Below are 144,179 nucleotides of genomic sequence, written 5' to 3' on the forward strand. Positions count from 1 at the left end.
CTTTAAATGCAAATGAGCCACTTCACGCCCCACCCCCTCCAGGTTGTTGGCTGTGCTGCTGTCCCATTCAGCCACTTATGATGTTAATACAACCAACAACTGAACATTTTAGGTAATCGGCTTAAAGTTTGGACATGTTTTCAGTTTTAACTACGACCGCTGCTGCTGACAAACAATTATGCTACACAGAGAAATGTTCGTCGGAAGTCTTGACCTTTTATGTGTAAATGTCATGACGTAACTAGTTATAGACGTAACAAATTAAGAAGGAATTCAAACGAGTTGTAGAAATCCACTTGATTTTTGCCAAAATGAATATAAAGATACAGGGGTTGGACAAAATAATGGAAACACCTTAAAAAATCAACAAAATATAATTTAATATGGTGTAGGTCCACCTTTTGCGGCAATTACAGCCTCAATTCTCCGAGGTATTGATTCATACAACTTGTGAATTGTTTCCAAAGGAATTTTAAGCCATTCTTCAGTTAGAATACCCTCCAACTCTTTTAGAGACGATGGCGGTGGAAATCGACGTCTTACTTGAATCTCTAAAACTGACCATAAATGCTCAATAATGTTGAGGTCTGGGGACTGTACCGGCCATACGAGATGCTCAACTTCATTAGACTGTTCCTCGTGCCATTCTTTAACAATTCTAGCTGTATGGATTGGGGCATTATCATCTTGAGGTGAAGGTGTTTCCATTATTTTGTCCAACCCCTGTAGCTTTGCAGCACCTGGAGGGTTCAAATTCAAACTTTTTGAACTATTAGGGTCTAAATACACAAATAAATGTACCAAAGACTAATAAAAGTGGGTTTAGCAAAATATGACCCCTTTAAAACTTCATTCATACCAACTCATCATGATAAAGATTTTCTTGGCAAAATATCAAATAGTCTCTTACGTTCATGTAAATTTACAAAATCTGAAAGCTCACGTCCTATGATCTTCATTGAAGATTTCACAAGATGTTTTTTTCCCCCAAGAAAAATTATATGAACTGAACTGTCTCAGACTAATGTATCCTGATCCTCTAGAAGTCTAGAAATGAATGAATGAATGAATACTTCAATGTATCTTTAATTAAAAGGTAACAAAGAGGTTATACCAGTTGTTGCTGCCTAGAAACTATAAATATGAATTTAAATCCATAACATGGCCAAGTTTGCATAAAAATTAACATGTGATCAGCAGATGTTACTGGGTCTGCTTAGCACAGAGAAACCCTATATTATATTATGTTAAATACACACATTTGTACCTTCACTAGAGGTCCTTGGCACCTTAAATTTGTTCATGAGACGCCGCAGCTGCTCTCGTACAGTCACCGCACGAAGCAGACCTTTATAATTGAGGAAGTGTTCTTGACACCACTGCGAACTCTTCTGATGCTGCAGAGAAATCGAACAAAGTAGACTTTATTCCTGAGGTTCGCTGAGTTTGCAAGCCTTTAGTGTTGCGTTCATGGTCACTGACTGAGCTACATACATATAAAAACACACACAATACCTTAATGAATGCTTCATACACATTTAGCATGGTGAGGTGGTCTCCCTCAGCAACAGCAAATTTCCTGTGCTCACGGGCCTGTGGGGTGAGATAGCAGAAGTTGGATAACTGTAACGCTGACAAAGCAGTTCTAACAAATATACAATGTTCTGCTTTTCAAAGCCTGTTTTCACTTACAGCAGCTTTCTTCTGATTGGGTGGCACGGCAAATATATTCTGAATCTGCATCATAGCTGCTATAGTAACAATCTCTTTGGAGCAGCCAAAGTTTCCTGACTCGAGGAGCATCTTGGCAAACATGGGGCTGAGAGGAAACTCAGCCATGCGCACACCCATGGGATCAGTCAAGCGCCCGTAATGATCCAGACCTGCCAAAAGACAACAGGGCTGAGAATCTGCATCTGATGCAAGGACACCTTAACAAGGCTGATGCATGCCAACACAAAATTATGAAAACTAGTGTTGCAGCTGAAGGACATATTTCCACCCTGCGGAACAGCCTTGTTTCCTACCTCCTAGGGCGTAGAGCAACTCCAAAGCCTGAACCATGGTCTGAGCAGGAGGAGGCTGCAAAAGCAGAACAAAGGAAGATGTTCAAGTTACCTCTTTAATATTTGCTCTGAAAGTGAACTACAGTATGGAAAATGCACACAATAGTTATTTCTAAATGTATGGTGAGTTGAATTTCATTGCAAAAGTATGAAGAAAAGATATTAAGTGCTTTGTCTGGTTAACTACATTATATTTATAAATATACATTAATACACTCCTTACAGTAAAGCCTACAATACATTCCAAAAGAAGCTGTGACAGCAGCAGTTTAGGGATAGTAATGGGCTAAAACAATGAAGAACAATGAAGTAACAGATGATTGTACTCATGATGTAGTACAACAGCAGCATCCAGGAAGGGCCTAGTCAAACATGGACCTAGGTCTGCCAATTTGGTCTCAGATGTAAAAGGAAAAAAAATAGAAGCTTTAAAACAATGTTCCACAAAGAAAGATGGAAGAGGATTTTGATATCTCACCCACTAAAGATGTATACTCCACAACAATGATAACAAACACCAACAAATCTGTGAAAACTGAATCATATCCAACATTGATCTAAACTCATTACACTTTTGTGATCCAGTTGGTTTTGTATTACTGAATTATGTTTTCTTATCTTGCAGTATGGTTTGACTGTTTCTAGATCTGTGTCAACATATATGTATTTTGGCAAATGCTTAGTCTCTGTTGGTTTTAATGCTGTTCAGTCATACTCTTAACTATAAGTGGAGTATCAGAACATGATGAATTGAGATTAATGACATATGATGAGTATCTTTGGCTCTCAGAGAACAGGAGCACTCTGGGAGGCTCCATTCTGGCAACTGACATGGCAGCCCACTGCTCCTAGTCTGCAATGTATGATGTGTTCCTGCATGTTCAGCTAATGATGGGATACATACAGAGGATCAAATACAGTTGTGGAAAAAATTATTAGACCACCCCTTGTTTTCTTCAAATTCTTGTTAATTTTAATGCCTCGTACAACTAAAGGTGCATTTGTTTGGACAAATATAATGATAACAACAAAAATAGCTCATGAGAGTTTAATTTGAGCGCTGATATCTAACCAGTTTCCATGGTTTTCTTAATAATAACCAAAATCATTTCAGTTCTTACATCAATATCTATGGCATTGTACTGACAAAAACAGTGCTTTTAGACATTTCATGTTTTCTTTTCTGTCTGTTTTAGTCACATGATACACACAGGAGTTAGTACTTGATTGCATAACCATTGTTTCTGATGACTTTTGATGGTCTAATCATTTTTCTGTGACTGTAGGGTTTGTGTTGTATGTCAACATGTACAATATACTGATAAACAAAGATTCTTCTTCTTCTTAAAAGCCTACTTAGGGACACGGTCTGCAAATGAGTCTCTATGGCTACAAATCTTATTGTAATGCATCAGTGGCATATTTGTAATTGTAACAATGCCTATATGTACTGTCCCTGTCAAATCAAAAAATTCAATGTAATAAAAATAAATAAATAGAAAAGGTGCAACAAATCAGGCAAAGTGCACAAACCTAAGCCGTGGAACTGATGTTAGACACCACTGCATCTAGAAGCATCATTTATCTATAAATAACGGCAAGAATTACTTCAGCAAACTCTTGTCATATACTACAATAAGGAGTTATGTTCATTTGAATCTACTGTGCAAAAAGGTAGCCTTAGGGTAACTGTCCAGATTAAATGCTTGGTACTCATTTAGGCTCAGAGACATCTCCAACTACCCTCAAAGTATGTTTCCACTGTGTGATGGTCCATCACAGATCATTACATTACATCTTTAAAAAGCACAAACAATGACTGCATTAATTTCATGGTTTCTGTGCACTTTTTTCCTATGGGCCAGAGGCTATTCTCACTAATTAAAATGTGAAGAACATTTCTTTTCACAGTGGCTGAACACATCGCAGCCACCCTGTGGATGCAAAATGAGCTACTCACAGAAAGGAAGCTGAACCGTAGCACGTTGTCAATGCCTAATGCTTTGAGCTGCAGGATGACAGGAGCCAAATTGGTGCGCTGCATCTCTGGCACAGTACAGGCAGGCAGTTTCTCGAAGTCCTCCTCTGTTAGAGACAGCAGAGGCAATAAGAAACAAAGAGAGCAAAGCAAGGAGTGACAATAAATCAAGCAGTGAGGGTAAGAGGGAGAAGGACAAAAGACTATACTTTACTACTACTGTTAATAATACATCGTTCCCACACTCACACAATGCTCTTTTATCCCTGAAGGTCGTACATACCTGTGTATAATCTAAAGCATTTTCCAGGTCGGTTTCGCCCAGCTCTTCCAGCTCTCTGGCTGGCTGAAGCCTTGGAGATGGGAGTAACCACCAGTGATTCAATGGCAGTGCGAGGGTTATAGGCCCGCAGCTTCACAAATGCACAGTCAATGACAAACACAATTCCATTTATGGTGATGGAGGTTTCAGCTATGTTAGTGGCAACCACCACCTGGAAAGAAACATACCATAGGAATGTGTTAGATTTATTGAGTTACGCTAATTCTTAATCGTTTTCGTAGTCTGCAGTGTTTTTACTCACATTAGTGTATGAATTAACTCTATAAGAAATGTGTTTACATTAAGGACTGTGTATTCACATGCTCAAAACCAATGTAAAATCTAGATTTTTGCTATTAAAAAGAATGATGAAGTCAGGATTTTGTGTTACATTAGATGCTTTATGTTTACATATACTTCCTTTATGTGCAAAAACCAAAGGGCTTTTACCTTACGCACAGAAGACGGTGCCCTCTCAAAGATTTTCATCTGCTCAGCATAAGGTAGGCCAGAATACATAGGCAAAATTCTCAGGTGTTTCTTCATTCCATATCGGGACAGAGACCTGGCCTGGTCCTGCAGAAGGGACACCACCTTCTCCACTTCCTCCTAAAGCAACACATGCAAGGGACAATGGAAAAAGATGACAAAATGAACAGATGCTCAAAAGTGGAAGCCAAGCCAATAAGTAGATTAGCCACAGACCTGCCCAGTAAGAAAAGCCAGAACATCTCCATCATCCTCCGTCTCATGGATCTTTAGAACCGTTTCCACTGTTGCCTTCACATAGTCAGGAACAGGACTGAGACAGAGCCACATAGACACTTCAGGGTTAAAATCTAACAGGCAGATTATACATTACTTGCTCTGACTGTATTATATCTGTGTGAGTACCTGACAGTGTAGAAAACGTCCACAGGAAAGGTGCGTCCTTCCACGGTCAGGATACCACATGTGTCTTTGTTGGGATCAGTAGACTCATTCAAGTTGAAGAACTCATGGAATTTCTGCAGATGAGAGTAATATTGTTAGAAAAAAGATGAAACTACATGTAGTTTATGCAAACACATGCCACAACTTCACATTTAACAATAGTGAAAAGTACATTAATCAATAAATAGAATGAACATGATCATATACAGTCATGGAAAAAATTATTAGACCACGCTTGTTTTCTTCAATTTCTTGTTCATTTTAATGCCTGGTACAACTAAAGGTACATTTGTTTGGACAAATATAATGAAAACAACAAAAATAGCTCATAACAGTTTAATTTAAGAACTGATATCTATCCGTTTTCCATGGTTTTCTTAATAATAACCAAAATCATTTCAGTTCTTACATCAACATCTATGGCATTGTACTGACAAAAACAGTGCTTTTAGGCATTCCATGTTTTCTTTTCTGTCTGTTTTAGTCACATGATACACACAGGAGTTAGTACTTGATTGTATAACAAATGTTTTTGATGAGTTTTGATGGTCTAATAATTTTTTCCGTGACTGCAGAACATATCACCGGCAAGAATCAAAAACAATGTGAATTTGGGAGGTTGTCAGGTTCTGCTGCTATGTTAGAGTCCTGTGGTTTTGATGCAGGAGATCATTCCCCCAATAGAGATGGGTGGTACTTTCACTTGAGGATAACTCAGCTAATTAAATGAAAGTCCATATATGACTTCCTGTCATTGCTCAGTAATAAACATATTGATATCTGTAACCATTTACATGTTATAAGCCATCAAAATATGGCCCATTATAAGTAGAGGCAAATTTTTAATATTTCAAAAATTTGTCAAAAATTCAAAAATATCAACTTCTCAAAAGTGTGAACAAACTTTGTAGATTTGTTCCATGGAAGCTACAAAAAAAAAATTGAAAAGAATCCGACTGGTTCTTCAACCTCCTCAGAGTTTTAAGAAATTGCTAACGAAGACAATGAAGAGAACGAAGATGATGACAAAGGTGATGACACAGACAGCGCCTTCACAACAGCTCCTAGCCTATCAACCGGTGAGCTAATAAAAAGTCAGGAAAGTTTGGCAAAGTTATGAATTCCCCTCGTTGCCCCCAATCTGACATTTCTTAAAAATAAAAACGTAGGCGGCCTACTACTGCAGTTTTACTAAATAATTTGCATATGTGGATAAAAGACTTGTTCAACAAACTAGATGTCTGATATGACATTTCAGCTGACTGGCCTGATGCTGGCCACAGTCATGGCCTGATTGTGTCTGTCTTTCATCTGTGTATCGCAGATGTCAGTACAATGTGATCTGACCTGACATCAACTTTTCCCGCATCCGTCTTTGTTTCGCTTTTTTTCTCTACTCAAGCATATCTGTTCATCTTAATGATGCAATCACCTTGGCATCCAGAGTGGCAGAGGCCACAATGAGCCGCAGGTCTCTCCGCTTCTTCTGAATCTAATGAAAAACAAGGAAAAGGGAAAAGATGAAAAAGTGAAGGGTGAACAAGGAGGAGTCACAGTTTTACAGTGCGAACAGCTGGCCTTAGAAAATGATGTGTTTAATGTATGTGACAGGAAGATGAGATGACATTACCTTCTTCAATAAACCGATGGCTATGTCTGTATACAAGGTTCTCTCATGTGCCTCATCTAGCACTAACACACTGAAAATGACAAGAAAGTACATATACAACAATATAAGATAAGAAAAACAGCCTCACAAGATAACACCTTATTTATTATCAGTTACCTGTATTTTTTCAGAAGCGGATCAGCCATCATCTCCCGCACCAACATGCCATCTGTAAGGAACTGAAGCACATACATGCTTTTCATTAAGTGGTGGAAAATACAGAATTACATTTACCAAAGCAAGTACTTTAAATTCAACTGTGCTCTCCTACATCAGAGGGAGATATCACACATTTAACTCCACTACATTTATTTGGGAGCTTTAGCTGTTTTTAAAAGATGTTTCAAAACTGGCAATATTAAATATAAGCTTTTACAATACATATACAGTTAAAGAGTAAACCACTAGTTTCCAATAAATTTGTATTTTCGTGTCTTACAAAATTAGTGTATTATCAAGCCAACATTTCAGATGCTAGAGACCCCGTTATCATCCAAAGCCCTTTGTGCACAGGACTGGTATAACATGCACACCCTTGATGATTTGGAAATGAACCCCTGATGTCTGTGTTTTACGTGGCGCAATTGAACAGGATAAGGAAGTCTGTTTTTTACTTGAATTCACTGATGTCAAGGGCAAGTTCACTCCTTAAAGATAACAGTTGAAAGACAGAAAACTGTTCCTTAAAGCAGTTGTCATGCATGTCATCCATATCATCATTACAGATGTCACTTTTCTGAAAGATTTAAGTTTGTTCTTTCAGTGAACATCCTTGCTATATTTTGCAACACAACTCTCCTGAATTTCCAAATAAAACACTTGTAAATTTATCATCACCAGCACAGCCTACATCATCCTCGACCAGAAAATAAAAAAGAATAACACAAAAAATGTTGCATATCCCACCGAGTTAAAGACATGTCAATTTACACAGGAGTAATATTATTTGCCGAACTAGGGTAAGTCATTTTGTGTTGAATTTTTTTATTACAGATTACAATCGTGGCAGATTCACATGTGACTGAGATTGAAGACCTCCTTCGCTATTATTACAAAACACCAGAAATTCACAGGTAAGACTAGTGTCGTGCAAATAGGGCTTATCTGTGCAATCTGTAAGGATGTGTCAAGAGCAAAGACAAGGATTATCAAGAGTTATGACTGAAGTGTATCGTTTGTGGGAGTGTTTACTGCAATCAGACCTGTGATATGTAAATTAGGTGTGTCAAACCACGGCAGAAATGTAGGAAAAAAGTTATCCTCACTCAGAAGTTGGATTAGTTACTCAAAATGTTCAAATTATGATCAGACTTGTGTGTTAAATAAAAATAGCATCCTTGTGAAAATGACATCCCGGCAGAGTCAGCTTGACACTTTATACCATACTGTGAGTTGAATTAAAAAGTTAATTATAAGTTTCCATGAGCACCCATCTGCTCATTGGACATAGATCATAAAATAACAGCAGCAGACTGTAACAAAGTAACAGACAGATGATGCAGCTGTTCCACACATCATATTCAAATGACAGCTACATAACATCATCTAACTACAACTCCAGTCTTTCTTCTCAACTCCTCTAACTGCATTCTAGGTAAGATTAGGACATGAGGAGAGGAGTCGGGGACGTACAAAGTAGGAAAAGAGATCACAGCTGAAGGGTGGATTTTCTAAACCTCTCATTTTATTCCATTCAAACCATGTAAATTGCCAAAAAGAAGAGATTTGTGTATCAGAGTTGGTTTGTCTTTTTCCTCTACGATTAATCATGATGACCACTCAGGTTTATCTCATGTCCTTGTGAATAAAACTGGATATGAAGCAAAACGTCAAATTAGCTCCACCTCATGTTGCATGTTGCTCAAACACTGGAGCCTCAGCATAACGTTATAGAGGAACAAAACCTTTACTTTTACTGAATTTGCTGCTGACACTCATTTAATTTAGGTTTTCATCCAAGACTTTTACTTGTTATCTGCTATGTTTACATCATTGTATTGGTACATCTGCTTAACCCATAAAGACCCAGTGTTACTTTTTTTGCAGTTCTACCAACTTCTACCTTTCTTAACTGATTTATCACCAATTTTTTTTTTTTTAAATAATATTATCCTGTGTATTTTGCATTTTTTGGGGTAAATCGTGTATTTTCCTATATTTAATTCACTGAGTAAATTCAAAGTTAATTATATCAAAACAGAGAAAAATGAAGAAAAAATTACTTTTTCAGCAAAGATATTGCAAACTGAATGTAAACCCTGGTGTTTCCATCTACTGTCATTGATCCAACTCCATGGGTTTTACTGGTGAATCAATGTTGTAGAAGATGACGATGTTTCCATGGTAATTACGGAGCCTCTGAATGTCCACATGGGTCATATCTGATGACCATGAAAAGATGACAAACTGTATTTTACACTATTTATTTACATGCATTAATAGGACTCGTAGATCAACAGGGATTACACAGTTTAGATCAGTAGATGGTTTGTGTCACCGGTGGCTGTTTGGGTCTCTATGGGTTAAGTATAGAATCTGAATACCTCTTCTAAAGTGTGTACAGGTGTGATGTGGGATACCTTGATCCTTGTAGCGTGAGGGTCAGAGCAGTCATCAAATCGAATGGTGTAGCCCACCTCATGTCCCAGCAGGGCCCCTCGCTCCTCTGCAACACGGTTGGCTACCTACGATCACAAAAACTGGAGGTAAATATAGTTATCTGAAGCAAACCCCGTCCTTGAGTGTTTCTGGCAGTGAAATGACATTGGCAAACGGGTGATAAGTGTTGAGCACATCAGCAGAGCTCTTACAGAGATAGCAGCGACACGTCGAGGCTGTGTCACTCCAATCACCTTCCCCTCCGCCGCCCAGCCAGCCTCCAGCAGGTACTGAAAGAAACCAGATGAAAAGAGCAGGTAGATACAAAGGGAGAGAAGTACAAAGCATGTTACAGAATAGCACTTTCTGCATAAATTAAGTCCTAGCTGATGTGGCCCATACCTTGCTAAAAATAAGGCAACTAAGCTTCAAGACAAGGTCGTGTTAAACCACTGTGGGAGTTAAGCCACATGAAGGATAGAGGTTCACTGCAGCATTGTTGCACCTTGTGATATAGTGCATATCTGACATTGAGTTAGGGTGTATCCCTTCACTAAGTAGGTTGACTCTAAAATAACAATGAGGTTCTGCTTTTTTTTTTTAAACTGTAGAAAAATGTTGCATATAGATCAGGGGTGTCAAACTCATTTTAGTTCACTGGCCACATACGTATGATCTCAAGCGGACCGGACCAGTAAAATAAAAGCATAATAGCCTATAAATTATAACTTCATATTTTTCTGTTTGTTTTAGTAGAAAAAAGTAAAAGTGCAATTTTATTTTAGATTGCAGTGGATCTATGAAGGCACAAATATTTAGTAACAGGCATAATATTGTTAAAATTCCACTTGTTTTTCATAAGAGATTTCAGGTTGTTCATGGTGGTTTAGATTATTCACTTTTTTTTAAAGGATAGATTTTCACACTAAAACCAAGAGAAAATATTGGAGTTGTCATCTTTTATAGGTTATTATAGTATTACTTTACTGATCCGGTCCACTTCAAATTGATCTGGGCTGTATGTAGCACCTAAATTAAAATGAGATTGACAGACTTGAAAATTCATCCCACTGACAACTGACACTATGTTCTAAATGTTTGTGTTGTAAAATCTCAAAAAGGAAACATTAAAATATAAGTAAAAGAAAAAAACATAATCTAGATGAAGTAATACCAACCTGAGGTATCTGTGTTGTCTTTCCACACCCAGTCTCACCCACAATAATGACTGTCTGGTAGCTCTCCACCAAGTACAAGATGTTGTTTCTGTGCTGGATGGAGACATTTAACATTAACACACATTATTGATGCTAGGACAGTCGTGTAACGTTCAGGTGTGTCTAGAGGCGGTGGGAAACCTTAAAAACAGGGAGTTTCTGCCGCTGTTTCTCTATGGAGAGGGCGGTGTGCGGGTTGAAGATGATGGGGGAGCCGGTGGTCTCCGTGGTGAGATCCCGCTCCTCGGATATCCCCGGAGCCTCGGACCCTGAACGTGACACAGGGACCGTGAAGGGATCAGTCGCGTTCAAGTCAACCCGTAGTATAAAGAAACGGAATTAGATTGAAAACAGGATTCAGTGGTGCAGTTTAACCAATTAATGTTCCTATAACCCCTGTGTGTTTCTGTGGTCGGTTATAGTTTGTTTCCGCAGAGCTAACGTCCGTGGATGCACCGTCGGATTCCACGCAGATGCAGTGAACGCGGCCGTGGACACTCCGCCACTGGCTGGTTCTCTTCAGTAGATGTTCATTAAGTAAAATTAACGCGAATACCTTACATCAAATCCCTACTTTGATTAATTTTCCGTACTTACCCGGCTTCCAAAATTTCATCGTGCCGAGGGGAGCCGCCATCTTGGCTTCTACGTCACATACTTGCTCTTCGTTGTCGATAACGTCATGACATGAGGATTAGTTTGACACTTTATGAATGATGGGATTGTAAACAAAAGCATGTCATTCATAACCATCACATATTTATGGCATATTCAGAATTGGAGGACATTGTCTGTTTCAAACATTAAATTACAAATAATCCATGCACAAAAGACAAACACATGCACTTGTGTAAATTACACTTGTTCTAGTTCTGAGAAAATGTGTTCCAAAATATTATTCAAAAACCAAATAGATCTAAAGTCGCCCTTAAATGGCATTTTCTCTCTCGACAATTAAAAGTGATATATCCATTTAACACTGTTACTTTACACAACCCTGTTACTCTGTTTTCAACCCTGTTACCATATAATTGTTATTACAATAATCTTAAATGATTTTAAATGAGTCCAGTCTTATCTTAAATTAATTCATTATTAACCCTTTCATGCATGAATTATGAGAATCTTAGTCGAGATTTTTTTTCCTGAGTGTTTTTATTTGTCTTTAGGCATAAAAAAAACAAAAAAAAAACAATGTAATTGTTTTTTTGTTTTTTTTAATGAACCTATTTTTCATGGAGTTACAAACACGTCCACTCAACTGGACACCATGCATTTAATTTTTGAAGCAAAGAAACATGTATTTAAAACCCATCGTCAGAAAGTCATATACTGTGTGAAAACTGTTCATTCATTCATTATTTTTTGTTTATTTCGAGCATTTACAGAATACATGCAAATTCAAAATTCCAAATTCATTCATCTACACTCGAAAAGGAGTTGGAAGAAGAAAAACGATGAAACAAAAACATTTTTCATGCAGATAATCTGATGTTTTCTCACATTTTAACTACTCTAATCCTAGTTATAACTTCATGGAGATAATATGCAAAAAAAAAAAAAAAAAAAAAAAACTTTTTGATTAAGACTGTTAATTACAGACTAATAACAATTAGCAACTGATTTAAAGCATATTACTGCAATTCAGGTTTATCAAGAACAGCAAAATTGCAGTAACAGTATGAATGTCAGTGTATGGGATGGTGCATAAGTGTCCACTGTGTTGGCTGAAATGGAACTAAAACAACAAAACCCATGACTATATAAGAGAACAGCTGAAGAAGAACTGTCCACTGGAGGGATCACTGTACATGAAAGGGTTAAATGTGAAAGTGACTTTCTTTAATTAATGGTAAATGATTAATTAAACTGATGAAGTCTTTTGGATGAGAGATGAAATACTGTCAAGAATAAAAACCAGTCAAGTAGAACTTTGAAAACAAACTATGGATTAACAATGACCTGGATAAAAGGGACCGTACAGGGGCATTAAAAAAAAAAAAAAAAAAAAAAAAATATATATATATATATATATATATATATATATATATATATATATTTTTTTTTTTTTTTTTTTTTTTTTTTTTTTTTTGTATGATTTTGTAATTGTTAAAACAGTTTTATCATCAACATATTTTAAATAATAGTAATGATACATTGAAGTGGTATCCCATATTATGCCCATAACCCTGTTACCAAAACTTATTAGGCATGGAAGAGGAACAGGAAAAACAGTGAGTCACATGACACAGAAGAACCAGTATCATCTATTCAATCTTTTCAGTCTTGACTGAGTGTGGCACTTAGTCAACACAACTCTTATCATATTATCAGAATATAAATTATTTCAGTTTTTTAAAAAATTTATTAATATAACAAAGTCTGTTACTGACATAACAGTAACATTGCATTCAACAGCTAGCATCTATTCCTGAAAAAAGCTAATATTAGCATTGATTTTCCACCCTGCTGTTTGCAACCGTGTTACTGCAACTATAGTAACAGAGTGATCAAATATGGTTTGTGGTCTTGACCTGTTCATGTATCATTCATGTGGTCCTGGAATATTCAGTTGTCATATTTATGTCATGATTGTCAATCAAAAGTGATATATCCATTCAACCCTCTTACTATATCCAACTCTGTTACTCTATTTTGAACCTTGTTGCCATATCTTTTTTTTTTTTATTTTTATCAAAATAATCTTAAATGATTTTCTAAATTCATGAGGGTTTGACCCATTATTCTTCTAATAATTTTAAATGAAATGATGATTACATGTGAAATGTTAAATACACAACAAGAAAACAACAAAATAAGTGATGCAACAACTGAAAAATGTATTTTAAATTGTGTAAAAAAAAAAAAAAAAGCCAAAATGATTTGATAAGGCAACATGATGAAAATTATGTAAAATGGTATAAAGTTGTAACAAGACAAAAATGTGCACGTAATTCATGATAAGTTTTGATGATAGAAGGGTCAGTAACAAATTAACATTATAGCAATTTGTGTTGTAATTTTGTAAATTTGGGTCCGAAAGATATGACTTCTCAAGCTGAAAAGGTTTGGGAACCTCTGCTGTAGGCTTTCTTCACAGACACTCTGAGCCCTGTGGCAGAAAACAAATGAGTGTAGTTCCTTTAATTCACAATGGCTGCCTTCTGACTGGGTGCATCAGTTCCAGGGTTTTGGTTTGTGTTTGTTGGCTCACTACCATGGCTTTCTGGGACAAGTAAATGGAACATTTCAAGTCATTAGGATCACCTGTGTTTTTCCTGCTGACACAGGCCAAAATGTCTGCGGTGAAAAAGGACTGTTGGCTATTTCCACAACTTTGAAATACAGTTTTTTAAGTCCTCAAGTGATTTTCTATAGATGTGCGAAATAACAACCCTTCAAATGGCCTTTATTTCTATTCTGTTTTCAGAATAATAACTGATTCAATATTGTTTGTTGACACCAGATGTTCTTGTTACTTCACACACTACTTGTTAAACTAGGTTTTTGCTGCTATTAATTTAGATACAGCTTATTTCTTGGTTCTTAATAAATACCAGAATTTTGATTGATATTTGCACATATAAAAAAAAAACTTGGATGGATTTACAAGTTTAAGACAAATGTTGACTCTTGATTACTTCATTATAGAGGTCTAATAATTATTTCCAAAGCCATTTATTAACTGCAGTGTAGCATCAGGGACACAGGAAAAGGCTGAACCAGATCTCAAAAATATTAAATCACATCATTATGTCCCACAAACCTCACAGTTTGAAGATGTGGGGTTTTCACTGCACAGGAAAGGCATGGAAAATTGTAATCTGTAAAGTAAATAAAGTTCAGACAAATGTAATGGAATAAAAAGTGTATTTACTTGAGATGTTGGGGAATAGTGTTGAATAAAATGGATATACTACGGTTAAGTATCACAGTGAATCCAAGTACAGTGAGTAAAGTGGAGATGTTTGTTAAATTCCACTGTGTCAAGAACCTGAGATATTTATAGACAGAAAGTCCTTCATCTGAGGAGAAAAATTCTGATTAAGTATTTAATAACTTAAAACTGATATTTTGAAAAACAATGTCTAAATGATGTACAAGATAAGAATTTGGTTGAAAATCCTACTTTGTTTGCCACAAATGACTTGAAATTACAAGTTAATCTAAGGCCTTTCATTGTATGTACTCAATTGCAAAACAAGTATAACAAGAATATCCTGCAATAATTCTGGCCCATTTAACTTGTTACAGCAAAACTGAATCCAGTGGTTGTTAGTTACAAAAACCTGTTTGACAAGTCAATACATGCTGTGGAAAAAAAAACAAAAAAATAATCAGCATCATAATCATAGACTAACAATCACCAAACTACATTTTTCACTGAATTGTTTATGCATTCACTCTTCAATAAAACACATAGACTTTGTTTGAAAATGGAGGCCAAATAAAGCCCATGTTTAATGATTCCCAAAAGACTTGATCAGAAAATACAATCCTTTCAAACACCAGCTGCATATCTAATATAACAGTATCGTTACAATAATCTTGCAAGAACTGTTTTTAAAAGTTCTTCACTATAAAATACTGAGAAATATGTTACATCAAACAAGATATAACATGAGTACAAATAAATGTGTGTAATGCAAGGTGAATTTGACAAAAAGGGACATTGTACAGAATTTACAGACAAGTTTAAATTAATTTTAAAATAACAGGTAAGACTCTGAAAATAAACAAAATTAATTACTTTTACCCTTTGAACTAACGGCGTTAATAAATGACATGGTATATGAACAGCAACCCATGGCAGTGCACAGACCAGACTCAGCTTAAATCTGTTTGTATCTGAAAACAGCATGCATGTTTCCTTCCTTTTATCTTAGAGAAATGAACTGGACAGATAGTTCAGGTTCTGAGCTCTTGACTCAAGTAACAGTGCATCAATACTGCTGGCAGATACTGGGATTGGATATTAGCTGATATGTACATTTTTCCAGCATTGATTTAACTTTTATTTATTTATTTCAAGATTAATCTCAGCACAAATTATTTTTCTGTACAGTCAGCTGTGGTTAGCAACATTTTTTTTGCAATTTGTTGGACACCAGATGTTGGAGAACTAACGACTAATATTTAATTTAATGCTTCTTTACAGTCACAATATTTTGGGGCTAATTTTCTGTCCCTAGATTAGTTGACAATGCTAATATATAATTTTGTAGTTAAACTGCAAATCATTGGTTCACAAATTTAACTAATGGGACTAATGACTATATATTTTTTGCACCTTCCTAGAATTTCTCTGACCAGCTCATGTGCATTAAACTAGGATAAATAAGCCATCTGTTACATCTTTGCTGTCTGTATTCTTAGTGTTTTACACACATATTGACTGTGGGGTGAGGAAGGAAGTAAAACATACAGTAAATGCAATGGAAGGTGCCGTACAAGGAGGAACCGTCATAGAACAATGGTGTATCTTAACACGTTCGTCACGGTAGTCTTGCTGGGATCGAACTCGATTCCCGTGATGCATTGCACATTGAGAAATTGTACTGTATGGAGGAGCCTTAAATCTCCTCGAGCCATGGAGTTCCTGTGTCTTGACCATTCGCTTCAACAGAAATGTTTGTTATTAGTGTCCTGTGGAGTCCTCTCAATCAAAATGTAGAGCTGTGTAAAAGATTATCCACACCACCTGGAAACGAGAGAAAAAAAGACAATTACAAACTATACACTTGACCCAGAGGTATGAAAAAGATAAGTCTAATCCTTAAAGAGCCCCTCTAACAATCACATATAATGAACCTTTTACTCTGCAGAATTATTAGCTTTAAATCAAAACGCATATTATACATTTTCTTTTAACATGTCTAATTGGTTTGTGTGAATACATGGAAACCTACCAGAAAGAGAGCAAAAGATGTCATGAATCCTTCTTTGGTGAGTTCCCACGTGCCGCCATATTCCTCCTCATCAATCTGCTGAAAGCTGCTGAAGTATACATACAGGACGCCAGCATTGATGATGCAGAATCTGAAGGAAAGCCAAAGGATATTAGATTTTCTGTTTTTTTTTTCAGCATCAAGTAAAAAGCGACATGCCAGGTAAAACCAGACTACACAGAATACTCACATGGCTATTCCGAGAAATCCTTTCAATGGTGCAACCCCCCATATCACTCCAAGGATTACTGCAATAATTTGCCGGAGCCAGTAGATCACATCTAAAAACTCATCCTGCAAAGACAATAAAGTGACTTTATTTGGTGTAAAACCAATGCTGATGCTACATGACGTTACATGTTATAAGATAATAATATAAGATATCCTTTATTGATCCCCCAAGGGGGAAATTCAAGTGTATAGTATGAATTTAAATGCAGATCACGTCTAGTTCTGTACATGTCCACAATCAGTTCTTACACAGGTTAGTGGGGGTGAAACCCACTAAATACTGATAAATAAACTTTTAAAGACTGTGGTCCATAACCTGCTGTAATACTAAATACTGATTACTTTCATTGTTGATTACTATATTCAACACTGTCCCAACTACTTAACTTGTTGTTTGACCTAAAAATTGTCAGAAAATTTTGGAAGATGTTGATCAGCATCTCAAAGCTCATGATGACATCTGAAAATGTCTTACTTCACTCAAAAGCCAAACATGTTTAGGTTTGTGTCACATAGGAACAAACAAACCAGAACATATTTAAATCTAGGATAATCAAACCAATGGCTTCACTATCAAAATAGTTGGGGATTAGTTTAATAGTGACAACAGATGGATTAATTTGTTGCATTTAATTGTTTTATCATGGTGTTTTGGTAATGATAATGATAGATTACAGTAGAAAAACAGACACGACTACTTAGAAATATAATAAGGGGTTAGGTTACTTGTAAATATAGGGGTTTAAATGAGTTTATCTAAGTCACAGGTGTCAAACATGTGGCCCGGGGGCCAAATTTGGCCTGCCAAAGGGTTCAATCCGGCCCCTGGGATGAATTTGTAAAATGCAAAAATTACACTGAAGATATTAACAATCAAGGATGTTAAAATCATTTTAGGTCATTTGAGTCTAAAGTGGATCAGACCAATAAATTACTATCATAATAACCTATAAATACTGAGAACTGTAAATTTGTCTTTTTGTTTTAGTGTAAAAAAAAAAGTAAAATTACACAAAAATGTTTACATTTACAGTCTAACCTTTAACAAAAAAATGTGAATATCTGTAATGTCTTAAGAGAAGTATGTGGAATTTTAATAATATTTGTCCTGTTATTTAGTATTTTATGTATTTGTAGATCCACTGTGATCTGTAAGTTGTGATTCACATGTATAAATGATTAACTAAGGCGCAATATTGTTAACATTGCACTTATTTTACTAAAGAATTTTCAGGTTGTTCATATTTGTTCATGTTATGTTCAAGTACAATTCGTAGATGTAAACATTTTCATTACGGAATGTACTTTTTTCACTCAAAAGTTCTTATCTTATTATTTATATTATTTTACTGGTAAGGCCCACTTTATATCATATTAGGCTGGATGTGGCCCCTGAACTAAAATGAGTTTGACATCCCTGATCTAAGTGGACTCATTGGGGTAATCTGCATGTCGAAGTCTTTGTGATGTTTACAAAGCTCCACCGCAGAGACAATAAACTGATCATTATTCCTTTGGACTTAATTGCTAGTCCTAACAAATCAGATTAATTCTTAGCACCGCAGCTAGCTCCAGTTAGCACTCTTTATGAGTACCCGGCAACAAACCGGATAGCTTTAAAAACTTTGGGGAAACTTAACTCAGTTTCTGCAACAGGATAGCCCAGTAAATACACCAAATGGCGACAAACTGACCTTCTCTTCCCAAACAGCGTTACTGTTGAAGGCTTTGCTCCATGTGGACTGTTTTACACCCCCATTCGCCAGATGACTTTCTTCTTTCCGCTTTGAACTGCTCGTCATTCTTTGCTGTTCCCGTCGGCCACAAACGTCAAAAAGCACAAAATCCCAAACTGGTTACAGCTCGAGTTACGATAAATTATCCAGCATTAACTAGGGACAGAAAGCACAGTCAGATATTTGAGGGTATTAGGAGAAGATACGCTCCGCTGATCTGACAGATTTCAGACGTTCACCTAAAAAGGCCATGTGAGCATGCGCAACACCGTTTGACCCCAGTCGTGAGCAGCCAATGAGAGAGTGCGACGTTACTGCGCTGCTGCTGCCAAAACCCCAAGAAAAATACAGCGCCCCCGCGTGGTGGAGAGGTGTTATTGCTGTGGATTTCACTGTAAACAAAAACAGTGTTACCAAAGCACATTCAGGGATTGACCTCTGTGTCTTGATCCACACATTTTAAGAAATTACACTTAAATATACACACAAATTTTATTTCCTCTGGACAGATATCCTACACATCCCCTACTACGACATAATCCTCTGTATTTTTAATAAATTCCTTTAGATTTTTCCTACATTTAATACGCATGTTCTGTACGAGGACCTTAATAAAACCAAAAGTCTTGACTGACATACAGTCTTCATCCACTTTTTCTTTTTATTTGTTTTTGTAGGATTTTAATGATACTTATCTATGAATGTCTTTATTAAAATACACCCGGAAATGTGCATAACACTAAAAATATCTGAACTGAATGGCTTCTACTGGCAAAAGTCAGGATTTAGGGTGACATCTGTTGAATTGAACCTGGTGCAAATCATCAAAATTAGTGCAGTACATCTCATATTATTTGCACTACATAGACATATTTAGTGCAAAGGGAGGTAACACTAAATGCTTGCCACCTTACTCTGTATAAACTGTGTTGTCCATATGCATAAAACAACAAACCTAATGGTAGGTAAGTTTATTTTTTAATATTAGTAGCAGTTACAAATGTCTGGTTGTTCCGACAGTTTTTTAAAATTCATTCAACCAATAACTAATTCACCTATAGATGCTCCTTTACAGGGTGGGGAAGCAAAATTTACAATGAACATTTAGTTGTTTTTTCTCAGCAGGCACTACGTCAATTGTTTTGAAACCAAACATATATTGATGTCATAATCATACCTAACACTATTATCCATACCTTTTCAGAAACTTTTGCCCATATGAGTAATCAGGAAAGCAAACATCAAAGAGTGTGTGATTTGCTGAATGCACTCGTCACACCAAAGGAGATTTCAAAAATAGTTGGAGTGTCCATAAAGACTGTTTATAATGGAAAGAAGAGAATGACTATGAGCAAAACTATTACGAGAAAGTCTGGAAGATACTATTAAAGAAGAATGGGAGAAGTTGTCACCTGAATATTTGAGGAACGCTAGCGCAAGTTTCAGGAAGCGTGTGAAGGCAGTTATTGAGAAAGAAGGAGGACACATAGAATAAAAACATTTTCTATTTTGTAAATTTTCTTGTGGCAAATAAATTCTCATGACTTTCAATAAACTAACTGGTCATACACTGTCTTTCAATCCCTGCCTCAAAATATTGTAAATTTTGCTTCCCCACCCTGTATCTGTTCTGTATTTAGCCTAACTGATAACATGAATACAACTGTGTAATATATGGACTTTGTGAAATACATCTATGGTATGTTATGCATTATGCACTTCATATCTGTCCTGTAAAAAGGCTAATACTATACTTTCTCATCAGGTAAGTGTCCATGTCCTGTTGTCCACCAGGGGGCTTTCAAAATAACCTGAACATAACGACTTTTAGTTCCAGCTCCTCCTGATCAACACTATGTTCATTGTTAGATCATTATATCATTTTATATTGGTAATTTAAGTTCTCCAGTAACTTGATTATAAGCTTTACATTAGTTTGAGCTGTTTAATTTACAGGACAAAATAAGAAAATGGATTCTGTGAAAGAAAATAGTCTTTGACAGAAAGAAAAACATATGAAAGGATCTAAAACATGACTTTGGATTCACAAGATATTAACATAGACTAAATTCTACTCAATTCTATTGAGATTATATGATGAAAGAAGTGTGAAGGACTTCTCAGTATGTGAATGCAGCTTGTATCGGCTGAGGACTTGAAGCAGCTAAGGCTATTTGCTGCATGTCATCCCCACACAGTCTTTCCTTGTATTTTCTATCTCTTTATACTCCCAGTATCCAATGATGGCATGAAAAGCCAAAAATAAATATTAAAAAAGGTCTTGACCTGTCAATGATTCCATACTTCAGAAAAAAAAATAGATGTATTCACATATTGTCACTGTAGAATCATTTTAAATACTATTTCTCATCAAAATTGGATTGTCTGGGAATGTGTTTCCATCTTTATTTGGAGCTTTATTACTTGTTTGCATATGTAACACATCCTTATAGAAAACATATCTATATAAAAATCCTGCTCTGATATATAAGGATACTGTATTCGCTGTGAAATTGGCTGTGTTATAAGAAGTGCTAAAAGATGACAAAATCTGCTGATAATGGACTCTTAATTAACAGTTGGATGTTCTATAGTTTAAGCACTTTGTTTACTTTCATCTGGATCTTTCTTTCATTTATGTAAAGCACACTGAATAGCCTTTGTGAATGATATGCACTTTATAAATAAACTTGTTCTGCCATAGATGTCCCTGATAATATAATGGCAGCAGATGTATAATGACATGGGGACATTTGGGATGTCTTTCTGGCTGTTCCAAGGTGGATTATGTAAGTAAATACCTTATTGTAACCTGATGAGTGGTCTCTTCCAGGATGACAAAGCCACCTGAACAGCCTGTCGAGTCTGAAAAAGATGTGAATTATATACTATGGCCTTCACACTCACTAGAGCTCAATCCAAATGAGGAAGGTTTTGGACCAATGTTTCATCAAAACACCACATGAGGGAATTGGTTGGTCATCATCCCTGCATAAGAGAGGGGTGGTGGGTAACTTTACATTGCTTTATGTTGATTTTTCCTTTAATTTGTCATTTTGTCTGTATATCAGTTTAGGAGGATAAAGCAGTTCAGAAGTGTTGGAATGTACAACTCAAATATTGTAGACAGACTAAATTTGTGGTACTTTACCTATTTACACTTTTATTGAACTTTCTACCCCCCCCCCCCCTCTCCAGTGGAGACCCATCTTAAAATATGTATATTTTGGAAATTGTGATTCTCAAACTTCCTAAACCACACCTTGAATTAGCTGGAAAGCAGGGCTATTTTTTTTTTTAATAACAACATTAAAACTTATGATTCTCACAGGACAGTGAAGCAACAAACATATGATGATCTTAATAAATGATATGAGGGTGTGAATTAAACCATCAAGATAGGATCAAATGAGCTTAACCTTAAACATCTACATGAGCAAAATGCAACATGTACATTAGTGCAGCAGTAATATGACTAAAAAAAAAATCAGATATCATTGTAAAACACTGCACATACACCCTATTTATGCTGCAATTTGCTGATAATCTTGTAGTGCAATAGCATCTATGATAAAAGTTTTAATTGTATTTACATATGTATGTATTTATAATATTGATCTGGTTTAGTCTGGTTTAATTGTAACTCATTACCAGGGCTAATTAGATCTATGTTGAAATTTGAACTTATTTACGCCTTTTTATGGTCACTTTTTTATTTGGACACTGACTTCTCATGTGTGAAACACTACTTGGTTATACTTGTTTGTGAGTTGTACTTTGCACTTTCTTGTATGAACCATAAAACAGACAATCTTCTGTCCTTCTGTCTGTCTGCTTTCACCACTGTGGCCTGAGGCTGGACCAGAAATCAGGACTCCCTTCAAATCTTTATCAGATTTAGAGTGAAATGAGAATAAGCCACAGTTATTAAAAGAATGAGTCAGGAAGAAAAAATATTAAAACAAATGTCGAGGTTTTATTCTATTTTCTGCAGAGGTTTATTGTCAGCAGAAGTGATTTACATGGAGACAATGCGCGTGGGGTGTACTGTGTCTTTAAGCAGGGTCACCTGGGAGGGGGACAGGTGTGAGCCGCTCTAACATCACATTTAACCGGCACAGGTGAGCGTCTCTCCCCGTTTCCCCACACAAGCCGCCCCCCTCCCTCCCTTCTTTCCCTCCCTCTCTGCCGCTCTTGGGTCGGACTCGGGACGGGATGTCTGACTCACTAGCTCGCGCTGTCTCCACGGCGGAGCTCGAGCTCTCACGCCAACTCCACCGTCAGTGACGTCTCTGTCACGTGTCCGTCTCTTCCCTCGGTACGTCGGTCGTATTTTCCTCTTCTTCTCCACTGCCTTGCTTTCACCTCCGAGAGCCAGGCGAAATAAACAAGCGCAAAGAGAAAAGGAGGAGGTGGTGGAGGAGGAGGAGGAGGAGGGGGGTGAAGCGTCCGGTGCGTGTCCGGTGTCACGGTTATCACCCGCGGATGGACATAGGGGGGCTTCCACCTCCAAGTTACCATCAGTGAAGCCCGACCTCCCCGTCACTGACGATATCATTGTAAACTTTTACCAACCTGCGCCGCTGACACTGAGCTCCGACCAAGCGAGGTGAGTGGGCTTTTATCACGCATATTTACACCAGTGTTCCACGGTCCCAAACTTGTCGTGGTGCCTACCTTTGCGGGCTGCGCTTCGGCTCCGCGGTGCTGGCCAGCTGCATGTCGCCTGTTTAAAATGGCGACAGCCAACGGGAGGAGAGAGAGGAGTTTTTTGGGGCTGGGGGTTTGCCTTTCCCCCCTCACTCTGAATAGGATTCAATGTTTTTAATAAATAACCAAGACGAGCCCGTTAAGTTGGAGCTCACTCCGCCGAACTTGAGCGGAAGGTGAACACGCATCATTTTCGGAAATGTTTGACGGTGCTGCGCTCACAGACTGACGGGAAAGAGTTCAATGTTACTAATTATTACTGTGCGCAACATTTTAATATTATATTTATATACAGTGGGAACAGGAACCGCACTGATAACATGTTAGCTTTAGCAACCAGCCCACTTATTAATAATAATAATAACAACAACAACAACAACAACTATAATTTAATATAATTTAATCCAGAGGTGTCAAACTGATTTTACTTCAGGGGTCACATACCATCCAATATGATTTCAAGTGGACCAGAGAAAAGTGAAATTACAATATGAAAATATTTACATCTACAAAGTATCAATTTTAAAAAGATGTGAATAACATCTTAACAACTTTAAGAAAATTATACGAAATTTTAACAATATTATGCCTCAGCTTTTGATTTACACATGTGCATTACAACTCAAAGATCACGGTGGATTCACAAAGACTCAAAACATTTGGTCACAGGCAAAATACTGTTAAAATTACACTTACTTTTCCAAAGAAATTTTGTGTTCATATTTGTTTAGGTTAGTCAAATTTTGTTATGAAAGGAAAATTTGGAAATGTAAACATTTTGGTGGTATTTTACTTTCTTGCTCCAACACAAAGAGAAAAATCTGGAGTTGTCATTATTTCTATCTTATTGTGATAGTATGTTACTGGTCTGACCCACTTGAGTTCCTATTGGGCTGTATGTGGCTCCTGATATAAAATTATTTTGAGACCTTTGATTGTTAATGTCTTCAGTGTAATTTTTGTATTTTTCAAATATTTGATTTTACAAATTGCCGAATTGCCTTGCCGGATTGGACCATTTGGCGGGCTGGTTTTGGCCTGCGGGCCGTATGTTTGACACCTCTGATTTAATCACATTCAATCACTTTGACCTCTCACCTCTTAGTCTCACCAGAAAACAACATCTCCATCTCTAGCCATGCCAGGATGTTCCCATATAATCTTAAATGTGTTTTGGATGGACCTCCTAACATGTGCACTTGACACAAAGCTGGCAGACTTTTAATAAACTCTCCATATGATGAGCCAGTGAGTGTCCCATGTCTGCTGCCAGCCGGTTATGAGTTCGGAGGCTGTTTTCTTTGTTACTTATTATGATCAGTGTTGAGTGTATAAGTCAGGGGGATTAGAGCCAGCCTTTCCCAGACAGCTAATTTGTGTCTCATGTCCACGTGAGTCCCAGGCATAGACATGCAGCTTAATCCAGGTATCTGTTGATCGCACACAGCAAACCTTTGACACTGAGAATGGTGTTGTTTTTCATGTTATTGCCCAGGAAATGGAATGGGAAAACCAATGCTCACAGCACTATTATTATTATTGTTACTATTATTGTAGTTATTACTATTATGAGCCTCATTTTGTTGTGTTTCATTGTGCTTTCAACTCCGTGTCTCCACATCTCATTGACTAGTCTTGCTCTCCCTCCATCACCACCACCTGCCTCTCTTTCTTCTCTCCTCTTTGCTCTCCTCCCTTGTAGTTTTGCAGCTGACACAGTTTAATTCCCTTTTTGCTTGTCTCTGTGAAGATTTTCGGCCTTGTACTTTTTTTTTTTTTTTTTGGTGCTTCATGTGTTGAAGTCTTTTATTCTTCTCTTCCAGGTTGTTTTTTTTTATTCCTCCAATGCTCTTCTGCTGACTTGTTCTAAAGGTTTTTTGTGTCTGACTCCTGAAATTTCCTCACATTAAGAATAAAACTTTGATCCCTTTTGTGTGTTGACCCTTTGTAATGACTGCTTACTTGCAGATCTCTACCAAGTATGACCACAAAAACCAATTCATCTGCTTGTCAGGAGCCTTTTTTTGCAGGCGTTGTGGAGAGCAATGCAATCCACTCATACTTCCAGTGCAAGCAGGTTTTGGTCAGCAGCAGGAGCAGCCTCAGCTCTGCTTGGCTGGTTAACAGCTTGTGATGTCAGCCATTTTAGGTTGGACAGCACAGAGCATGGTAGTCCGCCATTTTTCTCTCCCTCCTCTTTCAGCAACCCAGTTTTAACGCATGTACTGGCAGTGGTCACAGCAATGCAGCCATTTGCAGCCCACACAGTCATCCACTCCCTGACCTGGGAGCAGCCCAAACAGGACTGGGGTGCACATGAAATGACACTGTAGGAACAATGGCACTGAGGTTTTCTGATGAGTGTTACCAGTCCTGCATGAGATCTAAGACGGCGTCAAAAAGAAGTTCAGGCGCATTAAATGTATAAGTTGAGGTTGTTGGTAAAGGTGTGAGTGAATTCTGGAGCTGCTGTTTAATGTGGGAGTCAATTAAGTAACCGGCAAATGCTGTGTCATTTGGTATAGCGTATAAGATGACGCAGGCTTTGTATTTTGTTTTTTGGTGCAGACTTGATAATTGGTTGATAACACCTTGGGACTGATGTGGTTCCCTTCTCTGAAAGAGATAGTATCTGTTATGGTTTCAGGCCTGTTTTTGTCTCCATTTCTGCTTTGCCTACCAGGAGCCATGCATGCCTCAGGCCGCTGTAGGCCAAACACAAGAGCCACAGAGAGTCTGGAGCAGGGCATTGCTGAGGCAGATGACTGGACAAGAACTCAAGTTAACAGGAAGAGACAGCATCAGCTCTGGCCAATAGCATGCCTTGGTGGCGACGACCACACCTAGCTAGGAGACATCAACACCGTGCGAGGGAGGTACTGAAATAGGAGCAGGGCAGGGACTCTCCAAATACCACTCACAGGGGTGTGTGGAACAAACAGGCCCCACTAGAGCCAGGGACTGGATGGCATAGGAGGGGTGTGTGGATCTGAGTAACCATATGTGTGTGTGTGGGTAAACACGCAAGTGCTGTAGAGAAACGAGCTGGTGGAGAGAGGGTAGGAGGTGGTTGCCATGGGGACAGTAACACACCAGTGGCGCTGCCGACCTGTCTCCCTGGGCCAAACTTGCTCGGAGAAGAAGGAAGAGTGGGAGGGAGGGGAGGGGGAGCAAGAGGGTGCAGAGCTGGGTGGATAGGGAGGGGGAGCAAGGGTGAAGAGACAGAAGAAGAGAGAAGAAAAAGGCGAGTGGGCAAAAGACAAAATGAACCTCCCATCTTATTATGTTTTGCACCAACAGATATAAGTATTACACCTGTAATTTCAGTGAGGTGATGAGAGGGGTGGTGTGGTTTGCATCTAGCTGAACTAATATGTCAGGCCGTAGGATTTCTGGTGTGTGTGTGTGTGCTATTATTGGCCTGTACTCTGAGGATGTAGCCCAGGCCCAGACAAGAGTCAGGCCAGGGGATGAAAGAAGGTCATGCTGAACAAGTGACGCACCGTAGATGATATAGGTTATGAACCAAGAGCACAAACAAAACGCATTGTTTTCTCGTGTCACTGGGACATCACTGACTCTCACAAACTGAAAACATGGTAACTCACAACCTCGGTAAACAAGCCTCACACACAGGCATGCAGACATCCACCCCCGCTCGCCACATACACACAAATGCGAGTACACATGCGCTCACACCCACCCCACCTCACCTCACCCACCTCCCCTCTGCATTTTCAATCTCACAGGAAACCCACACATGCAAATGCTAACAGACACAAACCCACCATCACCTCATGGTCAGTCAACCTATGCATGTGCAGCGTTTCACATTAAAGTTGTTGGTTGATGCGCTCACACCAGTGAGTCAACAAACTCGTATGTGGCCGACATTGTTGAGACATGAGCTGCCCATTTTGACTCACCAATAGGAGCTCAGTCTTTATTATACTGCCTTTTATTTCTCATGTGCACATTAAGGCCTGTTGATCTCAGCGGGTGACTGAACACGTGTATTTATGGTTTCTAATGCCGTCAGTGCTTCATGTGAAGTTATTTGCCTCTGATGCACTGCGTGTCAGTGTTAACTGGTCTTGATTCCTGTAAATGGAGGCACTGGATTCACTGTTTGTTTTAGAGTTTTGCATGAGACAGTGGACAGCTACATGCATGTGCAGATACATGCACTGAGGCTGAACTCCAGGTTGTGTCCACCAGCTGAAGAGCTCGGGGTGGAACATTCCAGGCTTTGCAGTGCAGCGTGGAGGGAGGGTGGAAGGAAAGGACTGTGTGATTGTAGTTTGGAGCATGAAGGGTGGCGTAGAAGAGCGGGGGTTGGCAGGGTGGGGTGGAGTTGACTGGTTAGAGGGGGGTAATGGAGGAAAATTCCTCACTGAAACACCTCAGTGCTTCCTCCACGACAGTTCACACCCCCCCCCCCTTTCCTCGCCTCCTCACCCCTAACCGACTGCCCATCCCCCACCATCCTCTCCTCTCCCTTTCGCTCCCTCTCCTCTCGCCTACCCACCCACACCCATCACAACCACGTGATGGATGGCTGGAACTGCCCACCCATAAGCCTTTGTGTTGGTCATGTGATCAGCCTGCCTTGGCAGCACTGTGCCCCCTGATGCAGAACTGAATGGCAGGGGAGTAGGAGGGGTGCACTACAGCCCCAGCCAAGGGCAGTTACTCTCTCTAGGGGGTGTATGGGGGAATAAGGGGCATCACGTTCCCTCCACAGTAGCAAACTTCATTTGCCTGTTAACCCCTCACACTCAATCCAGCAAGTAAACATGATACTACTTTTATCTAAACACTAAGTTTCAGTTTTTATCAGTAACTTACTGGAGTATTTTTTATGTTGATATTAAAAGGTAACAGAAGTGATGGTGTGTGTACTGTGGGGAAACTGGTTTAACTGCTAACTAAACCAAAGTCATGCATTCACTCTTTGGCTTTTTAGTGTAGATAGGTTGACTCTTAAAGGACATCTGTGGCTCACCAGACCTGAGAGGGTTAACTGTTTTTTTTTTTTTTTTTCAGCTAATGTACCATGACCTTTCTGCGGCAAAGCTAGGCTTTATGAGTGTTCTTTTGGTACTTTAAAGAAAGAGCAGTAATTGTGTTGGTTAAAAGTTACATCTGATTAGAGATGAGAAAGTTGACATACTGTGACGCTGATTTGCAGTGTGCTGCTCACCTGAGAGAGATGGTGGTGCTGTGGCAGTGTTTTATTTGTCACATTGTTCTTGTTGTATTTGTTGCTTGGTCTGACACAATTGGAGAGAAGTTTCCATGGAAATTGTGTTGTGTGTGTGTATAGGAATGGTAGTGTATGCTGTGTACTAGAAAAACTAGGCAGATTTTAAAAGAGAGATTGGATTTTTGTTTAGTTTTATGACTTTTCCTGTTGAACTCATGAGCTGCTGAACCCTTGTAAACTTTGGCTCTGTGCATGAGGTGTCATGTCGGAGCAGAGTGATTTGGGAGAGTAATTGCCCTAGAGCTGTCCTCCAACACTGCATCACTACCTCTCAGTCGGCGTGTAGGAGGGAAAAACTTCTCTACAGGAAGCTTCGCCATTTTGTTTGGAAACCAGGGGTCTAGAGCTCAAGTAAAAATGTTCCCCATTCAGATCCATGGGTTTCCATCTGTTAGTTTTTGCTTATACTCTTGTTAGATGTGTGTATAGTTTTCTAAAGAACATCTGTTTAAGCATCATCTTGCGCATTTGTCAAGCTGTACTTGATTTAATGAATACGTTTACAAGTAAAGGGAGCAGTCACAGATTCTGGAAAGGTGTTTGGAGAAACGGCAGATTAAAAAAATACAGAATGTAGTCTCTCTGTGGGGGTGTGTCTGAACGAGGGGAAGTGAGACAGAGTTGTGTGGGGGAGGGGAGAGAAGGGGATAGGACAGCAGTTCTCCCCAAAAGCCCTCAGTTCAGAGGCAGAATGAGCTTGTTCAATGCCCTCATAAAAGTGATAGCCTTCAGTTTCATGGAGTGGTGGAGCTGAGATTTACTTTGCCTTAACAGGCAACAATGGATTTGAAGAGGTTCATCTGAACTTTATCACAAGACCTTGCTGCTTTTACCTGTATTGGCTCCTCTTCTTACCTGCAGACATCCAGCTTGTCTTTGTTCTTATGCAACTGAGGAAACTGGTCTGTATTTGTAATGTAAGAAGTCCCATCTTCCTTCATTTGATTCTTCCTTCTTGTGTATTTTCTTATTCTGCTGAGCAAACCAACACATCAAATTACAGGTATATCTAAGTGCATGATGACTGGTGACTTGAACTAAAACATTTGTTGTCTTTAATTACAGGTTTTCATCTAAATTGCAGTGAGAACTACAAGCAAATGACCAGTGTTACAGCCATGTCCCTCTGTCCTCCCACCCCCATGCCTGGTCTATAGTCAAGCAGCGACAACCCGAATTCTCACTCACACCCCACCCGCAGCCATTTGACCAACCCCTCCCCTCCCTGTGGTCACAACATGGCCAGCAAGAGGAAATCCACGACTCCTTGTATGATTCCCAGCAAGATCATTCGCCCTGCAGAGGAGCTGGACCGGGACTCTCCTGTGCTTCTCCGTCAGTCCAGAATTTCTGGAGGGGACAGAAGTAGCCCCCCGGATCTTGGAGAGTTTTCTAAAACAGAGACAGAGGAGGCTGTCAAAGACGGCGCTGGCACTTATACCTGTAGGCCTTGTAACTTTGAAACCCATGACCTTAACTTGTTCTTGGATCATGTATACACTGGGCACCCAGACTTCCGCGCAGACCCCAGCTTCTTTTGTGTGAGCTGCGGGGTCTCAGCGCCCAAGTTTGAGGGGCTGGCCCTGCACAATGCCAGGGTTCACCCCAGCACATTAAACACTACTCTGCAGCTGAGGAAGAGGGACAGGAGGATGGTGGTGGAGCAGAATCTGGTGAATGGGGCAGACTCGGCAAAGGACAGTGAGATTTCTATCAGCAAAACCCCAATTATGAGGATGCTGAAGGGCAAGTCTGAGCCTAAACGGATAGTTGTGTCTCACCCGGTTTCTGATGAGCCCTTGTCAGACCCGCTTTCTGTCTCAGGCTCAAGAGACACCGAAAGAAAAGAAACTGCTGCAGTAACGGTCACCCATGTTCCCACTATTGTCCACAATGGAGCCACTAAAGTCACCCTTCCCTCAGCAATCCAGATAGTCAATGGCTCTGGAGCATTACCGATGCTCAAGACCCCCATCACACAGGTACAGATGTTGATCTTTAATTTATGCCTTTATTCAAATTTATGACTGTTTTACGTGTGTGTTTATGTGTATGTTTTATGCTGCTGATAACACTGTGAATTTCCCCATTGTGGGATCAATAAAGGAATATCTTATCTTATTTTAATCTGCCATTTATATTTTCACTTAACAAATTTTTTTTGTACTACAGATATTTAAAAATGGTGAATTATGGTCCAACTAAGGTCCAAATATATTCAGTTTACTGGTATAAAAGGAAAGGTTGTAGTTCACATATTAGGAGCTTGAAACAGATTATTGACTCTTTAAAATAATCAATAAACTGATTATTGAAATTGTTGCAGATTAATTAAAAGTTGATAGATAATAAATTAATCTTAGCAGCAATCTTTGTCTGGTTTTCCTCTCTTGAAATACAGTCTGAAATGGATTTTTTTGTTCTTCCAGGTGGTCTCTGTGGTTCAGAACAGAAACATGCATCAATCTGCTCCCATCACAGCCTCCACGAATGTCTCCTCTTCATCCTCGGCTTCTTCCAAAAATCTCCCCAAGGTAATTTATTGACTTTCATCATGTTTTGTTCTAGCTGTTTTGAGCATCATTTGTAAAACTGGAACAAATATTATTATACTTTACATCCCAGGTGATGATTCCTTTGAGCAGCATCCCTACCTACAGTGCCTCCATGGACAACTCCTCCTTTTTGAAGACCTCTTTTAGTAAATTCCCTTACCCCACAAAGGCAGAGCTCTGCTACCTGACTGTAGTCACCAAGTTCCCCGAGGAGCAGATCAAGATCTGGTTCACTGCCCAGAGACTGAAGCAGGGCATCAGCTGGTCTCCTGAGGAGATCGAGGAGGCCAGGAGGAAGATGTTCAATACTATCATTCAGACAGCACCCTCCAGCTCACAGAACCAGACCCAGAGCCACCACAGTCCAGCTCAACACACCATCACCGTTCTGCCTGCTTCACTGGGGGCTACAGGCATCCCTCACATCCTCCAGGGCTCCCTTGTCAGCCAAGGTGGGGTGATCGTCACGCAGCCTGTAATGGCCAATGGTATTCAGGTTAGCAGTGCTCCTGTAGCCCTCGCCGTCACACCAAAGCCCCAGGCAGCTGCCCGTCCCATGATGCAGGCCCGTCCTGCTGCAGCCCTGGTGGCAGACAAAGGCATCAGCATGGTGGTGGGGACAGTGGGCAGCAGCAGTACTGGAAGCAATGTAATAAGCACCAGTAATAGCAGCAGGAGTGGAGGAGGGCGCAGCAGCAGTATTAGTAGTAGCAGTCAAGGTGGTGTCATCAACCTTAGTCTTGGAGGCAGCAATCACGTTACCGCTAAGGGGAACAGTGTCAATGGTAAACACAGTGGTGCTAATGCAAATTCAAGTGATAAGAGCAATAGTAATCTTACCAGCCATTTGACTGCTGCTAAAAGCAACAGTGACAGTAAAAACACTGATATCAGCAAAGTCAACAGCACCAGCATTTTGCAAAGTGACAAAAAAGACACCACAGGCAGCAAAAGTCATAACAGTAAAAGCAAAACCAGTGGTGACGGACAGAAGAGTAAAGATACTAATGGTAGCAGCAGCAAAAACAACACAACAAGCCCAGATGACGTGGACTCATCCTCCAGTGACTTGTCTGTCTTCAAAATGGATGAAGCTGCTTCTCCCGCCTCGAAGTCTCCTTCACCATCCCCTGTAGGACCTTCCAGCAGCACACCGGGCTCTCGGACACTTGTCAACACATTCCTGGACCCCAGCTTTTTTAAGAGCAAGAAGTCCCAGGAGCAGCTCAGCACGCTCAAGGATAGTTTTCAGGTCAGTCAGTTCCCAGACCAGGAGGAGCTGGACCGCCTCATCGCTCTGACCGGGCTCACTGCGCGAGAAGTTCGCAAGTGGTTCAGTGACCGCCGCTACCACTTTCGCAACCTGAAAGGGGCACGTTCCACAGGTGGACAGGGCAAGTCCTCAACAGCAGGAGGAACAGGGAGTGCTGCTGTGAGTACTCATGGGAGCAGTACCGCTGGCAGTGCCAACCCTGTGGATCTGTCTGACAGTAGCAGTACCTCCAGTGCCAAAACACCTCAGCACACCACTGCACCTCTGAGCCCAACGGCAACACAGACACCCACGTCTCCCACCACACCTTCCCGTCGAGCTCCCAGAGCACCCTCCCCTGACTTCACAGCGATCCGGTACAAGGAGAGAGAACCTCACCAGGTAAAACCCTTTCTGTGTATTAACAGGCCGTGGACATAAGACTCCGATTGCTATTTAGATTGTCCAGTATTACTACAGTCTCTGGCTGCAGTGAATATTACCATGAATAAATGGATAAAAATAGTAATTGATACTTTACTCTACAGCAAGATGACCAGGTAAAGTTTTTGAAGCATGTGTTTCAGAACTTACCAGAAATCATGGTAACACACCCACCTACAACACAAAGGTCATAGTTTACAGGGATTTTTACACTGACCTTGTTTTTCGTAGGTGAGGGCTCTGGAGGCCAGCTTTGCACAGGATCCAGATCCATCAGGGGAGGAAGTGGACAGACTGCGAACTGAGACTAAAATGACCAGAAGGGAGATCCACGGCTGGTTTGCTGAGAGGAGGAAGAGGTTATCAGCTGAGAAAAAGAAAGAGGAGGTAGAGCGTGCGTTAAGAGAGGAAGAGGAGGAGGAAGAGAGGATGGAGGCTGATGGTGAGGAGAAACAGAAAGAGGACAGTTCAGGAGAACTGAAAGTCAACCCTATTAAAATAAACCTGAAGATGCTGAAGGTGACGGAGGCCAACGGTAAACCAGAGAGTGAAGGGTCCAGCAGCCCCACTGTTCAAACCAGCAGCTCACCTGCCCCTTCCCCAGGCCCCACCCAGTCCTCCACCTCCAAACCATCCCACACCTCCACCCCAACGCCCAAATCCTCCCAGTCCCCCAAAACCACAACCATCCGAGGCAGGAAGACGGCAGACCAGCTCCACCTGCTTAAACAGATCTACGCCCGTACCCAGTGGCCCAGTGCTGCCCAGTACGACGAGCTGATCGCGTCCACCGGACTGCCCAGGCCTGAGGTGGTGCGCTGGTTCGGAGATTGCCGTTATATGCAGAAGAACAGCCAGCTCAAGTGGCTGGAGTCGTACCAAGACACAGCCTTGGAGGAAGACCTGCAGAAGGGGAATGTACAGATCCTCCAGGCCCACCTCAACGACCACGGCAGGTTCCAGGAGGCTAAGGTACGGACTAAAAGTTGTATTAGCAGCAGCACAATATTTCACAATACACAAAACTTACACTCTGAACAAAAAACCTCTGAGATTATTTATTTGTAATGATGTGAAATCAAACAAAATACACTATATGGACAAAAATATACAAAAATATAGATTTCAAATATTATCATGATAAAAATGTTCATGTTAGTTTTGTCAATAAATATCATGATAAATGTCAAATCAATATTTGTTTTGAGATTAAAGAATGATTTTTCTACCTGAGTGAGAGTTGAAGAAACCAGATAGTTAATTGTGTTTTTTAATTCAATTCAATTGCAATTTTATTTGTATGGCCCAATATTACAACAAGGTTATCTCAAAGGGCTTTACAGAGTCAATTTAGCCATATTTCAGAAATTGAGAGCTTGAACTTCAACAAATATAATGGTAAATAATTTCAGTGTTGCGTAAAATTAAGTAAAAAGACATTTTGTAAGCATTTTAGACACTGTATTAACACAAAATTAACCCTAAAGAAAAAAATAAAGATGTTTATTGTGATATTAAATTAATTATATCATGACATTTGCCATAATCATTTTGTTGCCTAGCTTCTTGTTGGCAACGAAACACCTTAATTTAATGTGTCTCAACACTTTTGTCCATATAATGTAAATACTGACGTTATTGGTAATAAAGTGTTGGATGTAAACTAATTTGAGAGTATATTCAAAGAGCTCTATTAATGTTTGGATTAGCAATGCACCTGGAATAGATTTGAGACTGTTTTAGATTGTAGTTGGTTCATCCATGCTATATATCCTACAGGTAATAAACATATCAACACAACCTATTAAACCTGTGGCTTAAACAAAGACTGAAAAAAGAACTTAAAGGGATCATTAGTCTGGCACAGCTTTCTCAATGAATGGTGGGAAGACAGATCAGGGGTCATATAAAGACGTCTGTGAGCTCCTTTACTGAACACTGGTTTCAAATACTGAAGTGGAGACACATTTATTCTGTTACAGCTGCTCAAACTGTGTGTTTTCCTGCTGTTGGTTGTTGTATCATAAGCACAGGTCAATATTTTTTCACATTTTTGTGGAGCCCAGTGCCCTGCAGACGTTTTTGTTTTTGTCTCTCCCTTTTTGTGTAGACTTCAGTGATCATTAGATTTACTTTAGTCTAGAGTCACAGCAACAAAGATGAAGCACTGAACTAGACGTTAAACATTATATATAATGTTATGTACTGTTGGTAAAGAAAACAAAATCATTAAGTACGTTCACTTACATTTCCAAGTTCAGAAACTTAGGTATGGATGCACCAGTGTATCAGTATTTGCATATTAGATGTCTATTTAGTGATGGCTGTGGCAGATCTTTATCAGTTTTATATCAAAAGATTTTGTCATAAATTTGTATGAATCAGTGCAACTTAAAAGATAATGTGATGAAGGGCTGAAAGACTTAAAAAATCGAATTATTCTTACATTCATGTGAAGAATTCTTTGTCACGGGGGGATAAATTTATCAGGTGGGCTCATTTTTTTGAGCTAAAGATCTCTATTTTATGGAACTATCCTTTTTAAAATCCCACTGACACAGTACAGGAGAAGTTCCAAACCTTCTGCTAGGCTGCATTAAATTAACACAAAGACATGCAAAAGACTGTCTATTACTTTGAGAAATTAAAATTCTGAATAAGGAAGTTTGTGAATTCATACACTGGTCACATTTAAAAAGACTATATGTCAACTGTTACCAAAGAAATGACTCTTTATTTGTAATTTACCAATATTTGTATGGACCACCACAAGTTGTAAATAACACTGTCAGTCTTAAATACATTAAATAAAGCATTGTGATTATATCTTCATAAGGCAACACTTTGGGTGATGCGTACAATGGTAAAGAGTCGTCCACATGTTACTATGGCAGCCTGTCCACATGTTAGCACATTCTCATGTCAATAAAACAGATTTTTCAATATTTTACTCCAAAATTTATTTGGGTCAAAACACTGTATTCTAAATCTCTCTGACGGGACATTTTAGAGACAGTTTGACAGATTAGTGTTGCTAAATGACCCACATTTTTACTTTTAAGTTCATTTTTTGCTTTAGTTGGACCATAAGGGATTATCTAAAACAAGGAGCTACTTTATATTGAAATAAATGTTGGAATGGCAATCAATTAAAGTTCACTCTGACGGGACATTACTGTGTTTTGACCCATTTTCAGTGTAGTTGAACATAATATCTAAAAGGTTTTGTCCTACTTGATGTCAATTTCTGTGGAGAACTGCATGTTTTGAATGTTTGCGTAAAGCTTTAACAAATTTGTCTGTTTCAAGTCCAAGTCCGTTACCGAGCAGTAATTTGACATTTTTCACCTAAAAATTTTATCTCCCCAAGTTTAGTTATACAAAATGTTAAAGTGCTGATAAATACCCACTCAAATATGTATAATACATGCATATAAGTTACTTTGCTTACATGACAGAGACTGTTGAACACCAAATGTGTCCACGTGTTACTGCTTGATCGGACCCAAATAAATCAAATTAAATCTTTGTTTTACGCCTGTTGCTTCATAATGTCAGGGAAAAAAAAACAATGGAAATGAAGTAATGGGTATTGACAGGTAAAGAAACAGTTTACATTGAGTAGTAGTGTGAATATATTTAGTTTTAGTCTTTTAATTATGTCTGTTGACTTGTACAAATGGCTCTTCAGCAGGTGTTAATACCTTGCACACTCACTGAATAGTGTTATTATTATGTGTGTGATGTGTAGGTGTGCCTGAGCCCAGTTGTCGTGATAGTCGTTCGATCATCGTGATGGTATTTACACTATGTTTAATGCTTTGGCGTAACCATGTTATTCATTGTGGATTTATGTTCGACTCACAGCTGCAGGAACTGAGTGAAGCCAGCGGTTTAACCACAGACTTGGTCCGGTACTGGTTTTCCACCAAGGCCACGTCGTTGCCCCAACTGGAACCAACCTCAGCCGCTCAGTCGACGGGACCCATACCGGTCACACCGGGTCCAACGGCGGCAGAGCCTCAAACGGCGGGATCCTCCCCCCTGGAGCCGCAAACGGGAGGAGGAACGGAGGAGAAGATGGAGCAGTCTGTGTGTGGAGTCACAAAAGAAGAGGAGCAGGCGAACGCAGACGAGACTGTGAATCTGACTAAAGGTAGGATCATCTACGGTGCAGACACTGGGGACAAAAAAAGGCAAAAAGGCTCAAATAGAAGGAGGTGAGGTTTAATTGAAGCAGCTAAATATGGACAAACCACTATAATGTATGATAAGAGGAACACAGTTGATACTATAATGAAATCTGATCATTTATAATTGATGGTTTAATTGTCTTTTTCTATCTCAACAATAGCTTATTTGTACATGTGAAATTGACCTAATGTAACTGTAATGGCACTAAACACTGAACCAAATACATACAATGTGTATTTCTGTTTTCCTCCAAGGCTTCGGCAAAACAAAGGCAGATTTCACGTACATAAAGAGCCTATTATATGGCACGAGTTCAACTCAAGGATTTCCTCAAACAACAGAAATGACAATAAAGTAGCACTTGTGAGGAGGTCGATGTGCATTATTTGCTAAAATACATAAATAAAGCACAACCACTGATGGGGAAAGACTGGATAAATATCCACAGTGAAAGTATTACAAGTTAACTGGTGGCAATTTTTTTCTCTCCCAATTTTAAGTACAGTTTAAGTAACGTTTTTAATGATTTTTAGACAGAAAACCCAACTGTTGGAGTTAATTTGAATACACTACTATTTAACCCTAGACTGTGACTGAAAAAAACAAGGAAATGACTGATGATGATGAGTAACAGAAGTTAAATCTATTCTCAAACAGCTGAAATATAGATGGAATGGTGCATTTTTTACTTTGATGCAGCTGTTTTTTGTTCTTGTTCTGGGTCAAATAATAGTGTATTTCAGTGTGGGCGCCTCCTTGTTACAGAGTGATTAGAAATGGAACACGCTGCAACATGTATTTGTTGTAAACACACCACAGCCTGCCACCAGTTTACATTTTTAAATTCTCGTTTTTCCAGTTCACAGCGAGGAGGTGGCGTATGTTAATTTCTCTTTGTAATTACTACAGGAACAGATTGAAGAGGCCTTTGTCTGAGGACGGAGTTCACAACGCAGGTGGTCTTTGTGTTGGAAGTCTGAGGCGAAGGCAGCAGATGCGCTTGAAACAGGATCACTGGATGGAAACGGACCTTGAAACCATCCCCACCCGTCTCTTCTAGCTCACACCCCTAGAGGTAGGACTGGCCTCCACATCGACGTGAGACGGACGCTAAAGCCACCAGCCCCCCCCTCCCCTCTCCTCATCCCTCCATCCACCCACTTCCCTGCCTTCCCTTCTCCCTCTCCAATATCCTCCCATCCGCCATTTTCCCTGTTGAAGGAAGTTCACGTAGAGACTGGAGTGCAGGAGGTGGATGTGGCGGGAGGGGCGGCGCTGATGGTGTTTTCTGCTGTGTTTGTTCTGCCTGCCTGCTGTGATGTGAAAAAGGAAGAAAAAAAAAAAAGAGGGTAGATATGGAGGAAAAAAAAGGATCACGTGTGGTTCAGAGTGAAACCTCAGCAGATGTTGAGACTTTCTAGTTTGCTTTTGGGGTACGAAAAACTGCACAGCTCTTTGCTACAGGGTGCTTGCCGAAGCCTTAAAGTAAGAAAAACAGTTTTCTATAATATCAACATGTTCCTTTTTCCACTTCTGCTATCGTGCACTCAAACACTTTGAATCCATGCTCGCGGCTTACTTGAATGTGCTCGCTAGGCTGTCTTATGTGAAACACGGCACTGATGTTCATGTCATGTCAAGTTTTTTTTATTTGGATATCTCTTTGTATTCATTTTTCTTTTCTAATCTGTACATAGTTTTGGTTCAAGAGGACATGAAATTGTTCATTATGGGGAAAACGTCTGGAATTCAGTCATCCAAAGAGGGCAAGCACCCTGCTGTCGGAAAAACAAGAAAAAAAAAGGTGACATGATACGAGAGACTATGAAAATATGTTTGTGTTGTAGCATCAAGTGCTTCTTTACGTCACTGACGTGTACGTACATTTGTTTTTATGGAACTTTCTTATGAGATAAATTTGACTGTAACAGAACTGTGAACTTCTACCAGAGTTCCATACTTAGGCTTGATGTATAATTTTTACAGACGGTATTTGCAGAATAAACAGAATGCAATACATGGGTGGCTTCGAGTGTCATTGGGCTGCGTTGATACAGACGTCCAGATGGTGCGGAAGTAACAGATTTATTATTCTTTACCAAAGAACAAACCCACCACCACTGTTCCAGCAAAAGGCAAAAATTATACTGGCTTATTGTTTTTACATTCAGGTTTAGCCTTATTTTATTAATCCAAAACCAAAGATGTTCATCAGATATATCTGAGAGAAGCATATAATCAACATTTCAGAAGCTGCAACCAATGGAATTTCAGCAAGTTAGTTTATTAAACTATCAAAACTGCCTTTTTTATATTTGCTAATCAATAACTGTCAGACTAAGCAGCTGTCTGGCTCAAAGGTTGGTCATAAAAATATTTCTAGAATTTTGACTGGAAACAGATTTTGTTGCAGGTATTATCTGCAACAGTTCTTATTTGCCAAAAATGTACTGTTAATATAATCCACATCCTCCCTTAAAAAAAGATCATGTTTTGTCAAAACAAGAAAATTCATTCCAACTGAGAAGCTCCCTTTTAAAATCTGCTCAGAATTTTTTCAAATGCAATGATCTGCAGGGTAAGGTGATGAAAAATAAATGTTCTACAGCTGTACAAAGAACAATACATTCTTCTTGCTGAAATATTGTATCCGTCGTGTAAGTATTGCAGTTCAGATTTGCAGTCGGCTGCTGCTCACATCTGAAAATGAAAGTCAGAGCTGTCTCTTCCTGTGTTAATGACACTATTGTTCTTTGAGTCTCATGCAAATGCGTTTTAAGCACCTGACTGAATCCCATTACCGCCACTTTAATGGAATAATAACAAGACAGTGTCATATAAAGTAGTAAGTATTTTATTTACTTTTCAGGCTTGAATATGTTTCATATGAAAGGCAAAATTAAAATGAATACTTTTCCTCTCCATAGTTTTAGGCACATTACAGAAAGGCGTTTGTAAATGAGACTGTCAATACAGAACAGACAAACTGAGGGGGAAAACAACAAAAAAAAAGCAAAACGAATGACACTTCAGGCCTCTGCACACCCACACAGGTGTTCTGTTCCTCCAGTCAGTTGACATCTTTACAGGTCGGTGGGAGTGAACTCACGTCACTAAACTCCATATAAAAAACAAAAACAGGTAAAATATCCTGCTATAACAGGAGACGGCGAGGTCTGTCAACACTGTCTACGCATCTCAACAGTCCTGAGAAGAGGTCCGATCAGCCTAAACCAGTGGAAACACCTGAGTGGGTGTGCAGGTGTGGAGCAGGACTAGTGGATGATGGGACATTTACACAAACGGAGGCAGACATTAGCGGACAGGACAGCAGTAAGAGCAACGCAGCATTGGAGGGACAACTCGCCACAAAGGTCGTTCATCTGGAGCAGGATGAAAAAAAAAAAAAAAAAATGGGAGCTTTGGGAAAATATCTGGGAGCAAACGCACAAAAGAAAAAAAAAAAAAAAAAATCAGTGAGACCTCAAGTATTGACCCCTGTCCCTGTTTTTGCCTTTACATAATCATACCATATGGCTTAGGTGCGCCTCAGTGCTCCAACACTGAGTGAGAATACTTAATTAACGTCATAGTCATCACAAAATGTAGAGAAAACACTGATTCTGATACAAACCTGGAAAGACAACACCGTCAGTTACAGACTCAGACTAGAGTTCTCCATCCCCGAAGCCCCTTCATCACCCATCAGCCACGTTAACACAACTGCAGTCTGAATGTCAGGCTCTGATGCAGGCTGCTCCATGGCCAACGCTCTCACGCCACAACGGCAAGAAATGAAAACTACCCACAAATTTAAGGGCACTGACGTTTACCCAAAGAGAAGTCTTAATTACTGACTTATACTAACACTTGTGAGGATGCACCGGAATGAGAATCTAAAGTTGGGAAAAGATGGATTTGCATTTAGCCGCCTGGGCCGAAGCCCGACCTCGTGGCAGATGTCTTTGCAAAGTCTGCATTTTCCCACGTTTCATTGCAAATAAATTCACAGGCAGTAGCAATTAAACTCCACTTCCTGACAGTGAGACGTAAAGCCTTAAGCATAAAACTACACGGCAGCAGGACCACAAAAGATCCCTGGTGCCTGATTGGTGCAGCAAATATCAGAAAGATGTGCAATATGGCGTTTTCAGTTTATGCAAATCTTCTCACTTGGCCAACAATATGGGATTTCTTTTGTAACTCAGACTTGGCAGACATCTATTGTACAGATTTCAACAAAGGAAATGGTGTTGACAAGCTGAATGTAGTAAAGACATCTGTTCAAACTAAAGCTACACCCACAGTATTATCGATTAAAACACCTGCACTTTTATATTCACTGTTATCATAAAGCTGTGTCAGTTATGGAAATAGTTTCCATGCAGAGATAAAACACTGATTTCAATTTCTATGCAGACGTCAACTTGCCAGTTGAAGGAAAAAAAAAGCAAAGCCTTCTAAATCCTTCTGCCTGGCAACACTGGGCTGCAGTGATCATACCTCTGCACTGACTTAAATTTCCATAATTAATTACAGATACTGACACATGTGGAGCATTCACAGGGTTACCTGTGAGTTCAAATGACACAATGTTAGAAGTGCAAAATCGTTTCTCAGACTAGAATCAGAGTGATTCTGAGTAATGGTCACATTGTTTTGCGTCAGTGTGCAGCTCCATGTGAGCACCAAAAAAAACCCAAAAAAAAAAAAAAAACTGCCTGCAACATGAGTCAATGGAACAAGAAATACTCTTCGTTCAATCACTGACTGAAACCTTGGGGATGAATCCCTGGTCCTGCTTCTTCACACACAGACGTTACAAAAAGCCTCACTGAGGAGTAAAACTACAGGTGATGGAGACTCCCATGTGTCAGACTGGCTTTAAAGGCGCCTGCAGTGCAGGAAAATGGAATGATGTGCAGTTTTTGGAATGTAAGTTAGAAAATAAAAAAGCCTGGCTGTGTGTACGTGTGTGTTTGTGTGTGCAGATAAAATAAGATGCTGCCTGCTCTCTCACTGCTTCCCACACAAACAAGCTATGACTTCTTTCCAATGCCTTAAAAAAAAGTTAAAGATCCCTCCAAGGTTTGGGCGAGTTCGACTGGAGGCACATCATTTCCTTCACAAAGCAGAGAGGAAAGACACAAAACAAACAGCCGTAGAGAGCCCTCGTGTTTTACACATATACATAAAAAAAGAAAAGTCACATTATGAATGTTTAAAGGCTTAAATAATTATAATAATTAAAACATGGAGACAGAAGCTCTTTGAGAGCAGGTCAGCTGCTGCTGTTCTCTGGCCAACAGCACAGCAGGAATAAATATATATATTCATATACGGCAAAATGAGAAGAGCGAAGGAACTTAATGGGGAACAGTTTCAAACTGATACCTCTTGACGCCCTCTCTGAGCCTCCAGACTAAGCAGCTGTTGTGCACACCTAAAACACAAGAGAGGACGTCCCACCCCCGCAACTACCAGTCCAGAGCTGGAACTTTTTCAGCCTTTTTTTGTTCTCCTATGAACGTCCGTTTCTTCTTCTTCTTCTCAGCGGTGGTCAGTTTCCTCACAGATCCCCCCCCACCCTTCTGCCTCTGTGTCCGAGCCCCGCCTCCTCTTCAGGAGAGCAGTGAGGAGGGAAAGAGGAGAAGAGAGACTGAAGGTGGGGGGGTGGGGATGGGGGGGGTTAGAGAATGGAGGGAGAGCTGCCTGAAATGTAGGCCAAAGCGGTGGTGGGCGTTTCCATGGAAACAGTGTTCACAGCAGTCAGTGACATCATCAGTACGAGGAGAGGCGACTGGGTGGAAGGGGGGGGCTGAGGGGGTGCAACAGAAATGCGTCCTGATTGGCTTGGACTTACACACGGTTCTCTCCGCCCACTCTGGTCCTCCGCAACATCCTGAGGTAGAGACAAAGACACAACAATGTCTGGAAACTCAAACGGCTTCACTGCCAAAGCGCACACTTCGGAGAAACCAAACACACACGTACCTCCTGTTCTGTGGGTCCATGTGGTCCAGCAGAGCCTCCTGGGACACCCTGAAGTCATCTAGAGGGGACTGGTAGCGGGACTCGAAGGAGCCCTCCCTTCCTCTGTAGGCCATGGCCTGGGCCGGCGACTGGGGCAGAGGAGACATGCTGGATGAAGTGGAGGACACCGAGTTCAACTCCCCCAAACGCTCCTGCCCGACCTGGGCAGACGCCAACACCGGAGAAGCCCCGACAGTGGAGAACGGGCTCAGAACCTCTCCATTCTCATCCTGAGGTGGGGAGGGGAGGCCAACAAAAAAGAGGAGAGAGATGATTAATGCACACAAGTTCCATCTGTGGGGGTTTCATCGTTAAAAGCTTCATTAATAGTAAGATCAAGACCATTACACACGATGTTTTTGAAACAGATCACACTAAGGACTATATTGTATTTGTGTAAAGAAACCTGTAATCTGGGCGCTGGGGTTGGGGTAAGTTAACCATTTATAGACCATAGTTCTTCTCAGTGTCAAATAAAAGTTGGCATCGTCTAGCCCCCACATATAGACCGGGAAAGACGACACACCAAGACACAAAGGATGCAAAAAATGGAGGACGCAACAAGAAGAAAACGATGCAAAAAAACATCAAACAAGACAAAAGAATTTTGAATAAATGTGTTAAAAAATTTTACATATACTCAATGTATGCATGAGTGAAATTAAGTAAGACATTTATCCAATTATTAACAAAAAAGTCACAGATTTAAAAAGTTTTTTTTTTTAAATCACCAAGATGTAATTTATAAATTTAACAATATATTCACACTACTTTTAGCATTAGAATTCAGTCAGTTTTCAGTCACTGCAGGTGTGTGTGTTCAAGTCAAAGCCACACTGCTTTTTGAGATTCACAGTTTCAAGACACACATTTCACAATAACATCACAAATGAACGGTTCCACTGAAACAATAAAGGGATTTTAATCTGAAATGTCAGTTTGCATTAAAACAGTGAATGAGTGAAGAAGCGGCAGAACCGGATCAAAACGTGTTGGGTCTAAATTATGGCCAATTATTTAGAAGTATAAACCTGGGATAAATAAAGGCTCCAGTCACTAGTGTAAGGATGTACAGGATAAGGATTACAGGTTTGGTGAAGTTTCAGTAAAAAGTGGACACTCACCTTGCCTCTGATGATGTCCATGTGGACTAAAAGCGAAGCCAGTTCCAGATCCTCATTGTAGCTGTTCTTCAGGGGTACTGACCTGCAACCTGGTGCCACACAAAAGTCCCAGACAAAACACTCAGCAAATGCAGAATAACATTAATAACATGTTAGATTCTTGCGGCGTGTACCTGTCTTGAGGCCGTGGATGGGGAAGGTGGCCTGAGCCAGGAAGTTTTGGTCACTGAACATGTCAATCTCATAGACTACGAAGCGCAGGAAGGCAAAGGCAGAGTTACACACTGTGAACTGGAATGGCTTCCGCGGCCATGTGGGGTTCAGACCATTATCAGCTGGAGAGAAGGAAAACGGAGAGAAAAATGGTAAATGACTGTGCTTTAAAAACTGAAAGAAACATGTCAGTGTTTACGTGGCTGCTGCTGACCTAATAAAAATAATCCAATTCATCAGCGCTTTTCCTTCAGCGAGGTGAAAACGACTCAAAGTTTTCAATTAAATTTGCGACTATTAAACTTGCCATTAAAAACTGTGCTGGTTTCAGATGCTCAACCCACGTTTGAAGCTTTCAATGTGTGAAATCACTTAATGCTTCTTTAGTTAAACCCAGACCATAAAACCCGATCAAAGTAGTGTCACAGCTATGTCCTTACTATGGAATGTTTTCCCCATTGTACTCCCACTCACTGCTTAGTTGTTTGTACAACTTCCTGTTTTTCTAGGAGCAGACAGGAAATTGCATGAGGGTAGTGTCCAGTAAACAGCGACTGCTCAGGCGTTTGCTTGTGGTGCAGTATCCCTTTTCTGACACAAATAACGGAGTTAAAATTAGACTTTCTCTCACCTTCAGAGTCTGTTTTTTGCTTGGCACTGTCATACTCGGCCCCACACACCTCGATCTCGATCAGCGGGCAAACGATGCCACGCCCGTGCTTTGGTAAGTGTCGAGCGCCCAAAACCTTCAGAGGGTAAGAGAAGGGGAAAGATGGGAAGTCATTTGAGATTCTTCTCAATTAAGTTGACAAAAATTCATACATTGGTGTCACACAAACACTGTACCTCTATCTGAAGGGTGACTTGCTCGAGGCCTCGCAGCGTATGTTTGTCGAAGGGGTCAAAGGTGTCATCCCTCATTATGGGTGGCTGGAGGACGTAACCACACCTTCCGTTCAGCATGAACAGAGCTTGATTCATCTGCATCGGCTTGTCTGTGAGGCGAGCAACAGCAACAACAAAGCAGCTGTAAGAAGTCATTGAACTGAACAGGTGTTTTGAGTGAACAGCACATTTCAACAAATATAAACCATTATCAAAGTCATTTAATACCCATTTTATGTCCTATGAAGCTGAACTCAGTGATGCTCCCCATGTCAGTGTTTTCCCGTGTGACTCCAATTTGATGAGTGCAACAGCGGGCTAGCATATGCCCTACTTTACTTCACTAAATCCAATCAGTTTTTAAGACGTGTCCAAATCTTAGTAGACATTTTAAGAGCTCAAATTCAGATTACTGGACAGAGTTCAATGGGTCCTTCAACAATCCTTCAAAGATTTACTGAATTCGTCTCTGTAAACAGGGTTCCTACAGTTTTCTAAAAGTTCAATTCATGACTTTTAAAGACCTTTTTAAGACTGTTTTGAACAGAATTTAATGCCCATTTCACAATCATTCTGGCAAAAATTCGTGACTCCTAGAATGTAGGAAAATGGATTTATTTACTCCACCGCCTTGATTCCCAACATTCCGACTTGAATTGATTTCTTGTAAAAGGTGCAGTGAACTTCAAACATGTTCCTCTCCACTCGTATCAACCAGGTGGACAATGATCTTTTCTCCAACCAGGCATTATTAAATTTACACTTCCTCATGCTTACTTTCCACTTGCGAGCCGTTCCCAAAGTCAGCATTCTCGGGCGACGGCCACACATGTAGTGGGCTGCATGTTCTGTGATCATTTCTCAGTGGGGGCTGCAAAGTTAGTGGTAACTGGTTCCTAATTTCAATATAAATTGTTGGGTTGGAACGGGTGGAGCTGAGTAGACTAATGTTACTTTCTTTGCAGTTGGACATTTCCAAGACACATTTAAACACAATACAGCCAACAGGTTTATGGCAACATAACTTAAGACCTCCCATATCAAATTTCATTTACCTTTTAAATACTTTTTTTAAGGTATTAAATACAGATTCATAAATTCAAGACTTTTAAGACCCCATGGGAACCTTGGTAAAGACGCCCGTTACCTGCTGTCTGGAAGTTGAGCGCTACCAGCTGGGACCCACAGAGCCACATGGGCAGAGGGTCATAGTTGGACGAGTCCAGCCTCTGGCCTCTGGGGTAGATCCTGGACAGCTGGAGTCGATTGTACTGCAGGAACTTCTTCCCCTTGATCTTGTTCACGTACTTCTCTGCCTTGGTTTCAGGGAAAGACGACATATCCCTGAAACAGGCCCGCTCTGTGCCGATCTCTGTAGAAGTCGTGGAAAGAGGAAAAAAAAAATGACGGTACCTGCATTGGAACTAGACAGGAGCCTATCTGTGATTTGTCAGTGGTTAAGATGTGAGATACTTCAATGTGCATGTGCATTATACTTACTGTCTTCATCAAAAGGCACAGGTCTGCAGTAGATGACCAGGTCAGATAATTCCAGTGCAATCTTCTTCCTCCTCTCCATCATTTTACCCTCTTCCAGCTGTGCAAGGAGGGACAAATTTAAAGAAAACAACAACAGTAACACACATCACTTTACAGCATTCGCCTCACTTTAACAAATACTATGCAGATGGTGGTACTGGGCAAAACTACTACTGTGTGTTCCAGCTTTATTTACGTTTTTCCTCCCCATCCTGTCCAGTGAAATTCTGAATGTCTCTGATAAACTGAACGACTGTTAAACTCTCCTCCTTCTGAAATTAAAGAAATAATCTAAAAACCATCTTACATGTAAAATGCATTGTTCAATAGCTGAAAACCAGCCTGTTTTTTAGAACCACCAAACCACTAAGTTTAGAGATGCGTAGGTCTTGCAGGAAAACAAACATATGATGATCGTATATAAAGTAGTTCAACTGAACAGTGAAATTTAACATACACAACAATGCAGCAGACACACAACTCCAAACTTATTATTGATAACACATGCATTTACTTCAGTAAGGTTGTAAATGCTGAACATTACTTGTACTGGAGTAATTTCACATTGCCCTATTGGTACTTTTACATCTGAATTATTTGTTTTACCACTGACTATGACTATCCTAGTGAACAAAATGTGTCTGATTGTCCCTTTGAAAAAACTAAGTAATCAGAAATTCTGACCTTGGCCTCTGACGTCATAGTGACCTCACGTATCTTTAACACCCATTCCTTGAGCTCCTCTTGGCTGTTGGCAGCAACATCCAGCACCGGGCCCGTCTGCATAGAGGTATTTGGTACCAGAGAGAAAACATGCAGCCTGCTGCCCTTCCCATCAGTACGCACAACTAAAAGAAAACAAAGAAAAACTTTATGAAAGGCACAATTCTAATGTTAGAATACTACACAAACGACTCACATTTCTGTGTATAGGCTGGGGACAAAAAAGAAGAGTTGTCAAGATGAGTGATCCAGAATTTCTATCAAAATTTGTTTAAAAGCATCCACTGGTTTGGTTCTAATGTATATTATATATTTATTTTGTGTTAAATGTTGATGGTTGCACTATTTTTAATAAAAAAGTCTAAACATGCCTGAAAGTGTCAATCAAGATACTTTATTAATAAAAGGCTTTATTTAATCTTATTTAAATAAATGTATTGTAAGATTATGCCAAACTAGACCAAACTTTGACTCTTCTTAAAACAGCTGCAACTTTAAGTTATACTTAAAATGGTAACACCATACTGAAGTTTATGCCATCAACGCCAAAACATTCTCTCAAGTCCTACTATATAATGCACGTTCTGTGTCCGTCCGATCAGTGTTGCAGCACAGGAGGGTGTTTGTATGGATTTTCCTCAGCCTTCACAGGCCTGATCGCCACCAAACTCGCCAAATGAATAGAAACATTACCTGGCTATCTACTACGCACAATTTTATGTCCGTATTCAAATGTTGTGAGGTATGCTGGGTGATTTTAACCTCTCATGCAATCATACAATGGCACCACGGGTACAATGCCGCTAGTTTGAGTAAAACAAGACTAAAAAAATCCTTTTTGAACATCATATCAATGATGCTTATTTATTTCATATGGTTAGAGGACAGATTAAAAGCAAGAATGAAATGGTTAGAAATTCTCTAGGAATTTAAGTGGTTTCTTTTGACTTTTTTGGTCAGATGCTATCTGCCTGAAGATGTGCAAGAAGCAGCCAAGAAAGTTAAAATGCAAACTCTTTGAAGTTTAAGCACAGCGGTGAGGGGTTTTATCCATGTGGCGCTCAACACAAACAGTAGCAGTGCCTAATGGCTCAGCATCAACACTTCCTACAAAGACAAACATCCTACTCTGCCAGCAGTCGAGTAGAAAGTGTGGGAACAAAGTGTACAACAGCATATAATTACAGGTTTCAAAAACTTCCACTAGGGGGAGCCACAGAACTACAAAAGGCTGAGAAAGAGAATCAGGTATTAACTGATGGTAGCAGAGGGCACAACAACGCATGGCAGCATGTGTCAACACTAATGGGTTTGTATTGACTGGACCGGAGAATGTCAATAAACATGCAGAACTGAGAGGAAACACAAGCAATAGTAAAATCACACAAAGAATGCATTATGAAAAGCTGGGATGCAAAACAAAAGCAAATGTGTGTAAATAAGCGTTTCTTTCCAAGTAAAACTGAAAACATCACTTCATGTGCATGCACAGGACATGCAGAAAAGTGAAAATGATGCCCTGTGGCAAGGTGAGCATCAGCTGTGCATCCCTGCAGCTCAGAGTAGGACAGGAAGTGGAGGGGCCACTCACCGATCTGACAGGAAGACACATCCACACTTCCTCTCAGCAGATCTCCCAGTGGGCTGTTTTCTGTCATCTCCTGCTTAAGAGTGAGGGATGGAGGATTTGGGAAAAAAGACATACACTTCAAATCTATAATCCAAGCTGCATCTGTATGTGTGACAGTGAGTAACTGATAGATCAGTGATGAATCCTCACAGTTCTGTCAGGCTCAGCCGCTGATGGACTTATTTCCTCCACGTAGTTAGCGGGAAACCACAGCTGCTTCTTTCCTCCACAGTCACCCTTCCACCTGAGAGGCAAAGAGATGGAGGACAGGGCAGGGATCATGTGCACGATCAAATGATGCTCGCATTAGGTTGGCATCATTAAAAAAACAGATTAGATTAACCACAAATTCCATCCTGTATATATCATATAATATTCAGTAGCTCCCTAGAGGAGCACAGATGGTCTAACCCAATAATTAAGAGCTACTTCCTGTCTAAATGTTGTGCCAGTCACTCACCATCCTCCTTCCTGTTTGTCCACATTAGAGATGATAGCGTTCTTGGTGAAGGAGAGCTCATCATCCCTCTGGGCTTTATACTCATACATGGCTTTAACTGTGCACTGAAAAAAACAAACACAAGAGACAAGACATGTTCAGTGATGCACCTTCAATCAAAAACATACACATGAATGTCTCTGTACGAGGCACTCACCTTAAATGTAGGCATCTGATTGGCCTCCACATAAAAGCCTGGCTTCCTGCCCTCATACAGTGATCCATAGTCGGGCTCCTTTAGGATTAGAGATTACATCTTCACAAGTCATTTCAGCACATTACATTGGATTTTAATCACATGGGAAACACAGGCTTGGATATTCAAATATTACACAATTATGTCACATTTATTTGAGACCAGAGAGATTTGACACATCAGTTGTTCTCTATAAAACATAAACTGTGAACATAGTAGATTCCCTTTCACACAGAACAGGAGATTATCCATGTAAAATGCATTCACACTTAACTTGTAATATTCTTGTTTTGGTAATGGGCAGTGTCTGATGTTGAGCTTGTTTGTGTTTTACTACTGTTTTTAACTATGTTTTTACAGTGACAACAAGGAGCTATTCTACTTTATTGTAGTCTAGTCTATTCCAGTGCTGCAAGAGAAAAATGGAATGGCCAAATGCTAGTAGAAAAGAAAAAAAAATAGTAAATATATTCCAGGTGACATTTCAGTCATCACTGTATCCAGCAAAATGGTATTGTCATATTGTTGTCATATTAAAATGTATTTAGTGATTGATGATGTTGCAGTGATTAAGATGCCAGACAACACTTAACCTTAAATGTCACCAGTATCTAGCAGTGCTACGCCTAAAACTGTATGTATTTCCCATCTTATAAAAGTCTGAAGATGATTTGATCTTGTTCAGGCCGTTAAATACATGAAAATATATATAAAAAACTCTGTCTGTAGTAACAAGTGTTGCCAAAGAGGCGTTTGCAGTATACAGTTTAATTGTGGTGACATTTGGGTGATTATATGCAATACTAGCAGTTAATAACCTGCTTTTTTCACACATGGGGTCAGTATACATGGACTTCATTTCAGGGACCTGGTGGGGTAGACTGTTTAATGGCTAGGCCAAATGATTTGGACATTTCATTTCAGGGTCATAGTGTATGTGTGAAGGAGGTTATGCAGTAGTGACTGCAGGGTGCTACTCACAGCAGTGCCTATCTTCTCCAGTGTGTCCTCATTGATAGGATAACGCAACTTCATTTTACGGTACAGAGGGTGCTTCTCATAGTAGCTGATGAGGTCTACGAGGCTGTCAAACTCTGAGGTGCCCAGCACCACAATCTGCCCTTCTTGCTGCACACGACAGTGCTTTATCTTACCCTCCGCCCTGTACCAGACACAATAATTATCAGTTAGAGTTTATTTTTACAGTGAGTTAAGAGGTTAACTCAACTAATTAACTAAATTACCTAAAAGAAATGGCAAAGGAGTTGGCTTCTATCCTCTTCCTGACAAGAAAGGCCCCATCACGAGGGACCCTCATCAGCATGTTCTCAGCGTGGCTCCTGGAGAGGCTCGCATGGTACCACCTGGGACAGAAAAACAAAAGACCGAAAGATCGATGATCACACGATTGCAATTCTATACTATATCTGAGAACTGAAGCAAAAACAGCTCCAATTTACACTCAAAATAAAGTCAAACAATTCTGAGAAAATGTACATGATGGACACTCACTCTTTGCTTTCATGTGCATTGGTCTGAGGCACCGGTTCAGTCAGCTTCATCTCAAACTCGTTGCAGCGCAGCGCCACCTGTTGGTAGTGGCCGATGAGGGCGTAGAGTGTGTCGAACACAAGGTTGTCAGTCAGGTAGAACTTGGGGCTACCAGCCTCTTGACGAGAGTGGATTCGACAGTGCTGGACCCGTCCTGAACGCCTGGCGCAGCAAATGACATCAAAGGTGATAAATTACTTCAATATTTTTCTTTACCTCGTACATCGTGAGACAGTCCACTCAGGGCAGCGCAATTACAACACAACTTATGATACCTACAAATTCCATAACGTGTAATTTCATAATGTTCTTTACATTAGAGGGTGAATGACCACAATTCAGCCATGACAACAACCATATTCAATCAATCATAGAGGGACTGACATTGATTGATTTGCAAGTATGTCACCTAGTTAATCCCACAGAACACGCAGCATTTACCAAACAACCACAGCAGAACTGTGTTACATTTCTAAAAGGTCTGTAGGAGTTGTGACTGTAAAAACCACATGGAATGTACCAGAAAGACAGTGTGTAGTCGCCCACAAAAGTCTCGCTCTCTCGGACCAGGAAGGATCCGTCAGGAGCTCCGGTCTCCAGGCAGTACTCAGACAACAGCCTTTCAGCTATCTGCCTCCCATCCCGCCCTGCGCCTAGCTTCCCATGGAACCATTTCTCTGTCACATGCTGGTCCACACCATTGGAAACCTAGGACAAAGAGGGAGTTGTTAGCAATGGCACCAATATAGTCTAAAGTCTTCAAAACTTCTATAGTTTATGTCCATGTTATGTTTCATTAATAAAGCTCTTTCCCTGCACAAAAAAACAACAAATTGTTAAAGTGTAAAGCTACAAAAAAAAGGAAAATTTTTAATATGTAATACCTTGTGGATCAGATGCTCTAAAGGGTCTATAAAAACTAAAAACCACATTGCTTTATTCTACAAAGTTCTTAAAATACATAATTTTGGACTTTGTGTACAGCCGTTGTGGTCTACTAACCTCTCTGTGCTCCTCCTCCTCATCGTTTCCCTGATTATTGGTAGTCTCTTCTGAGTAGTAGATCTTACTGCTAGTCAGGACAAAGAAGTGAGGATACCACTCCTGAGGGATGGAATGAGAGACAGTTGTTGAGGCCTGTTTCTAAAAGCAAGTTTTATATTCTTAAAGGTTCAACAGGATTAGTAGACAGACATTAGTAATCAGTGTAATAGTGTATGTCTGTGCTGCATTAGACATTAAAACAAAGAAATGCTTGAAAATTGTCTGAATGCATACAGGACAATATAAAATCCAGAATGTAGTTCTAAAAAGTGAGTCTGCTCACATGGTTGATAGGGTCCTCCAGGTACAGGATACCATTTTTTATGGAATTGCTGATGTCGTTCTCTGAGTAAGGAGTGGAGGTGGACACCTCTTCATAGGCACTGCCTTCTGCAAGCTTCTTATGCTGCACCAGATAAAAGAAGTGTCCGCAGAATCAGAAACTTTGTTCAAGTAAAACATCCATTCACCCATCTTCAATACAGAAAAATGGCACAAAAGCGCCAGCCCAATCCCATGTGCCCTGCCCACAGTTTTGATAATAGGACGCCACACATTAGATTATTACAACATGAGCACGATATTATAATAGCTTGTGGCCTACTACTGTCACCAACAAATCAAATCCTTAGGCACAAATGCTTACAGATGTCAACAAATTCGTTGGATAGAACAAAGTGAATTAATGTACTGATACCAACCAGGAAGCATGTTTAAATATCTGCTATTTCAGTGTAGTCAAGCCAATAGAAGTCTCTGCACCACAATCAGATGAGACCAGCAGTACAGAAAACTGGCTGTTGGATAATTTTTCAAGTTTTGTAGGTACATGGAACATGGAAATAAACAAAAAACTGTCACTCACCAAAAAGTTTGTCAAAGTGCTATTAGTGTTGTGAATAGTGACATTTCCAAAATGCTTGCCATAACAATTCAACTGAATATTCTTTTGGATAAACCTTGAATTATTATGTGTTTATTGATAATGTGCAAAGAAATGTACATGTGTCAGTTTTTTGCTGCACTGGTAAACATATAGCCTGGCAAGGCATCCCTCTTTCTCAATGAGAAATCCATCTGGAATCACGGGGCTTGAATCCAAATATGAAGGTGGGACTAACACGTGCCGAGTAAACCAATCACAGGTAAGACGGACATGACGCTTTTGTGAGAGAAGCTTAAGAATACAGGGTGTAATCTGTAATTCAACCCTTATTTTTGAATCAAGTAAACAACCAACAACAGTCGTAAAGAGATTTGCGGACTTGGAACTGACTTTGACTCGCGACAAATGATGTATGATGTATTGTGAAACACCCGGCCCCCCAGACTGGTGACGGGTTTGGTATAGAATAGATTGTGCATATTTCACAGCAACTGGCCCAATTCCAGACTGTTTTCTCAGTAGTGAACACACTAAAAAAACCGGATGGCTAGCCAGGCTAGTAAACATACTGCAGCTTATAAAGCATACGTTTAGAGGGCCATTTGAAAAAAAAGCTAACTACTACCTCTCGATCTGTAAATTTTTTTTTCGACAAAACAGAGAGGTAGGGGCATGGAGGGGACTGGGACTGGTCCACAATAACACTGCGTATCTCACAGGTCAAGGTGGTGTCTGACCTTGATGAGAATTTTCCTTTTGAGCTGGTTGGGTGAAGGCAGGCCATCTGCTGCAATATCCACTGCCTTGGTCAGCAGCATGTCTCCAAACACCTTCTTAAAGTGTGTGGCCATGTTCCTCTGCTGCACAATACTGCAGTGGTCTTCAATGGACAGGATGATGGGGTAGCTGTGGGAGGATATCCGATTAGACCTCAGACGAGCAAGTTGCAAGTACAGAATTTCCCTCTTTATTCTGAGTTTAAGTGTGAGGTTTTTTCCATCTTACTTCCTCAGAGACTATAATGGCAGGTGATGTCACAGCAGCCTGTTCACATTGTTTCCTCTTATTTTTGTGAAACCGCTTCTTATCTCTGTCATCTCTCATCATGCCCTCACCACTGACGGCTATAAAAAGAAGCTAATCTCAATGTGAGTGGGTTGCAGTAAAGGACACTCACTCAGATGTGACGAAAGCATGCTCTTTGATGGTATTTAGGACATCACTGAACTTTATCTTTGTTGTTAGGGTGTGTCCGTGGTAGATGACTGGCATTCCATCTGGACCATCCCAGCAGTCCACTGAAAAACAAACATACATACATATATAAAACAGCTGTCATCACTGTGTACAAAGAAAAAGGTATACATGAATGCCGAGGTGAGGTATTATCAAGTTACAGAAGAGTTTTAGACCTTTAATCCTAAAGGAGCACATGTTTACGTCATCTTTATTTACTTTTATGACACCAAGTGACCCTTTAACCCACTGTAAGCTGCAGGCTATTCATGGAAACCTGCTTGACAGGTAAGGGTTTTGCGTAAAGGGAATATACTGTAGAGTTGTGTAACAGTAAGTGTATCTGAAAAAGGGTGTGGTGTCTGCATAAAGAATAGAACTGAATGGGTTAAGCAGTGGGGGTAATTATGAGGTTGAAAGTCAAGTGGCAGTGATTTACAACATGTGGCTAAAACTTGTGTGTGTGCGTGTGTTTCCCCACATTCAATACAGCGGCAGCCCATCCTCAGACAGCGAGCATAGGCCTCCAGGGACGACTCACTGGAAAACTGGTCTCCCGTCAGGTAGCTAAAAATAATAGTATACAGTCAAAGCATTAACATCTACATAGTGTTCCAAAGGACTCACAGCAGGGCCCGCACCACAGACTTTCATAATCACTTTTACAGCCATATCAAAAGGACTCCTTTTCTTTTGTTGACTTGAATAAACACTTCTTACTCATTTCAGTCGGTCACTTCATATTTAATCAAAGGAACACGGACGTTTTCATTCCGCTGCCCCAGTGAGTATTGTTTTGCATCTAGCACACAAAGTTATCATTTGAACTGCCTTTCATACACTTTTCAATGGGAGGAAAAATACATTTTCCTGCAAAATACAAACCGGGATCTTATTCAGCAGCATGATTGTTAAATAATACACTACAATCAGATATATTAAGTCACAAGTGGTTGGAGGGGGTAGACTTTGAGTATTTCCATCAACTTAATTTCAAGAAAAACTAACCAAACAATGAAAACTAACAGTAGAAACATTTCATTAACTGAAATAAAACTGAAAACTAGGATTTACAAGAGTTTGTTTACAAAATTAAATGAATGAAAATTCTACAAACAAGTAGTTTTTAGTTTTTTAAGCTTAGTATTTTGGATGGAAAGGTAAATATTTCAGCTCAATGACACCAACACTGACACAAATTTTATACCTGTCTTCTGTGGGTTGTTCATCTGTTGTAAGTGAATACATGTTTTAAAAAATAGTGTAATATTTTCTTGAGTTTAGAACACAAATGTTTTTTTTCTGTACCTTGAATGAGTCCTATAAATATCCCATATAACAAAAACACTGAAAGTGATAAAAACTTAACAAAAACAAAGCATTTTAGAAAAACAGAAGAAATAAACCAGTAAACCTGCTTTTAAAAGTAGACTGAGCAAAAATATAAACCAGGTGTTGTACAATATATTAAATTACACACAATTCATTTCATTGATCAATGTGGTACAGATAACTGTCCGTTCGACATGATAGTGGCACGACAGTGGCACACCATTGGCTTCCTGTCGAGCTGTTATCAGGAACACTTCCCGCATGATTCGCGACATCTGTGGCATGGTGACATCTGAGGAAATGTAACATTTTGAGGTGTCCTTTTATTGTTCCCAGTATAAGGAGTGCCTGAATACTGTTAACACTGTTTGAGCAGCATCTGGACATGCCACAGCTATGTTGTGGGTGGAATCGCTGGATCACTGAGCAAGTGCTCACTTGCAGAGATGGGCACAAAGTTTGTTTACAAATCAAGAGAATTAACCATGTTTTACAATTATAAGACATTATGAGCTCATTTTGGGCCGCAAGTCTTGTGTTACACAAATATTGTACATTGTGTGGTTATATTTTTGCTCAGTGTAATTGATACCAAGTAATAAAATGAAAGAAGAAGCTAAATAAAAATGTAACTATCCTCCAACTGCCTGAGGTGCTCAGGTAATTGACAGAATGAGTCCATGCTTACGTGTTGTGAGAGGAGGAGATCCAGTAGTGGGACAGGGGGTTGTTCATATTATCGGGACACACCTGGTCCAGGGTGGAATCCCAGATGGTGTTCTCTTTGGAGAACAGGTATGTGAGAAACTACCAGAGGAGGAAAAAGGAAGACAAGGTTAAGACAGTGTGCTTCAATTGAAAACGCTTTAAATGAATCGTGTCTCACTTGTGTAACTTTGTATTTTGACAGAACTTGACCACAAGTTTCAACAAGTTAAAACGTGGACTTTTTCAAGACCATTACAATTGCCATATGTGACCTATTTCATTTCCAAACTGGTAAAACAGGTGTGGAAGACATGAAGAAAAATCACAGGCCTAGAATCCCCTGCAAAGTGAGTGCCTTTATTCACATGTTATTTTTGTAGTTTTACAGTGTGGTGAGGACAAAGCTTAACATGAAATATATTCATGTGTGATTGAAGATAATGTCATTCTATAAAAGTGACTTTTTAAAGACTGTTTTAAGGACTAGAATTAAGATGATGGGATTTTAGACTTTTTAAAAGGACCTGTAAAAACCCTGTAGAATAATTAACTAAAATTAGGACATGACATAACAGCAGCAGCATAAATTTAGCAGGAATACTGCGTGTCAAAACCCAAGTCACCATGGCAGGGGGACTAAAATGGGTCAAAAACTTTTCAGATGGCGATTGCTTGGGAAATGTCACCATATGCATGAATAGGTGTAATTTTTCAACAGTGGTGGTGACATTTACTGTCTTGTCAGGATATAAACTTAGCTCCACAGCCCTGTTATATACTTCAGGCTTCACTCTGGCCTTGAATAGACTCCTCCTTATGGGTCAAGACTAGGCCCTGACAAACTGTTTTTTGTCTTTAGGTGACTGTCTTAGTAAGACCTTTGCCCTGTACACCTTCTATCTGACAAAACCTCAGGCACAGAGAGAGAGTACCAGCTGCTGCAGGCTGGCTCACACTGCCTTCCTCTACTCTCTAGTCAATCATAGCCTTATGGTGACCACAAAAGCATCCCTCGCTTTCACACAGGCGCCACAGTCAATAACCTTTTTCTAACTGTGTGGGAGGAGGTGCTTTAGGCTGAGATCGTGGCTATCCATGTCAGTTTATGTGCTTCTCCCACCTACACCAATGACATGGAGGGGCATCGGAAAATATCACTTATGAAAAAACATTTAAATTTTCCATTAATATGCACTAACTCGTAAATTGCAGAGAGCGAATCAAGAAAAAGAAAGGAGAGGTGGTAAGAGTACCTCATCTTGGTGGAAATAAGGCTGCTCCACTTCTCTCAGGGGATCTTTGAGGTATTGGAACATATACTCCTGCACTTTGTTGTTGTCTGTGGCCCACAATTCCTGTATTCACACAGAGCACCAACGAGTTAGATTGTGAAAATGAAAACAAATCTTCACAATAATAGATGTCCGTTAACATGAGGGGAGATTACATTTTGAGACTCCAAAAGGAAATTCTTGAAGTCCTCGAGAGAGATCCTCTGTTCTGGTCTATCAATAAACCTGACAGAAAAATAATGCTTAATTTTAGTAATGGACATCTGTGACACTGCTGAATGATTTGGGATATAGATTCAACATACCTCTGTAGAAATGGGATCTCCATCTGAAAGAATGATTAAAAAGAGCAATTTTAGTTCATTAGTCAAAGTGCTGTGTCAGTGTGTGTACTGGGTTTGGAGGTGGACATGGACATCCTGTAGGGGGCTGGGCGCTTAGTCGTGGGGGGCAGTGAGGTCATCCATTTAATCTGACCCCAGCCAGCCTGCCTGCCTCTTTATCTGTGAGTGTGTGTCCTAATAGCCTCCACCAGAGGGGTTTGGTGGGTTTTTAACAGGTTCGTATTGATCGTGCAGCCATTTGAGAACAGACAGAGGGTGGGGAGGAAGGGGGCCTTGGCCAGGCATCAGCTGGGGTTCAGCGAGATGAAAGTGCTGGGACAAAAGTATCTGTAGATTTATACAGACGGGTGGCAAATTAAAGGAAATACATGATGGGAGTAGTCTCTTCCAGGATGGAAATAGGGCATGAGGGCCCACTGGGTTGATGAGAATGAGAATGGTGTGAATCATATGCTATAAACTTCACAGTCACCCAGTCTCAACCAAAATGAATACTTATGGGAGACTTTGGATTGTAGGGTTAAACAGCACTAACCACCTCCATCATCAAAACACCAAATGAAAGAATATCTTTGGGAAGAATGATGCACAGTTGTTTAATGTTAAGGTGCACTGAAACTGTTCCAGAGGCATACAGTGCACCAACAACTAGGTCTCAGAGATATGGCTATAAAACTAATTCACTACAAACTGTAGATAAAGTTAGTAAGTATAAGGCAGTGTTTTTAAACCTTGGGGTTGCCTGGAATTTAAATGGGGTCACCTGAAATTTCTAGTAATTGTTAAAAAATTAAATAAAATTACAAGTAAAAAAAATATGGCGAGTTGAGAGAGACAATCACAATATATAAAAGACATGACAAATTCTGAAGCTGAAACTGAAGCACTGTGGTACTGTTTATCTGTCAAATGTTCATTGTGGTCAATTTCAGATGCTGCAGCTCTTTCATAATTCATAGTTTGAGTTATTGTTTGTTCAGTATTAATTGTCAGCCTTGTAAATACAAGCTGGACTGACTGTACATATCCTGACCAAGGAAAATAAAATTCTCACTTTGTGCAGTAATCTACACCTGGCTTTTCTGCCTCCGTCCATAATAGTATACATTATATAGACTAAAGAGACTCTGCCAAAATGCAGTGAAGTTGAAGTTATTCAAAAATGTCTAATTGTCTTATGAAAGGACCTCAAACACACCACTCTGGGACAGAATCATTCCTACATTAATACTGCTTAAATTATTTGCTTATTGTAAGGATGTAGTCTGCTTATGGTGTTAATTTTGTGTATTTTCCACTGTTTCAATATATTGATTTTAAGTGTGGAAAAATGGTGAAATGGTCGCAGCATGAGCATCAACACAAACCAATTAGCAAGAGAGGGACAATATTAGGAATATTTAATATATGGAGTCTGATTGTTTCTAACAGCAGTGAGTACATAAATATTCTTAATATTCCATCAAACCATCCATACATAAATACAAACATACTTCATTTTAGATTTTTTTTTCCCCCCTCCTTGTCACTCAGCATAGCAACGCAGCATTATTATATTGTGACAACATAGTGTTTTAAAAAATACAAAATTTAAGAAATTAGATTTAAAAAAAAACAAAAAACAATGACAATATTAAGTATTGCATTGCTTTCAGTACCACAACAAACTGAACTGTAATCCCTGTGTCATGATCTTGCTACTGTACAACATTGCACCTGTATGTTACTTACATTTTTTTGAGCGTCAAACATGAGACTACGATAGAGTTGAGAAAACTGACTGAAAGACACATCTCCGTTCCTCATCTCTGAATCCTACAAAACAGAGGCAAAGAAAGAGAAAAGGAAAATAAATAGACTGTATATCATAAATCTGTTTAGTTGCAAACAAAATCATGTGAAAATGGAAATGGGTAGGGAGTTGGAGAAGAAAAGGGACTGGGTAAAGAAGGAGGTTACCGGAAGTTTCTCTCGGAGGAACTTCATGTTGGGCACCCTGTAGTTGACCTGGCTCAGCATGCTCTTCAGATCCTTACAGGATATCCTAAACACAAAAACCAACACAAACATGGACACGCACGTACAATAAATCGCATGCAACAAATTAAAAGATTCAATGTAAACTTGCTCATCCCAGGTTGTATGGTTAGTCATTTTGAGTTTGCTTTTACTGCATGGCTTGTCATCTGTGCCCGAGGAGAATACCCCAGCAGCGTGACAAAGGCTTGCTCTTTTGTCTAGGACGTTAACAGACAAACATCTCTGTGCATCTCTTCCATTCTCTGCAGTCTGTTTCCTGCTGCAGGAAGAGGTGCTGCTGTGTGGCTGAGAGGTTAGTTCCTCCACTACACCTCAGTGGACCTCTCAGAGAAGACGTCCACCAGCCTGATGGGGCAACATGACTTACTCTAGATGTAACAGTGGGGATAGGACACACAACGGGTGCACTGGACAATCAAGTTACATCTAATTACACCTATTTCCTGTGAAGTTGATCGGATTAAGTCTACATTTGATGTCCAAGTCAGCTAAGGACTTACCTGTCCTCTCTGTTGCGATCGACAGCATAGAACTGCTTACGTAACCACCTAAAAAGAGAGGGAATAAGTACATTTCACACATAAAAACAATGAAAAAGGCAAGCAATATGATAGAAGCATGATGTATCAAATGTGTATTTCTTACCTTTCTATCTGGAGCGGCGTTGGGGACTTAAGTGTGTCAGCCACAAGCCAGTTTAAACCCTTCACCCACATTGTCATTTCCTCATCCGACGTTGCTGAAGGCAAAGCAACAGTAAACAGTTAAATTTCCTTGCATTAATCGCGTAATTTCATCTAATCTATTCAGTCAGGCAGATGTGACTTTGTACAGTATTTTCCCAATAGTGACATTCAAGCTGCTTCATCATGCTACGAATCCCTGCTTTTATATATGCTGTGAAAAGTTGCATTTATTCATAAAAACTACAAATTTCATCACGTAAGAGCCACTAACATAAAAACACTGAAAAACTTCTATACTGTACTTCAATCATACACTCACTCACACTCATTGTATGATGTAACTGTTTGGTTCTCTGTGCATATGACAGGTAAATTTATTCTATTCTATTCTATTCTATTCTTGTAGTGTCCAAGTACAGTGTGTATTTGTGTGTACCTGCCAGGCTGAGCGACTTAAGGCGAAACTCCGTGCCGTACAGAATGACAAAGCAGTGAGCCTGGTCCAGCCGTGTTGCTGAGTCCTCCACATAGCGCTCAAAGTCCCGTGACTTCTGACCGGGGCGAATCTCCTTGATCTCCCGAATGTCAACTGGAAATGACAGAAACAAATACATCAGCGAAGTACAAACCCACAACAAAGATGTCCTCATTAAAGCTGGACATTGTGGTTTAAAATAAATATTTTTCTCCCATAACTGTATATTAATTATGACTAAATGCATGTGAAATTTTGGAAAAAATGTCACTTTCTGGGTTCAAGCTCCTCAAATGCAAGAATGTGCTCATTGGCTTAGTCTTCTATAATGGAAAACATAATATTTTTGGGTTCAAACTGATCCTCCTACAAACTGAGTAATAAGAGCATATCAGTTCTGTAAAACTAGGCATTCCTCATTATTTTCTCTCATTCCATTGTTATACTGAATGAATAATACAAGCACTGATTTATTTACAGCCCTGGATTTCTGTAATGCAAAGCAAATACAATTTCAATAACCTTTAGTAACTTCTTTTATGACTTTTTGCTACGATTTGATGTCATCAAGGTTTTTAAAAAAAGCAGTAACACAGTAACGAAAATAACTTCACAGCATTTTGATTGATAAACTGCAGGCTTTAAAACTATAACTCAGACCCTCCTTGACCACATAAAACACTGAATTTGAGGCCACAACCTAAACCACACGCAAATATATTTCTATTCAACATTTACAGTAGACACATTCAGCCAGATATGAATAGCACGAAGCATAATGAAGAAAAAGACCCCAAATTACCCCTGTTTTTTTTCTCACCGCTGAAATCAACCAAAACCACTAAATGCTAAACTGAAGAAAGAGAGGGAGGGTTGGGCTTGGGCCAGTCACTTAAACCAACTCTGCCATGCTCAGTAAAGCCAGTATAATAAATACCCTCTAATCTCGCTAGACTTAAAACAGCTGCCAATATTTTTACAAAAAAGCACTAATAGAAATATTCAGCTGATTTTAGAGTAATATGCATAAAAAAAATAAGGGGAAACCTTTAGGAGTTTGTAGGCTTTAAAGTAGGTCAACAGATTCCTATTGGTGTTGAATTAGTAGCAGTTGAACATTTAGGGACTCTCCTGTTAAACACACACACACACACACACACGCACACACACACACACATACACCCTCTCATACTCATACACACACACACACACACACACTTCTTTCAGCTCCTGCTCTTCTTCCTGCCTCCAAACCACACATCCTGTGCTTTTGTCGCCTACACACCACATCTGTGCTTGCGCATAGGTGAGCATGTCAATGTTCTTTTCTCACCCATTACAAAGTAGAAAAAAAAGAACAAGTGTATGTTTTGTCATTAAGTCAAGCCCTCGAATCATGTCATATCTCAGTTTACTTTATTCACTCCTCGGGCCGGCAGACTTCCGCTGAAAGAGAAGCAACTCTGACAGGCTGATTTGTTAGACAACACTTACATTCGCTTGAGTCAAAATATTTGGAGTCTGCTTTCGACAGATGCAGGAAATAAAAAGATAGGCAGAGGTGTAACCTTACTAAAGGAGATGAGAGGAGGTATCCTGCAACACACTCCCACACTTCCTTCAGCGATCTAGCCCACTCTGTCCTGCCTTCAACACCCTTTCAACCATTTTTTTTTGTTAATTCAAGTGCCAACATCATGTCGAGTTTCAGATGCACAGCTGAAGTTAGCCTATACTTTAAACAACTATACTATATATTAAAAACTATATTCTTAATGGAATGTAAATATGTTCTCTCTCCTAAAAGGATTGGCTTGGAAAACATAACTGTGTTTTTTGATTCTGATAGTTCAGAGTAAGACACACTGCATTACAAAAATATTTAAAGTGATTTTAACATGTTAAACCCTGGTAGATTTGCTTCTGGTCTGAATAATTTCAGTGCAACATAAAACAATGGATTAGCTGATAGCTGAAGCTTTATTCATATAAAAATCAAGTTATAATCAGAAAACAGCAAAGGTAAGACAAAACTTGCCATCAAAGCTTCTTAATGTGACATTTTTGTTTGCAATTCTTTGGCTTGTTACCTCCGCCAAGGAGGTTATGTTTTTGCCGGCGCTGGTTTGTCTGTCTGTTTGTCTGTCCGTGTGCAAGAAGAAAGTTATGGACGGATTTGGATGAAAATTTCAGGAAATGTTGATACTGGCACAAGGAACAAACGATTAAAATTTTGGTGGTGATCGGGGGGAGGGGGGGCACGGGGGCCCACTGATCGACCTTGGCGGAGGTCTGCGCTCTCCGAGTGCTTCTAGTTAAGTAAGTTTTAGCGGTAGAAATAGTATTTGTACTGTTGAATCTGCTTGGTATCAGGTTAGCGCTGAGAAGTCACATTGGTTTTTGATTTATGAAATTTTTCATGACATATAATGGTCTCGAACTGTCAGCTTGTTTTCAATATTTCCGTTTCATCCATAAAGATCCAGACATTCACTGTCGACCAACAGCAACTAGCTACTGATCTAAACTGTTTATTCATTATTCCTATTAATACATGTAAATAATTGGTGTAAAATGCAGTTTGTCATCTTTTCATGGTCATTATTTGGATGTTCAGAGGCTCCATAGTGAACGTGGAAATGCTGTCATGTTCCACAACATTGATTGACCAGTAAAACCCATGGAGTTTGATCAGTGACAGTGGATGGAGACACTGGGTTTATGTTCAGTTAATAATATCTTTTACTGGAAAAAGTCACTTTTTTTTCTTTTTTTTCTGTTTTGATACAATAACCTTTGACCTTCCTCTGGGCTTTTATGAACATTTACATGATCATTCAATTAAACATAGGAAAATACATGATTTTCACTTGAAAAAATGCACCATTCAGAGGATAATATTATAATAATTGGTGATAAATCACCAAGGAAAGGTTAAATAGAGAGAAAAATTCTTTTGCGAACTGCCACAGAAGTCACACTGGGTCCTTATGGGTTAAGTGCTTGTTGCTTGAATAGTGTTCTGTTGTCTGACAGTCGGTTTGTTGGGCTTTTAGCTGACATTCTTCTGGTTACGTGAATGTACAGCATGTGATTATAGCTACAAGCATTGCTTAGCATTACCATGGCAACCCAGACGAAACCGTAGTACCAGGGCTAACTGGGTTTAAGGGGATACAATGTCTGATTTTGCTGTGAAACTGGATTTTCATATTGTTTAAAATAGCCCATGAACATTTGTTGCACCAAAAAATTAGAAATACGTACGCACATCCCTATAGTAAAATCTGTTATAAAACCAGTCAGGATCCCATTTGTAGGGTTTTTTTCAAGTCATGATATTTGAAGCTTTTCTTCAGACTTCTCAAATGAAGTAATTAAGTCTAAAAAAGACCTACCCTGATGAGACAAACTTTACTTTTTTTAAGCATCAGTTAATGATTTGCTGTTCAGTTTGAAAACTCGTAAGACGTAATTTTTATTTTTTCGAATGCCTGCACAAACATAAACGTGACAGTGTTTCAGCATACAGTTCCACCTCAACTGATCCGTGTCGGCTCCTCTGATATCATGCTGGGTAAAGTTAAGCAGGACTTTCCACCTGACAAATAACTGTCATGCAGCTACATGGATTCTGTTTCCCCTTTTCAACACTTCTTACATGGAATGAGTCAGCTGTGCAGTGTTTTCCAATAAAAACCTTGTCCTGACACTTTTCAATCAGATTATTGAATAGCAGATGTTGATTGTGCAACTCCTACTGCTGCTTATGAGGTTATGTCCCACTAATAACTTGTTATATTTCTCATAAATAGACCAGGATCACAGCCAAGTGTGATAAATAAAAAGGAGCAGTGTCAGCTAGAAATAACGACAGACGTCTGAAGTGAGAGAGGTACGGAAAAACCAGGTCAGAATGGTGACAGTTTCCACATGTGTGAGCAGGTAATTCCATCCACAGTTATAACATACCTAACATGTAATTAATAACACAAAATACAGTTATTTCCAAAGAGGCTTCCAGGATACTACCTATATCACTTGACTAAAATGCTATTAAAACAGGTCAAAATATTGTGAATTGGGAAACACCAACACATTGTGGATTCCACTGAAATACTGTATGTTAAACAGCTTGAACTTCTCTGCCCAGAACATTGTCTTAGAATGACCATAAAACCAGATATCTTGGTCATTTTTACAATCAGATTGCTTCATTAATGAAAGCAACATGAAAAATCAGAGGCCTTGTCTGTCCAATGTGTAACTTTGTGTTAGATGACACAATGGCTGCACTGCAAAAATCTAAATCTTACTAAGTGTACTTTTCTCATTTCTAGTCAAAATACCTCATCACACTTAAAATAAGACAAAATCACCTAAAGAGTAACTTTTCAGTGAGATATAAGAACTTATTTTTAGACAATAGATCTTGAAAATCTTATTTCAAGACATCTTACCAAGATAATTTTCACTTGTTCCATTGGCAGATTTTTTTGCTCGTTTCAAGAAAAGTAAGTTCTTATAACTCACTGAAAAGTTACTCTTTAGGTAAATATGTCTAATTTTAAGCGTGATGAGATATTTTGACTACAAATGAGAAAAATACACTTGCTAAGATTTAGATTTTTGCAGTGTACGTTCAGACTGCAGTCAAATGTGGCCCAAATCTGAGTTTTTTGCCCATGTGACTTGTATCTGATCTCTTAAAGACAGTATGAACAGCACAAATACATTTTTTTTTTCAAATCCGACCTAGGCCACTTTTGTATGTGGTCCTAAATCCGATACGCATCTGATATTTTGCAATGCTACTTCAGTCTGAACGGCCAGATCGTATTTATCTGACCTTTATGTTAGAAAAGCAAAATGCGACAAACGTCACAATTCTGCATCCCCGAAGTGTTACTTTTGTAAACACAGCGCATGCCTGCGTGGTGGTCACGTATTTTGTCAGGAACCCTTTTGCTCATGTAGGTCACATTCAGTTCATACTCAAAACTGATAGAAGTCGCATTTAATGTGTAATATGAACAAACACATAAAAAATGGAATTAAAAAAAAATCCAAATTGTGCCTTAAGACCTGCTGTCTGAACGTAGCCAATGAGTCCCATGTGAGCAGGATGGACACCTTGCAGATTTTGAAAAGCCTCACAGCAATACCAAAATAAGACACATCAGTACAGACCAGCATTTCAACTAATTATTACCTCCTTTCTGGATTGTATATCTCTAACATTACATCCCACTAAATTACTTAAGACAAAACTAGTCATGCTTTTTTCATAGTGATTTAATGGGTGGTGGCGCATCTTGATACGGTATGTGTTCTGTTTCTGCAAACCAAACACATCAATTTAAATGCTTGAAAGCAGAAATGTAAACAGGAGAGGATAACACTGTAGCGAGCCCCTGTCATATCTACCAGGGAAGTAACGAAAAACTGAGGCTTGACATGCAAGTGTCATTGATAAAAATCTAAAACTGGATTACCTCACCAGCTATATATACTGAGTTTTTTTTTTTTTAATGGGGATGATAGATTAGCAAAAAGGATGTCATGTGACACATTCACACGTGATTCTGATTCATATTTGCATGGGTTTGTTATCTTAAATACATTCACAAAGCAGATAATGAATAAAAGATCATTTGGATATTTATGTGTGAGACTTTTTAACGTGTGAAAAACTATCGTCATGGAGTCTTCAGTAGAGGTTAAATGTAAAATTATATGCAGACATCAGGCGTCCCTACAATTTAGACTCCTACCTACACTTTAAACCAGTGGGTTTCTAACATTTCTGCAAAACCACATCCTGCCTGTCAAGTCAAACAACCAACATGTTTCTGTGTCATTTTATGATATAGACACTGTGTAAGCCACAAACAAAGCGTACTGTCAGTAATTTCGTTGTTAAGACAGGTCTGTTCAGACAAGTCTCACCTCAAAAAAAAAAAAAAAAAAAAAAAAAAATCAGTGTAGGAGGGAAAATGTGCATTTCGATCAAGGATCAAATGGGTATGCTTCTTGGTATTTTATATTTAGCCACATACTGGAGTGCAAATTCCACACTTACTGGACACAATTCTCTCACTACCATTGATAAGTGGTAAATACAGCCGCCAAATTGTTCCCAAATGGTCCAACACTTCCAGTAAAAAACTCTCATATTCTATTTCTGAACCTTAATGAATCGCCCGGGCCAGTTTCACTTGTGCACTATCAGATGTCAGCTATGAGCTCATAATGTGCATGAAACCCTTCATTGCAGAGAAGACGATACTGTTGTGTAAGAAAAAAAAAAAAGCCAACCATCTTTTTGTGTTCTTTTTGCAGCATCCGGAGCAGAGTGCAGCTGTGCACAAGGCATCCTGCTACCCGAGAGACAGGCAACTGAACGACGCACTGACAGCCTGTGTGTCCTCAGTTAGACTAACTGTTTTGCTACAGACAAACCTGAATGCCTGAATGTCAGCCTTACTGGGAAAATACCGCTAGATTCCTATTAATGCAACAATGGAGTTCAGGGAATTGGGACCTGACTTTTCACTGTCGCCAAAAAATCAGCAGATATAAGATTAGTTTTTTATACTGTAAGCCTGCCTTTTGAGACATTACAATAACCTTACTAAGAAAACATGGCGTTACAAACTTATTTTTAAATCGAGTCGTTAAAAGTTTGATGAATGTGTCACAGTACTTTTTCTCACGAACACTGTTTAATTACAGATAAAGCAGACAATCTGCACTGCTTTTACTCTAACAAAAATACCATCTTGATGTTTTCTGTCATTGATTTGAACAAATCACATATGCTTCAAATGATTGTCATGCTATTTCTGAACCAGAAAAAGATGAATAGAAGTGACTAACAGCTGGATGGAAGGGAAACATGTTAAACTGAAAATGGTTTTCATAAACGCGTATTATATATACATATTATATATATATATATATATATATATATACACACACATATATACATACATACATACATGTATATATACACACACACACATACACATATATACACATATATGTGTGTGTATATATATATATATATATATATATATATATATATATATATATATATATATATATACACACACACATATATGGTTTGTAGTTCAATAGAAATAAAATCAGCGAAACACTTGTAAAAGTTGCACAGACTTTTGTAGGTCTGAACAAGACTGAAGAGTAAGCTTTATTATTTGTTTAAAGCTGATATGGAATTTTCTGAGATGTGCGGGATGTGTGACAGTTTACTGAAAAGAGGACTGTAAGTATGGTACGTCGTTGGGGGGTGGGGGTTGAGGGGGATTGTAGGTGAGGATGTTGTTGGTTGGGTCCCCTATCTATAAGCACTCTTGCTTCTTTGGGGTTCCCTTTCGTTTGCATCTGTTGTAAACTGCTAATGTATTATATATTTTTCTTTATGGGTGCATGAATAAGAACATCTGAATCTAAAACTAAGGATGATTTTTATTCGGTAGTGTGATGTTTTCCTCTCTTAACCATTTAGAAAAATGATATTCAAGACAAAACCTTTACATTCAAGAAGTACCATTTGGATATCTGCTGTATTTGTAAAAATAAATATATATATAAAGACAGAAATAAATAAATATCCTCACCAAAGAGTTATAGATTAATTCTTTTCTTTTTCCAATCACTTAATTGCTGCATCTCTAACAGTAATATCATAATGTAAGTCTAATACCTCGGAGTACTGTCTTCTTCATACTCACCACAGTAAATTAAGGTTATGGACCCAAGTTAAATGAACAATCAATGCCCCTAGCTGTTTCGTTTTCATTTACACTAACTGAGTCATTGTTCTGTGGTTTTCTCTGAGTATCTTCTGAAAACATTAAGTACCAGTAAATCTCCTTCCTATCATCACATTATCAATATTCATGGTAATCCAAGCATTTTGAAAGCGATGCATTCACCTGAAAATATAATTGTTCACCAGCAGTTCAAGATATTTCCATGTCATGTGCTCTGACAAAGTCTTTTATGAGACACTCTCAGTGCACTGAATATGTTTACTTCATATTTCTAAATGTTCTTAAATGTAAACTAACCAGTTTTGACAGAGACGCATTCACATTAAGCCGATTCTCAGGCACATAATCATGTGTTTGTGTGTATGTTTGTGTTATGTTTGCACTCTACTCACTCTCTCCCTCTATTTTATCCGTGCCCCGAGTCCAGACAATAGTCCTGGTCTCGAGCTTCACTTGAAATGTCCTTCTCTCTGGCCGTTGGGACTTCTTGGAATAAAACAGTGTGAGCACTGTGCCCAGCTCCAGGTCTCTGTTAAGATTGTTCATCTCTGTGTCGTTGTCCATCCATGGAACAGGTCCGTTGGAAAAGAAGCCCGAGGTCCCAGCCATGTTCACTTCCCCTGTTTGTTATCCGTTTCCTCTCAGAACAATCTGCTCAGTCCAGGCCTAGACAGGGATACCTACAGCAGAAGAACAGGGGGGAAACCCATGAAAAAACAATTCCCCAGGGACTTCTGGTGTGTCTGTACACCACAGTGAAGTTGCTGCTGTTAGACAAATACACAGTGTATGTAGTGTGCATGACTGTGAATAGTACACAAAAAGAAAATGACCAGATCCAAAACAAACTTTACAAAAAAATACTTTTGAGTCGGAGAGTTAGATTATAGTTTAATATTTATATGAAGTGTGATCTTTCTGTGCAGGAGTTATTGAGTGGATAGAACACGTTTCATTATCATTAGTTAATATCCTAGAGACATTATCACAAAAACACACTACACAGAGTACAATACTGTCATAACACACACTGATTAAACACCAGATTCGCATTTTGTGTGTATGTACATGGACAGTTTTTGTATTTTTCACTTAAATTATTATGACCAATCATCAGCAGCTATAGACAAAGAAGAGGAGGTCTTGAACTAAGCACATGGGATGATAGCACATAAAGCAAACTATTTTCAACTCTCACATTACATTACTTTATTGATTTTTTTTTCTTCCAAGGGTAATGTTTCTCAAGTATTAGGTATCACTAAGACACTGTTCAAACCTAGAATTGTGTGATTTATCAGTGACACATTAACAGTGAAGTACAACAATGACAGCTGCAGGCAGAAAAGGTGCTGATGAAGCTAATCCCACAAGGAAACTTCTTCTCTTTAACAGGAGTTTGATCCTAAAATACAACATCTGGGGATTATGAATCTCTTCGGTAACTTCTGTTCTCCCCCCTCCCCTTCTCAAACTGCCCACAGGCCTGTAACCTGCTGCAGTGCGACCTAGTAAACAAACTTTCCTTTGATAGGAATCACATTATTAAGAATAGCAGTAGTGTTGAATGGTAGCAGAGTGGGGAACTGGAACAAGACACGGCTGGTTATTTTCACAGCGTGGAAAAGGGGCCGGTGGAAGCTAGCATTTGGCTGGGCTAGGAGAGGAATTAGAGCTGTTTTCTCCATGAACCGACCCAGGCAGCAGCTGCTATTCTACTACTTTGTTCCTTATGTTTTTCTTTTCGTCATACCGTGCGGGGGGAAAATCTCCTGAAAAACAACACGTCGCAGGGACTGCTCTACCTACCGCCGCAATCTCGGCCCGACCGCACATCTCCAACGGCTGTGGCTCCTCTCTCCCTCTCGCGCTCCCGTCGTCTTTCTCCTTCTCCTTTATCTCCCACCCAGGCTTTTTTTTATGTGGTTAAATCATCGCCGGGCCCAGGAAAGACGCTGCGGTCCCGACGACAACGTTCCCCGTTTCCTCTTCTCCCCTCCGGCCGTCCATAGAGAGAAACAGGGAGCCAGCGAGAACCGTGGTAAGACTACGCAAGTTTGTCTGCTCTCAGATCCAGTCAGCCCAGGCCCTTCCCCCCAGCCGACCACCAGCAACGTCAATGGAGCCAAGCAAAACGCACACTTCCGCCGCCGGATTTCACAATAAAAGCACAGTGAGGGAACTGCTTAACGCCCCCCACACCGCTTGGAAAAATACATTTGTACCGTTAGTGTCCAAAACAGTTCCCTACTCAAAAAAGTCCTGTAAAAATGTCAAGGCTTATTCTATTTTTATTTATTTTTTAAATTTTGTGACATCTGAGCAGTGAGGTGAACAATTCTCTGTCCTGTGCATCTAGTAAACTGACAATAAATAAAAATCTTATAACAGCTCTATCTCTTTTTATTGATCCTTTAAGTGTTTTTTTCACGATCTAAGCCAGTGTTTTTCAACCTTGGGGTCGGGACCCCACGTGGGGTCGCCTGGAATTCAAATGGGGTCACCTGAAATTTCTAGTGATTGATTTAAAAAACAAACAAACAAACTTACAAATAAACTAGAAAAGCACTTAGAGAGCACAGACCTCTGCCAAGGCAGATCAGTGGCCCCCCGACTCCCCCACTCCTGATCACCACCAAAATTTAATCATTTGTTCCTTGTGCCAGTATAAACATTTCCTTAAATTTTCATCCAAATCCATCCCTAATTTTTTGAGTTATCTTGCACACAGACAGACAGACAAACCAGTGCCGGCAAAAACATAACCTCCTTGGCGGAGGTAAAAATATATGGTGAGTTGAGAGAGACAATTACAATACATAAAAGACATGACAAACTGTGAAGCTGAGACTGAAGCACTGTGGTTCTGTTTATCTTTCAAATGTTCATTGTGGTCAGTTTCAGATGCTGCAGCTCTTTCATAATTCATAGTTTGAGTTCTTGTTTGTTCAGTATTAATTGTCAGCCTTGTAAATCCAAGCTGGACTGACTGTACATATCCTGACCAAGGAAAATCAAATGCTCCCTTTGTGCAGTAATCTACACCTGGCTTTACTGCCTCCGTCCATAATAATATACATTATATAGCCTAAATGTCATCAAAAATGAATGTTTATTTGCAATGTAGTATAGCAAACTATTATGTGATAAAAAACAAATTAATTTTAGCCAAAAAAATGTCTCTACTTTGAATGTCTGGGGTCACCAGAAATTTGTGATGAGCCGAAAAAGGTTGGGAACCACTGATCTAAGCCCTTTTAGTTGCAAAAGTGCCCCCTATGTCAACAAGAAAAACACTAAATATAGAGTGTTTTCCAAAAAATAAAGTGCAAAGAGACTCATTTGTGCCTCTAGGGATCAACCATGTTAATTTCATATAAAATGTCAAATTATTCACTGTTCAACCCTCAAGCTCAAGTTATTGTTAATTGCTGGGGCATTACATCCTTGGCTCTTTCTTAACTTTACTGGTATGTGCTTGTCATTGTTTACTATGTTGGTATGTAATTATTGTTGAAATACATTGTATTATAAGTTATGCAGACTATCAATTAGATAGTAACTAAGTGTAATACACATCAGTTTTCCTAATCTGTTTACTATCTGTTATTTACCTCATTAGGACTCTAAACAGATGTAATCTTATCATTAAGGAAGCAAAAGTAATGTGCTATGTTGTACAAATGAGAGGTTTGGGGTGGGATTTAATACATTTTCTTCTTCCCACTCCTTTTCGAGTGATACATGTTGAATTTATTTTGGTATTACAAGTGTACATGGCAATTACTATGCTGTCTTGATCACATCTATTTATTAATTTATTTGCTCTGCTATGAGTTCCTTGTACACACAGAAGTTTTGTTTTTTCTTCTGCTCAAAACAAACAAATAAATTAAATGAATGAATGAGTCAAGCTCAGATTGAGAGGGTAATTATAGGTATCACAGTATATGATGACTAAATTAAAACAGATCCAAAATGTGAAGTCTATGTGTCCGTTTTGGTCCTTAAATGTACAAGTGCATGTAAAATGTGATATGCTGTGATCTAAAGGCTGTAATGAGAACCAAAGCTGAAATTTTAAATTTTGGTCAAAAACATTAATATTTGGTCATTTTCATTCCATTAGCTTTAAACATCATATACATATCTGACCTTTAAGATTGAAATTTGCAAGAAATGTCAAAAACAGTCCTAAATGGTGTCATAGGGTTAAAGATTTAGAAGTATTTTTGTGGTTTTGTTATCTTATTTAACCTTTCCCACGTGCTTTATCACCATTTACTATAATCATATCCTCAGAAACAGAGACTTTCCAAAGCAAGCATAAAAAATAAATTAAAGAATTGTGATTTTGCAAGGAACAATAGAGGATATGGGCACTGTGGAAGGGACAGTGCAAATTAATGAACATCTGTACTCAACATTGGATGTAAATATACCGGATTACATTGAAAATGTTAATTTGCATCCGTAGTTCCTACAGGCAGATTATAAAAAACATCATAATTAAAACACACAGTTGAAAAATGCAGAAGAAAAGGTATAGATACGAATAAGTGAGAACTATATGAATATTGCAACTTTTTCCCTCTCACAGGAATGTAAGACCAGTCTTACTGGTAGGTGTATTGTGTTGGACACACTTTTTCTGGTTGAAACAATTCACAAATCTTATGTCTGCTTTGGTATTTGATGTCACAGAATAACAGACCTATAGGCGTCACTACTATCCTAAAAGTGAAAGTGATTATGGTGATATTGCACTGATATGAACAGTTCTGGGAGAAAAAAATCCAGACTAATTGTTCTAAATCAGTCCTATTCCTGCCTCTCTTGCAGACTTTATCAACTTTAGCTCCACACTTTAATCAGTTGTAGACGTGATGTGTTATAGCATCTGCTGAACTTTTGTTGGCAAACACTGTGCACTTATTTTGTAGACAATTCATGTACTTCCGGTTAAATGTATGTTTCTCTTGTGAACTTGACACAGTTCAACTCTTCTGTGGGAGCACTGGTTGGATCGGCCTCTTAAAGACACAACATTGTGCCTGGACCATACTTCAGAATTAAAAGACCTGTCTGCTCAGCTTTACCTGCAAAATAAAAAAAGATAACTGCTCCTTAAACTTTAAGATTAATGACTTGTATTTTGATCTTCATTGTAGTCAGTTATCACATGGAATGCATAGCAGTAATCATATATTTTAGTCAAAATAGGGATTAGTAATAAATACACTGCATCAGAAGCAACTCTGATGGGATTTATACTGAGAACAGAGCATTTATATTATATTATATTATATTATATTATATTATATTATATTATATTATATTATATTATATTATTACATCTATGCCATGTGCTACTAACTTTTGGATTGTACCAAACATTGCCAAATATTTAAAGTATATCCCAAAGAGCAATATCTAAAGTATTGCACTTTGGGATTGTACTTTTTAATCTTTGCACTTGTAATTGCCATGCCAGCTTGGAAGATGCTTGAATATTATGTAGTTGGTTTTACAATGACAATATTGAACTGAATTGAATTTATCGGTTATGGTCAAGTCTATATATGTATGGATACAGCAGAAATAGTACAAAATGAGGCTAAACTGATCAAAATTTTGTTACATTATGTAATGAATTGTCTCCTGGATTCTGGACTACGTTTTTCTTTACTGAAAAATATTTGTCTCATAAACTGACGCAGGACACTGAAGCTCCAAATTTTTCTTAAAAGACATAGAAAACACACACACACATATAATAAAAAGAAGCAGTGTGACAAAAATGACAAAGTCTGTGTTTTATTCTGAAAACTACAAAGCTACAATAAGCATCCAACCAATCAGAAGTTGAGTGATAAATGATCAAATAGCAAGAAATATTACTGACAAAAGTTAGAATGTCCACTCACATTTGGAAATTAGGACACTTTCTGCTTAATCACAGCAATACAAAAAAATTAGCACATTAAAATGATGGATTTCTGTCATCTTTTTTGGCATAATCCACATACCTTTTAAAAATGTCTCTGTCTGGAAAAAAACAGTCTCATTTAGCTCTGACACACAAAACATACACTTTGCTTCAGCTGTTTCAAGTAAGCACAAGGAATGTCTCCTTTATTGTAAAACTGTGGAAACAGATGCACACGAGTTGCATATGAACAATGCAATAAGAGCTTTTTGCTGACAATGCGTAGAGCACACTATTTTTTTTTTTATAAAACACAGAATCACTGAAAAATGACATAAAATATGTACATCCCTGAAATAAACAGCAAAATAAAATTTAATGGGAAACAATGACATTCTGTGTGCTAAATAATATTAATAATAATAACATGAGCATAGTGCTAGGGTTTCTATTTTTCACTTCATCATCAACGTCCGTCAGACTCATTTTGTTGTACGTTGTATCTTTCACACTAAAGCTCCACAAGTTGAAATTCATCCTATTATCTTCCTCACATTATTACTCAGTATCCCATACAAACATTTATTAATTCATATTCTATGAGAATATAGAATTTGTCAATAAATTTGATGGCTTACAAATTTCAGTACAGTCGTATCTGACAAAAGATAATACTAACATGTTCATAGCTGTTTGATCACGGGCAAATAGCTGCAGCTACATACATACTACTGATACTAACTGTCTTATTAAAGAGATGCCCTTTGGCAACATGGTCAAATGATTGAGGAGTTCATTTCCTGTATTCACATCAATCCATATATACACCACAATTATTAACCTGCGGTCACAGCTTTTACATAATCTTTGCTTTGTCCTTCATAGCCCTGCCGAAACCACAAAGTGGAATTATTTGACATCAACTACAAACCATCTTTACAATCAAAGGCATGTGTAGAAAAGGTCAGATGTTAAATATATTTAAAACTCATAGTCCTCTTCAGCCATGTCAATTGCCCAGGCAAACTTCTCTCTCTGGGTTTTGTTGTATATCTTCTCGATGGAAACATCCCATTTCTTACACCTGGAGAATAAAGGACATAAATAAAATGAACTGTTTCTCCGCAGTGTAGATTGTATTTAGTGATATTTTAAAGAAGAGAGTAGTACATTTATATAGAATTTAGCCATCAATCAAATCAAGCAGTGCAATGAAATGAACTACTTTGAAGTACTACACATTAGTACAAAGACACTTGTACTTTGCTACATAATACTGTAATATGTTAACAGTTGGGACAATAGCCACAAAATAGGAAATGTTATTTGCTAATTGTTTCTCAGTGATTATGTTGTAAAACAGAAATAAATAGTCCACAGCATTGTGTAAGTCTATGGGAATGTTCTAAAGGGAATAGAGCCAAGGCAGGCAGCCCTGTCTGCTATGTGTCACAGAGGGGTCTGTGACAGGCCTTCATGTGGAGTATTAGGAGATTAGTACTTCTATATTCTTCTTCCACCACTTAATCTAAGTAACAAACTAAAACTAGAAATATTAAAAAGTACAAGATAATCTAACCTCTTAGATAAAGCCAAAGATATTCTTGAAATTTATAATGTAGATGATGCAGGTTTAAATACATATTGTTTTAACAAAATATGCTTATAGTTGAACATTCTGCGTTTGCCTGCCTCACAAATGTGACTTCAGCCTGGTAACATACACTCATATACAGCCACAGTGTACAGCAGGTTCCCATGCACCACCCTACATGGGGGGGGACCCCATCCCTTACGCCTTACAACCAGGCAAAACACGGAGCATTCCTGTATCCATTGTGCTTGAGGAGGTGGCTCTCCATAAATAGCTGTGGGGCATGGGTTAGGGAGGGCGGACCACTGTTCCCCTTCTCTGTGGCCTGGCCCTCCATTCAGTACAGACACCAGCTCATTGACTTCCCACATGGAGGAAAGAGCACTGTTTGGGGACGCTCCCTGGCCTACGAAACAAACCCCATTGTTCCTCGCACTCACACACTTTTCTTCCTCTTATTTTCCTTCTGCAGCCGTTAGCTTTTTTGCTTGTGCTGCTCCTTTTCCTACAATGCAAGAGCATTTCCTGTCTTTCTGTCACCAAGGTAGATATGTGCTCTTCACACCCACCCGTCCAGTGAAAACCTGCCCATTAAACAGCAGGAGGCTCGTTGTTTAAACTTATAGTAGAGCTGATGAACTGCAATAAACAACTGTGGCTCATTTACCATGCAACAGAGATGCGTGGATCCAGATAGTTGAGCTTGGAAGTGCCCAAAGCAATCTGTTTGTTCTCCTCTCTGTCTGTGGCTTGCACCTGCAGCTTCATCAGCTGCTCCTCTATCCTCTGGACAGCTTTCCGCTTCACCTCCACAGCCCTGCAAAGACAGATGAAGGAACGACATACAGTTAAAGATGGAGATGAGGCCTTCTCACAGAGGCAACAAGACTTACAGACCAGAAACAGAAGATGCAAACACATATTTACAGGGTTCGTACACATTTTTCAAGGACAAATTCAAGCACTTTTCAAGCACTTTTAAGGGTCATTTTCAAATTTTTACCTTATCGCTGGGGATAAAATACATATCTACATGAATACATATACTCATGATTATTTTTTCACTTTTTATCACAGTGATATATATTGCATTATACTATAAACAGATAAACTTATATTTCATAATGGCAAGAAGTTTAGAAATTAAAGGGAGCGCATTTATTTTAAAAAAATTTGTTTTTTTCTTTATTTTAAATTATACATTTACACAAACAAAAAGTTTTATACAAAAAAGGTAAACCACTTGGCGTTCTTCAGACACACTCTCATCGAGCCAAAGATTAAGATAAAAATGTACCTGGAGTTGACCTAAGAGCACTTGCTAATCTTTTTTTACACAAAGTTTTATTTTTTCAAACGTATCACCTCCCTGTAAGTAGCTTTGGCTTGACATCTAACCTGGCAGAGTTAATATTGAAGAGTTAATATTGAAAATAAATCACATCACAGAGTTATAATTACAAGCACTTAAACTAAAATTTAAGCACTTTTCAGATCTTGAAAACACAACACTGAAATTCAAGCATTTTCAAGGATTTCAAGCACCTGAACGAACCCTGTGTTTAGGAGTCTGTGGTGATTTAACTGTAAGAAGTGTTTATGTTGTGCAGTGCTCAGACAGTCTTACTTTTTGCTCTTGTCATCATGAGAAGCCTTGTGATCAGCCTTGGCAGACTTCAGCTGCTTCCTCGCTGTAGACAGCTGATTCTGTTTCTCGTCAATCTACAACCACAACAGCACAGTAAGAGCGAGCTACATAATCTTCATCATACAGAGAGATAACAGCTTTACTTCTACTTATTGTAACAACATAAACATCCAGACATTTTCGTAACAGGCAACAACAAACGCAGCTGCAGCTAGAGTCAGGATGTAAACTTAGCTATGAAACCAAAACGGCGCTGCAAGAGGAGGGATGACAGTGTCAAGAATAATGACAGGGGGTGGCTGAAATAAACTGAAGAAAGACAGGACAAAAAGACATTTACTTTTGTCTGAAGAGTCTGCATGGACTTCTCAAAAGTTTTGGGTGGCGCTCTCTGGTGATTACAGAGGATGGCCACCGCCCGGTTGGCTCGGTTGTAGGACAGGATCTTAGCTGGGATGCTGTCATCAGCTGGAGACCAACAGAGAGGCAAAACAGAGGTACTTCAACTGACAAGTGAAATTATTAACCCTAATATTGCAGTGCTTGTGTATTTAAAGGCATTTCTTACATTTTCTTGGCCTTAATTAATTGGATAGTTTCATGTTGCAGGCATATGTTCATTTCTGTATCACTATATTTTAGAGTTGTCAAAATTAACGTGTCAATGTGGATTAAAAATTTTAACACAATTAACCCATCTGCAGTGCAGAATGACTCTGAACGTCTCTAGCAATGCATTTTGGGCAGTTTATCCAAGTAGAGCTACTGTTGTGCATGTGCAAATGGAAATATGAGGACAAAAAAACCCAAGAAGGAACAGGCGACCAACATAAAGTATTACACACACTCTGTAGGAGTGCAGGAGTTTTCTTTTCAGTGAAGCGCTTCCATCTTAAAATACCACATTAACGTGAAGCATACGTTAGTCTGGGATTCTGCTAGCTCTTCAACTAACGTGTTGCCCAGCTTACGACAAACACATTAAGCGCATACAGGGGTTGGACAAAATAATGGAAACACCTTAAAAAATCAACAAAATATAATTTAATATGGTGTAGGTCCGCCTTTTGCGGCAGTTACAGCCTCAATTCTCCGAGGTATTGATTCATACAACTTGTGAATTGTTTCCAAAGGAATTTTAAGCCATTCTTCAGTTAGAATACCCTCCAACTCTTTTGGAGACGATGGCGGTGGAAATCAACGCCTTACTTGAATCTCTAAAACTGACCATAAATGCTCAATAATGTTGAGGTCTGGGGACTGTGCCGGCCATACGAGACGCTCAACTTCATTAGAATGTTCCTCATGCCATTCTTTAACAATTCTAGCTGTATGGATTGGGGCATTATCATCTTGAGGTGAAGGTGTTTCCATTATTTTGTCCAACCCCTGTATATATTCCCTTCTTTCTTGAGTCTGTTTGCTCATGCAAAATGAAACACAATTAATATAGATTTACAATGAATGATATTTAATCATGATTAATCAAAATTAATCCACAGCAACCCTGTGATTCACCTGATTAAAAATGTAAATCATTTGACAGCACTACTATATTTATGTAACATAGACACTTTTGTACAAATCCTAAATCTTCAAAGATCAATCATAGACAAAATAAACCTTCCCCAACATAACTTCACAACTGTGTTGAATCACCATTTTGAGTTGTCAAGTGCAGACACAATGCAATCTCTTTTTTCATCTTATCTTGTTGTGCTTTTTGACACCCACTGTTGCAGCAAACTGTAAAAGAATGATTAAAACAACCTACATTGTTGTCATTCCAGTGGACTACATTTGATTGGCTGGAGCTACTAGTGCTACTCACGGCAGGTAAGTTCCTTGAGCTGCTGTTGCAGAGTGATGGAGGCGTTGTAGGTACGGAAGACCTTTGCTGTCAGGCCATCCATCAACTCCTGTAAATGCTTGTTCAGAATAGAAGTCTACAGAAAACAAAGGTAAAAACAAAAGGAGGAGAGGAGTTGGGCACAACAGAACAGGAGTGATTCTTGCTTTTATTGTTATATTATTCAACTTTCTATGATTCTGAAGGATTTCTATGACGTAAAGCCCTGGTGGTAGATACTGTATGTACTCATGTTTCTTACATTCAGTCTGTCAAAGAGGTCGTCTTCAGGCTGTTTGTTCTCCAGGAACAACTGCAGGTTTTTGAAGACCTGACAAAAAATAGTAAGGGACACTGTTTAGAATTAAACCACTTACATTTTACCACTTCAAACTGGTAGCGTTTAAGAATGCACTGGCACATTTCAGCCAGATGGAGGTGCTGTTTCATTTCAGTGCAGATGGTATATTATTACAGGTTTGTGTGTATTCCATGTGTATGAGGGCATGAAGAGAGGAAACAGACAGTGCCCAGACACGTTTAACAATCTGTGAGGGCCTGAATTATTTATTTGTACAAACATCCTCTTAAAAACTAACAGCTCAACTTCTCATCCCAATGACTTAATTCACACATTTGTCATCAAACTTTCTTACAACAGGACTACATGATTCACTGCTGGGGTGTCAAACATACGGCCCCTGGGCTAAATCAGGCCTGCCAAATGGTCCAATCCAGCCCATTGGATGAATTTGTGAAATGCAAAAATTACACAGAAAATTTTAACAATCAAGGGTGTCAAACTCATTTTAGTTCAGCAACATGCAGCCAAATTGGATCTCAAGTGGCTCAGACCAGTAAAATATTATCATCATAACCTAGAAATAATGACAACACCAAATTTTTCTGTATGTTTTAGTGTAAAAAAAAATTACAATTACGTGAAAATATTTACATTTAAAAACTATCCTTTAACAAAAAAAATGTGACTATCTTGAACAATCATGTACAGCCTGAATTCTTTAAAGAAAAATAAGTGGAATTTTATTCCTGTACTATGCCTGTTACCAAATGCTTGGTGCCTTTGTAGATCCACTGCCATCTGAAGGTTGTAATGCACATGTTTAAATGGTAAGCTGAGACATAATATTGTTAAAATTGCACTTATTTTTCTTCAGAAATTTCAGGTTATTCGTGTTATTCACATTCACATTCAGGATAGTTTGAGGATATACACATTTTCATAATGTAATTTTACTTTTTTGTTTGGAGTTGACATTATTTATAGATTATTATGTTATTATTTTAATCGTCGGCTTCCTGATAAAACCTGCTATGTGACTTTTGGCAGATTTTTCAGGAGAAACAAAAAACTCTTTATATAACAGGAAACTGTGAAATATGACAAAAAAAATCTGTTCCTTTAATGTTGGTACTTATGATGGAATGTAAACAACTTTCGCAGGAGACTGAAATTTGAAGCTATAATAGGGGACATAGCAGGTTTTTATTCCCAACCAAAAATGTCACTTAGCAGGTTTTATCAGGAAGCCGACGTAACGGTCCAGGCCACTTATGATCAAAGTGGGCTGTGTGTGGCCCCTGAACTAAAATGAGTTCAATGTTGAATGTATCCCTCAGTTTTCTGTTTTAGTCTCTGTCACATCCCTCTCTTACCCTTTTCTCCACAGGGATTTTGTTGTAGTAGCGGATAGAGTCCTTTCCCAAGAAGTCAAACTCTACCACGTACTCCTGCTCATCGATCTTGGGGTACAGTTTGATGTGTTCAACTCGCAGTGAGCAGCAGCCCACTGTGTCAGCTGTCTCGCCTTCCTCCTTTTCGTTTCCTGCCCTCAGCGCCAGCTACAGGAAAACATCACACATTATGACTATCATCACAATGTAAAGAGTTTAAGAGCTGTGTGCTCTACTGTTGTACTCTAAATCAGTGTTGGTCATGATACTAGTTTCAGGACGATGGCTTCATGTCTTGAAATGGATTATATTAAGCTGGTCTTGTCTCACGATCTGAAATTAATTTCAAATGCCTGCCTGTGCATTGTCTAATTTATTTTTCAAACATCGTTACTGTGATTTGATGTGATAGTTTCTTCTGTAATATTCTGTAATGTAATTTGGAAACCTAAACCACAAACACTTCATATATAAAAAGAGCATTTAATGGACAATATACAGCAATATTCTGCATATAAAGAAAGGTAGTCAAACTGATGCTAACAAAACTAGCTAGCTAGTGTTAGCATTCTACTTACATAATCAGACTTTTATGAAATATCTATTATCTATAATTTAAAGACTTTTTTAAAGTATTATCTATACATACACCTGTCTATATATTATGTTTCAAGGTGCTAGTTTCAGTTGTTTTCCTGCTATTTGTCATCTACATAGCACTACAAAATACCTAACATTAGCCTATAATGATGAAAGAAGCTAATACAGCATTATCGTTGTGACAGTATTTGTGACAAATTTTTTTTTGAAAATTACAATTTTGATTAGACAGACTTAGTTAATGTTATATAAAGCTATGTTGTATTATGTTTCAAAATAGACTTGTAGTATATTTGATCTGGTTTTGGGCTTGACTTATGCTACGTTCAGACTGCCGGCAAATGTGGCCCAAATCCAATTTTTTTGCCCGTATGTGACCTGTGTCCGATCTGTCAAAGAAAATTTGAACAGCACAAATCTGATTTTTTCAAATCCAACCCAGGACACTTTCATATGTGGTTCCGATACGTATCTGATATTTTTGAAATGCGACTTTAGCTTGAACGGCCAGGTTGCATTTATCCGAACTTTATATCATTGAAATGCGACAAATGTCACAATTCTGTGTCCCAGGAGGAGAAGATACTTACTGCCCTAAACACAGTGTGTGTCTGCGTGGTCATGTATAACATCAGGACCTCTTTTGCACATGCGGGTCACTTCAGGGTTGCATTCAGTTCATACTCAAAACTAATAGAAGTCGGATTTAATGTGTAATTTGAACGAGCACACAAAAAAATCAGATTTCACCAAAAAAATCCAAATTGTGCATTAAGACCTGCTGTCTGAGTGTAGCCTTTGTCTCAACAATCAACTTTGTGGTCTTTCATTACACTCTGGTCTCGGTTATGACTTGACCTCACCCTTGTGGATCTTGACTTCAACACTAATGTACAGAGATGCACAACTAGGAACTCAGATGTAAGCTATGTTGTGACTTCATATTTGAAAGAGTCATCTGAATGAAGTTAATACAAGTATGCAGACATTTTGCTCACCTTGTCAATGAAATACAGTGCCACAGCTCTTTGTCGGATCCTCATCTCCTTTGACTTCCAGTCATCTCTGTACTGTGAACGAATTCGATCCACACACTTCTTCAACCTCCGTGCAGTTTCATATTTTTGCCAGTCTTTCTCCCCCTGCACACACACACACACGCACACAGTAGAGAGATGATGAAGTATGAATTGAAGATATGTGTGAGTAAGTGTTCACACAGATTCTGAAAAAGGTCCAACCATGGGTCAAACTTCAAATAGATGTCTAAATGTGTCTATTACTCACAGCTCTTTAGTAGTTCTTGACCACATTAAGTAGGCTTAATTTTTCTTGGTAAATTAAAGCCTCCTCCACAGTAATGCAGATATTTGCAAACCAGACATTTTTCTCTACATTTGAACCTCTTGTCTACATGTACGTAGCATTTTAGGTCACAAAAACTGCATTTTTGGTAGAAATGCTTTTCAAAGTGAAGGTGAACAAGGAAAACAGAGGGACTGGAAAGCAGTAGTGTCACATCCCATTTTGCTCATGTCTATTATTGCTTTGTGCAATTAACTTGTGCCTGAAACATCAAATCCAGTTGTATAAATCAGTGTATGACCTGTAGTAGATCACCATGAATACCTTTAAGGCACATTATGGCTAGATGTAGTGACTACACTTCGACAACACTTAAGGAGCGTGCCCCTCCCCATTGTCATGTTGGTCATGTGGACAGAATATTACAAAAAAAAAGAAAAGAAAAAGCAATTAGGGAGAAAATATCTATTTGGTAAAGTAACCATGTTAGTATGGACCCAGAACCAGGAAAACACATGACCGTTACATTATCACTTACCATCTAAATAAGACTTAAAACAGCTGATTATACCTACAATTCATACCATTCAGCTCAGTTAACAAAATGTGGCAGATTTTAGCACTGGATACTTATCTTTAACTAACTAAATTGCAGCTTCATCATTACACTACACAGACCATCAAAAGTCATCAAAAACAATGGTTATGCAATCAAGTACTAACTCCTGTGTGTATCATGTGACTAAAATAGACAGAAAAGAAAACATGGAATGCCTAAAAGGACTGTTTTTGGCAGTACAGTGCCATAGATATTGATGTAAGAACTTAAGGGATTTTGGTTATTATCATGAAAACCATAGAAAATGGCTAGATATCAGCTCTGAAATTAAACTCATTAAAATAAACAAAAAAAAAATGGAGGAAACAAGGGGTGGTCTAATATTTTTTTCTGCAACTATATTTCCAGCAGCAATTTTTTTAAAAAACTCATACTCCTCTGTATGAGACATATTTTTCTCAGTTTTGTCAGTGAAGGCTACTGGCCAGTGTAACTGACTGTTACCATAGTAACCTGACTTACACTGACCAAAATAAATCTAGCACAGGACCAAACATGATGATGGAGGATGATGGTGTTTGACACGAGTACCTTGATCCTGGAGCTGGGGTTCAACATGATGTACTTGATGGAACCTTGGATGTTCTCTGTCCAGGAAACCAGCCAGGTCACCTTGTTGTCATGGCGAACTTCTTTCCATTTTGACCCTGGAGGAGGTTTAGGGTGTTTGGAGTCCCTACAAAGAAATAAAAAGGTTTTCAATAAATGCTTTATCCTAGTGTCAACACTGCATTTCTCTGAGCCTGATATTGCACTGCAAAAATCCAAATCTTACCAAGTGTATTTTTCTCATTTCTAGTCAAAATATCTTATCACACTTAAAATAAGATACAATCACCTAAAGAGTAACTTGTAAGTGAGATATAAGAACTTATTTTTAGGCAATAAATCTTGAAAATCTTATTTCAAGAAATCTTACCAAGATAATTTTCACTTGTTCCATTGGCAGATTTTTTTTTTTTTTTTTGCTTGAATTAAGAAAAAAAAATCTTGAAGTAAGCAAAAAATCTGCCAATGGAACAAGTGAAAATTATCTTGGTAAGATTTCTTGAAATAAGATTTTCAAGATCTATTGTCTAAAAATAAGTTCTTATAAATCACTGAAAAGTTACTCTTTAGGTGATTATGTTTTATTTTAAGTGTGATGACATATTTTGACTAGAAATGAGAAAAATACACTTGGTAAGATTTAAATTTTTGCAGTGTGTTTCCAATGAAGCTTTACTGTCAAGATGTATTCCTCACAAATTAAATGAAATATAGTCAGGTATTAGCGGCATAAAATCATATTTTTGGCTTTTTAGGGCAACAGTTACTATGAGACAAAGAGAAAAAGGTCACATAACAAAAATCCCACATATGACCAGTATGTGGAGGTCACTGTGTTCTCTGTGGGTCATTGTTTTCACAGAGCATGTTCTGACAGGAAGGATACCTTTGACACAGTGCCGGCATGTGTGAAAGTTCATGTCAACATTAGGTCTGACATAACTGTGTGTACCATATGCAGCATGTACAGTTGTTGAATGTAGTCAATGTATTTACACAATGGCTGAATGCTACAAATTAAGTCGGCCCATAAAATTTCTCAGGCACACTGACCCCAAGGCAAAGACTGCAAGAGATACAAAGACAATATTTTCTACTGTAAATAAATCTAGCTGTCGCAACATGGAAGTAAGCAGATTAAAAAATTAAAAGCAGGTTAAAAATAAGAGAAAGAGAAACAAGTTGTGGAGAAACAAGACAAGGAACTGAATCTGCTTGTGTCATGTTCATTCATTACTCTCACCGTGTATTTTAATCTGACCTCCCTTACAGTGGGTTTATGTGTCATCTTGTGTCAAAAGCCGAAAAAATAGGCATGAAATGTCTCTGACAGTTTTTTTCGTGATGCAATATGTTTAAAAAAAACAGAACAATCATGGCAGTGAGGTTGCTGACATCTTGTTCACCCACTTGCTACAGTTGATAATGATGTCTTCAGGTCTGATGCGGCGTTTCAGCATGCCCATCTTTGGGTGGTCTCCTCGTCCTCTGAAGAGACCTGGTGGCTCAATGCGGAAGTTTCCAATCCTCTCCTTGTGGTTGTCCATGATACAGAATCCATACTCCTGTAGGGTCTTCTCATTCTCCTCTTTGATTTTCTGCAAAACGTACAGATTTATCAAAACATGACAACAGAAAGACTATTTTTCCACAACTTGGAGAGAGTCTGTGTGAACATTGTCCTACCAGTTTCTCCTCTTTGGACATCTGCTTCCTTGCTTCTGACTGGGCCTTGAAGTACTCACTCATCTCACTGAAATTGCACTTGTTCAGGTCGGTGATCTTTGACTTCTCTTCTGATGTCATTTCCTAAAATAAAATATAAAAGCATGCCAATCAAATGTATACCTCACTGCCTTTGAGGACTTTTGTGGCTTGCGTCCTCAGCTTAAGACTTTCATCTCCTCACCTTCCTCCAGTCCTTAAAGAAATTCTTCCTGAAAATATCCTTAGTGGTGTATTCATGCTCCAACATCTTCGCAAAAAAAGTGGCTACTTCTTCAGCGGGAGCACTAAGTTTCATTGCCTTTCCTATAAATACAAAAAAATGTAACTTCAGTTCTAACCTTCAGAAAAATGTATGTATTATTAATGCAATCTTTTTTTTTTAAACATATATTTATTGTTTTTCATTCATACAAAACCATCAAACACCATGAACATCTTAAACATGGCAGAGAAGAAATAGATAATAATAAATATATATATCACAGGTGTCAAACATGTGGCCCGGGGGCCAAATCTAGCCCGCCAAAGGGTCCAGTCCGGCCCTTGGGATGAATTTGTGAAATGCAAAAATTACACTAAGATATTAACAATCCTTTTAGTTCAGGTTCCACATTCAGACTAATTCAATCTCAAGTGGGTGGGACTTGTAAAATACTATCATAATAACCTATAAATAATGACAAATCCAAATGTTTCTCTTTGTAAATGTAAATATTTTCATGTATTTACACAAAAACAAAGTATAATTTCGCAAAAAATGTGAATAACTTGAACAAATATGAACAACCTGAAATGTCTTAAGAGAAGTGCAATTTTAACAAGATTCTGCCTGTTATTAAATGTTGTGTATTTGTAGATCCACTGTGATCTGTAAGTTCTAATGTACATGTGTAAATGATAAACTGAGGCAGAATATTGTTAAAATTACACTTATTTTTTCAGTTTGTTCATGTTATTCACATCTTTTGAAGGATAGTTTGTAGATGTAAACCTTTTCATAATGTAAATTTACTTTTTTCGCTCTAAAACATAGAGAAAACTTTGGAGTTGACATTATTTATATATTATTATGTTATTATTTTACTGGTTCGGTCCACTGCAGATCAAATTCAGCTGAATGTGGCCCCTGAACTAAAGTGAGCTTGACACCCCTGATATATATATATATAACAAAAGGGCAAAATAAATAAATAAATACATGAAATGAAAATAAAAAAAATAAACCTCAAAAAGATGACAGTTATTGTGCTGAGACTATCGAACAGAAACGACAAATTAAATTACATAATAAATAAAATGATTGCAATCTTTACTTACCATCATAGTAAAATTTTACTTTGTCAGGCAAGGGTTCATATGGTGGTGCAAACACTGGGCCTTTATGTTCAAGGAAACGCCACTTGGAGCCATCAGTATATCTCTCCTCCTCCCACCTAATCGCCATAAACAAAACAAAATACAACCCATGACAAGAGCAAAATGCAGCGTCTGCCTCTGAGTAGCTGCTGTGTATCAGTTAATGGCCCTCTGAATGTAATTTCCTGAGGAAAAGAGCAATTTGTTTCATTACCATTTCCACTTCTCCTCTTCTTCTTTTTTGGCTTTCTTCCCTTCTGTCACCTTTTTGTCTTTTGTTTTCTTTTTGGGTTTTATATCCTAAAAGAAGAGTAGGGAAGAAAATAAACCAGGAGAACCACAAACAGCAGATGTTCCAGCCCATGTAATTTTAATATACATCCAAATAATGATTAAATCTAAATGAACCTCATCGTCCTCATCGTCTTCATAGTCATGTTTCCTTTTCTTGGCTTTTTTGTCATGTTCCGTCTTGACCTTTTTGGGCTTGTACTCAAATCTAGAAATAATATATCGGTAATATGAGAAAAAAAAAAAAAAACATGAGATAAGGATTCAAATGAGCAGGAAATATACTCACTCTTCATCGTCATGATCTCGTTTGGATGTCTTGTTGTGCTGAGGAGATGGGTAAAAACCATTGTCTTCTTCAGGTTCACTTTTAATAACAGCAGGGCTTGAGTCTCTGCATGAAACATTTATAGTATAACGTTATCGGCATAATCAGTGAATACATTAAGTAAATCCTCTCCAAAATTCATAAAGACAGCAAATGATACTTTATCTATTAACCCATAAAGACCCAGCGTGACTTTTATGTCACTTCCCAAATTAATTTTTCTCCATATCTAACCTTTCTTGAGTGATTTATCGCCATTTATAATATTATTATCCTCTGTATTTTGTATTTTATTAGCATAAATCAGGTATTTTCTTGTACACTCACAGTCAATGAAAACTTTGAGACCATATTTTTTGACATAATTTTTATTTTGAAACCCTAAACTGGAATTTTTTCACATGAATCATTTGTTTAGGATATTGGCATACAGAAACAAATATCTAAAGTTTCAAGAATAATTTCAAAACAAAAAAACTTAACAAAAGAAAATGGCACCTGCCAAACACAAAGTCACAACAGTAGCGGTCCTGGTTGGGAGTTGTCACTCTCTCTCACCCTGAATGCGGTCTATCGTCAACAAAGCCTTCGTGCTGTGGTGTTCAACCAGGTTTCTGATTGTGGGTTGGGAACAGCCCATACACCTGGATATATCATTGGAGCTCAAACCGGCCTCCACCATACCCCGTGCCCGGAGATGTTGTTCACGTGATAGACGTGGCATGATGCCGTTCACTGGACTAACAATGGTGGCCTTTTTTGGGCCTTTATATAGGCCTTCAAAACCAATCCTCAAATTGTGCAGATACCCACTGAGTATTGCTCAATGTGAATTTGGTCCACTTTCGCAAAGAGACCAACCCATGTGCAATGAACCGTGACAACATGACAACTCATCATTATCTCAACTACCCGAGCACTAAGTCATCAATAAATCCATAATGAATAATTACAACCCCCCTACAAGTAGAAATATGCAGACATTTCTACCTCAAAGTTTCTATCGACTGTCAGTATATTTAATTTACTGATCATGTAGCTGTTCATGAAAGCTCAGATTAAACTTGAGGGTTATTATATTAAAAACGAAGAAAACTGAAGAAAAAGTGACTTTTTTAGTCAAATATATCATTAACTGAACATAAACCAAGCATTTCCATCTACTGTTATTTATCAGACTCCACGGGTTTTTACTGCTGAATCAATGTTGTACAAGATGACAGTGTTTTCACGTTCACTATGGAGCCTCTGAACATCCGAATGGGTCATATCTGATGACCATGAAAAGATGACAAACTGCATTTTATACCAGTTATTTACATATATTGATAGGATTAGTGGATCAACAGGTATTAAACATCTTACATCAGCAGATGGTTTAGGTTGGTGGTGGATGTTTGGGTCTTTATGGGTTAAAACAAGACCTAAGAAACATGTACGTTTAATTACAATTTTTGACCACTGATTACCTGACATATCCATTTTCTTTTTCTTTTTTCGGCTTGTCTGAGTGGTATGATTTGATCTGTAAACACAGAGAAAAATGTGTTAGCATCAACCTCTCATTGGCAAAAATAAGTTAACTTTGAAAACCTAATTGGAGATATTTTGTTTTTTATTAAATCAATCTGCACAAGACACTGACTTATGTTATACGGTATGTTACATTTATATTGAACTGACATTTGATAATAGTTGGGATTAAATTGAGATTATAGTAGATGAAGGGTAATATCCGGATGAATTGCTCGTGCAGTGTTTCCTAACAGGCATACTGGTTTTCTATGAACAGACCTTTTCTTCTCTCCTCTTCTCTTTGTCCTTGTCCTTCTCTTTGTGTTTCTCCCGGTGTTTGTCTGAGCTGCCGTCACTGTGCTTCAGCTTCTCTTTGTCTTTGTGTTTTTTCTCAGAGTGTTCCTTATGTTCGCTGGAACACAGAAGCCACAGCACAGGGGTCAGAGGTCAAGTGCTTGAGGTCAGACATAGTCCAGATGCAGAGACACAAAAGATGACAACTGACAAAGAAGCAACTACCAGCAATATAAACTTAATCGTGACATGTTTAGGAATGTCCTCCAAAGCCGTAACTATAACTGACATGTATTTCAACCACACAATGAGAGAATATAATACGTTTCACAGTGGTTTAAATCACAAATGCCTTACAGATGTCACTATAAAAGCAGCGCTCTGAGAAGGCTTCAGATCAATGTTTGTTGCTAGTTTCAGTTAAATCATGTTTAGTATAAACCTGTGTTTCTCAGTTTAATACAGGCTTTATTGTCCCATGATCAAAATTTGGTTTGTAATATGGTGAAAACAGACACAAAAAAGAAGAATTATTTAGCTGTAATGGAAGTTTTCAAAAGACATATCACTGATTGAAAACCGCAATGTTTGCTGAGAAGCTTGCATTTAGGATTTTTTGCTCTTTCATATCAAAACTGTGCTTTATCAGTTTCATCTTAAAGCCACTGTAGAGTATTTCGAGGACTAGTGCAGAAGGATGGAGATACGATGTCCTACCTGTTGCTGTGCTTGACTCTCTCTCTCTCCTTATCTTTCTTGTGGTCTTTGTGTCTGTGTTCTTTGTCTTTGTGCTTGTCTTTATGTTTGTGAGAGTCTAAAATGCAAAGGAAAAATCAGCTTAGTGGCAACAAGAACAGCAGCTTCAATGCAGCAAATGAAACTATTTCCTGTATATCTATCCCCTTGAGTCCCCAAGGTTCATAAAATCTTTAATTAAGCCTAAATGATCTAAACAGACAACGCCCTCAGTGCCCTGTGTCATACCCAAAACACATCTGCTGTTACTGACCCAGTTTACAATGACTGTGTTGCACTTGTACCATTTGTTTTGTAATATTTGTATCCTAACAAAATCAACTTGTTTAGCACTTATGCTGGGTTGGAGTGATGTAGGTTATTTTAATGGGAATTAAATTAGACTGACTTTATAAGTATGCAGGAGTGGATCTACATGGGGGCAAGGGTGGCACCTGCAGAAACTTACCCCTCAACTTTTTGTTAAAAAAATAACAACACTATGTCCACAAGCTTCCAAAAGCATTGAAACAGCATAAATTGAGAAAAAGCAACTTTAAAAGTGTTTATTCTATTCTACTACCTCTTAGAGATAATAATTCTACATACTGTCATTTATATTGTCTGCAGAACAAAGCTTTTACTTGTAGTCCAATATTTTTGTTTGCTATTATATACTTATATAATTTTAAAGCTGCAAAAAAAGTTTTGTTTTGTTGTCTGAGCACTGGTCATGTTTGTGTTGTGTTATAAGAGCACACAGCGAGTATGTTGATACAGTGCATGATGTAACAATACAATAATTTAATCAAATCCATTTACAATAATGTGCAAAAGTCCTAGTCCAACATTAGGTTTGTTGGTTTAGTAAAGTTCTAATGACCACACATATGCATTTCTCATTCTGTCTCTATAGTGACAGAAAATCTGGATATATGTGAAGTATGTACCACAGTAAAAACAAAAGTTTAGGGAAAAAACAACTTGTATAAACCTAAGTGTTAGTATTTAATGTGACCTCCCTTTGAACTTAAAATGCCTTTATACCTATCGTTCACAAAATGTGAGATTTATTGCATACATTTTTTGATGTTTTACACCAGGCTTCATTCAACAAATTATTTGTGCTGCTTCTTGTCATGGGGTCAGGGGTCACACTAAATAGTGACTTTCACCTTTAGAGCCCATTTAGTTCAGTTTTTGTGTCTTTTAAGGCTGTGCACATGTATTTTCTTGTATGTAAAGTAAACAGAATGAGAAATAAATATGTATGCTCATGTCAACCCTGCAAAAACAACAAAACTAAAGGTGGTCTTGGTACTTCTGTACAGTATGTATATCCTCCTGAGACCCAGTAAGTAAACACTTTCCACATTTTACATTAAATAATCGCCTTAATTTGAATCAGCATGATGCAACAGTTATTTCAGATACATCTTTTATTTACATTTTTCACTGGACTTTTTTTTTAACCCATAAAGACCCAAACAGCCACTGGCAACCAAAAGCATCTAATGATCTAAAATAATCAGTAACTTCTCAACCACTAAAGCTATTGAGGTAATTCAAGTAAAATTTATCATCTTTTAATGGTCATCAGATTTGACCCATTTGGACGTTCAGGCACTCCGTAGTGAATGTGGAAACATTGTTATCTTCAACAGCAGTGACTCACCTGTAAAACCCATGGAGTTTGATAAATGACAGCGAATGGAGACAGTTGTTTTATGTTCAGTTAATATCTTTGCTGAAAAAATCACTTTTTCTTCAGGTTTCTCTGTTTCTGATCTAATCACCCTCAACTTTAATTTGAGCTTTTATAAATATCTACATCAGGGGTGTCAAACTCATTTTAGTTCACCGGCCAGATTCAGCTAAATTTGATCTGAAGTGGGCCAGACCAGTAAAATAATAACAGAATAATATATAAATAATGTCAACTCCAAACTTTTCTCTTTGTTTTAGAGCAAAAAAAGTTAATTTACATTATGAAAAGGGTTAGATCTACAAACAGACCTTTCAAAAGACGTGAATAACATGAACAAACTGCAAAAATAAGTGTGATTTTAACAATATTCTGCCTCAGTTTATCATTTACACATATACATCATAACTTACAGATCACAGTGGATCTACAAATACACACAAAACATTGAGTAACAGGCAGAATATTGTTACAATTGTACTTACTTCTCTTAAGACATTTCAGGTTATTCACTTTTTTTTTTGCAAAATTATACTTTGTTTTAGTGTAAATACATGAAAATATTTACATTTACAAAGAGAAAATTTTGGAGTTGTCATTATTTATGTTATTATGATAGTATTTTACTGAATCACTGGAGATTATATTGGTCTGAATGTGGAACCTGAACTGAAGTGATTGTTAATATCTTAGTGTAATTTTTGCATTTCACAAATTCATCCCAAGGGCCAGACTGGACCCTTTGGCGGGCCGGATTTGGCCCCCGGGCCACATGTTTGACACCTGTGATCTACATGATTAGTAAATTAAATATAGGATAATACCTGATTTCACTTTAAAAAATGCAAAATGCAAAGGATAATATTGTAATATATGGTGATAAAACACTTAAGAGAGGTTAAACAGAGAGAAATATTTATATATTTTTTTAAATTGCCACAAAAGTAGCACTGGGTCTTTATGGGTTAAGTAAAGCTGTGAAACTCTTGTCCACTACAGAGGACAAAAATGCATTGCTGGGTCTCAGGAGGATATGGGGATCCAGATATTCCATCCTCCCTGCAAAGACTTCTCTACCGTAAGATTTCCTAGATCTGCCACTGTTATTATGAACAGTATTTTTCATCCCTACTGTGCATCTTCAGTTATATGCAGTGGCGGCACCAGGATTTTAAAAGTAGGGGGGCAACTGGAGGGCAAAGAAAATGTTGGGGGGCGGACAGAAAAAATTTGCGCATAGTGTGAAATTAACGCTTTGCGCTTTAGTGGCTGCAATATATATAGCCTATCTGTTACACTTTATATAGAGGGCAGTTTTAGGTAAAGTCAGGTAATACTTAATGTATTCAAGGCATTTGTTAAAAACTACAGCATGAACAACTCAGACTTTCTGTTATGATTATTTAACAGGTACAATCTACTTTCACATATTTCTCTAAACACATCAGAAAAACATGCAGCAAACAAACAGCAATGCCAATGTATGGAAGTTAATAAATGTTGAAAACAATATAAAACTAACAGCCTAACCAACTAATCAAACCAAACGTATGTATACAATGGCTTCCACTACATGCACATGTTTATAATCACTGACAACATCTGTAGGCTTAGGTACACTTTCATACCGACCGGTATAATCTTCTAGCAGAAATTTAAACTGAGTGATAAAACAGACCTGAACAGTTAACAAAACTATTTGTAATTAATAGGTAGGAACAAAACATCAAAAACTAGTCCTTATGCTACTCGTGCTAATTCTTTGCTTTACATTTCTTATGTAGAAGAAAGATGAATGCAATACGAGCAGAGGTGTTAATCCATTCCAGAACTGAAGGCACACATATCATTATGAACCTTGAACTGTATTATTCATAAGAAACAACCTCTGCATGTTAGACCTGCTCTTCAGTCTCTTCTTGAGCAGCAGTGGGGCTTTGGACAGTGACCAGCTGGCCTTTGAGGGAACCCTCTATAGATGCGTGCATGGGGGGGTGGGGGGGAGAACTGTCTGCCTGGTTGTATTATAAGTGCATCAAAATGTGTTATGTACGCTTTCACTGACGGATTTTTCATATTTCTTTTTTGCCCGAATTTTCCCAAAGACATACCCAAATCTCTGTGTGTGTGTGTGTGGGGGGGGGGGGGGGCAAAGGTTGTGACTGGGGGGACATTTGCCCCCCCATGCCCCCCCTTGGTGCCGCCACTGATTATATGCCTGTAACTACAGAGGAGAGCTGATATGAAAATGTCTCATGCTGTGTGATGTCCCTCCTGAGAGACCTAGACCTGGCCTGGCCTAGCTTGGCTTGGCTTGATCATCACCTCGTGGCGCCCTGTTGTCATGGCAGTTTAATGACGGATACCATCGACTACTGTCATGTCAAAGATCCACTAGTGAGACAAAACCCTTACACTATCATGTTATTCTGGTCGCTTCTGGCTGCAGACAGCACCAGCAGGAGAAAAAAAAAAAGTGGTGTCAACTTTGCAAGAGTCGTGAATAGTCTGAGATGACTATAAACCTGACATGTTTTTAATAACAAAGCGCAACTTTGTTTCCTGTGACTTAAAGTTTTGCAGCAGTGTGTTAGGATTCCCTGTTGGCGGTGCAGATAGCTGTCTCCTGCCCTGAGATGTGGGCTGCTGGTGATGAGATACGGGCAGGGAGAGGCGGTACGCACCCAGCTCTCGCCTCCATATCACGGCAGACAGTTGGCTCAGTGATCGGCGCCCTGGCTGCTTCATACAGAAAAAGAAAATGGCGCAGAGACTAAGTCCTCAGCCTCAATTCTGCTACTTTCGGCTCCAAAATTCGACACGATTGCACGTACATATCACCAAACTGATGCATGCATATTATAAACGATGCCGGACGCTTTCAGAATCCAGCATCAGATCAAAAATCGGAGGGTCGCAAGTGCAGATAGGAGACCCTCTTTTTGAACAATAGCCGCAAGAGAGTGGAGGAGAAGGGACTTAGTCTCTGGGACGCCATTTCTGTCCTTTAAAAACTAACAGTAGACACATCCCGATTCCGACTGGAAAGCCAAGTCAGTATGAATGAAAAGCATAAGCAGAGGACCTACCGCTTCCTTTAGATCCAGAATTGACCTGGAAATCGGGAAAACAGAGGTTTTTAATATTTCAATTTTGTAAATGCCGGTAGCTGGGTTATTCAAGTTTCTATTCCCATACAATTGAGCCGCTTGAATAAAATAACATGCAAAGTGCCTAGAATATAAGTTCCATCTGAAAGGGCGATGATAATAGCCCAACTTAACACGAATAATCCAAGCAATAGTCTATATTTTTATTCATTTTACGATTAATACTCGCTTGTTATGTCAGCTGTTAGTCGAGAACTGATACAAAACAAATACCCAAATCGATCAGATATGTATTATTTATTACAAGGATGTACCTGAGAGTCTCTATGTCCATGATCCCCGCTCATGGTCAAGTTTCAGTTTGAGAAGCAGGTGAAGTTATCACAGCTGTTCGGGATGCGACTGCCCAGGATGCGAGGCTCAGGGAACCCTCGGTGACAGACTGGAATGGAGTCCCGATGTTCACCGACTGCGCATGCTCACACTAACTAAACGCTCAGAAAACACTCTGGTCCATAAACAGACCCAGGATCAAACTACCGCCTATCAAACCTAATCAAGCTGCCCACTTCTTTCTTTAGTAAAGTTATATTAATCTATTGTGCGACTCTGCATTTATAATAACACCTTTTACATTCAGCTTTACTACAAATAACTAATCCATATGTAAAAACTAATAAAACTTAAAAACTAGAAAAGCACTCGGAGAGCGCAGACCCCCCCGCCCCCACAAATTTTAATCATTTGTTCCTTGTGCCAGTATCAGCATTTCCTGAAATTTTCATCCAAATCTGTCCGTAACTTCTTGAGCTATCTTGCACACTGACAGACAGACAAACCAACGCCGGCAAAAACATAACCTCCTTGGCGGAGGTAATGAACACCTGTATACACGAATTGACCAGTTCCACAAAACGAAGCAGTAGAAAATTTAATTCAGTTTTACAACATAATTATACAATCATCATGACAAGCTCCATTTTCAATCTTCAACATGATTGATCCAGCATTTAATATAAAAAGCACACTCACACAAACACATACTATATGCACACATTCTAACTACAATCGGACATAGTAGAAGGGACAAAACAATAGGATAATTCTTTTTAAAACAATCTGTACATGCTTTCTTCTGCAGATTAAAAATTCATGATCTGCGACAAAGAAAATGATATCAACTGATTCACAGCGAAAACACAAACATTTACAGTACAATTCACAGGTTGTCACAACTTCAGCCGTGCCTATTTAGACTTCCTTCTTTTGGCCTGGGTGGGACTTGCTCCGGTTTCTGTCAACAAAAGGATGCATGCATTTTAGTAGTAATAGCAGTAAAGTTGGCTTTGACATAGTAGTTGACAGGTGAACAGCACCTTTTACACAGCACTTCTGTTCTGGGAATATTTCACTTTATTCTAGAGTGATGTCTGTGTAAACGAAATGGTGGGATCATTTGGTCCCACCTCTGTCACACCTCTGGAGGTAGTAACAGAGCCGTGATAAAGGTGGAATCTTCATTTCCAGAACACAATGTAAAAGGAACACCTATCGTTCCACAACCAGGGTGTGACGTTTTGATGACGTATTGTGTGTGCGACCCCCGCGCTAGGGGGATTTAAAAATTTGCGTACAGTACAGCGTGTACAGTAAACAAACATTTCAATGAGACCAGAAAGATGTTGAATTGGGGAGACACAGAGATCTGCGAGATGCTGTCACTTCAGGTGGAGGACTCCATCCATGCTAACATTTGTGAAATGGTGAAAGAAGGGCCGACTCTGGAGAGGTTAGCTAAGAAGATGAAGGCGCTATGCTCAGGGTATTTCCGACACACAAAGTTATACATCACACTATACACTGTACTGCGTCACCGCCCCTTTGATTCCGTAACGCAGGTCCGCTGTGTAGAAGTCCAGCCTGTTTCACCTCTGTTACTCCCTTGGCTTGACTGTGGAAATTGGTCAGTGGTGGCAAAAAGGTGGGATCACCATCTTACCTTTTTTCTGGGATCTCTGTGTAAAAGTGGCTTAAGTAACTGCTGTGTTACCTTTTACAGCAGCGCTGGTTCCAGGCCGTGCTGATCTCTTCCTGCTGCTGCTGTCCGCCACTGGCTCCTCCTCCACCTCCTTCTCTGCTCGGGAGCTCCGTCTGCTCGGTCCCTTAGGCTTCTCCACAGCAACTCTGAGAGGACCAGACAGAAACACAACAAACGACAGGGAAGGAAGGACAACGCAAAGAAGTTTTACTGCATATGCAAGGATCCAAGTTATCTCTGCTCTACTCAGAGAAAGATGCAATACCACTCGGGACTCTGCTGTTTTTCCTCCTCTACCACAGATACTGTCCATCTTCATCCCGACAGCATCCACTACGTCGACATGATGACTGCTTGTGTCTTTGCAGCGCAAACATGTTAAAATACATACCTTGAGACTAAGTTGATGGGCGTCTTTCTTTTCTTTGCCCATCTGTGATAGAAGTGGAAAAACAGCGGTAAACTATAAACTGTGCTGAACAAACATGGCTTCACTTCCCACCATATTATGACAATCCCCAGGTAAAGAGATATGGCCATAAAGTTAAGTGGAGTGGTGCACTTTACTTTGTGGATAGTTATTTATTCTTCTGACATGCATTAGTATATTTATATAGATGCATGCTAATCATACATACCAAGTGCTGAGACCACGTGGCTCATTGTTTTCACCATGTAACCCCCTGGTCAACCAAATGAACTCCCTGAGTTTTAGTAGAGTTAGAAATGTCTAAGCATTTCTCCTTCAAGAGCATGAGTCTTAAGTCTAGGCCAACTTTTCAGAGATCAATAGTAAGGGACACTGTAATAAACCCCAGCACATGAAGCATTACTTTGATTCACACAAGATTTCAAGGAATACAGATGTTATCGAGGCTCTTACCCCTGCTCAGGACCTGCTGCGACCTCTTCACCTGCACATAACAGAAAAACATTGTTTACAGATTTGCCTCCTACAGTAGCTTCACTTCATTCCAATATGGTAATACCAACATGGTAATGATAATATAAGATTCTAGCATTTTTGACAATTATCATGGAAATGTCTGGAATCAGCATTACCACACTTACCAGTCTTCTCAACGGCAGCAGGTTCCTCCGTCTGCGCAACTTCCTGTTGAATGGGCGCTGTAGAAGAGTATGAAAACAATTCAGCTGATGCATAAAACATATAAGACAAAAACAGGTCAGGCAATGTGTTAACAGAATGTCTCATGTTTACAACCTATCATAATCACAATGTCCCATGGAATTATTTTATAAATGACTATTATGTTTGAACAAGAAAATAAGGACTAAATTATACTATTTGGAAATCTTCAAATAGAAAAGTGTGTACAAAACATTTTACAGCACCATGTAATTACTAACAGCAGCTGTGTAAAAGAAGCTTAAAATGAAAGAGGTTAATGCCATAGTACACTTGATGAATGGTGAGAATATAGTTCATTCTGTGTGTTTACCTGTGGTGGTCTGAGTGACTTCAACAGCTGCTGGAGCTGGAGCCACGGGAGACTCTGCTGTTAAGGGGTTAGACTGGGTAGGTGGAGCTCCACTAGGGTTAGAAGCTGGAGAGGAGGCAGTTGGGGGAACCTCCTGAACAGGTACAGGTATGGCAACAATAGGAACAATAGATGGTAAAGGACTCTGCACAGGAGTGACAGTAGAGAGCACTGGAGCAGACGATGTGATGTTAGTCGTGCCACCAACAGTGGCAACAGGAGCTGGAGAGGTTACAATCTGGGCGGGGCGAGAGACTGAAACCGGTGCTGGCACAGGAGCCTGGGTAACAATCTGAGGAGGAACTGTGATTTGTGCAGGAGCTGAAGAAGAGACTGCAGGTGAAATGACATTATGTGAGGCAGCTTCCATTTGAATGGCAGGACTGGCAGAGGGATGAAAGGCCTGTGTAGTTACAGTAGGTCCAAGTGCAGGCCTCTCTGCAGGACTCTGCTGGGGGTCAGCAGCTATGACAGGTTTATTTTTCACCTGGCCAGCAGAGGATGGAGACATGGGGCTCTTTCGGATGGTGTTAACAGTCCCAGGACTAGAGCAGGGAGGGGGGGAAGCCAGGGGTGGCTGAAATGGAGATGAGGCTGAGGGGCTTGGATGGCGAGACGGTTGCTGGAGAGGGGGACTAGACTTTTGAGCAGACCCTGTCTCACCAGGATTCTCTGCTTTAAGGGTGCCTGGATTCATTTGTTGAGGAGATGGCAGAGTAGTAACTGGGGTTGATGATGGTACACTAGTAGCAATCTGGATTTGTCCAACAGCAGTTCTGGCAAGTGGCAGAGAGGTGGTCATGTTAGGCCCTGAAGGCTGGGTGGAGCTTGGGGCAGGAGAGAGTTGAATATTAGTAGTGGAAACCTGAATAGGTCCCACCATGGTGACTGACTGTGATACCACTGTGGTATTAGAAGCCACAGATGCATTAGGAACTTGAAAGATGGGGTTAATAAATACAGGGGTAGTTGTGATGAACTGAGACCGTGGGGGTGGAGCCTGCTGGCGGACCTCCTGGGGTCTAATGTTCTTGTTGGGTACAGCCACCATGGTGGAGACCATGGATGTGGGTGCCTGGGGAGTGGGGGCAGAGGTAATGGGGTTAGAGGTGACAAATACAGTAATCTGACTGGGTGAAATGGTACTAGAAGAGGCTGGGATTTGAATGACTGAGTGAACACTGGTCACAGGTTTAGGACTAGGGCTTGGTTTTAAAGCAGAACCAACTTGATTCTGAGCAGAGCCAGAGTTTGAATTCACACTCGCAGTTGAAAAAAGATTGCTCTGACTGGAAGTGACTGGGTTGGGGTTTGCACTCAGGGTGGTATTAGTGTTAGTACTGAGGATGGGACAAAAGGTAGATGTTGGGTTTACATTCACACTGGGATTGACAGCAAGAGTGGACATAGGGTTTTGGTTAGGACTGGGAGTGGTACTGGAGCTAACATTAGTGAGAGGATGTGAGCTTGGTATTGCAGCAGGCTGCACGTTAGGATTACTTGACGGAACTGGGACACCAGGTTTCGGTTTAGCTTCTGATTCGTTTATGGTGGCAGCAGTAGCAACAGGGGCTGGCCGTTCTGAGCTCTGTGAATTAACATGGAGGGGTCTTTCTGAATCCAAAGCACGCTTTGGACTGCCCTTTCCTAAACCATCCCTAACAGCATTGTTCTGTACAGGCCGAAAAGCTATATTCGGCAAACTTGTGTTGTCCAATAACTGGTTGAGAGAGGTGGGAGGCTCTCTGATAGCAGGTGAGACTTCAGAATCTTGAGGGTGTACTGCGTGCGGTGGCTGCCTGTCGACTGTACCCGCTTGCAGTTCAGTGTCAGGTTTTGGCTGCTGCGGTGTGGGAACACGAGGACTGGCCAATCTGGGGGCTGATAACTCCCTTAAAGGCTGTGGCTGGGGCTGTGATGGGGGCTGTGACAGGGGCTGAACCATCGGCCGTTGCTCCGTTGTCAGTGCTACCTGACTGTCTCTGACTCCTTCGGCAGGGTTGCCTTGCATCCCATGGAAGGAGCTCTGGCCCGGCTGTGCCTCAGTGGCCCCACTTACTTGTGAAGGCATAGATACTGGACTTGGGGGTACTGAGGTAGGGCTTAGCATCATAGTTTGCCCCTGTGGGTTAACTAACTGCTGCGGGTGGGGAGGGCATGGGATGGCCATCTTTGCCCCCTTTTGCCGTCCTGGACTTGGGGTTGCTGACTTGCGGCTGGAAGCTGGACTTGACCTCCGACTATTACTAGGACTTGCTCTTTTCCCCTGCCCTCCAGTCTGTTTGTCCTGTTTAGCACCTGCAGGTCCTGCTCCACTACCTGAGAAAGGCTGCTGATTGTTGTTAGTGTTATTTCCACCTACACTGCCGTTGTTGCTGCCTGGTAGCGTTAAAGTAGGAGGGGCTTGCCCGATGGCTTTAAGAGTTGTTGGGTTAAGACCCTGTTGGTCAAATCCCCTGCTCAGGTTAGGCTGCCTTGGAGGCAAAGGAATGTTGATTTTGGGAGGAAATAGGCCTGCAATAGAAGCATTTAACCTCTCAGGTGAAAGGTTGATTTCAGAGGGTTCAGTACTTGGTGGACGATTAGTAGGGGTGAGGGGATGGTGGTAGGGTCTAGGACTGGCTCGGTTGGGAGTTTTGGGCCTTGAACTCTGTGAGGTTGTGGGGACATTGGGGAAATGAAGGCTAGGCAAGGGACCACCCTGTTGAGGCTGATTAGGTAGCTGTTGCTGGGGACTGGCCCCAGTGTGCTGCGGTATTGGTGATGGACCAGGGCCTTGTTTCATCATGTGAGTGTTGGCTCCCTGATTGGCCATCATTTGTTGTGTCCCATTTCCAGACTGCACCCCCATTTCTGGGCCACTTGGTCTGTCCTGCTTGGGGTGGGGCCCTGCAGTGGACTCTTCAGATCCTGTACCTTGGGGACCCTGCACAACATCAGGATGGGACATTCTTCGGGCTACACCTGCAAGCTGAAAAGATTAAAAAAACATATATAATAAGGTTAAAGTTCATCAACACAAATCTATTAACATCAGTTCAAACATTAAACAGGGTTACAACAGATTTAAATAAGTAGAGAACCATTGTAGATACAATGTAAGACCAATTTTGTTAATGAGCCAAAGCCTTGTTGAACTTGTACTTACCCATATTAGCTCAAAGTAACATCTAAAATTAACCGATGCAATTTTACCTTATCAGTTACAACATAATTATTGTATTTTGATGAGTTTGCATTAATGGTTATTAGTTTCAGGTTGTGTTCATTTTATTGAATAGTCATAGCACAATCAATATATTTTTTTCTGAAAAATGGTTAACTAGACCAACTTCAGACTAGCAATAGACTAGGCTAAAAACCTGCAGAGACCCTGTTCAAAATGTGAATACCAGCATAGCCACTATATTAAAATATTCTGCAGAGTTTGAACCTCACCTGTGGGTTAACCATCAGTGGCATCCCTCTAGCTTTGTCCGGTGATGGTGGCACACCTCCATGTCCTTGAAGGCTGATCATCACAGGCATGTTACCTTGCTGTGAGACAGGCAGCCTCTGCACCTCAGGTGAATTGGCCATGCCCCGAGGAGGGAGCTGCCCTCCTGGAGGGATGGACATACGATTCTTTGCCTGCTCCTGCTGCATCTTCAGCATCATCATCATCTGCTGCTGTTGCTAAAATGTAAAAGTAATGACAATAATCAACCATTCTACTAATACCAAAACAATGTAATAATGATTTAAAATATTACCTGCTGTTGCAGGTGTGGCTGTTGAGCTTGTTGCTGTGGTTGTTGCTGAAGCTGATGAGGGTGCATCTGTGGTTGTCCTTGACCTCCCGTCTGTGGACCTGTCATTCCTTGCTGCCCTTGAGTATTCTGGAGGCCTTGGATCTGCAACTGTTGCATCTGCTGCTGCTGCTGCTGCTGCTGTTGCTGCTGCTGCTGCATCTGCTGTTGCTGTTGTAATTGCTGTTGCTGCTGTTGTATTTGCTGCTGTTGCATTTGTTGTAATTGTTGTTGTTGTTGCTGCTGCTGCTGCATTTGCTGTTGCTGTAACTGTTGCTGTTGCATGTGCTGTAACTGTTGTTGCTGTTGCTGCTGCTGCTGCTGCTGTTGTTGATGCTGTTGTTGCTGCTGCTGCTGCTGCTGTTGTTGTTGCATGAACTGCATGGGTACTTGTTGCAACACTCTCTGATCAGCAGATTGTCCAGGAAAACCTAGATTATAGACATGCAGACTGATCATTTTTCAAAGATCATAGATGTACTAAAATTATTTTATGACTCATTTACTTCAGTCAATTAATTCTAAATTAAGTTTGTTCTACTAAATTCTAAGAAATAGTGAAAATGCTAATGAATGTGACATATTCAAGACTAATAAAAACAGAAAAACATGCAAAAATATATTCTTAATATAAAAGGAAAGGGAATATGCAATGTTCTCATGTGTAATATCCTTAAGTACAATTTGTGGATAGTATTTATTTTTTAGATATTTATTACAAGTCACTGTGCTATTGTCTTTTAACTGTTTTATACTGCATTTATATTTTTATACTTTAATACTGCTAATATCTCTGACTTCTGTTTGATTGTATGTTTTAACCTTTATGCTTGCACACTGAGAGACCTCTACATAATAATTTCTATGTACCTGAATGAGTTCAAATGACAAATAATCTGTCTATGAATAAAGAGACAAAACTCCCTAACAAAAGTCTTTTCCTGTCATGCAGATGAGATTTGAGTTGTTCTGAAGGCAAACACAAAATTGCTGCAATAGGCTTAGACTAGTGGAAGACTCCTCATGATGCACTGAGCCTCTCTCTGCTCCTCCTCCTCCCTCTGTGCTTTATTGCCTCACAGGTTTTCCCTGGACTGGATGCCCTCCTACTTCCCTCCTGCCTCCACCATCATTTTTCATCTATCCATTAAGTTGTGATAGTGTTTATTATAAAGTTATTGAGATGGTAAAGGTCTCTATTGTTGGTTACTAACAACTACAGTAGAAGTATATCTACTATTAGTACTTGGAGTTGTAGTACTAACAGTTAACTGATAACAGCGATGGGTATTTGTACCCCCCCCCCCCCCCCCCCCCCTCCATTAAGAGTCTTGTCTTGAACAGCTCTAAATGTAAAGTATCATGAGAACTTCTGTTATGATTTGGTGCTATTCATTTGATTTGATAATAAGAAAGCAACTAACCGCACAAACAAATCATTTCTCATATGGATTAATTTAGTGTTGTCTTTTACCTGCAGGCCTATTGGCAAAATCTGGGATTTTGGGGCCTGTGTTGTCCAAGCCTAAACTCTGTTCACCACCTAGATTTGGCAGATCAGAGTCCTCCATGCCAGTGGCATCAAGACCACTAAAAAAAAGAGAATGAACTGATTAATCTGGCTGTAAATTGAGAATAAATTATGTAGTCATACATATTTTTTTTTATAACTGTTCTAGTCACAACACAAACAGTAATACATCCAGATCATTACCCAAGTCCCTCTCCTTGCTGTTGTCCCTCTCCTTCTTTGGGCTTCTTCTTTCGTGCAGGTTTCTTCTTTTTGGGTTTAACCTGATTGGCTCCCCCTGCTCCCTGTTTTCCTCCAGGCCCAAACTGACTGGCTGAGATATCGCTTTGCAGCAGGTTGACCAGAAGTGGGCTAGTCAGTGTTACATCCTTACTTACTGGAAAGCCACTCTGTTGTCCACAGGGTCCCCCCATTGGCATCTGACCAGGGAATTGAGGATTAAAGTTCATGCCATGACCCGCAAAATGGCCATTTCCCATCTGCATATGCTGAGGGCCCCCCATCATGCCTTGTTGTTGCTGTGCCTGCATATCTGGGACCATCTGTTGGACCCCCATGTCCCCTGCTGCAACACTGGGATCTCCTAGGGGATGACCATGTTGCTGAGCTGCCTGCTGTTGCTGCTGCTGCTGTAACATGGCCTGTTGCTGTTGTTTCTGCTGCTGTAGCTGCTGCTGTTGCAACTGTTGTTGGATAAGTGGATGACCAGCAGGGAGCCTCATCTGTTGTCCATGCATGCCCATGGCTTGATTAGGATTGCCAGTGATAGGAACCTGTTGGGGCTGTTGCTGGTTCATCTGCGGGTGTTGTTGTTGTTGTTGCTGCTGCTGCTGCTGTAGCTGTTGCTGTTGTAACTGATGCTGTTGCTGCTGCTGTAGCTGTTGTTGTTGTAGTTGAGCCATTTGCTGTTGTTGCTGTGGAGTCATCTGCTGTGGGCCAACTTGGCCTTGGAACTGAGCCATGTTACCTGGAACATTTGGAGAGGGGCCACGCATCATCTGGCCAGGCATGACCCCAGCTGGAATCTTGCCTCCAAAAGCCTGTTTATTGCCCTGCATCTGGTTGGCAACCATCTGTTCCATCATAGAGTTTTGTTGCTGTTGTTGCTGCTGTTGCAGAAGCATGGCCTGGTGCCCTTGGCCTCCAACCATCTGACCCTGCCCATGCATCACCCCCTGGCCTTGCTGAGGCATCATTTGCTTGGGTGGGGTCATCCCTCCTCTCTGCCCTTGACTGAGGGGCCTTGAGAGGACAGTCTGACCTCCACCCTGGGCTTGAACCATCTGGCTGGGGGAGGAAGACACGGGCTGGGCCTGATGCTGGAGGCCCATCATCTGTGTCTGCAGACCAGGTTGTTGCTGGCCCATGCTAGGACCAGCAGTGGTACCTGGGGGCGGACCTGCCATACTACTCTGGACACCCATAACATTGGATTGAGCATGTGGTGGGCCCTGCATTGAGTTTGGTGTGGAAGCTGACGGCTGAGCTCCTAATGCAAAATGGAGAGAAGCAACAACAGAAAATTAACTTTCTTTTCACTGCATGTTAAACCATAGCATATCAGATGAGTCTGCAATCAAAATCAGTGGAAGATCTTAAATCTAAATGGGAAAAATCTACAACTAGCTAGGAGCTGATGGGTGAAATGATTAAACATTGGTACTTCTGTCAAATTACCACTTGTTAGAAAGGAACCAGTGAAATAATTAGGCCTATACCGAATCCAATAATTTACAATAAGATTTTCTTGCAACATTTTGTAAAAGTAATAAAATGACTTTTCAGTATATAGTTAGTAAGCAAATTTCTTCTGGATACTTTTTTGTTCATATTAAAAATTTAATTTTGTAAAGGGGTTGTTAATAAAGAAAGAGGAATGTTTAGTTAAGCCACATTCGGCTTTCAAATTCCTGAAAACTGTAATAAACCTTTGTTCTGTCAAAACATTTTCCATTATAATGTTGGACTAATGTTACTCCAGTGTCATTTTACCTGAGTGAGCCATTGCCTGACTGCTCTGTAGCTGCTGATTGGGTCCTCCACCTGGGGTTCCTGGAGTGCTAGCACTCACCTGACCTTGGACAAAATTTGGGTTGGGAAAACCCATGGGACGCTTGGCCATTCCTGTAATGAGTGTTGGTTAACTCTGTTATATCACACATTAAAACACACAATCAATAGTTACTCTGGCACAATATACCCAAATATCGACCATATTATCACAGCACATCAATTAGTAACCAAGTCTTGTTGTGCAACTGTGTCTGACAAGACATTTTACCAACCTGGATGAACTTGGGCACCAGGCTGTCCATGCTGGGGTATTCCCATGAATCCTTGTTGCATGTTACCCTGTTGGCCAAGAGCTGCTCTTCCTGGTGAACCAACACCCTGTGGAAAACCCTGTGGAGTTGTAGGTCTCTGAGCCATCATGGGAGGAGTCCCGGGTGAACCCTGCTGAAAGGGAGAAGACGAGGAGCCAGGGGACTTGGCAGTAAGGTTACCCTGTGGTCCAGAAGTTGGTGGTAGGGGTGGAGGCGGTCTTGGTGGTCCTACAACGCCACCAGGTCCAGCCTGTGGGCCTTTAGGCTGGGGAGCTGCAAACTGACCCATTCCTGCCTGCTGTTGCTGCTGTATCTGTGGCTGCCCCATAGTGTTGAATACTTGTCCAGCCTGTTGGCTGCCAAATGGATACGGAGGTGGAGGGTGACTAGGAGTCTGAACTGTAGCAAGCGACGGTGGCCGTTGAACTATTTGGCCTTGGGGTGGGGGCTTCCTCCAGGCAGGGCCTCCTTGGGCAGCTGGAGGCTGGAGGACCCCAGTGGGCATCTGGTTCCAGCCAGGAGGCACTGCCATCTGGCCTGATGGATTGAAGGGTGGTCGCGGTCCCAGCTGAGAGAGTTGAGCTTGTTGCTGGGCTTGCTGCTGTTGGTGATGCTGTTGTTGGAGCTGCTGCAGTGCTGCAGGATTGAGTGGTCGTCCAGCCTGCAGTGCCTGCATGTGATGTGCAGCCTGTGAAGGCATGGGGCCTGAAGCATGTGGGCCGGGCTGCTGGTGTTGAAGCTGCTGTTGTTGCTGAACCGACATACCAGGCATCATTGGATCCATTACATCTATGAGACAAAGACCCCATATTTTACATTATTTTACATTCTAAGAATCAATGTATTTGACATGTCTCATTTGATATACATGGTCCTAAACCTGTCTGTGAAGATGGTCTTGGAACTCGAGGGTGCATCTGTCCACTGCCACCTGGGACCATAGCCTGGCCGGCCATAACAGGACCAGGAGGAACCATCGCTGGATTACCCATCCTCACCCCACCTAACAGATATGCATATTTAATTATTATTTGCAGGCAGGAAGCAACCAGGTGGTGATTGTATACAGTCTCATTGAACAAGTAATAAATGTGTTGTCTACATACTGTATAAAACATGTTTACTAAGTTTAATTGCTTGGTATCACATACAAAATCTAGTTATGCATTGCCATATTTCTCAGACTCTCTCAGTCGTCACATGGTTTTGATTCAGTACAAGCTTCAACATGGGGTGCTGTAAAAACATACTTACGTTTTCCACCATCATTCACTCACTAGAAAGATCAACATTAAAACCCAATCATTAATGGCTATGCTATACTTAGAAAAGGAACTATTAAGTATCAAGAATAGATTCAACTAAATATGACTGAAAATAAGTCAAAAGGGTTGTATATCATCTTCTAAATAAAGATAATAACCATATGGAATAATGTCAATAGAACAATACCTGGGCCAGGCTGACCTGGAAAGCCCACATCCATCCTCATCTGGCCAGGTGCTCCAATTGGTCCATTCACTCTGACTTCTTGTCCTCTGTTTGGTCCTGCTGCTACATTGATGGCCCCTTCCCCTGAAATCCCACAAAGAAAACATGACATTCACACTAAATTCAATTTGCATTATTCACTTTTAGGTGAAACTGAAAAGTAGATCTCTTTGCAATGTGTTATAATAATCAAAAAGCTGAGCAGTGACCTTCTATCTGCACAGAGAGAATCCCCAGGTCTCTAAGCTGCTGCTGGTTGTTCTGGGCCAACAGTCTGAGTCGCTCAGCAGCATCCCGAGGAATGTTGAAGGTAACACGTACGCTATTCCATGGCTCCACATGTTGTGGCCGCAGCCTCTCAGTGCCTAAGATTGACAATGAAGAAGTAAATATAAATCTAGCCAAAACACATTTACAGACAAAAACAAGCTATTCAAGAAAAGGGTACAAGTATACAACAGTTGCTCTAGCAGTTTGTGACACATAAAAATATGTACACCTGCAGTGTCTTTATTATCTACCTGACAATTCTCAGGTATGCAATACTACAAACCCAAACACCAACTTGTACACTTGAACACCTTCAAAAAACATATCCACTGCCAATGGAAAGTGCAGAGTCTGGGTATCAATTAAATACAAATCTTAAGGACTTCAAATTTCTAGGTGTCAACGCATCTCTTGAGCTTGAGGAGGTGAGGAAAGAGCAGGGGAAAAGCCTAACTTTACATATGCAAAGCTGATACAAACTTATCTCCTGTTGCGGACTGGAGACCACAACTTGCTACCAAAGATGAATTTACTACACAGTGACTTCAAGACTCAAGTCCTAATGCAATTGATTCCACAATACTAACCCATATCAAGCATGTTAGGAATTCCACTGAGGACACTATCGAGTTTTTCTGTGAAGTCCTCATCCTCCATATTTCCTTGAAAAGCAACAAAAACTGTAAAATCCTCTCCTGCTGTACAGTCTTGTACTTTGCCATCTTGCTCGTTGACTCTCTGATCTTCTGCTACTGGGCTTCCATGGCAACTGTCACCATCCTCTCCTGCATCGTCTCCAACACCTGAGTCCCTGTCCGAATCATTATCCTGATCCAGGTCTTCTGTCCTCTGGGACGGCTGAAGTGGGATTCGTTGTGCCATCCTCCTCCCTTACTAGGAGTGGCGTTTGAACTGTCTTATGCTACAATTTCAAGAGAGGAAAAGAAAAAGCATCATTACGCCATTCTATGAGCAAGAACTGACACAGTCAAGTGGACTAAATAAGGGCCTTAGCTGAAATGACTTACAAGCATATTGGATTCTGGATTATTAAGAAGCTAATACTAGACTACCTGCTTTTACCTGCACTTTGTTGCAAGCTCTAGGTGAAACATAACATAATATAAATGCATATTATTTATGTACATACAATTCTACTAAATGTGACATAGCAAAGCTGTAAGAGTTGATTAGTTACATGTCTACGACCGCTAGCAAAACGGATGGCACTAATATTTATTAAAAGGTAATGTAAGTGTTTCAGATTATTGGTAGCAACGTTATTTCAAAATGGTTTAACAAACCATCTGCCAGTGATGGTGGCCAGCTTAGTTAAACGTTTTTTCGGCCCACTAACTTGGGCCTAAGCACAAATGTAAGCTAACGTAACGTTAAAGCGGACACATTACGAAAGAGAAAACAAACGTTAACCCTGTCTAGTGTCACTGTGCAATTTCCCAAGGACATAATATAACACATCTACAACTCAAATCCGCGAGTTTTTAGCAGACCGAACACTATGCAAAAGGATAACACCTATCTCAAGGCGGCTCCTGTTAGCAAGCGTTAGCTAAGTTAGCAGGGTGGACTGCAGTTAATTCATCATGAATGCATTGAAAAGGAGATTTTAAGATTTCCTCTACGTCAACGTTAACTAATTACACGGAACCAACAGTAAATAACGCATGCAAAAAACCCAAAGCCTTACCACATATATTCATCTGAAAATAAGTTAAACCGGTGGACATCTGCTAGCTAGATAAGCTAACAAAACATGAAATCACAATGTACGCAAAGGGAGGTCGTTTCAGAATATTGTTTCCGGAAGTCGATTTCAAAATAAAAGCCAAATAGAGGAAGCGGTTAAAACGGGTTTGACTAAAATGAATGGACTTCCTTCAGTTCAGATGTAAAAGCTTCACAGTTGAGTTTTGTCATTTAAAGGTAACGATAGGATTTCTACTTTTATAATATGTTCTTAGTTACACTACCCTGTGAGAGTACAGGAAACAGTATTTGAATATTTCACTATTTCATTTAGCTATTTTATAATGACAATACAACTACACTGTCGCCCATATAGTTGAAATCATCTTGTTTTCAAACACATTCCTCTTTTTATTCCTATTTATACACATCAATAACTACCTTTGACCAGCTGTAATGATTACATACTAAGCCATAGATACACTTTATCAATCAAAAATAAATAACTTTGTCACAATCATTTCCCAAAAAGAGATAAAAAATATTTTATTCCAACTTTATGGGCAACTAAGTAATTATTATGCTTGATTACAGCTCTAATAAAGGTTTTGAACTGGACAATAAATCTACAAAATACCGTAAACATTAACTCAAAACCAGGCTTTATAAACCTCATAAAAGTACACAAAATATATTTCAAACTTTACTATCACTTGACCTAAGATTATACAGAACTACCGAAAACAAATAAAAAGCATGAGGATATGATATTTATATGATTATATAACTTAATTATTATATAATTTAATTACATAACATGTAACAAGTATTATACAGTGTCAGCCATAAGCAGTTGTTTCACATCTCAGTTCTATTCTTTGGTCTGAAAAGCTTGTACCTACATTGTCATAAGAGGTTGTATGTATTGTGTAATTTATGAAATAAGGTCATAAAACTGCAGTCCTTCATCTAACCTTCCCCTGCCTTAATTATGATCCAAAGGGTAAAATGTATGTTATAGTGCAGTACAGGATTAACATCAGTATTTTGGAAAGACTCAATAGATTTGATCAGTGCTGATTTTTTATTAAAATCAGAAACAAATGCACATGGAATTTAACATCAGGTGTTGTGCCAATGGGTGCCTCAAGGCATGGTACTCTAGAGTACAAGAAACAAGCATTAACAGAATCATATTGCACAGTACCCAACAATAGAGACAGTAAGGTTATTGGCAGGTTTGATCATTCAGCATTGGCCATTTTTACAATGTGAGTTTAAAAAGCTCGGTTCTTAAAATATTCATAACAAAATAACTATACAATTCCACCAAGTAAACAAAACAGCCTTTGCTTAATGTATCCTAAATGAATGCACTGTGTTACCATAGTAGAAATTATGTATACAGCCTAACAAATGTTCATAAAAATATTACATTTAATTAATCTCAATATAACCAGAATAATCTAATTAAAACAGATATTCCCATGTTAAAGTTTTAAATAAGAACAAAATCATGCAACAATTTCTTAAATTATGTAATAATTAAAAACTACACATTTATTACTGTGCTAAAACAAATCCTTTTGTGAGCCAAGCAACATCCCATGGTGCCACTGATTCTTTGCAGTCAAAGCTCTAGCAGTTGTACAAAACAGCATTAATCCACAGTATCACACCACACAAAGAGCAGGATAAAGGGCTTATGAGTTAACATTTGACCATTCCAATTAATTGTAAGATCTATTGGAAATAATGGCTGAAATGCACTGTAAACTCTAAAAAGCAGAAGTGGCTCAATCACGCAAGTAACTGTGTGGTTTCTGGGTGTGGCACTATTACTTCCTCATGCAAAGAATCAGCTTGATCAAAGGTTTAGATCAGAAACTGTACACAACTCTGGACTATCTCCCGTAGTGCAACAAGACAATCAGTGAAAAAAAGCTTCAAAAGCAACTGCATTTTTCTGTTTGGCGCATCTGTTCCACAAATTCATGCTCACATCAGTCTTTTGGATTCATTGCTTTCTGTTGGCTGGCCTGGAATGCTTTTCCTTCATCTTAACATTAGATTTAAATCTATGTGTTTTGCAGCTTTGTGTTCTATTTGTCACAAAACAGACAACAAATGTGAAGTTTTTGAGAGAGCTGCTGTGAACTGGGACTAAATATTAACTGGGCATGTGAGAGAGGATGTATATAAGTACTTGTATGTGCGATGGTGCTCCTTTGTAGTTTTCTGTGAGTAAAAAGTGTGATTTTCACATTCCACTTCGAGCAAAGTCACACAGTAATACTTTGTCATTAATGTGTTACTCGAGCAGCCTTTTCTGTCTCATTAACTCTTTCTTCATGGTGTGAAAGGATGGGATGTTGCACTAAGTCATGCTGGACATAGTGAGGGCAGATGCATCAGCACTTCGGGGATCCTTCACTCCAATGATGAGGTCGTTGGTCCTCCGGGTGCCCTCCACCAGTGAGAGGACATCTATCCTTTCAATCTTGTGACCTTTGGCCTGCAGAGCCTCCACATCTTCATCTAAAAACTCAGCTGTGGAAGAAAATGAGATGCAGAACGGGATGAGAAAGACATGAAATCATAGTGTGTAGCTGTATTGTGTAATTTGACAAGTACTCTGTCTATTAAATTATTGGTAAAGAATATAAAAGGATGAATTAAAAGATGTACTCAGTAGCCTCTGATCCAGTAAGTCATGAACATGTCACATTAAACTGCATCCATCATTTACTATCTACAGACATCCACTGGTGGAATTCAACTCAAGCACTAGCCTTAAGAACAATTTAGAGTTACTTTTAGAGTTTCCATTCAGTCCAACTTCGTAATTCTTTTACACAACATCTCAGAGGCAAATATGATACTTTTTAGGCCACAACATTTATCTATTATCATTCCCATAAAGCTGGAAAATTTTTTTTACCTACTCTTATGAAATGAATGTGATAATGTGATTTGTTCTTGTGTAACTGGGACTCAGTATGTAATCATTTTATCTGGTCAAAGGTGATTAATGATGCATATAAATGGGAATAAAAAAGGAATGTGTCTGAAAACAAAAATGATTCCAACTTGTAGTTACATTTGAGACATACACTACATTCATTTTTTTTTATACCCTTCATACCAAACGTGTTGATGGTAAATGTTTGTGATAAAATGAAAGATAAAGTGTTCCTTAATGGGCTGAGAAAGTTGTAGTACTTCTTAAACAAAATAAACTTTATAAACCCTAATGCACTAGATGAAAATGCATTATCACAAAGCTGGAAAATAGTGCTGTTTTTCTGAGCTCATGAATACATTTAGAGATAAGTGATTTTCAAAGGACTTTGACACATTAAACAAATGATGATCACATAGAATATGATGCAGTGATTAAACAGTTCAAATGAGTTCAGTCTTAAGATTAGCTCTTAGCTCTACTGTTTTTTTTGTTTTTTTTCTCGGTTGGTGACATGTCTGTTTTTATACTGTATATATATTTACACTTCCTTTCTTCTTTAAACTTTTGCACTACGCATCACCAGAGAGTTGTCACTTACAATTTCGTTGTACATATGTATAATGACAATAAAGGCATTCTATTCTATTCTATTCTATTCTATTCTATTCTATTCTATTCTATTCTATTCTATTCTATTCTATTCTATTCTAAGATGTAAAGTAGTAAAATACAACATACACATAACTGCAGCACTAATATGAATCCAACACCAACAGGGACCATTTCACTGCACAGTGACTAATTTTACTCTTCATACCTAAAACAGGCTACATACTTTTACTTGAACGCAAGACTTTTTTTTTTTACTTAAAGGGGTCATATTTTGCTAAACCCATTTTTATTAATCTTCGGTATATTTAGTTGTGTATTTGAGGACCCTAATAGCTCAAAAAGTTTAAATTTGAACCCTCCAGGTGCAGCAAAGCTATCTTTATATTCATTTTGGCAAAAATGGAGTGGATTTCTACAACCTATTTTAATTCCTTCTTAATTTGTTACATCTATATCTAGTTATGTCACAACATTTTCACGAATTAGGTCAAGACATCCGACGAACATTTCTCCAAGTACGACATAACTGTTTGTCAACAGCAGCGGTTGTAGTCCATACTGAAAATATGTCCAAACTTTGAGCCAGTTATATAAAATGTTCAGTTGTTGGTTGTATTAACGAACACAAGTGGCTGAAAGGGACAGAAAGCACGGTCAACAATCTGGAGGGGGTGGGGCGTGAAGTGGCTCATGTGCATTTAAAGGGCCAGCGCTCAAAACGACCTTTCTGGTGTCATTACTTAGAAATAGCGTTGAAGATGGACCTGTGGAGTTTAATTAATGAAGAATTCAGACCCAAGCAGAGCATTTACAGTTTATGTAGACCACAGGGAAATATTTTAAAATGCATAATTCCATTTAAAAAAAGCAAAATATCACTCCTTTAAGTATTTTCAGTGTGGTAATAGTATTTTATTTTACTAGAGACTCCTGCCACCACTGGGAATAGGCTTTTTTTTTTTTTTTAACAACCTAAAAACAAGTCATGATGATGCCCACTTTAACCTTCATCATGCATAGGATATTGCACTGAATTTTGGCAACACTCTGTATGCCAGCTTTGCTTTTGATGAAAACAGAGGAAGCTTCCCTCTTACTTCACTGCTTTGTTTGATGTTTACAAAGTGTCTTCGTCACTGTGAATCCTCATATAGGGCATGAGTGAATTGTTTCTTATTTGGACATACATCGTGATGCATGTTACTATTGTTAATTGTTCTGCCTAGTAGAGAAAAGAAGGATTATTATTATTTATTTATTTTTAATTATGGTTTTATGTTTGTATGTTATATACCTGTTGTGAAGCACACTGAGCCTGCCTTGTGCATGAAATGTGCTCTATAAATAAAGCTGAACTGAAAATTGAATTGAATTAGATATCTTTGGGGCAAACTAAAGAACAGGTTGATAGTAACAACAAACTCACCATCCACCAGGAGGGTGTTTGGCTGCAGCTGTGGGTGGAGTCTACCATATGCTAAACTGTCGCTCATGTTTTTACGTGAAGACAGAACATTCATCAGCACCTGTGACAGATTAATACAAAAACATCAATAATCCAAATATATACAATAACATAATCTGACAATCTAGTAAAAACATAATAACCTGTGTGATTCCACTGAGAGCTCTCTCCCCATTTGAGGACCCAGTGGCTACATATGTTCCACACAGCCCTACGGCAGGCCTCACTGCTGTGGGCATCAGAAAGGACATCGGCCTCTTTCCAGGCTGCAGGCTATTACGCTGCAGCAGACGAGAAATAAATGAGCATCACAAGAGGTTACACTGGCACATTCCATAAAAGGTAAAACATAAATAATCATTTTAACAGATAAGTTTAAAATTACTGGGTTAGGCAAAGAGCTCTGTGTTTTATTAGGCCAAGAGAAGTCCAGGATCTGGCTATTTAAGAGGATTCCTGAAGGAGTCACGATCCCGCTGCCAAACGGTTTGTTGAGTGAACTAAAAAAAGACAGAAATGAGAATGAAACTGCATAATAAAACTGAGTTAGTTGATTCTTTACCACTATATCGTGTAAAACAGTGAACAAGCAAAAAAAGGTAGTAGTTAAAGCATAGCTCACCTCATGACTGATACAATTAGGTCATCTGGCCCCATGACCATGACCTGGGCAGCTGCTGCACCCTTCTCTAAAGTAAATGATGATGTGTAATGGCTAACAGGGAAGGCTTGAGAATCATCGATCATCTGGCGGAGCTGAGAAGCCTGTGATTTACTTGGAGATTGGAATAACAGAGGGCATGGTTCAATGAATATGCCCAATGGAGTTACGAAGGGTGTAAATTATATGTAGCTTTTAAAGACAATGGGATAAACATACCTTAGCATTTTGGCAACTACCTCTGAGACAGAGGTGTCATACATTGGGTCTCCCAGCCCACTAGCCTGGGCCAGAGCTATCTTCAATGCCTGGAAATACAGATGCAAGATTAACTCAAAGGTTCATACTTCATCTGTTAGTGCATTTCTACACTGTTTATGCTGTTTAGAGGCAAAATAGTGATATCACCTCCGCAATCCAGTGGTAGGTGCTGTTCCTAGGCATCTGGCTGGTGATATTATAACCTTCCAATATGTTTAAAGCAGCAATCAGGGCGATGCCAGCGTGTGGGGCTGGAGCCGCCATCACATGGTGTCCTGCACAAGTAAGTGGCATCAACCAGACGATAGCACATGTTAAGATTGACACAGTGAAAATGAGTCAAGAAATATAGAATATCTGAACAAGTGCAACATTAAAAACAACACTTCACATTAAATCTTCTATCTATTCCACAAAAATACACCTACAATATATATGTTATTAAAATAAAGTCCTGGGCGATGTGCTATCATAGAATTATTACAATCTGTTGCATACCTTTTTTGGTTTATTCTACTGTCACACATCTATATACATCTATAATGATGTGTTTCTTTACAATTTGGTTTTATTAATCAGTTTTTACAGTGCAATCTTTTCACAGCACAACCTACAACACAACTGCAACAAATGAAATCAGAAATGACAGGTGTTCATATTGTGTTTGTTCTAATAACTGGGATGAGTCATAATCCAGTTGTAATGTACTGTCTAACACATATTGCAGTGCATACTACAATAATATACTATGTGAAGTACTAAAAAATAAGTATTTACGTTTCCATTACTCACACAAAGGTCATATCCTGGTCAAAAGCCCGTGACTGTGGAAAGAATGTACTCAGGTGTGCAGCAGCACGCTATTTACACACTTGTGTTTGCTGGTGTATGTGTGTTGTTAGTCTCAAGTATACAATGTTTAGTCTCCTCTGGGTAACACTGACGTCTATAACATCTAAATAGATATTTACCCTGGTAAGTGATCTCTGCTGGCTGTCGCAAAGCTGTGCTGTAGTTTCCAAAGTCGTCCTCTGTGAGCACTCCTCCTCTCGCTTGCACCTATTAAATATGCATTGTGAGTTTACGTTTACAATCACGGAGGTGTTTGTACACTGCCACCACTATGAAGAGAGTCACATAACACTTACGAAATATCTGAGTCATTTCTGCTGTTTCTGATATTAACCCCACTACTTATGTGTCTAGTGTTTTTACATCAGGTGTTTGAAGATACTCTACATAATTGTGCTGCTCTTTAGGTAAAGTGTAAGACAGAAGTCATTAGATGAGTGTGAAATTTACAATGTATCTATCAAATATTTATCTGGATCAGTGCAAACAATACAGGATGTTGTAAGGTTGGATGCTGCGCATTTATTTATACACTGGGTTGCCTGGCTAAGCCTTTATTCCATCTTGTGTGAACTACTTGAAGCGGGGGTGATAAAGGGCATCAACTTTTACATAAAAATAAGTCCTTAGTCTTGTCCAGATAGATTTGAGTGTGAATGCTAATGCTGAGATACCACTTTTGAGTGTTTATGCACACCATGGGGATAATAGTTGATTCAACTCTATTACAAGTTTTAAAGACCTCAAGTTTAACATCTTACATTATGTAACTTTTCAAATCTGACTTGAAAATGATATGTCATTTCCTACAGTATTTACCAGTTAATGTTAATGTTGTTAAAGTTGATCCTACCTCACTTCAACAAATAATAAAAAAGCCAAGGCAAAAAGTAAAACAAGTCCTCAGTGCACAAGAGGTAAAAAATGACTCCTACTTGATGCAATGCAGAATTTATGATTTATTATATAATCATACTTGGGGTAAAAAGTTGCTTACTGAAGCGGCCATTTCATGTGTTAAGTTCCCACTGTAGAACTCTGAGATGCCCTTAACTGCGACCGCATCCAAGATGGCTGCCAAATCAAGCCGTCTGGTGAACAGCCCAGAGAGGGGAGCTTGGCTGTTGGGGAGGAACAAATCCCGAAATGCATCTGACATGTTTTGGCTCTTGATTTTAGCCAGAGCTTCAGCTGGAGAGAGGCAGAAAATGTGCATAAGATCAGACCAAATATTCAGATAACTCCACCTCTCTGAGATCAGAGATAACTGTGACATTACACATCATTTACTTTACTGAGCTTTACTTACCGAGGTCGTGGGTTACATTAAATCCATTTCTGGCTACATCGGCTGCCATGGTAACCACATCCTTCCATGGTATTCTGAGAAATTCAAAGGGTTAGAAAAGGTTTGGTTAGTTTGCAGATGGTTAAAACTCATGAATATTCTAATGTGCCTAGAGATTTGTTGGTCAAACTGTAAATCCACAATAATCCTTACATAACATTTAATCTTGGACGAAGGAAGTTGTTTAGTACCATCACACAGCTGAAGCATCAAGACCACAATAATTACACAGTATCAAAGTAATTGCAGTGCAGCACTCTGGCTAAAAACACTACTGAGTTTCCTTTAAATACAGCTGGTGATACTTTCAACATGAGATTTCCCTTATGCACAGTCTACAGCAGAACTGATATATAATGTCATGTGACATGCTTTTATTGTAGGTGTGGAAATGTATTGACTCATAGACGCTTTGCAATGCAGACATCAAAACCAAAATGTGAGGCTATGTAATACTGATACCTCTACTTGTGAGGCACAGCAGAAAGATTTATGTTTATTTTAGTAATGGTGACATACTGCTATTTTCCACATAGACAATGTTGTAGCATGGTGTAAATAAGAAAGCAAGTCAGATTTATCTGACTGCTTGTACCCTTGTGCATTAATATAGAAATAGAGGACGCAAAAAAATGAGAAGCACTGAGAATTATTTATTGGTGAGTTGTAATCAAATCATGAAGCCAGTGAAGATTCACCCCTCTAACATTGAGTATTCTTACCAAACAGTACTAGACACATACCTAAAATACATACATAAAAATATGCCATGTTGTGTTCAGAACGGGCAGAGCAGACGGTGAAATAAACAAGGAATAAGATCAAGACACAAGGCCTGCAACGATTCACAGTAGACGAACAGCCAACGCCAAAATCATAGGACCACAAAACCATTGTTTCTTTACCTGCCATAGAGTTGATGAGCCTGATGCATCCCACTAATCATGCCTGGAACTCCCACAAGCAGCCCAGGCTGAAATGACACAGTGTACACACATTAGCTACAGTACAAATAAAGGTTAAAGTTCCTATTTCAACATTTATAATAAAAACAAGAAATAGGGAATAATATCTCACATTATGATCTAGGTCAGTGTGCAGCATCTTCTCATGGATAGCAGAAGGTGCCGTCTCTCTGAAATCAATTACCCTCGTCTCATTCTTACGGATGTCATGCACCAACATAACTCCACCACTGTATAAAAATTCAAAGAACATGACGTTGGATTTTGGTTCTCTCTTTGGAACTCTAGGGCAATCTTCAGTCATTTACCCTCCTATGCCAGAGGTGTGTGGGTGGACGATTCCCAAACAGAAAGCAGCAGCAATTGCCGCATCAACACTGGACCCCTGCTTCTCCAGAACATCAAATCCAAGAGATGTACAGTGGGCCACATCTGTCACCACAGCTCCTTGGTTAAAGACCTTGCATAAAAACAAGGAAAAAGGGCAGAAGCAGAAATTTATTTATGTTATATTTTTACACTGACTCATGTGAGAGATTGCCTTCCGAATTCATCTCATCGTCACTCATAGTTAAAAAATGCTATATTTTTGCAACAAGGTTACTAAACTATAGCTGCAGATATATACTATGACATGAACACGCCCTTACCTGTGGGTCTCCAAAGTAAATCTGCATGATGAGTGCTACAGTGACTCCGGTGGCGAAGGTGAGACATGCTGTGATAATAACTGTCAGCCCATCTCGCTGACAGGCACATTCCTCTGTAAAGGGGTCTCTGGTGGTCTCCCGTAGTGATGCCATATCGTGACTAGCTAGGTCTGAAGCTGAGGAGGGGAGACGCTGGAGGCGAGCCGACTTCAGGAACAGATCTGGGTCTGGAGTATGCAACACAGAGCAAAAAAATCCTAGATTTAATGCAGCACAAAAACAATAATACAGTATGATATTAAACATTTTCACAGAAAAGTAAATTCTAAAAATGTACTAGTTTAACGCTATTAAGGACATGATTTGCAGTATGCTCTGGCGATCCTCACCATCTGTCCTAAATATTTCACTGAAAATAAATGCTGCCTGATAAACTCTTTGCAAGCCACATTTAGGACATCCCTTAAAAGAAACACGAACACATTTTCAAAAAGTATCCTGGAGCATTGCTGACCTGTGTCTTGCTCACTTAGGACATTGTCATCCTCTTTACGAGATTTCTGGGTGTTTTCTGCAGACAGGACATCATCCTCTGGCAGTCTGGGAAAACTGGTGATGCTCATATAGTCCACTGGAGAATAAGCACTCCCCAGTGTCGTCTCTGGGCTGACATCTTTGTCCACCACACATCCTGTGGAATACCCTGCCACTATTTCAGCAGGAGCAGGGCTGTGCATGTTTACTCTTGCTTCAACAACCACACGGCTTAACTGTCAACAGGGCGGGAGGGTATTAAACTAGGATATCCATACTTAAACTCAGTTGCATCAGTTTCTTGCATGGGATGCTCAGTCACTCATTTGCTGAAGAGAAATCCCAGTAAAATACTCAATCACTCACTAGTGCTGCTGAAGTCAACTATATGACCTTCAATTTCCCATTGTATCATATTCCTCCTGTAGATATGTATTTATATGTTGCTTCACTATAACAATTCCCCTAAGGAAACACTTAAAAACGGAGACATGGGTGTGTAGCTCCAATGATGAAGCATTTTTCCAGTCAAGAAGGCTGCCACCTGCAGAAGAAAACAAAACATGCGACTTAGTTTTCGACTGGGAATTTCCACGAACATTAACCTAGCTTAACATTTGTGGTGTTATGTTGTATTCAATTTGGCGGACAGAGCAAATGTAAAAGGCGCAAATATTGATGTGCCACACCTGTGTGCGTCTGTCATGTGGCGCAGAAAAGGATTAAGTGAGGTAGCTTTAATTTATTTGTGTTATTCTAAGCAGTAGCTAGCTCTATAGTATGTACCATGAACAGTAGACGTGTAAGGTGCTATCAGCGTGTCCTATGATGGTTACGACGTAAGCTAGCACATCTTTATTATTTTGTACGTAAGTGCAAGCATATAAAGCTAAAAAAAAAGATGTTACTTACCGCTGTTGGACGGTATGTGTAGTAAAATTAGAGTGATATGAGAGTGCGTTATTATATTATTGTGAGTAGAGCAGGTGAGGTGCGCGAGCTGCCGTCACCAAGGCTACAACAGCTCGCGCAGCACGACGCGTTGCCGCAAGGAAGTTAGCTTCACACTGTAGCTACGCATAACCGGTAAGACTTGCCTGTAGGGAAAATACGGATTCCAGGAATAGATGTCCCAAGGCGTTTCTGACAGGTGCCGGAAAGTCAGAACCAACTCGAGATATTTACCAAAGTAAATGTGATTTGAGTAAGAATCTCAGATGATTAAAGAAAGCGAGGCGGCTAGGCTCCAAAGTCAAACTTACTTCACAGTAAATGACGTTGTATAAAGATCCGGTAAATCTCATCAGATGGAGAACAAATCTGCCTCTAACACTGGTGCTGTAAGAGGTTTCCATACGGTTTGGCGACAAAACCACTCATGGATCCTCTCATCAACCCGGTTCGTCGCCCATTTCTGAGGTGGACAAACAGGTTAAAGCGGATTCAATGGACACCAGCTCCAGTTACAAATGGATACCTGTTCCAGTTCCAAAGCCTGTCCCTCCCAGTCATCCTCCTTCCTCTAAACTAGTTGTACCTCCAGTCTAACAGGAAAGATGGGCTGTTGACTTCTCAAGAGACACTTGACTGATATGATCTCTAAATAGTGTTTTACTTTAAGATACTACTCACACAAAGAGACCAGAATAGATCATCCATGGAAGTGTTAAAGTGTTTGTTAACCCCACACTCCACAGGCTTTGTCATCATTTACAAAGGGGTTATCAGTGCTTCCTTTAGAAACTACACTGTAAAAAATGACTGTAGAATTAACACCAAAAAGTTGTAAAATTGCAACATAAAAAAACTGTAAGTGACAATAAAATGTGAAGTTGTTTATCTGAAAAAATTTTTGTGTTAATGATTGAATCAAATATAGCTGTAGTTTTTACAGGAAGAGTATGTGAACAAAACCAGATTTGTATGTAGAAATTATGTATTTCTATTGTTTTGAGAAAATAAAACTGTAAATTGAAATACAATGTGGTGCTGTTTAAATTGCAAGACCATAATGTTGAAATAACGGCATATTTGCTTTGTATATATATATATATATATATATATATATATATATATATATATATATATATATATATATATATATATATATATATAAAGTTATAAAAAAGTAAACATTTAACAATGTAACACTTTAAATTTTTAAATTAATGAGTTGGTAGAGCAGCTCGGCCAGTAACCAAAGGGTTGGTGGTTCAAATCCTGGCTCTGACTGTCCATATGTCAAAGTGTCCATGGAAGACACTGAACCCTAAATTGTTCCCAGTTGGACCTGGTGGTTTTGGAAAGAGCTTTGGACATCATGAAGGTGTAGAAAATGTGCTAAATAAGTGGAGTCCATTTACCGTTTAAATCCAATGTTAAATCTACATGTTTAAAATGTTAAATCTACATGTTACTCCGCAAATATGTTTACAGTTGGATGTGTTTTTTACAGTATTGTTCTGGAAACCACAGTTGCCAGTTTTTTTTCGTAAAAACAACAGGATTTTTTTTTTTTTACAGTGTATACAACCCTGTGATAAACTGATGGGTTATAAGAGTGTAAAGTCATTCTAAGCAAAATTCTGCTTTAATTCTGATCTCATACCCATTTTCTTTCAGGGGCCACATTCAGCCCCATTTGATCTCCAGTGGGCTGGACCAGTAAAATAATAACATAATAACCTATAAATAAGAACAACTCCAAATGTTTGTCTTTGTTTTAGTGCAAAAAAAAAAAAAAAAACCCATTAAATTATGAAAATACTTACTTTTATAAACTATCCAAATAAAAAAGATGTGGATAACCTGAAAAACTGAAATTTCTTAAGAAAAATAAGTGCAATTTTAACAATATTCTGCCTCAATTTATCATTTATACATGTGCAATATGGATCGAATCTACAAAGACACTAAACACTTAGTAACAGGCAGAAAATTGTTAAAATTGTGCTTAATTTTCTTTAAACATTTCAGGTTGTTCATATTATTCACATTTTATTGTTAAAGGATAGTTTATAAATGTAAATATTTTTATAATTTAATGTTATTTTTTGCACAAAAACAAAGACAAAAATTTGAAGTTGCCATTATTTATAGGCATAATGTAATATTGTTTTTTTTCCACATCAAACTGAGAAGAAAATGTGTTGTCATTATTTTTTGTAGATTATTATGTTACTGTTTTACTTTAGATCATATTGGTCTGTACATGGAACCTGAACTAAAATGAGTTCGGCAGCCTTGACTGTGGAATTTTTACACTTTGCAAATTCATCCCACGAGCCAACCTGGAACCTTTGGCGTGCCGCATTTGGCCCCCGGGCCGCACGTTTTAGACCCCTGGGTTAAAGGAAATTAGGTCTGGTTGAACACCCATAGGCTATGTTATTTTATTTCTAAGATACGCCCCTCAAACTTTGTCTACAACACATGGCACTCTTAAATTTGACACAATCTCAAATATTATCTTGAAATATTCGATTTTTTGAGACAAACAAATGCAAAATGTTGTTTGGTTGGTTTAGTTTATTGCTGACAAGACAGTTCTTGACAATATCAACATGTCATACCCTGGGTGTGTTTCAAGGAGCAGTATCTTGCTGAAACATCATGGTTTGGCCTTGATGAAACAGTGCATGTGCAGAAGGGAGCATGTGGGTTTTGAGAATGGAACGATACATGGCAGAGTTCAGTGACTATAAGAGTGACGCTTACTGCAGTATGTGCATGGGGTGTCAAAAAACCTTTTCCCACCACTGTAGTCAAACTTCAGCATGAATATCACAGACCTCATGAGATTATAAGAACTACTACATTGTGTTCCTTTATCACAACTTCCCTCACTACCAAACTGTTGAAGCATTAAAATAAAAGAAACAAAAACTTGCATTATATGTCTTAACAAGAGGTTTACTGAGATGTAGTAATGGCTACAACTAGGGGAGAATTATATATATATACACACACACACACACACACACACACACACACACACACGCACACATATATACATATATATATAAAATTGTGTTATGAGTAGCCTGCCTTTTGCCTGACTCCTTGTTTTTACTTATTAATGTATTCTTTCTTTCTTTCTTTCTTTCTTTCTTTCTTTCTTTCTTTCTTTCTTTCTTTCTTTCTTTCTTTCTCATCACAGGTTTGAGTCTTTTTTTTGTCTGTTTTTTGTATTTGTGTACATTTGTTTTCTTCTTTTGGTATTCTGTTTGCCTGTTTGATATGTGAGTGTTTATGTGGATGTGTTTGTGGGGGTGCCACCTGGATGGGGTGGGGGGTAAGTTCACAACTTTTGTAAGAAATGCTTTAATGATGTCAGTGTTGTTGATATGGAAAAATGATAAAGTTGTAAAAAAAAAAAAAAGTGTTATGAGTCGTGAATTAGGTGGTAATAATATTTATTTTATTTTATTCATTCATTCATTCATTTTCTGAACCCGCTTTATCCTCACTAGGGTCACGGGGGTCGCTTGGAGCCTATCCCAGCTACATAGGGGCGAAGGCGGGGTACACCCTGGACAAGTCGCCAGTTCATCGCAGGGCTGAACATATAGAGACAAACAATCACTCTCACATTCACACCTATAGGCAATTTAGATTAACCAATTAACAGTGCATGTCTTTGGATGGTGGGAGGAAGCCGGAGTACCTGGAGAGAACCCACGCAGACACGGGAAGAACATGCAAACTCCACACAGAAAGGTCCCACCCCCTGTCGACTGGTGTTGGAATCGAACCCAGGACCTTCTTGCTGTGAGGCACGAGTGCTAACCACTGCACCACCGTGTCGCCCCTATTTTATTTTACTTCACTTAAAAAAAAAAAAAAAAGGTAAAAATGGTAACAATGTGATTTTTGCTGAGTCACCAACAAGTAGACTCACCTTTGTCTGGACAAGGTGAATTTTAGTCCTATCACATTTCTGTAGCACCACAATGCTGCAAAATGTTATAAATCTTTTTACCTTTAGCAGAAAATGCCTCCAAACTGACTTTCAATAATATATTTAAACTAACTGAAAATGTATCAATGTTTCTGTTAGAATTTGGAGTTAATGTGTGGAGTTATTTAACTTAACAAAGTGTTCTTATATGTTTGTAAGAGGATATTTGTAAAACGTTTTAAAGAGGTGTTACAACCCACCCCACCTATATTAATCATTGTTTATCTGTTGTATTTGCACAGGGCTTTGAAATTTGCAAGAGAAATATACAATTTTGCCAGAGAAATTGTAGTTTTATGTAATGTATGTTTTCAACATTATTTGCCATTACATAAGAAATATGGACTTGGGAGGACATTTTCCTTTCTTACCTCAGTCATGTTTTGTTCTCTATAGAATGTGGCTGCTCCTGGTTACATCCTTGACATCCACCAGTGGGATCAGAGACAAACTGTGTAAACACTAAAACAAACGTATGACTCTTATCTTATCAGTGATGGCTGAATTGGAGGTGTTACAACCGCTCATTTATTACCATATTCTGTCTCCCCTTTATATCATATATAGGTTTTATGATTACTAATATCTCCCAAAATATTGGTCCTATCAACTTGCCGTTTTCACTAGTCTCTTCCTTGACCAAATATACATAAGTATGCCAAACTGCAGGAATCAGCTCTTTCTGGATTTTGTGTGATGCCCAAGACACACACACAAACTCAGAGTCCACTTCCCTTTTATAATATGATGGTTAATTCATTAGAGAGATTTCCTTATTGTGGTTTGTTGAGGTGCAGCTAAATTTAACCTGTACATAACCTCAGAGGAGTTTAATTAAAGGTTTAACCCTTAAAGACCTTGAATTATTTTTGTGGCAACTTCCAAAAGAATTTAACTAAATGATTTATCAGCATTTACTATACTATTTACTCTGCATTTTGCATTTTTTTTTCCTGTGAAAAATTTATATTTTTCTATATTTAACTTGCTGATCATGTAGCTTTTCATAAAAGTTACATGATAACTCAATTAATTAGAATTTCATCATATCAAAACTGCAAAAACTGAAGAACTAAACATAAAACCAGTGTTTGCAAGCACTGTCATTTGTCAAACTACATAGGTTTTATTGGTGAGTAACTGTTGCAGAAGATGATAGTGTTCCCATGTTCATTATGGAGGCTGTGAACATTAAAAAAAGATACATCTGATGCCACTGAAAAGTTGAGAAACTACATTTTACCTGGATTACTTGAATGCATTAATAGGATTAGTGATGAGAAAGTTACTAAAAATGTACATTAGTAGATGCCTTTGGTCACCAGTGGCTGTTTAGGTGTCAGTGTTTTAATGTGTTTTTTTTTTATTTTTTATTTTTTTTACACAGATCAGTATTCTAATCATATTAATTACTAACCTTGTCAGCTAAAACAAGTAAAGGTTCATATTAGCTTTGACTACTCCAACCACTTTCTCTTTATGTATCTGTACTCTGAATTCATTCAACAAATGCTTTTCTTACATTTCACTGCCACACCTGTCTGCTCTTCCTTATTTTCATATGGTAAACTTCCCTATCACCAACACCACTGTCCCACACTGTACATATTGCTGAATTTTTACCACACATAATACTTTGATCCCATTTCTTCCCCATAGGCAAATAACGACACAAGATTCAGGCATTAACCTGAGCATTTATTGTTGTTGTTGTTTTTTTTTTCCTTTTTGGCGGGTATCTGTGTTCTCTGAATGGATGATGGAAAACCCATCTGTTGGTTTTTGCATAGGTCTAGCCTGTCAGTGGACTCACATCCACTAAGGGGGATGGAAAAAATCAGTACATCACAAAAACCATGCAGAAATTGTGAAAGGCACAATCACCATAGATATCAGATACACCAAATTTTACATGTCTATATATTTCATTTTTATGGGGGGAGAGGTGGTATTATTTAAGATGTAATGTGGGTGAACCCCAGTGTTTTTAAGCTGCCTTTGTTTCAGGGCACAACATAAAACATAAGAAACTCCCCAGACATTCAACGCCTTTGAAACATCCTATTGGTGAACAACTGTTCTAATAACTATACGGGAAGATACAAGCATACTCTATTGTATTGTATTTTTATGATACATTTAATTTCATTTTTTAAAATATATAAACTATATCTGTCTCCTGCCTGTCTCATACTTTCCCCGTCCACGTCTCTTACATCATGTAACGCTGAAACACCCAGCGGCCTCTCCCTCTCCCCAGTGCTGGATGACACCCACACCAAAACCACACCATTCAGTAAACACACACAACATAGTGAGAACAACGTTTCTGTTTTCGATGACACTCATGAGAAGGATAAGAAATAAAAACAAGAGGAAATGAACAGGTTCACAGCTGCAGAGGTGTCTGTAGTGATCTTTGCATTCCTCACACACACATCATTTCAGAATATTTTTTCTTTTTTGTGTCTTTATGAAAGAAATTCACTTTCGCTTCAGATGGTAAACCTCTGGAGTCAATAGAGATGATTACTTGCATTTATGTGTGTCACCTCAGGTTCATCCTCTGCACTGTTCAGTGGAATCAACAAGATACATAAATCATCTTTACAAATCAAGAGAAAAAAGAAAAATATAGCCTCTCAATATACATCAATAATAAATTAATTGACAGTTTTCATAATTCGAAGTATTATTGGCAGAAAAGAAACAAAATGCGGTATGTAATTTAAGGGAAATATCTAAATAATGAGACAGGACCTTTTTATTTCCAAAAGAAAAATTCTGAATGACTAGACGCTCACAAACACACCAGTACAGACTGTTTTAAAAACCATGTTAATGTACTGTAGCCTCACCAGCATCCTTACAGCGAGAGCTGTGCTACGTGGAACCTCTGGAGGGCAGTGTTTGCCTATGGCACATCAGCTCTGACTCTAGTGCTGTTTTTCTGGAATTGGGGCAATGACACCACTTTGGCCACTGAAATGCCCTTATGATTTGATAATGAGCACAGAGGTGAGGCAGAGAGAGAGTTTTCTCATCAGTCCCATTGGACACAACAAGCCTTTGTGGACTCAAGTCCTGAGAGGCTTTGACATCTAACAGAGTGTTATAAACTTTTTTTTTAATATGTACAAGAGAAATAAATGACTATTGTCCATTTTTTTTGAAGATATTCTAGTATTTAACGTGTCAGTACACCTTCTCACACACAGTTTAAATCAAACAAACAGAAAAAAAATCACAAAAGAAAAAAAAAATTGAGCACACGGCACACTGCTAAAACTGACTCACAAAATGTATGACAGTGCAAACTTACATCCATGTCTCAGATAATTTACAAACATTAGTATACACTTCAGCACCATTATTTACTATTGTTGTTGAATACATATCAGTAAGCTAGATCTTTAAGTGGACACTGTTAGAGATGGATGTGCTAATGAGATAGAGACAGAAAGATAGAAATGGGTGGAGTAGACATTTTATAAAAAGTATACACATCTGTAGTCATGATCATTTTTGGATGAGTTGAAGAGAAAATATGGATGTTACAAGGGTTATGGAGACATCTCTTCATCTCTGCCTCTTTGGCAGTCAGTGACTGTCTGTGACAGGGACTGATGTGTATACAGATTGTACTTTCTTTTGGTGGAAAGCGTGGGATCACAGCACACACGGTGGATGAACATGGTGGATGTGTGCTGGGTACATTACTTGTGTTTTCTGACCACACACTTAATGATCACCATGCTGTGTATGAATCACAGGGAGCTTTTTTTTACTTTAGTTTTTTTGTTATTTTATTAACCGTCTTCTATCTCTTTGTCTGACGGGAACATGCTTTCTTTGGTGGGAACATCACAGAGAGAGAGAGAGATAACAAATTAATATTGGAAATCACAACAAAATGAGCAAAAATCACTGTAACAAAACAAAATAAAGAGTTACCCTCAATATTGCTCTGTGACTACCATACCACAAAAACCTGCCGTACCCTGTAACCCAAAAGCCAGCCTTTCATTTCAGATTCATGTATAATATTTACACAAAATAATTAAAAAGTTTATGGCTACCAAATCCCATGTTCCATAAACAGGCTATTTTATTATCTAGAGAAACAATGATGTAATGCAACAGAAGATTGTCTAAAATTCAACTAATAAATTAAAGAAAACCTGCTGAGAGGCCAGTATAATGGGTTACATTTCACTTACTCACGACCACTTCATTTCAGCCACCTCCCTCTAAAACTATAGAGCCGTTTCTTTTATTCTTTAGTCTGTTTTGCTCATTCTTTTGCCCTCCTCCACTTGCTCTAATCCCTCGGAAAAGCAAAAAAAGGCAAATCTTACAACACTTGTTTCCTATGAAGAAATGGATTACCCCATGTTTCTTGTGAAACAAACGTCTAGAAATTTTCCTCTTACTTTCATCATAAACGATGTGTCCTTTCTTCTTTTTCTGATTTAAAATATATATAAAGCTTTGTTATCTTTTAAGGCTTTTAATGTACACTATCTCTGCCCTGCAGTGCTTCTGCAAAGAAAGCCTGTCCCGCTGAGAAGAGTGAAGCATTTTTGGTTACTTTAATTTAAAATTCCTATCTCTAAATTTAGTATTTCAAGGATTCAATTATTCTGGGATTAATGAAATACATGCCATGTGAAAGACTGAAAGAAAAGTAAATATATAGGAAAAGGAAGAAAATAAAGGTCAAGTTTTTGTTGCTTTTTTGAACATTTTTGTTACTTAGCAGATTTGTTTGGATACTGCAATGGACAACAAGTGGATTTAGGTTTTGCTATTATATACCTAGACTTTACAACAGGAAAATGGTTTATAAAACTACTGAGCTGTATCTAAACAGAACAGAAAATATTTGTGTGTAATAGAATATTTTGTGAAGGCATGAAAGCAAATTTTCTGCGGGATATTAATTTAATTGTATGTCTTGCGATGGACTTCTAATGCCCTCAGAGTAAACAATGCTGCCTAATGGCTGAGGAGTTTAGTGGCAGAAGTTACGCTTGCAGGGCTGGTGAAGGAAGGAGTTTCTAGCGTGGGCTGCATGACGAGGAACCTGCTCCCTGGTGCGATTTTGGCGTTGGATGCGGTTGCGTCCCAGATGGCGCCTCTCGATGCGGGCTTTGCTACGCTGGACTCTGGCCACTTGAGTGACCTTGGCCAGAGCTCCGGCCTGGGCAGCTGCTCCACGGCTCACCCTAGTGGGCATAGTGGTGCATGTAGCAGGGGCAGCAGCTGGTTCAGCCATTCTGCTGCAGGAGCAAAGAAAAGATGCACAGAGGACGTCACTGCTAAGACAGTCATACAAATGTTATATATAGCTGCTGATTTGAGGGTTTTATTGGACACAGAAAGTGTTTGCAGGTTCTCACCTCACGCTGCTGGCCAAGCTAGTGATGCTTTCCTCTCCCACCACAGACAAGTTGCTGTTGGAGATCATGGACATATTGTTTGGGGAGACGTAGACGGACATGCTGGGGTGTTCGATGAGCAGGTCCTCCATTGGACTGGCCTCTGCTGGGGCTCCCTCTGCAGTGAAACAGGGGGGAGGGGTGACAAACCAACTCTCATCCATGCAGCCTCTCTCTGAGCCTGCCCTACTGCTACCCCCACTGCTCCCACACTCACTCCTAGAGCCAGGGGACATTGACGGGGTGGACAAGGGCGTGGATATTCTGGCCCGTCTCGGTAGGGTCACGGGTGTAGTGGCACCCAAGTCTGAAGGATTAGTGCTAGTAGAAGACATGGGGTCTGATGACGCTACTGCATCTCGTGCCCGAGCTTTATGTGTCCTACGGCGCTTGTGAGGCAAGTGGGTGTTTTGATGATTTGATTGACTATTGTTTGGAAATGATTGCACAGTCAGTGGGGCTTCAGTCTCATCTGCAGCCTGCATCATGCATTCAGCATCTGCTGAGCACATGGCAGCAAGGAGACAAGGGATGGGGATCAAAAACAGACAGATGGGCAAGGTGGGAGGGGATGTTGCAAAGATGAGGTAAATATTGCAAATTTTTAAAAAGTCATGCAGGTTGATAGGGCAATTTTCAGAGGGACCACATACGCACGCGCACGCATACCAGTGTGGGGAATATAAGGGTGTTTTAAAACATTGGAGGAGGGGGAGAAGAGGGGGTAAGGAAACACAAACATAAAAGAGTCACATCATTAGTCATGTTGACCCTCTAAGGTTGAGATTATTATGTCAGAGACATAATGCTTGCCTTTACTTTTCTGAGTGTGTTTTCATGTTTTTTTTGTTTTTGTTTTTGGGTTTTAGAGACAATTTTCATTCTCAGAATTTACCTTTGTCATGACTGAGATCATAAACAAAGAGGGAGGAGATGTACTGTATGTTCACAAAGAAACTATGTGTTTCCATCAGCTGACAGACAACACTTTTGGTATGTAGCCATGTGGATAAGCACCATTGTTTATTGTCACGCCTCCATTTTTCACCCCGCCCGTCCCTCCCTACTATGTTTAAAAGATACCACAGGAGTGAACAGGTGTTCACTCAGGCCAGTCTCAGCAACCTTTAAACATAAGGCATCAAATGTGAAATTTTTCCCGTTTGGTGAGGCTTTAAAGGTGCGGGAGACTTTCATGACCAATTTTTCATCAAATCTGTAAAACACAGGTGTCAAACATGCAGCCCGGGGGCCAAATCCGGCCCGCCAAAGGGTCCAATCTGGCCCTTGGGATGAATTTGTGAAATTCAAAAATTACACTAAGATATCAACAGTCCTTTTAGTTCAGGTTCCACATCCAGACCAATTCAATCTCAAGTGGCACAGACCAGTAAAATACTATCATTATAACATAAAAATAATGACAACTCCAAATGTTTCTCTTTGTAAATATAAATATTTTCATGTATTTACACTAAAACAAAGTATAATTTTGCAAAAAATGCAAATAACCTGAAATGTTTTAAGAGAAGCAAGTACAATTTTAACAATATTCTGCCAGTTACTAAATATTTTGTGCATTTGTAAATCCACTGTGATCTGTAAGTTATAATGTACATGTGTAAATGATAAAATGAGGCAGAATATTGTTAAAATTACACTTATTTTTTTCTCTTTGTCCATGTTATTCACATCTTTTGAAAGGATAGTTTGTAGATCTAACCCTTTTCATAATGTAAATTAACTTTCTTTACTCTAAAACAGAGAAAAGTTTGGAATTGACATTATTTATATATTATTATGTTTTTATTTTACTGATCCGGCCCATTTAATATCAAATTTAGCTGAATCTGGCCCCTGAACTAAAATGAGTTTGACACCCCTGCTGTAAAACCTCAGTCATAGCCTAAGTATCACAAATCTGTAAGTCTTTCTGTGGTTACTCACCTGAATCTCTTGCAGTATGGTGAACAATTTTGAAGTGCCATCCACCATAAACAAAGCCATGTGTTTACATTCAGAGCCGGGAGGTAACTCGGGCTCTTTGGAATTTTTTGTCGCGACATGCATTGTGGGAAACAGAGGCTCATGCTGCCACCCCCCTATGGTGGATGACACTTCGAAATTGTTCACCGTAATGCAAGAGATTCAGGTGAGTAATCACAGAAAGACTTACAGATTCGTGATACTTAGGCTATGACTGAGGTTTTACAGATCTGATGAAAAATTGGTCACAAAATTCTCCCGCGCCTTTAAAATGCCAGACCAGACTCTGTGCCGTCTAACTCACCAGGCAGGTTGACAATCATCCATCCCTCCTCGTCGGCTTCCGTCACACAGGGGTTGGGTCCCTTCAGCTCAGCAGCCACCTCCTCTACTTCGCCAAACAACAGGTTGCTCAAACGCTGGAACATGACTGCTCGTGTTATCAAGTGTCGATGACTAAGAAGCTTTATGTTTTCTTAATGTCCACCAAATAAAAGCTGTAGCTGCCTTTGAGTGTTTCGTTTGTGTTTCAGAATCACTTGTTGCTGTTCTGTTTAATTCGTTGTCTGATCTTTTGTTTTTTTCCACTGGAAGCCCTTTGCTGGATCTCGGTTTTGACGAAAAGGAGTGGACAGGCCTCAGTAGTGCAAATGTAAGGTTTCACTTGGTTTGGAGCAAAGGCCTAAAGAGAAAAACAAAAAGGAATAGAGCAGTTAGTGGTATAAGAATGATAAAACCCTTCACTGATAAACATATTTATTTAAAAAAAATAACCTCCTATTGGTTCATTTCCTTTGCTGAGTCAGAGTGCATTAGATAAGAATGTGGTTAAAAAATGACACAGGGTTATTTTAGGAGACATTACAACAAGTTGGAGCTATTTATTACCTTGAACCTCAGACCTCAAAGCTTTTTAACTTGGGTTGTGATGACAGGAGGACAGAGTGTCGAAATGTGCAGACACACAACCCACTTTACTTTCCTTGTCAGTAATGATCTGAACACAGTGAGAGAATGTGTTTTTAAGTGTCTGTATTGCCTGCATTTACAAGTATTTTAGATTTGAATGGAACACATCCTGTGTTAGATGTTTAATTACATTCATGGAGATTATAAGGTCAAACATAACAAATCAATTAGATTAATCGCCGCTAAGGTGACATTTTTTAACTAAAGAGAATAAAATGAATGACCTAGTTTTCATGACAATGCTGATATAGAGTCAGTAGGTAAAATGCTAAAACATACATTATTTCAGTTGGAAAATATAAATGCAAAGGAAACCTGATTCATCGCAATAATTGTCAATTGGATTTATAAAGACAATTAGCCAGCAGGCAAAGAGATAGTGGACAATGCCTGCACCCCCTCCCCGACTAACAAATTTTTGGTGTGACCAATCAGCACCCTCTCTGGACAGATGGACAGGCCAGAGGAGAGGAGGAGGAGGTGATACAAAGAAGAAGAACCGAGCAAGTCTATACAACATCAAAATACAAAGAAAGACCGACACTTCACGACAGAAGGCACTGAGGCAAAGGACAAGTGGTTGACCTAAATGTGAACATGGTGATGTAATGTGGTACAGATGTTTGAACAGCCATAGCCTACAAGACAAACTCCTACATGCTCAAAGACTGAGTCCTGATTGCTTTAACTATGAGACAGAAGAAGAATTGACATGGGAATACAAACCAGTGCCAATACTGAAATACTCTCCAACAAGCAGTAATAGCTACTATATCTCTACAGTTTGAAATACAGGAAATATACTAGATAACATCTTTAGTCAAAACATAGTAGATTTCAGTATTTCATGAACTGCTGACCTGCAGGACCTCATAAAACATGATGCTGGCATTTAAGTATTTTATGATCTGAATGATGGTAAAATAAATGAGACAAGACCAAAGGAGATATACAGAGTCAGTGACAGAGATGCACGAGAAGAGTGACATGGAAGAAGATATGCACGAATGCTTATTTGGGAAGCTGACACTTTCTTTCCTTATTTGGACAATCACCATGGTGACCAGAAACATTAGAGGAGACAGTGTCCTAATTGAAACCATACAGTGCAAACTGCTGATGTCACAGAGAATATCTTTCCTTTTGTCTTGTAGGAGTGTAGCAATGTATACATAGAACAACAACAGTACGTGACAGAGAAAGAGATGAATGTTACTGTAAAATAACACAAACTTTTCAACAGCAGTTTTTATTTATCTATACTGCCCTTTGACTCAGGTTTTGGCCATGTATTAAAATCTTTTATAAAAAGCACTATGTTTATTATATTTTCAAGAGGAAATCTGACCATTTTCCTCAAATTGAGCATGAATAATACTGCTGCAACACTGAGATGTTTTTAAAGCATTCCAGAAGAAACATAAACTTAAGTCATGAGACCATGACAAATAAATCCTCCTAAACAACATTTTGTGGAGAAGCCCAGAGGGCTGCTTTGCTTAAGATGCAGCAGGTCTCCAAAAAGCACACTATGAATACATTTCCCTGCTAAAACTATTTTATCACTTTTAACAGCTCTGTTGGAGCTAATTCAGGACTGGTGTAAATATAGCTGTAGATACTGGCAGTGGGACACAAATGACTGTCACTGATATGGTTTATATCCAGGAAGAACCTGCTTCTGAATATGTAGAAACATTACTTAACAATTACCAGCTATTCACACTTACAACATTAGGAGATGTCTGGGGAAGTCTGTCAAAAGAACAATTAAGAAATGTTGTCTGAAACATTATAAGAGGAAAACAGTGCCATTAAAATACTTTTGCAACCTATACCTCTCTTTGCATTTTTCTCCTTTCTACACTGTTGCCCACAAAGTTGGAGTAATTTTGTTTTTAGACGCATTTCTCTCTTTATTCATATTTATACACATCAGTGATCACCTTTGGCCATGTGCTATGATTACAGTTACAGTGGGGCACTTACATACATCTGGACAAGAACAACAGATGGGAATTCAGGTAAATGACAATTCTGTTGTCTTTATCTGTGAAACTAATAAGATGGAAAATAATGAGCAGGCTAGAGATTCTAGATAATTGTGGATAATCTCATTTAACAAGATTAAGCAAGTATTACACGGAGATTTCCGCCTTCTAATATTGTCATTAGGTGATTTTGTGATGCCACAGATGAAATAACATTAAAAGCCACAACTGCAGTTTCTAAAATATAAAATGGCCTCATTTCTGCCTTAAAACTGTGCTTCCTTCTTTTGACATTGGTCCTTTTTCTTTTAAGTGGGCGGGGCTTAAGCAATATGGGCGGAGACTCACAAAATAAAAACAAGACGCCTATGACGTAACGCGTCGTCACTGACGCTGACAGAGGATCCAACCTACTTGGCGAACGGAGAAAAAAAATCATCTCAATAGGAAACTGCGAAAAATATATGGTATTTTGACAGTGGATACTCGATGTACACAGCTCGTTCGGTAAAAACTGTACTTCTGCTGCATTATGAGGAAAAACATCGACGTGTCTGGTTTCTGTGTTCGCCTGCTGTCGTCTGAGGCTCAAACCAATTGACGCGGTGAAAAAAAAGCCTCTGTTGCTCACAGCAGCAATGTTTACATTCCAAATATAGAAAAATACTGGAGGATTATGAGGGAAATTAAACATCGACCGCAGCTACAGATCGTCAACAGCGAGAGCAGAAGACTTTGTGTTGGGTATCCAGGTTAAACATGAATTATCCGTATAAGCTGTAGAGCTGAAGGGTCAAAGCAATGACAGTTGGCTCAGCCACACTGCACAGCACACATCTACTGATGCCGACCATAGAACCCCAGTAATGATAATCTGATAGATTAAACTGAATAGTTTAATGGAACCTACAATAGTTTTAGCAAATGCATAGCGCACATCGCCCTCCATCGCCTCACAGAAAACAACATCAACATCCGCCATCGGCTTGACTCCACATCAGCATTTGGTGCAAATCGCACAACAGCAGCTCCTCTAGGATACAGGCTTCTCATATACAGGCTGTTATCATTTGTCAGAATAAAGGACGTCGAATGGTTCTAATGAAGCCATTTTGGCTGCTCAAACTGTTCTGAAATCTATTTCTGACCTGACAATAGGTCATTACTCAGTATACAGCACAGAACAGAAGACAAATCTAACCTGGATGTTAAAAGCCAATGACAAGCAAAGCGATGGAATTCCGTATTAATAGGTGATTTTTCATGGTTATCTTATAAAAATCTTCAGCACATAAGTATATGAGAAATGCAGCAGCCCATTAGTAGAGGTATGTGTATTTTGAATGCACATACTCTGACACAAAACACACAAGCATCACATTCAACCAAAGTAAGAATTGCTTACCTGCCTTTGCAATATTATTCAAGTTGTAAACGAGATCACACACAGTAGAAACGACAATTCTTAAAGCATAGCTTTAGATAGCCTTTAAGTGAGGTAGTTAAAACACCATAATACAAAAATAAAAGGCTTTCTTCTTAGAAGAAGGGCTTCGTGTAAAAATGTTACACTGATGTTTTCAGATCATAACATCTGCAGCTTTTTGCTCCTGTCCTCTATTTTCTTCCGCTGCAGATTTGTGTTTATTGCTGCCTCCAGCTGATCCTCGGATCAGAATGTAGAACGTACAAAACAGCTGATTGTGAGATCACAATACTCTTAACCCCGCCCATAACCCCGCCCACGTAGAATAAATCAACCAATCAGAATATTACACAAGCTACAAGCCGGGGCCTCTTGGTAACAGGGTGGGGGCTGGGCTGGAGCTGTCAACACAGACCCAGATGGAAACAGTGACTTTACCCACAGACTGATCCATGATCAGCTCTTGCTGTCACCTTACCAGGGGATGCAAAGTTTATCTGGGGGATGGTAAACTGATCCTGAGTCTGTTTGTGTGCCGCTAGAGCTACAGGCCTCTAACAAGACAGGATGAAAGCAGAGTTAATATAAAATCGTCAATTTTGTGATCTTGAAGAAGCAGACAAGACAAAAGAACCCCAGTGGAAGGGGTTGCTTTTAACTACTATTTTCTCCTACGGGTATTTATTCATTTATTTAAAAAATATTGGGTTGCATCAATTTATCTTTACTACTACAAGTAATTCTGAACATTGTGTATAATGAAAGTAAATCCTCTTTGCAGGTTTTACTTTTCTGCTAAAATGATGAAACTGATTATTTACTGGGGCACATTCTGATGCCACCTTTATCATACACATTCAGACTGTTAATTTTGGCCACTGTCCAGACACTAGATTAGTTTCTGCTGCTCTGTGATGTTGGGGATGTTGCTTTAAATTCAGTTTGTAAATAGCCCTCTCTCCCCTCCCCCTCGACATCCATTTTCACTCCCCCTTGGTGGGAGTAACCTTTATATGCCACTCACCACGTCTTATCCAATCAGAAAAGAGTATTTTCTGACTGCAGCATTTGAGTAACCAATGAGCTGTAGAAAGCTGTCAGAAACCCCTGGTGGTGATTTCTACACTCTGCAGTCTGTAAAGCTCTGAGAATACCCACTTGCCCCTTATTTTTATCCATTGTGCAAATTGTTAACTGTTGACATAACTGTGTGTTTGTACATTGTGTATTTTCTAAGTGAAATCTAATCTGATGTTGTGTTTGTTTAAAGTCTAAAGAGTTTTATGTATAATCCTGTGTTTCCAAAATGCTGATGGGGCCTGCTGTTGGAGAGTGGATAATAAATGCACTAATTATACTTCAGTCAGAAATACACCACAGTGTTTACATATCAATTACAACCAAAGTCCAGCCATGGAAATGTTTTATAATTAGTGCATTCTGCACAAACAGACTCATCGCATTGTTCAATGTGGTATTTAAGTCTTAAGGATTAATTTGTCTTCATAATCAACTAGAAATTGAATAAATGTAATAATGGTACTGTATTTCATCAGTAAGATGTGCAGCAAATTGAGTTATTTGACATCATTTTTATGGGAGCTCTGCAAAAGAATGCCAATGTACTGGGATTGTTTGTTTGTGTACAAATGACAAATAAAAATCTTGAATCTCCTGTCATTCATTACATTATTATTGCATGTCATAGTGCAACTAAATCTAGCATTTTATCTGAAACAAACTGATTATGTATTAACACCAACTATAGCTATAATTGTGTACTCAAAAGCAATGAGATAATTTCTTGTGATGAAGACTTAATTTTTTATTGACCTTTGAGTGCAACTTTACCAAGTTTGAGTCATTGATGAAGAAAAATTAAGTCAAAATGCTGGTTGGCTGTAGTTTCCAAATGACACTCTTTAGTAAAAATGTGAATTTGTGAGAATTAAGATAATGGGTTTTATTTAAAAGGAATGTTTGCTCCAGAGCTACCAGATCTATTTCAAAACACTGTCCGTACATTACAATACATTCACTTTACAGGTTCTTTCTAGTGGAAGATTTATTAATATATTGAACAAATGTACATAAACCTGTATAACACTTGTAATATACACTGAAAACATCAGATAACCATCACCTTTGTCATTTGTTTTTCCAGTTCATCGTATTAAAATATATCAAATTTTGCCCATTTAATCTCTAGGGCAGATCATTTCTAACACATGGTAGACCAGTGTTATGTGTGGACAAGTAGCCTACACTGTTTACACAACCTACTATGTTTCAGATTCTCTTTTTATTTTACATTTTAGAGCTTTAGGGACTTACAAAACAATCCCTTAAAGGAATTCAATATGTTCATGACAATAACTGTCTTCTGATTACCACTTTCAACTGTGAGTAAATACTCGAGCTCAAAAGAAATATGTATTCCACCCCTCCCTCATGCTGACTACTTGTAATCCACTATGGACACAACCTTTAATGTAGGGTCAAGTCTTTAGGAGGTGGCATACCTAAAATAGCAGGGGTTTTTTCAGGAATGCATTGTAGTCTGTCATATTATGTTTTAGAACTCAGGTGAATATGAATCCACTTGAAGACAAATAAAAAAAAAACATATGGACCACACCTATAAAAGTTATGTCCTCAAAGATGCCCTACATAGTCTTTAGTAGAACACTTTATCTGCTAGACTTCGTCACGTAATTATGAAACAGCTGAGAGATGATAGCAAAAGTCCAGCACAGTGCGAGCTTTCTAAAGACAGGATGATAAGGTTTCAGCCTATACAGTTACCAGGTGCTAGGCAACTCAAGTGGACACACACACACACACACACACACACACACACACACACACACACACACGCATACACATATGCACACACATCGGCCCTGCAGTACTAACGATCTCCAAAACCTGGTAACACACTGAACACAAACATTTAGCAGCAGCAGTTTGTGCGTCTCCACTCGTGATAATGTTTGTGTTTGACTAATCAGAAAACTCACAGACCTAGTATGACTTGTTACGTCATGTTCTTGAACATGTTTTGGCATTTCACTAACGATGAACGACAAGTTCAATTTAAACTGTGTGTAGTTATTATCATCAGATGGATGTGGCCACAACTAGAATTCACATACAACTGGAAACTAAAAACACAGCAAACATACATCAGGAGCAGAGGAAAGAATCTTTTATACTTTGTGATATATTACAGATTTTTCCCCTTCTATTGTCTCCACTGAGCTTCCACTGAAATCGCCTTGCTTCACAGGATTCCCACAGTTTCCCAAGCTGTAGGAGAAATAGGTGAAAGGTCATAGTAGTGTTTCTCTCACTCTCTCTCTCTCTCTCTCTCTCTCTCTCTCTCTCTATTTCAATTCAATTCAATTCAATTCAAAAGGCTTTATTGGCATAAGAAACAGATGTTTACATTGCCAAAGCAAATTGTACATTTCAAGGTGGTATATGCCAAGAGTGCAAATTTAAGAAAAATAGTGATAGTAAAATAAGGATAAGGCATTTTAAGATTTAATGGTCTAAATACATATATAGGATATATATATGTATTTACACATATAGACATCAAGGCTATTAACAGTTTTTGTACTCTCTCTCTCTCTCTCTCTCTCTCTCTCTCTCTCTCTCTCCCTGTGTGTGTTAATGTTCATGGGTGTAACATGCAGCTCTTATTCAACTGCATGCCTGTCCTTGCTGGCTGTGACCCGGCCGACCCACCTAAATGCACACAGCTTCCTCGTGACGTTGCACTGTAAACACAGCTGTTTTGTTTATGGTGAAGGCTGAGGTGTGGCTCTGACTGGGATGACTCAGAAATCAAGCTTATGTGTTGATGCTTGGAACAAACAGGAAGGAAACCTGTTAATTTCCTTAAGCAGTACTTAGAAAGTTGAGGGGAATCTTATTGTAGGTGCTTTCTTACTTTTACATTACTATCCTGACTTTAGCTGCTGTGTTGTGTGCAGATTAACGGTCTCTATGGATACCTGTTTGGGAAGAAAAACTGAAAACAAGGAAGAGACTGTGACTGGTGCCTCGTCTGTAGCTTTAATTTGAGGTGCCCCTCGCCTGTCTCTTTGAGGTCTTTTTTCCCTTGCATAAGTGGCTGCCGGCTGGTGATAAGACAGCAGCTCCAGATGATACAGTATGCCAGACCTGCTTTCTGTGTTACCGCAGAGTGTACAGTGCCAGCAGCAGTGTAAATGATCTGTGTCCAGCATTATGCAAGCTGTTAAGATTGTACCTCTCTGTAGCACTAGTTAACCCTCAAATACCTAAATAACCAGCAGCAACCTAAACCATAAAATGTTTAATAATAATTTGAATCACTAAATCTACATTACATCGATAAATTAAAAGAATTCAGCTAAAATGCTGTTTCTCTGCTTTTAATTGTCATCAGAAATGATCCACTTGGACGTTTAGAGGCTCTGCAGTGAATGTGGAAACACTGTCATCTTCTGTAAATCTGATTCACCAATAAAACCCAAGTAGTTTAACAAATGAGAGTGATTGTAGATGCTTGTTTTTATGTTCAGTTAATGATATTTTTTGCTGAAAAGGCAAATTTCCCTAAGTTTTCTCTTTTTTTAACATAATTTACTCTGCACTTTTATGAATATCTATACAATAAATACATTGAACATGGGAAAATTTCTGATTTTCACTGAAAAATGCAACAAGCAGAGATAAATGGTGATAAGCCAGGTAGGAGGGGTCAGATGTAGAGAAAAAAATAATAGCTGTAGGTCTTTAAGGGCTAAATCACTGCTTTGTAGTCTATATAAGAGCCTCTGATATTGACAAAGTGCCCTTTTAAAATACTGAACACCTCTGAAGCAGTGTTAAATTAGCTTTGAAGGAAATTAACACCTCATGGGATAATCATAGAAAAAATTCTGTTCTTATAATGCAGAAAAAAGGCAGTTCCTTCAATGAAAAATGTAGAGTACACAGTGAACAGATGAGGCACACTTTTCTCTCTGAATGAGATATGTTTTCTTTTTTCATTACATGATAAGTTTTATACATCTCTGATGTTTGTAGTGTAAATATTGATCTACAGTCAGCTGCCTGAAAGCTGGAGGCACAGGTAGACATGTAGCTTACCTCTAAACCAAATTTGTCTTAAAGCAGCACGTGAGTCCCACTAGGCTATATTTAGTTTATTCTGCACTGAAAACACTGTGGCCATTTGTCTTATAAGACATGACAATATTTGGATGAAGCTGATCTTCATGAACCTCAGTGAGTTGTGCTCATTTTGCTCTCTTCAGGTAGCATCGCGTGTAAAATCCAATGAAAAAGCCTGTGGTTCATGTTTGCTGAAGAATTTCCACCTCATATTGCATACTGTTTGTTTGCAGCCTAGCTTGCCCTTAACAGTACACTCAAGTCCCAAGACAACCTCGCCATAAACACATTCGTCCAGCCCTTACTCAGCACTCACGCAACATGGTAGGCTTTTTGTCACTGGTCCAGATTCACACAACAACAGAGAGCTGATATGAGCCAGTATCCCTCCCACCCTACCTCCCTCCTCCTGGGAGACCCCTGCACCGGCCTGTCCTGTCTGTGTTTAGTTCTGCAGATGGAGGGAAAGAAGAGGCTGGGAGGTCAGTTATCAGTCTCACCCCCTTTTTCCCCTTCCCTCCCCTTCCCTTCTTCAGCCCTCATGCCATGCGTGCATCCCATGGGTCTATCCCTACAAGGCTAAAGCAAACAGGGCCTGGAAGTGCTGTCCTTGGCAAGGGTGTGCAAACACAGCATGAGTGAGGACAGGCTGTGCTCTCCAGAGGGAGATGATCACCACTCATTCACGCTCCGCAATAGCATTTTATGAAGCTTCATAAATGAGTTTGATTGATTACACTGGTCTACAAGTAAAATGCTCATATTTGAGTCACTAATATAGAAAAGTTAAGTCAAAAATGCTGTTTGGCTGTAGTTTCTAAATACAGTCTTGGGTAAAAATGGGAAATTCTGAGAATTAATGAGAGAATGGGTTTAATCAAATGAAATGTTTGTCTCAAAGCTACTAGATCTACATCAAAACACTGTCTGCACATTACAATACAGTCTCTTTACAGGTTCTGTCTGGAAGAAGATTTATAAATCTGTTGTGTAAATGTACATAAACAAATTTAACACTTTATCATATACATTTAAAACATCAGGTAACCAGTACTTTTATCATTTGTTT

At 39.1% G+C, this 144,179-nt stretch overlaps 8 protein-coding genes and 1 non-coding gene across 13 annotated transcripts in view; 2 read left to right on the forward strand and 7 right to left on the reverse strand.

The window, feature by feature from the left end:
* The window catches only part of dhx35 (DEAH-box helicase 35), a 14,253-nt gene extending 2,827 nt beyond the window's left edge, over nt 1-11,426 (reverse strand). Inside the window, exons 1-17 of the mRNA XM_030139422.1 lie at nt 11,381-11,426; nt 10,925-11,052; nt 10,745-10,837; nt 9,779-9,856; nt 9,548-9,652; nt 7,086-7,147; nt 6,930-6,999; nt 6,732-6,791; nt 5,261-5,373; nt 5,072-5,168; nt 4,817-4,975; nt 4,328-4,538; nt 4,027-4,151; nt 2,028-2,082; nt 1,693-1,883; nt 1,516-1,593; nt 1,268-1,397 (exon numbers count right to left, since the gene is read on the reverse strand). Coding sequence (XP_029995282.1) covers nt 1,268-1,397; nt 1,516-1,593; nt 1,693-1,883; nt 2,028-2,082; nt 4,027-4,151; nt 4,328-4,538; nt 4,817-4,975; nt 5,072-5,168; nt 5,261-5,373; nt 6,732-6,791; nt 6,930-6,999; nt 7,086-7,147; nt 9,548-9,652; nt 9,779-9,856; nt 10,745-10,837; nt 10,925-11,052; nt 11,381-11,420 — 1,795 coding nt within the window. The 5' untranslated portion in view covers nt 11,421-11,426. The remainder of the gene's footprint in view (nt 1-1,267; nt 1,398-1,515; nt 1,594-1,692; nt 1,884-2,027; nt 2,083-4,026; nt 4,152-4,327; nt 4,539-4,816; nt 4,976-5,071; nt 5,169-5,260; nt 5,374-6,731; nt 6,792-6,929; nt 7,000-7,085; nt 7,148-9,547; nt 9,653-9,778; nt 9,857-10,744; nt 10,838-10,924; nt 11,053-11,380) is intronic.
* Nucleotides 2,769-2,890, forward strand: LOC115423273 (U8 small nucleolar RNA). Its single transcript, XR_003935944.1, has one exon. It is a non-coding gene; the product is annotated as a U8 small nucleolar RNA (small nucleolar RNA).
* Nucleotides 11,427-15,816: 4,390 nt separating the features above from the next.
* Nucleotides 15,817-18,959, reverse strand: rab5if (RAB5 interacting factor). Its single transcript, XM_030139451.1, has 4 exons — nt 18,657-18,959; nt 16,922-17,025; nt 16,693-16,822; nt 15,817-16,484 (listed from the first exon to the last, which is right to left on the reverse strand). The coding sequence occupies exons 1-4, from the start codon at nt 18,762-18,764 to the stop codon at nt 16,443-16,445; spliced, it is 384 nt and encodes a 127-aa protein (XP_029995311.1). The 5' UTR covers nt 18,765-18,959; the 3' UTR covers nt 15,817-16,442.
* A 4,217-nt stretch (nt 18,960-23,176) lies between these two features.
* zhx3b (zinc fingers and homeoboxes 3b) lies at nt 23,177-39,138 on the forward strand. The gene is made up of 7 exons (XM_030139549.1): nt 23,177-23,307; nt 29,740-30,656; nt 31,104-31,208; nt 31,300-32,883; nt 33,157-33,897; nt 36,793-37,081; nt 38,029-39,138. Exons 2-7 carry the CDS (start codon nt 29,913-29,915, stop codon nt 38,037-38,039), a joined length of 3,474 nt encoding a protein of 1,157 aa, XP_029995409.1. The 5' UTR covers nt 23,177-23,307; nt 29,740-29,912; the 3' UTR covers nt 38,040-39,138.
* An 819-nt stretch (nt 39,139-39,957) lies between these two features.
* plcg1 (phospholipase C, gamma 1) lies at nt 39,958-69,963 on the reverse strand. Of its 2 annotated transcripts, none has more exons than XM_030139546.1 (32): nt 69,747-69,963; nt 61,517-61,669; nt 61,040-61,133; nt 60,895-60,942; nt 60,314-60,398; nt 60,086-60,169; nt 58,316-58,338; nt 58,166-58,235; nt 57,972-58,073; nt 56,699-56,817; nt 55,160-55,245; nt 54,620-54,740; nt 54,180-54,348; nt 52,840-52,962; nt 52,515-52,616; nt 52,033-52,220; nt 51,474-51,674; nt 51,206-51,325; nt 50,943-51,123; nt 49,923-50,000; nt 49,727-49,830; nt 49,417-49,510; nt 49,228-49,300; nt 47,598-47,761; nt 46,875-46,971; nt 46,522-46,746; nt 45,336-45,484; nt 45,121-45,235; nt 44,450-44,611; nt 44,277-44,365; nt 43,114-43,382; nt 39,958-43,021 (listed from the first exon to the last, which is right to left on the reverse strand). In XM_030139546.1, the coding sequence occupies exons 1-32, from the start codon at nt 69,961-69,963 to the stop codon at nt 42,979-42,981; spliced, it is 3,948 nt and encodes a 1,315-aa protein (XP_029995406.1). In that variant the 3' UTR covers nt 39,958-42,978. The 2 variants fall into 2 exon arrangements, with proteins under 2 accessions (XP_029995406.1, XP_029995408.1); XM_030139548.1 differs by having other exon boundaries at nt 42,979-43,021; nt 49,228-49,297.
* A 5,192-nt stretch (nt 69,964-75,155) lies between these two features.
* top1b (DNA topoisomerase Ib) lies at nt 75,156-96,662 on the reverse strand. Its single transcript, XM_030139550.1, has 21 exons — nt 96,519-96,662; nt 96,184-96,208; nt 91,372-91,468; nt 90,640-90,772; nt 90,315-90,370; nt 88,807-88,911; nt 88,635-88,725; nt 88,441-88,526; nt 88,188-88,303; nt 87,052-87,173; nt 86,829-86,951; nt 86,553-86,740; nt 85,125-85,269; nt 83,668-83,811; nt 82,052-82,237; nt 80,637-80,705; nt 80,357-80,471; nt 78,866-78,993; nt 78,505-78,599; nt 77,545-77,694; nt 75,156-76,367 (listed from the first exon to the last, which is right to left on the reverse strand). The coding sequence occupies exons 1-21, from the start codon at nt 96,549-96,551 to the stop codon at nt 76,265-76,267; spliced, it is 2,310 nt and encodes a 769-aa protein (XP_029995410.1). The 5' UTR covers nt 96,552-96,662; the 3' UTR covers nt 75,156-76,264.
* Nucleotides 96,663-97,112: 450 nt separating this feature from the next.
* Nucleotides 97,113-110,972, reverse strand: ncoa6 (nuclear receptor coactivator 6). The gene is made up of 18 exons (XM_030139775.1): nt 110,857-110,972; nt 109,736-110,070; nt 109,088-109,243; nt 108,840-108,962; nt 108,268-108,390; nt 107,349-108,176; nt 107,056-107,187; nt 105,247-106,552; nt 105,007-105,122; nt 103,631-103,963; nt 103,497-103,573; nt 103,183-103,413; nt 99,706-102,715; nt 99,314-99,370; nt 99,126-99,162; nt 98,634-98,675; nt 98,255-98,388; nt 97,113-97,498 (listed from the first exon to the last, which is right to left on the reverse strand). The coding sequence occupies exons 2-18, from the start codon at nt 110,028-110,030 to the stop codon at nt 97,452-97,454; spliced, it is 7,047 nt and encodes a 2,348-aa protein (XP_029995635.1). The 5' UTR covers nt 110,031-110,070; nt 110,857-110,972; the 3' UTR covers nt 97,113-97,451.
* Nucleotides 110,973-111,916: 944 nt separating this feature from the next.
* Nucleotides 111,917-121,371, reverse strand: ggt7 (gamma-glutamyltransferase 7). Its single transcript, XM_030139774.1, has 15 exons — nt 121,149-121,371; nt 120,635-120,861; nt 120,293-120,444; nt 120,097-120,214; nt 119,925-119,992; nt 118,981-119,054; nt 118,669-118,862; nt 117,791-117,878; nt 116,967-117,094; nt 116,778-116,866; nt 116,520-116,672; nt 116,283-116,397; nt 116,041-116,178; nt 115,859-115,958; nt 111,917-113,405 (listed from the first exon to the last, which is right to left on the reverse strand). The coding sequence occupies exons 1-15, from the start codon at nt 121,369-121,371 to the stop codon at nt 113,233-113,235; spliced, it is 2,040 nt and encodes a 679-aa protein (XP_029995634.1). The 3' UTR covers nt 111,917-113,232.
* Nucleotides 121,372-127,813: 6,442 nt separating this feature from the next.
* On the reverse strand, nt 127,814-138,189 carry tp53inp2b (tumor protein p53 inducible nuclear protein 2b). 4 transcript variants are annotated; one of them, XM_030137904.1, is made up of 5 exons: nt 137,921-138,189; nt 133,860-134,237; nt 131,787-132,071; nt 131,531-131,687; nt 127,814-131,410 (listed from the first exon to the last, which is right to left on the reverse strand). In XM_030137904.1, the coding sequence occupies exons 2-5, from the start codon at nt 133,981-133,983 to the stop codon at nt 131,143-131,145; spliced, it is 834 nt and encodes a 277-aa protein (XP_029993764.1). In that variant the 5' UTR covers nt 133,984-134,237; nt 137,921-138,189; the 3' UTR covers nt 127,814-131,142. The 4 variants fall into 4 exon arrangements, with proteins under 4 accessions (XP_029993764.1, XP_029993765.1, XP_029993763.1 ...); XM_030137905.1 differs by lacking the exon at nt 131,787-132,071; XM_030137903.1 differs by having other exon boundaries at nt 131,531-132,068.
* Between the last annotated feature and the right edge of the window lie 5,990 nt (nt 138,190-144,179).

This window comes from Sphaeramia orbicularis, chromosome 7, assembly GCF_902148855.1.
Source record: "Sphaeramia orbicularis chromosome 7, fSphaOr1.1, whole genome shotgun sequence".
Lineage (NCBI taxonomy): Eukaryota > Metazoa > Chordata > Actinopteri > Kurtiformes > Apogonidae > Sphaeramia > Sphaeramia orbicularis.

Coding starts and splice junctions, on each gene's coding strand:
- rab5if (XM_030139451.1), bottom strand. CDS start 18,764: ATGACGAGCAGTTCAAAGCGGAAAGAAGAAAGTCATCTGGCGAATGGG. Junction 17,026..18,656: donor ACGCTGTTTGGGAAGAGAAG/GTCAGTTTGTCG, acceptor TTGTCTTTGCAG/GATGAGTTTTTAGATGTGAT. Junction 16,823..16,921: donor GGATTTCTCGGAATAGCCAT/GTGAGTATTCTG, acceptor GCTTTCCTTCAG/ATTCTGCATCATCAATGCTG.
- zhx3b (XM_030139549.1), top strand. CDS start 29,913: ATGGCCAGCAAGAGGAAATCCACGACTCCTTGTATGATTCCCAGCAAG. Junction 30,657..31,103: donor TCAAGACCCCCATCACACAG/GTACAGATGTTG, acceptor TTGTTCTTCCAG/GTGGTCTCTGTGGTTCAGAA. Junction 32,884..33,156: donor AGGAGAGAGAACCTCACCAG/GTAAAACCCTTT, acceptor TGTTTTTCGTAG/GTGAGGGCTCTGGAGGCCAG.
- plcg1 (XM_030139546.1), bottom strand. CDS start 69,963: ATGGCTGGGACCTCGGGCTTCTTTTCCAACGGACCTGTTCCATGGATG. Junction 58,074..58,165: donor TCCTTTTGGAGTCTCAAAAT/GTAATCTCCCCT, acceptor GTGTGAATACAG/GAATTGTGGGCCACAGACAA. Junction 51,326..51,473: donor AATGCACATGAAAGCAAAGA/GTGAGTGTCCAT, acceptor TTTCTGTCCCAG/GTGGTACCATGCGAGCCTCT.
- top1b (XM_030139550.1), bottom strand. CDS start 96,551: ATGAGCGGGGATCATGGACATAGAGACTCTCAG. Junction 83,812..85,124: donor ACCCCAGCTCCAGGATCAAG/GTACTCGTGTCA, acceptor GTGTGTGTGCAG/GGGGAGAAAGACTGGCAAAA. Junction 80,706..82,051: donor AAATCCCTGTGGAGAAAAGG/GTAAGAGAGGGA, acceptor ATTTTTTGTCAG/GTCTTCAAAAACCTGCAGTT.
- ncoa6 (XM_030139775.1), bottom strand. CDS start 110,030: ATGGCACAACGAATCCCACTTCAGCCGTCCCAGAGGACAGAAGACCTG. Junction 108,177..108,267: donor AAGACCATCTTCACAGACAG/GTTTAGGACCAT, acceptor TTTGTCTCATAG/ATGTAATGGATCCAATGATG. Junction 99,163..99,313: donor TGCTGCCGTTGAGAAGACTG/GTAAGTGTGGTA, acceptor TTTTTCTGTTAT/GTGCAGGTGAAGAGGTCGCA.
- ggt7 (XM_030139774.1), bottom strand. CDS start 121,371: ATGCACAGCCCTGCTCCTGCTGAAATAGTGGCAGGGTATTCCACAGGA. Junction 116,398..116,519: donor CTAATTGTATCAGTCATGAG/GTGAGCTATGCT, acceptor GTCTTTTTTTAG/TTCACTCAACAAACCGTTTG. Junction 116,179..116,282: donor AGAGCTCTTTGCCTAACCCA/GTAATTTTAAAC, acceptor CGTCTGCTGCAG/CGTAATAGCCTGCAGCCTGG.
- tp53inp2b (XM_030137902.1), bottom strand. CDS start 133,983: ATGTTCCAGCGTTTGAGCAACCTGTTGTTTGGCGAAGTAGAGGAGGTG. Junction 132,072..133,859: donor GATGATTGTCAACCTGCCTG/GTGAGTTAGACG, acceptor CCATGTGCTCAG/CAGATGCTGAATGCATGATG. Junction 131,411..131,530: donor AGCTTGGCCAGCAGCGTGAG/GTGAGAACCTGC, acceptor TTGCTCCTGCAG/CAGAATGGCTGAACCAGCTG.